General features: G+C 41.4%; 2 protein-coding genes across 2 annotated transcripts; both read right to left on the bottom strand.

Moving 5' to 3' along the window:
* Positions 1–30,293: 30,293 nt before the first annotated feature.
* On the bottom strand, positions 30,294–75,881 carry FAM53A (family with sequence similarity 53 member A; the record flags this gene model as incomplete). Its single annotated transcript, XM_079534231.1, has 4 exons — positions 75,783–75,881; positions 67,577–67,631; positions 64,491–65,290; positions 30,294–30,617 (listed from the first exon to the last, which is right to left on the bottom strand). Exons 1-4 carry the CDS (start codon positions 75,858–75,860, stop codon positions 30,294–30,296), a joined length of 1,257 nt encoding a protein of 418 aa, XP_079390357.1. The 5' UTR covers positions 75,861–75,881.
* Positions 75,882–131,366: 55,485 nt separating this feature from the next.
* SLBP (stem-loop histone mRNA binding protein) lies at positions 131,367–136,546 on the bottom strand (the record flags this gene model as incomplete). Its single annotated transcript, XM_079534444.1, has 8 exons — positions 131,367–131,483; positions 132,175–132,259; positions 133,089–133,238; positions 133,923–134,054; positions 134,306–134,365; positions 134,891–134,995; positions 136,244–136,375; positions 136,503–136,546. 8 exons carry the CDS (start codon positions 136,544–136,546, stop codon positions 131,367–131,369), a joined length of 825 nt encoding a protein of 274 aa, XP_079390570.1.
* Between the last annotated feature and the right edge of the window lie 7,633 nt (positions 136,547–144,179).

The following is a 144,179-nucleotide window of genomic DNA, read 5'->3' as shown; positions in this document are numbered from 1 at the left end:
GGGCTGTTGGATTAATACATTCAAAAAGATGAAGAGAGCCTTGCCTTATGAATGTCTAAAAGCACAGCACAAAAAGATCTGGTCTGGACCACTTAAATTTCTTCACGTGATTTTTCTGATTACAGAGGGAGTTTTTTCTTATGATTACAAAAGTCACATAATCATGAATTAGCCTCTGAAATTCTTGTTATTGATTCCTTCTTTACCATGTGCTTTCTGCGAGATCTGCAAGAGAATAGCTCAGAGATGCATTTAAAAAGCAATGGAGTTTTATTTCTCTCATGCATAACATTTAATACAAAATGCTGAAAAAATAAGGTGTCATATAGTTACTAAACTTGGAGTTGGTAAAAGAATAAAATAGGATTTCAGGGACAGTGAAATTCAGAGTTCAGTTTCTAGACTATTACTTGTGAAGAACAGCTTAAAATGCTTATCAACAATTGTGAAATACCTCTCAAAACTCAGTCAAAAGTCAGTTTGCTATTTTTGATCTATCTGTGCTAACGAAACCCAGAGAAAACATCTACATTCATGCGCGGAGTGGAAGCAATGACCATAAGCTTTCAGCAGGGAATCAGGTGTGCAAAAACGACCTGCACTGTCATTTCCTGTCCAAATACGCATTAGTTTCTTCTGTGGCAGAGACAGCTCAGAAGCAAATGCGTGTGGATCATGTCCAAATGAGTAATGTGCAAAGGGAGTTTATAATAGCCAGCCACCCCAAACTGTTAAACTACCCTCGAAATCAGGTGGGGCAGATTCAAAACCACTTACCTATCATGTACATGAGAATGTTGTGGAAACTTTACTCTGAATGACATATCAGTGATCTCCATCCAGCAGTACTAACTTCTCTGAAATTGCTACAAATTGTGGATGACAATGTTCTAACCAAGAAGTAATGATTAATGGTAACAAAGGTGGAGATTGGTTTGTATGATTCCCATACAAGTAAGTTAAAAACACAAAGAGTTTCAAGACAGCAAGTCTCAAGAAGCTGTACTCTAGTACAAGCAAGCTATAAGGAAGGACTGAAGAATGAAAAGAAGTTGCTTGCATTAAGAACAAGAGTATCCCTGCCTATACTATTAGCCCATCAACAAAATCAGGAGAGTCAAAAATAATGAAGAAATCAGAAGTGTTCATAACACATATTCATTCTTTGTCAGGGAGAAAACCACAGGTTGTATTCATATCACAAGGAAAGAAAGGCTATTTTTTCTGTAGTCATAATCAACCAATGTAAAACAGTCACCACTGGATTAATGCTTTAATATCAGTACATCCAAATACTTTCCAGCAGGATTGTCAAAAGAGCAGGTTAGGAAGCTCTTCTAGAGGCTGATTTTAATAACTCAGAAAATAAATATTTGGGGGCTAGGAAGAAGTGACACAAAATTCAGTTTTATGCTCCTTGAAAAAGCATTTCTTATCAAATTTTGAAGGATGAAGGAGGTCCATTGAAGATTGCGAGATCTAATCTGTAAATTCGTGGTTGGCTTTGGTGATGCAGTAATAGTTTTTTATCAGTTTTGTGCTACAGTAGTGGGACAAAGCCTTGAAGCAGAGTGGTCCAGAGCAGCTGCAGAAACCCAAATTTAATATGAGATACTCTTCTCCCCTCTACTTTTATGTACACTTAGGTAATTAACCTCCAAAATGAAAAAATAAAGCATCTGTGAAAAAGGAGAAAAGAAGTAGCCAACCTCATCTAATCTTTACCCAAGTCAGGAACAGCCATGAAGTACGGGCGCTGTAAATTACTGAACTATCCTTTTCTTTTCCTCCTTTTTTTAAAATCTGTAATTTCTTTGCTGAAATAAAGGGTGTTGAATTCCTTGAGGTGAAGAGACAAATTCCCATTTTGCCCTAAACTTTCTGAAATACTCAGCACACACTATCAATCTCCAAACCACCAGTCCTGCTTTAAAACTGTCCCTGTTGGGTTGGGTGGGGTTGAACTCACAGATCAGGACATGGGAATGTAGAGAGGTATCCAAATTCCTGCTGCAGTCGCTGGAAACACAGTCAACACCATCAGTGAAATCTGACCTCCCCACTTCTAAGATGCGTCTCTTGACTCTTTTTAAAAAGGAAGGAAAATGAGAGCATTCCCTCAAATGCTGCATGTGCTTTTCTAGCTCCAGACGGGAAATAGCATTGCATCTGAGCCAGGTTAGCAGGGGATATGGAGCATGACTGTTTTCCCCTGAAATCCACATTATAGCCATCTTTATCTTTCAGCATGGAACTAAGAAATGATCCGCAGGTTTGCTCAGTCTAAGCCTTAACCTTTGGCGGAAATTCCCCCACCTGACAAACAGAGTAGGGACCACACGCGCAGCTCTTGAGAAACAAAGGTATAAAAGTACATTTTCATCAGATCTTAGTTGATCAAGATATGCTGCCAAGTGACTATTTATAGGTACTTGGTTGTCGCACATGCTTTGCAGTATTCCAGAATGTACTAAAAACAGACCCCAAATGGAGGCAATACCCTGCAGCACCACCTCTGATAATAGAAATATTTTCCAGGCTGCCAATTTCACACCCAAACCAGTGCCCGTTAAATAAACACCACGAGGAGAAACAAGGTACTGGCCCTGGAGTTTCATCCACAATTAAAGAAAAGCTGCCAGTTTCTCAGCAATCAGCTATTTTTGTTGGAGGTCTGTCAAACACTTCTGGATGATATATGTTTCTCAGCTGTTCTCATTTGGAACAAGGGTATAATGCAGGTGTACAGTAATTTTAAAAAGCAAGAGAACCTGAGATGTTGGCTGAATTAGGAGGAATCCCATGGTGGAACTCAGACTCAATATTATCTAGTTTGCACTCATAGTCTAAGCACATTTCCATCCCAGTTTGTCCTTGGGTTTTAGTACAAATTACTTACGGTTAGACAAGACAAGGAGATTTTTAAATGTGTTGACGGTCTTTTTGTTTTGCAAGCCATGCCCGTTGTCAGTTATGCCCCTCACAATCTTCAGATCTCCACTCCTGACATTTTTTCTTCAAAGCCTTTTATTTCACATTCCTTGGGTATTCCTCAGAACCCTGCCCAATCCTCCCCCTTGAACGTCACTCACTCACCTTCCCCACATGCCAAGCATTACACCACTTGTTGACTTACTTAACAACACAGCCTTGCAAGATCCCAAGATGCTTGTCATCACAATGTTTGGTAATGTAAATACTCTCTGTAAGAAAAATGAAAGTTTTTATAAATTATTTTTTTGATTCCCTTTTCTATTGTGCTCTTATGGACATTTTTCCCAAATAAAATTATTAAAACTGAAAGTTTAGCACTTCTATGACTTTCAAAAGAAGCTAGAAAGCTGAAATATATTAAAAAAAAAAAAAAAAAAAAAAAAAAAAAAAAGAAGAAAGAAATAAGTACACTGAACTAGACAGAAAGTGCAAAAAACCAGTCAAAATTGAGGATCTTGGCATGAGTCAAGGTTCCTCCAGCTGAATTGCAGTAAACTGAGAACTTTTATAAAGCTAGTCTGAAATCTTCAGCAGCCAAATCAGCCTAGCAAAGTAGAGCCCCCTCCCCATGGTCCTCCTTGCAGCACTATCTGCCAGCAGCCAAAGACCCAAAAACACTTCCTGCTCCATCCCAGCCCCTCTGGGAGGTTGTCTGCTTTTCCCAGCCAGCCAAGTCTACTTGCATTTCCATGCTGACTGCCCAGGGCCATCCCCTTTTAGCCCATGTGCCCACTTGGCATGGCCCCAGCCCTTTCCCCCTGCCTATTTTTCTGTTACTACTGTCTACACATATACAGATTGCAGCTTGATCATCACGTTGGCACTTCAAATGCTCAGCACCTGTTTTGAAGGTTAACAGATAGTGACAAGTATAATCACAGCTTCTGCTAAGTTTTAGCCTGCCAGCCAGTCAATTATTTTAGTATTTCTGGTAGTTTGTTTCTCCTCCCACACAGATACCCCATCACTCTGTAAGCCAGATCAGTAGGCAGTTGCAACACACTCCATTTTGGGAAGATGCCACCTTTTCTTTCTCTTTTCTTTCTTTCCTGGTGGTTGACAGCTTTCAATGCTGTCCTTCACCATGCCTAAGCACTACACCATGACACAGCTCCTAGGTTGATGCTCCTAGGCTTTGTCCACCTGTTGTTGGTAGGTACCACCTCATGAGGAGCAGTTACCCCTGAGGTTCCAGAGTCACTTTTCACTTCCATGTGAGGTGAAATCCATTTGGCTTCATGGCCAAAAGGATTAATAAGCCACACAACTCATGGTTGCACGTTGTAGGCTTGGAGATTTGAGCTGAGGTTACTGAGGGCAGGAAAGGAAGAGATGAGCCATGATGCTAGCTCACATACCCTCATCTAAATGTACCTGTGACCAGAAAATTTGACAGAGGTCTTTGCCCCAGGCAACCTAGGCAAAAGTATTTGTGCAGGGAGGAAAATAGGGAAAAGGGCACTATTTTGCTTTCATTTTAGACCAGAAAGGAGAAACAAGGTCTTCTCCCTTCCTGAAAGATGTAAGCAGGACTATGGTTGTTCAAAGTCCATCTCTGTTACCAAACCTGATGACCCAAGCTAAGCAGCACTGACGTCAAATGACAGTCCTCTTTTCAGGATGCAATGCACTGCAATTGATTAAAGAGGGTAGAAAGCAAACGTCAAACCTGGTGGACACAAACTGGATGGGCAGAGGCAAAAAATGCCAGGTTGTTGCTTCATGAAACAATCAGCTTTTTAAAAGATACATCATTTTTCCCCTATTAAACTGCGGGGAAAAAAAAAAGAAAAAAGAAAAAAAAAGCAGCTGGAAATGCTAAATTAAAGGGTCATCAAGTCTGGACATCCATTGCTCACTTCCCCTGCAGCAGGTATGTGTCCTAAGGTTGCACTACAGCCAATTGAAGGCACATTCCTGCAGATGAATGGTAGCGTTTGATGTGAGGGACAAGCCTGGAAGTGATGCCAAGATGAGGACAGAGAGAACAAGCCCAGATCCCACCTGCCTTTCCCATGGAGAAGGCTGGCAGAGACCGAGGAGAAGGTGAAGGTGGGACTCACTCCTGGGCATCACAGAGTGCCTTTGTAGCACTGAAGGTACTGGTTTAGCAGAAGGCAGATCAACCCAACTGGTTTCATCTGTTACCTGGAGTGTAACATGGAGTGTGAAGATACAAATACAGATGATAACAGCTCAGCCTGGGCAGCTCACACAGGTTCATCATCTACTTAGTGGAACAGAATCTCCTCCATTGCTCTAGAGCACTGGTACATAAAGGCTGCTCTGGATGCTAAGAAATGACTTACCAAAACAGTTTACAGAAGCAAAAATGTAGTTTAAAGGGTGCTTGCTCAGGCTACACACCAGCAGTGCTCTGTTTGGAGGCGAACAACCCTTCTGTGGAAGGAGACAGGGTGAGGTGAGGAGGTGAGGGCCAAGTTCTCATCAGCCCTTTCCAGCCACAACACTGCTGCTAAATTTAAATGAAATCATTTTCAGTCACACCAGGCAACCTGAATTTGATCCACAGCCCAGACTTATTTCTGTTCCCCTGGTGACCACACATCTCTCCAGAACATCCCATGACTTCAAGGTCTGCTGGGGACCCCAGCCATCACTGCATGGAAAAGGCCAGAAAAATGCATGGAAGTTGCTAATGGAGTGAATCCAACATTCCCAGGAAGAGCTGGGATTTGCATGCTGTCTAATTATTGCACAACACAAGACAATGTAATTCCTCCAGTACAAATAAGAGCTGAGTTAAAAACAAAGTTGTTCTCAAAGAGACCTAACCTTACAAACACCTTTTTTTTTTTTTCCTGAAAGAAAGCAAATGCTTTTCCCTTCTTGAGACAGGAGAGGAGGACATAGTTGCTCAGAGCTCCTGTGTCCTCAACTACGTGACAGATTGAGAGCAATGAAGCAGCCCATTGACCAAGCTTGTACTGTTAAATTCAAACTAATGATGCCACAAGAGTTTTCTCAGTATCATATAATCAAATGAAACCAAAATTTCCATTCCAACTGCACTAATGCCATTGGAATGATGAGTCGGGAAGCACCAGGAAAGGTCATGCTGTAAAATAAGCACTTGGTGCTTAGTTTGCAGATGAGCTTGGGTTTCTACACGGCAGTGATCGGGTGTTATTATACATTTTGATATACCTTTTTTTGTCATGTTTTAGAAGCAGAGCTTTTAGAAGCCCGAGAAACAATATTTTTGCATAGTGCCTGTAAAAAACACCAAAGTGCCTTTAAAAAATCAAAATACTCTGCAGTATATTGTTAATCTGATACAAAAAATATCCCAAAAGAGAACAAAGCCATTAGCAAAAAATCATAGGATATATCCTCAGAAAAAGGAAGCGACACAACACACCTATATTCCACAATGACATCCAAAAGTTTCCCATTTGTCAAAGCCAAAATATTGTCATGAGCACAGCATGTCTGAATGTAATCCAAGATGGGTGGGTGAGTGGGAAAATGCCAGAACCTTTCATTTTTTTCCTCAAAAACTTATGAAAGGAAATAGTAATTTCATTTACAACAGTTTTCTCTTTGGAAACATCTATTTAAAAAAAGGAAAAGGAGAAAACACCAACAGCCAATTCTAGCTACATACGATCTTGCCAAAGCAGTCTTTGTAATTATTACTCAAGAGAGATCTGGGCTGAGACTTGAGTTTCCCAGTGTTTATGTGATTAAATACATAACAACATGAAAGAATTTGTTGTTTTTGCCATGGTCAGTTGTGGCCTGGGCTGGAAGCTGTGGTCAAACTACCAGGGTCAGGCCCTGTAACTTTGTTTTTCCGTAAGTAATTCTCTGTAGACTGCATGTGGTCTCCAAACAAAGATATGGCTGATAGCACCCAGCATCACTGAGCACAACCCACCCCAAAAGCTCCCAGACATGCATCTTGTACTGTTCATTCCCATTGATGATTCCACCACAGGATTCATCAGTTTCAGCTACTATGTAAAAACAGATACAAAAGAGAGGAAATCTATTGACTTAACACGTTGATGCTGAATTACTCTTTGTGAACCAGCAAACAATATAAAGCAACTATATAAGGCACTTGACCAAAGCCTTTAACCCAGAATAATCTAGAAGTAGGCTCAGATTTCTGTTTCAGTATTTGTTTTTACCATAGAGGATTTTTGTCATACAGACTTGGAGACATCCCTATTTATGATAACTTGTCAACTGGAAAGAAGAGAGCCAAATGAATTAGTCTTTCAGTCCCTGTGTATGAAAATGGGCTGTTGATTTTTAGCCTAAATATCAGCTCAGCATCACATGCATTTTGGACTCTGGAAAATAAAGCCATCTTATCACTTATGCATAACAGAAAACAGTGGACCACACGAAAAACCTCCTTTGAATTTCAGTGGAAGGTCTTATTCGATCTACAAGCAAAGACCTACTCCTTGACATGTGGCTGAGGGGAGTCGCATGCCACTGAGTCATTCCCCATCATCAGCAAAGCTCTGTCCAGGTTTGGTCACCAGGGCTGAAAAAAAGCTGACCCTAGCACAGGAGGCAAAACAGGCAGATCATCTTCTGTCTCAACTCATCCCAACATAGCACTTCACATCTTGAGCACCACAGAGCAACAGTATGGGAGACACCAGCCTTGTGCTGAGTGGTTCAACTTCCTTGGTTTTCAGCCATGACTCATCAGTTGGCAGCACGAGGCACCCCTGCTCTCCCACCTCAAGGACATCATATATATGTTCATTTTAAATATAGGAAGGTGATCCACTGCTCTAGCACTGGTGCTTAGCCAATTAGATTGGTCTGAGCATCCTCAGCATTTAAGCAGATCACTGACAAAAATAGAAAATCAGAAGGACTTGGGAGCTATTTTGGTCTAGGCTTTGACTGTAAAAGGTATGGCTGATAACTGAGACTACTGGCTCCATTACAAATAAATGCTCCATTTAGAGTAGACAGATGAACTGAATCGAATAGATGAGCTTCTGTTTTTACATCTTGATAAATGTTTTACTATGAGAAACACTCTTCACTTGGTCTACATTGCCTTATCGCAGTGTCCCCTACAAAGAAAGAAATTATCCCCTACTGTCCCAAAATATCTTCTCTCTTTCACAGATATCCAACTACCACTGCACACAAATGTTTTCAGATATTGTCTTTTGATTCAGAGCACCACTATCCACGTATGAAAATGCAGCTCATATCTTGCAGCAATTTGAGAGGACTTCAGTTTCCAGTAGATAAGATTGCTGCACTAAACCACATCTCGGAATGCAATATCCAGCCTCTGATCTCCATGTGACCCAATATTTTCCTCCCACTGTAGCATGTGAGAAATGTTAATGATCTTTTTTTTCCCAGCTAACACCTGTGAGAGGGAGGGAAGTATCATTATCTCAGTTCTACAGAGGATCATCATTAGCAGAAACAAGCTAAGGTCAAGGTTATCTGAAACGTCTACAACCCAGCCAGAAATAGTTCTTCTGGGTCCTTCTGAGGCTTTGACCACACAATGAAGAAGGTAAGAAAGCTGGTCAAAATTGCTCTTGGAAGCCAAACTTCCTGATAGTAGAAAAGCACATAATTCAGCAAAAAGCATCACAAATGCCAGTGGATGAAAGCTGAAACAAAGCACTGAAATAGACTGTATTATTCATAACTGTCAGGATAACTAATCTTACCATCATCTCCCAAAGATAGGGTGGAATATTCATCACTGTCAGTACTTCAGTCAAGAGTGGATGCCTTTTTCAAGCTCATTTGGAAGATAAGAGCTTGATGTGAAATGATATCTTATGGTCTGAATTATGTAGGAGGTTAGAGTGAAAGATCACCATAATCTCTTCTAGCTTTAAAATCTATGATAGATTAGTGTCTTTTATATGGATAGTTCTTGCTCTCAGCAGATGCTGAATTATTTCAGCATTTAAGTGTTTTGCTGCTGGCTCTGATAGGATTCACTATTTCTACCATGCTGCCTTCCAGCTCTTTACCTTCAAAAGAATGCTCTGCTGGTAAGGGCTGACATGAGCTTTGTTTTCCAGTCACCATTTTATTCTAACAAGCACTGAATCCAAAAATGGACTAACAACTCAAGACAGCGGCAGAATATCAGTTTACAACCTCTTTCTTAAGACTGGCATGTCAATTGAATGCTTGGAGGAAATGCTTGAATAGCACTTCCTGTGCTGTTTTGCTCACTTTTCTCCATTATGCCAAGGATACTCAAAAATACACCTTCGAAATTTTCAAACCATATCTGGAGTGCCAAGATATAGTGGATGATACCTACTGACACGTCACCTTGGACTTCCCTTGAGGAGAAACTTACTAATGGAGTCCAGCCTGACTGCAAAATTATGGAATAATTCAGGTTGGAAGGGGTTTCTGGACACCCCCACTCTAACCTCTGCTCAGAATAGAGGACTCAACTTCAGAGCAGTTTGCTCCAGTTGTCAATATTGTCAAGGATCAATAGTCTCCAAAAATCAAACTACTTGAAGAAGAGCAATAAATAGTGGAATCAAATTCTTGTTGGCAGTGGTGAAAAGTCAAGAGAGGAACAGTAACAAAGGGTAGAAGAAGAGGTTGCCAGATTGCACTCAGGAAGCTCAGATTGTCCATCAGGACACATTTTTTTTTCAGGAGGTGGATGGTGCAGCTCTGGGACCCGTATCTGGAGGGGAGGTAAAAACTCCACCCTTGGGGGTTTTCAAGACTCAGCCAGACAACAGTAGAGTTGGTCTGGCCTGCTGTTGCAACAGTAGTGCTTTCAGTGTGGGACTGGACCAGAGACTTCCAGAAGCCCTATTCAACAAGTGTATCTGTGTGAAATAGATAGTTCAATGGATCAGTTGGTCAGTGGAAGTCAACACAGCTTTTATAAAGACAAGCCATACCTCACAAACCCATCAGATATTTCTGGAGAGTTGTCAGACATGAGGGCCAGAGCTGTTTTATTGATTCACTGCACCCAGTTTTTGAAAAACACAGACGGCTGAATTCTCTCTCCCAGTAAAAGCTCTTAAAGAACTTGCTGTCATGAAGTATCATAAACTCATTAGAATGAAATACAGGAAGTTACAAATTGGTATAAATAATTATATGTGTGCACACATAAATATAATAATGCAGGTACATATGCATGCATATGTTTCTATGTGTACATTTCTCTGTGTGTGTGCATGTATAACACATATATAATTAGCTTCTGCGAGAAGAGAGCTCCTGAGAATTTATGCTGAATTTCCTCTGTTTACTACCATCACAGTGATCTGGAAAAGGGATGAGCAATGAAATGATCAAGTGACCAGCTGCGTAAAGTTATCCAGGATTTTCAGATCTAAGTCTGAATATGAGTAACTGTGACATGACGCTGAGTGACCAGGCAATAAAACCACTGGTAAAATGAAAGTGTCAATAAGCACAGGTGAATCTATCTGGGGTAAACCACATTAGCCAAACATAGAAAGGAAAAGAACTAGAGTCATTGTGAGTAATCGTCTGAAAATTCCAGCTCAATCACTTTGAAAAAGAGAATGACAGGAATAATCAGAGCAGGGCAAAGAAAATAAAAAGGAAATTGGAAATTTTAGACAGCCCTACTCAATTTTCTCAATAAGAAGATAGCAAAAGGCTTGAAATGGCACCCCACTGCCAAGTAGCTGAACCAACAATTCAGGTTAAAAGAAAAAGCTAAGGGATAGATGGGTATCTGGTTGCAGTGGCACCAGAAATACACTCTTCTATCCATAGATTTCATTTCCTCCAGTTCTGGCTTAGTTCTTTGCCAAAAGCATGACTGTTCACAACTTCACTACCAGTGTGCCCAGCTGTCACCTGTAACAAGCACAGAGGACAGGGCAATTAGCAGCCTAAGTTCATTTAGGTATTTCATTCTGAAATGGCCAAATTACACAGAAGTGACAGGATCTACCAGAAACCCACCATTTTGGACTGTAAAGGTAGACTGAGAAAAGGGAAAAAAACCAGACATACCTCTGACTCACAGGTGTTCAAGTGTGATAAGAATAAACAAGAAATGGTTCAAAATGAGCTGCACCATTCACACCCACTGGACCTGTAATGGGACAGTAACAATCATGTATTCTTTGAGCAGCATCAGGAACAGCAGGGATTCTAGTTTAATGCTGTTACTACTTGCTTATAAATAGTATCAGTGGGTGGAAACTCATTTCCAGTTTTGTATGGGAACAAATCATTCTAGAAGCCTCTAGTTTCTCCTAAAATATCAGCATCAAGGGGATGTGACAGGTTCAATAGCTTGTAGAACAAAGTCTGGGTATTGAGAACAGCAGACAGCAAACCGTATTGCATGTGCTGTGTTGGATGTGGTGCACAAAATCTATCTTACCTGTTAGTATCCTCAGGAAATGAGTCCACTGAGGTAATAGCAGTCTTCTCTGACCTAGAAGAGATTTCTCCAGGTCTTGACCATACGTGGCTGCAAAGAATAACTGAATCATTTAGGTTGGAAAAGACCACTAAAGTAGTCTAATCCAACTGTCAACCCATCCCCACCATACCCACTAACCATGTCTCTCAGTGCCACATTTACATGTTTCTCCAGGGCACCTGCCAGAGGCTGCAAATGCATTTTCAGCAACAGAAGACAGTACTTTCTAGAGAGACTTTCACACAAGCTACTAAATGCACTGTAGGAGTTATGATGTAGGACATCGAAAACTAGGGTGTAAAAATGGCCTATTTAGTTCCCACACATATTTAAGCCCAGCTTTCCAGACACTGCATGTAGACCATAGACCTTGATCATAGAGATCTTTGATGAGCAACATCTAAATGGATTTGGGCTTCTCCTCCTGGCATAATCAGTGTTTATATTACAAATTGGTGCTTCTTAGCAGTAGTAGGTTCATTTCATCATCTGACAGAGTTCTAGAACACTGGTATTCACAATGATGAATCCTGCAAAACAAAGCAAGCTCTGAAATAATACTAAAAGCTTTCAGCTTTTCAAGTTTTCAGCTTTTGACTTTCATTTGTACCTGACGGATTTCAAAAACCAAAACTCAATCACACAAAGTTTTGCAAACAGAGAGTGACAGGAAAGTTGGCCAGCACCCAATCCCATCCTGACAGGGGAAACTGGCACAGCTGTTTCTGAAAACACCTACACAGTTCACCCATGCACAGAGCAGTTTTACAAGTCAGTCATTAACCTCTTCACACCCACTGAGGAGCACACAGGCTATAATAACTTTGTGATGAGCCTGTTGAGTGCCTTGTAGGTGTGTAACAAATATAAGTCCTCACACACCTCTGTTGGGTCATGGGGAGGTGTGGAAGGAAGGAGACTTCCATGCTGTTTTCGTTGATATTTTAGCTGCCAAGGAGGAATCAGGAATCTCTGCTGGTGCACTCCATGTGTCAAAGATAAGTTATAAAAAGTCAGCTGAGGCATTAAAGTACCTGAAAATAGCCATTAGAAACTGCACTGCACAGTACTGCTCACTGGCAGCAGCTCACCATGATAGGAGAAATAAAAGTTCCTCCTCCACCTGGAAAGGATTTAACTCCCCATGCTGCAGGAAGGTGACTTAAACAGGGGGACACTGGTGTTATTGGGTCCAGGCTTGTCTTGCGATGTTGACTCAACAGGCAGTCACAAAAGCAAGACTCATGGAGCTAGAAAGAAGTGGAGAAAAATGAATTTTAGTAATCTGGGAATACAACAGAGACCTGGCTCCTACTTCTTGCTCCAGCTGGGTGTCCTCATCACTAGGCCATGCCTCCTTTACACAGGACAAAGTGCATCACACCAGCTCAGTCATCCCTGTTTGCAATGGATGTTAAATCCTGAATTAAATGCAATGGGATGTTAAACCCAGGCAAAGAGCCCAAGGTCCTTGTCACTTGCTGGCATCTCTAGGACCTCCCCTCCAGCATGCAGCCCTCCTCAAGCACAGCGGCTGCAGGCCAGGAGCAGGCCCAATAGGTGTCATTTCCACAGCTGCAGGCAGGATGAGGCCATGATTGCCCCATTGAGGGCTGCCACCCTCTTGAAGGACAGTTTTACTTCCATATGGCAGTTGTCCGTGCAACAAATCAAACAAGGCATTGTTAGTCTTAAGACAAAAGAGAAGGGGAAGAACAAAAGACAGAGCAGAACTGATTGCTGTCTTGTCATCCTCCCCACAGTGCTCTTTCCTGTTTATGAGAAGTTTGCTGAGGGCTGCAAATGACTCTCAGGTCCAACCTCTGTTCCAGACAGCCTCGAGCACCAGGAGGAGGAAATGAGTCTGGGTTTGGTGACACCAGGCCTGACTTTGCTTGCACATCCTGCCTCTCACTTGAGAGCAGACAGCAGACCCTCTCTGGAGGCAGGCAGAGCATTGGTTTTTGTCTGAAGACAAACACACCCTCAGAGGATGGAGGGCATGCACCAGCCTAGTCAAGGATGTTGTGGTGTCAGCAGCATGTCTAGAAGCACAGTTCTGCTGTTCTGCAGCACAGTGGCCTAGCACGGTGTGGCGACGAGCTGCCAGCCAGGCAGTAACCACATGAGGGGTTCCTTGCACAAGTGGTTCAAAGAGAGCAAGAAGCTGACATTTCTCAGCTGTTGAGCTGCTCGCCATGTTCGCACGTGAAAGCTTTTGGCCTACAAACATCAAACATGCTGCTCAAGAGTCATAGGAAGACTCTCCCCTTTTCACTTGCTGAGGTGCTGGTAGAGCCCTTGTTCCTGCAATATAGGCAAGTGTGTAGGGTGCTGGGTTTGGATTTCTAGAAGTAGGATCAGCTTTAGACACAATCCTAGAACAGCTTAGGTTGGAAGGGACCTTAAAACTCATTCAGTCCCAACCCCCCTTCCATAGTCTGGATGCCCCCACCAGCTCAGGCTGCCCAAAGCCCCATCCAACCTGGCCTTGTGCATCTCCAGGGATGGAGAACCTCCAGTTCTTTAAGCAGCCTGTGCCAGGGCCTCACTACCCTCTGAGTAAAGAATTTCTTCTTAACTTCTAACCTAAATTTCCCTTCTTTTAGTTTAAAGCTGTCCCCCCTTTTTCTGTCACTATCAGACTATCAGTAAAAAGTCAGTTTCCCTCCTGCTTTTAAAGCTCCCCTCAAGAACTGGAAGGCCACAGTGATGTCTCCCTGGAGCCTTTTCTTCTCCAGGCTGAATAAGCCCAACTTCCTCAATCTATGTTCATAAGAGATCCAGCCCTTTGATCATCCCTGTGGCCCTCCTCTGGATCCAAATGACCTGCAGAGTTAGATGCACATTCAACAGAGCTTCTGAAAGAACTCTGCTCCATGATCAGCTCCTTTATTTACTCATCTAGGAAAAGGAGAATGATTTTCTGCTGCTACAGTGAGCAGCCTCACTTCCTGCTTGTCCTCCTACTTGTAAGCTTTTTTTAAGTTCTAGAAGACTGCAGTGAGGTCTCCCCAGAGCCTTCTCTTCTCTGGACTGAACAAGCCCATCTTCCTCATCCTTTCTTCATAGGAGAAGCACTCCAGTTCTCTGATCAACCTTCCCTATGGCACAATATGGAGAACATCTGTGAGCATCAGTGTTGCTCATTTGACCAACAAGACAACATTTTCCTCCCAGTTGCCCTACAAATGCAGGCTGTGGTCTGAAACCCTTAGCGTGGGCACTTGGTCTATGCCTGGTGCCATTTCAGCTGTAGCTGTGACCCATGCAGGCTATAGTCCTCCAGTACTCTGCTACCTCTGTTGATGGACACCCTGACTGACATTTCTCCAAGGTTTGCAGTAAACCACCATCCTATATTCAGCAAATAGGGCGCAGGTGACCACAAAGACAGTAAGGCAGCAGAGGGCTGGAGGATTTTGCAAGTCAGTTGTGATTTGTACAGAGATGGCTCCAGGTTTGCACTTAAGCCAGACACAAATAGCCCTATTGTCCATATGCAGGATGTTTTACAAGCTAAGATAAGGAACTGGAGGGGAAGGAATCCAGGGCTGCATACTCAAAGGATCTTGCAAAGGCTAGGACCACATGCTAGCTTGCACCCCTGGTACAGGGTTGTCCCTCAGAAAGTGAGTCACAGTTCCATCTCATGAAAGATGACTTTTCCCTTTGCTGCTTTTCAGGCTATTTAAATTAATCTTTTCTCAGCCAGGGGAGTCCAGGGGTTGTTGCTGTGCAGGTTTGTCAGGATCATCCATGCTTGGGTCCCGCTCTGGTGGCTGCAGCAGCCTCCATCCACATCAGCCACATGTGGGGTGCTCTTCATCCCAGTGTTACGCTGTCAGCCACAGAAGGGCTGTTGTTCTCCATAGCAAAGTCCATACACGTCCTCCCCTAAGGGCAATCTGTACCAAAGGACATGCTTGAGCCGGGGTGACACGTCCCACACGGTCAGTGGCCTACACCCCTGCCAGTGCACTGCAGGTGGCCACAACAACTGCAGGCTGTCTTGAAATTGGAGCCTTTTTGACTTGTTAGATAACATATATGGTCCATCAGTTTGGCAGGCCGACAGGCCCTGTTGCCAAAAAGCCCATCTTTACTCAAAAGCGACACTGTTAATGGTAACTCAAGAGGACGCAACAGAAGAAAATAAACAACAGTTGAGGCAGTTGGTGTAATTGGCCAGCAGACAAAAATAAATTTGTGCCAGCTTGTGAATACGGCTGCTGAGCATGATTCAGTGCATAAATCATGTGGCATGGAGCACAGGGCAGGCAGGAATAAAATTAAGTAAAAGACAAAGGCCAGGCTGCCTCTTGGTGAATATCGCAGCCCCAGACGCCTGGGTTTTCCCTTTTAGGCCTGTTTCACTCACATGTGTCTCCTGATGTCACCAATACACGGGTTTCCCAGCCAGCCATAATATATTTCTGCTCCTGGGTCACAAACACCAAAATGCCCCAAAACCCAAGAAGAATTAAAAAAAAATAAAGAAAATGTCCGCCGAAAATCCCAACCATTTCAAGTGCTCTTTGAGTGCCATACATGAATAACAAAGAGGCGCCTGCCATTTATTCCTTTGCAGATCACTTTTAAGATCAGCTTTTGTTCTGTGCTTTTTAGAGCAGCTCAAGTCCAATGGGCAAAAATTCCATTCCCAGGAGCACACAAGAAAGAACCCAGAGCCCTGGGCTGCACATTTCACCTTTACTTTTTCATTCTATGCTATAGATGTTCAGCGTGGTCTTAACACGCTGAGCCAGCGTCTCCCTTTGTGCAGTCAGCCCAACAGCTTGGAAATTGGGATTCTGCAAGGAGAAAAGTAGGATGGAGGCTCAAGTTGATGTGAAAAAGGCAGACCTCGGATAGGCCAGATGGGACCCTACTGAATATGAACATAACCAGTGCTTTGTAGATGCTGCCTCTGGACCTTACAGGCATCAGAGGAGAAAATCTCCTTTTCCCATCCTGACCTGGATATGCAGAAAACAATTCAGACACCTACTCATCTCCTAGTTTAGCTGCAAATTGCATGCTCTCATCTCTGCTAAGCACCAACCTACCTCTTCAGAACAGCTCCAGTTCTTGCTCACACAAAGGTGGTTTCAAAGGCCGAGGAGCCCCAATGCTCCAATTTTCTCCCACCTTCACAAGGATGTTCTGACTTGATGCCAGCTCATGCCCATCCTTCACAGAGAGCTGTGGGTCTCCTTCCTACAGAAACAGCACAGAAACATCAACAGGCTGTCAGCAAGATCAGGCTTTCATGCTTTTTTTTTTTCTCTTGAACGGGTGGGCTGTTTGTTTCCCTCACAAATCCTGATTTGTATCACTCTATGTTTTTCAAAAAACAGACAGCTAAGTCACAGGGCAAAGCAGCGAGGTCACTATAAACTCTGAGAAGATCTTATCACTGCAGTCTTAAAATTCCCTCCATCTTTGCTTTGACTGCCTTGTTTTCCTGAGCCATATGGAATGATGCTCTCACTGCTTCTCAGCAAAATATAGATGTGAGAATTCTCAAGGGCTGTGTCTCAGATAACAAAGACATCAGAGCTTCCTCAAAGAGTTGGGATTTTTCCTTTCTTTCAGTGACAGAAGAAATATTTGGGCCAGATTTTCAAGGATTAGTTCAAATCTCATTTAGGCACAGCAAATAAATGGCCCATTTCCCCCCCAGAACTTAGAAGCAGAGTGCTGAGCTCTTTGAAAAAATCAGGTCATGACAGTCAGAGGGGAGATGCTGAAGGCAGAGCTCTCCTACCAAACCTTGCTCCAAACAGCTTCCTCTGCCTGCAGCATTACTCCTTTGTGAAGAGTTCAAGAGAGCTTGAGCAACATCACACTGTCAGCATCAGACAGCTGGAGGAGGTAGAGCCCTCTGACGATGGTGTTGTTGGGTATAACTGGTGTACTTAAGCAAACACATTTCCAAACTGTGAAAGGATACACAGATTCACTGAAACTGAGGCCAAGAAGATCCACAGTAGTAATCTACCATGATATCTCATGGCCAATACAGACACCATTTCCTTGTTCGAATATGACAAATGCATCCATAGCATGAACACATCTCCTAGGCATAAGGCAATTCATGAATTGTGTTTCTTTCCTATTCGAAACCATGCTGTTCATTTGAGAAAGCTGATTATGACCACATGTGGTCGTATGCAGACATGTGGCCGCGCTTGCTGTTGCGTTATGTCTGACAATGAGAAAACTCCAACGGATATCTCTGTACCTGCAAAGTCATTCATCCCAAGACCTCCAGCTGCCTTGTAAATATTAATTAATGACTCACATGCCAGAGACATGGATAAATATCAACTACCCTATTTGATGGACAGGCCAACTGTTGCATAATGAAAGTTGATTTCATTCAGAAACTAAAACCAAAAGGTCATTTTCTGCTCTAAGTGCTATATCCCATTCCCTGTGTTGCATAATGCTACTTCATGTTATGCAACAATTTTTTCCCAGTATTTAGTGTATTGCTATCTTAAATTTGGCTGGCTTCTCTGATTGTTTGTTCTGCAGCCATAGATAAGTATTCTGCTTCTTTATGAGAGATCTCCCTCACATGCAGGCTCATGTTTTGAGGCCCCCAAAAGTTCGCATCCCTACAAAACAGCATTAATACACAGGTACTAGTGGGGATCAAACATCAAGACTGCATCACTTGGACAAGCTGTGAACCACTCAGACTGCTAGTGATTGAACAGACACATCTGAAGTCCTGCAGCAAGGCCAGGTGGCTGGCATAACTGTTCAGGTAACAGCTGGCAAACATAAGCCATCACTTGAGGTCCATTTTCAGCATTTGACACACAACATCCTCCTCTGTCTGGAGAAACATCATTGATTTTTAACTCGTCAGATTGTCCCGGAGCAGGGGGTGTGTTAAATCACACCTCATACAGTGTGAGAGAAAAGGTGTGATCTCAGGACAGACTGTTACTGGAGTGTGACACAATGGCTGTGGCACATATCTCAGCTACGGGAAAATTTCTGCTCTTAATTTTGGGATTTTCTGCTGCTGCCGCATGTAGTTCCAGATTTCTTATCTCCACGTTCATCTTCTGTTTGCTTTTCTCTTTCTGGCCAAATTTCTGGTAGAGCTGTGCTTGGGATGACAACACTGACTTAAAAAGGCTGGGGAGATAAGCAGCAGGAGATGTATTTCTCTGATGGATAAAAATTAAATACCAAGATATTAACATCAAGCATAAGTTGCAGGGTTTTTTTAGTGAATTCTTTCCCTTCCTTTTCTTTTTTCTTTTCTTTCTTTTTTTTTTTTTTTAGGAGGTTCTTGACACAGCTACAATGTAGTAGTGGTGCTACAGGCTGTCCCTTGGCTCTCCTCACTCTGCTCCATTGTCCCAAGAAGGAATGTCCTGGGGAAAGGAAGCAGCTTTGACAAGACTGAGACAAAACATACGACCCAGGAAGATCACCACAGCAGTAGCCAGAAGCAAGTTTTGGCACCAGTACAGGGAGAGCAATGGTTGGCCACCATTCAACCTTCCACCTGCTTCCTTGTCTTGTTCCTCTTGGATACAGAACAGCCTTCACATTGCCTGTGCATCCACAATGCACAATCATGAGCTGGCCTTTCAAATAGCAAGACAAGACACCAAGCAATCTTTAAAAACATATCATCTTAGTATTTGTTGTGAAAGTACCACGTTCATGACAGTAATACCTGCATTTTGACCTCTGTCTATCAGTCCCACAGCTACGCTGCTGCTTGTTGCTCAAACAACATCTTTAGGGCAGCTTACCTTGAGCTTCAATCTGGTTCCCCTTCCTGTGTCTGTCTCGGATCTCCTTTCTAACCCAGTGATGCTGGAGGACTTGACCTAGGAAAAACCACAGTTCAGTTTCACAGAATCACAGAATCTCAGGGGTTGGAAGGGATTTCAAGAGATCACTGAGTCCAGCCCCCCAGCTAGAGCAGGTTCTCCAAGTGGGTTGCACAGGTAGGCTTCCAGCCAGGTCTTCAATATCTCCAAAGATGGAGACTCTACAACCTCTCTGGGCAACCTGTTCCAGTCACCCTCACCATAAAGAAGTTCTACCTCCCTTTAGATATTTATAAATGTTTATCAGATCAGATCCCCTCTTGGTCTTTTTTTCCCCAGGCTGAACAGACCCAGCTTACTCAGCCTTTCCTCACATGGGAGATGCTCCAGGAACCCGATTGGCTCAGAAAGATAAAGAGTAAACATCACTTTCCAAAGAATCAGAATATCCTGAGTTGGAAGGGATTCACAAGGACCATTGAGTCCAAATCCTGGCTCCACAAAGAACCACTCTAAATCCAAACCCTATGGCAGAGAGCACTGTCAAAACACTTCTTGAACTCCAGTATGCTTGGTGCTGTGACCACTGCCCTTGGGAGCCTGTTCCAGGCCTGCCTCCAGGTCTGAAGTTAAAATACATCTTCCAGGTTCAAAAAAGGACCATCTTGCTCTTAGGCCGGTTCTTTAAGTTTTTTTCTTTCTCTTTTTGTAGCACAGACGGGGAAATGCTAGTTGCTGATTGCTGATTTTTTTCATGGATTGAAAACCAGTACAGAGGCGAAATAGAAACTTGAAAAAGAACCATGCTCAAACGAATGCCCTATTGTGAAATAAGTTTTTCTTTCAGTGACAAATCAACATAATAATCCATCTGTAACGTTAGATGCATCTGCCTGTATTACAGCAAAGGGCCATCTGCCCATCTGCATATAAGTTCAAAACACTGCTGGGACGACTACGACGGTCTCTTAACGAAAAGCATTCAGCAATTAGTACTTAAGTGAAATAATACCCATGTGTTTCTGAGCCCTCATTTGCCCTTCTAACGCAACAAGTGTCAGTAACTTCTTGTTTGTTTGTTTTGATTCCAGCAATTTTTTTAGAGAGCAGGTGGGCAGGAGTAAGCAAGTTCTGATTGCTGTGACAGCAGGATACAACCAGAGCTGTTATTGACATATGTCCGGTGTGAGCCTGCATGACTTCTAACTAAGGGAGTAAACTGCTCATCGCTTCCAAAATACCCACCTGCTCAGGGGCCATGCTGCAGCAAAGCCATTTGCTGCGTGGCTCCATCTGTCCCACAAACAGGCTGTGGATTTGCTGAGAGCTGAATCGTTTTGCCTCTGTTTACTTCCCTCTCTCTTCCTCTCCTCTCCCCCCTCTTCTAATTGGAGCTTGCTTGAAAGGTGCAGACACCCACGAAAACAATGCAGCACAATGGGGCCCGTTAAAACGCTTCAACTGAAATCCATGGCCAGCTCTGTTGTAGGCTCCATTAGTGACTTCAAGGTGCAGCTCTAATGATTAGATGGAGCAGGGGACTCCAGTGCAGACCCTGGGGTGGAAATTGAGCCCCAGAGCAAAGCATAAGCTGTGGAAACTGTGTGCAATGCATAGTACCCAGTCAGGAATCAACAGGAAACACATCATCTTGGAAGAGGTCTTCCCTTGCCATCCACAGCCCAGAACCATCCTGGCAGTCCTATCATTGGAAAAATGGATTTCTGTCACCTGAAAATGATGGCTGCTTACTCTCAGACTGGAAAGCACAGACTGCTGCACGGAGGGTCAAGGTGGGACATATTATGGTTATCATTAATTTTCTTCATTTGGTCACTTCATTAGGAAAATACTAGATTTCTTCTTTAATGAGACCTCCCATTTTACTATCAAAAGTGAGGGGAAAAAAAAAAAAGAAAAAAAAAAAGAGAGAACTAATTGTAATTCTAGATATTTTTACCAAAACCTGTGAATAACTTCTAGACAGTGAAGACATCCTAGGGAGGCGTATGGTATTTTCCTACTAGCCTGGACCTTCTCCACAGGAATCAGATAAACATTTAGAGGGTATTAAAATTAGACAGTAAGAGCTCTTTGCAAGTGTTATTATCAGAAGCACCAGCTTTCCAGTGATAGAGTGACAAGTGGAGGATGAGTGTCCAAACACGTGACAAGTTAAGAGCAGCTCACTTCCCTGGGAAAAGCCCTCCTCCCTGCAGTGGCACGGTCTTTCTCTCTGCAGTCACTCCCCAACAGTATCTCTAGGGTGGATGGGAGAAGACTAAGATGTGAGAGAGGCATTCAGTTAACTCAAGTGTTTAGGATCGGAAGAAGATGGGGGAATACACTGCACACCTGCAAGTGCCATCATATCCCACCAGTACTGCTGTTGCCAAATGTGCTAAATTCCTTCACAGGTTATACACAGTTCAAATCTGGTGCAACATCTTAAAGAACAGTTCTCTTTCATTTATTTTTATCCATGATCTGCTGTTTTCTTTTGCCACTGAAGATCTATTCACCAATCTGCCTATCCAAGACCATTCCTTCCCCAGCAAACATCTCACTACCACAAGCATACCTACCATGAACCCACACATCTTTTCTCATTTCCCTCCATCTCTCCAAACTGCACAAATGAAGACCTGAGCTCCACAATTAGTACATGTGCTTACAGTTCAAGGTTTACAGGACTTCAATACCCCAGCCTCAGGAACAGCTTCAGGAATGGTCTTCAACTGGATGCGCTGCCAGTCGTACTCCTCCCACATCCACCCCAAGGAAGGGCTGTTTTTGCCATTGGCTCCAAAGTGCCAAAGGACACCAGCAGCTGTCTGGAGAGGATAAGAAACTCAACAGATGCCCCAGCTGTGTCTGGCAGTGAGCCTGCAGCAGCTCCAAGGCACACAGGCACAGTCAAGGGATGAGCAGTGCTATCGGGGAGCTGCAGGTGCTGCTCTTACCCATCTTCCCTAGCAGCACAACGTGCTCCCTCCTGGCCCCTTGTTTTATCATGGTCACTCCTGCTGCTGCTCTACCTCTCTCTCTGCACAGTCGAGGAAGCTCTGGGAATAGCTGTGGAGAAGATAGATGCACTTATGCGAATAGTCTATGGGGCATCTTGAAAAATTTTATGGGGTGTAGGAAGCTGGGGAAGTATTCTAAACTCACCTGCTCTGGGATGGGCTTCCAGGTAACTCTAAAAGGTATTTTACTCACTTGTGGTGAGGTATTGGAACAGGCTACTCAAGGAGATGGTGGAGTCACTATCCCTGGAGGCATTCAAGAAAAGAGTGGATGTCACACTGAACAACATGGTCTAGAGCAGTCAGGGGCTTGGGTTGATGTTTAGACTAGAAGATCTATTGCTGTTTCCAACCTTAATGATTCCATGACTCTGTGAAAAGCCTTCAGCTTGAACACTCTGCCTTGATGGTCCCAAGGGACTCACCTGGGACACTTCATCCTCCTCGCAGCCCATGACCTAAGTTCAGCCCAGCCTCAGGCCACCTGTCTCTGCTCCAGCAGTGCTGCTATACAGCTCTGCCCAGTTTTGGACAAATCCATCCTTGTTGCAGTGAAGAGATGAAGACTGGGTGGAAGGGGACAGCGTGATGCAAGGGGGGAGATGTTCAGATGGCTTTACAAAGGTCACTTGCACTGACCTTGGGGACTAAGCATTCCCACTACTTTAAATACCATCAAGACTTTGCGTACACCCAAAGTTGAAGTTTCATCTGACAAAGGTAAAGTGCTGCCCCAACAAACTTGGCTATATGCAGCAGCTCATCAAGCAGCCCAGCTAATGAGCCAGCCCCAGTTACAAAGCCCAGCTCACTGCTCGGCTGGGGCCCAGCTGCCCTGCTGCAGCCCCCCCTGCTTGCATAAGTATCCATGGGGAGAGCAGGGCAGCTCAACAGCTGGCCAGTTACAAAATGGATTAAGAAATCTTTTGTCCCCAGGCTTGCTCCACTTGCATATTCAAGCTTTTCCCTAGCCCTAGTGCCTTCTTTGCTGGAGAGCCGTACTTCTGGCTCCAGTTACGTAATGTCAAGTCTACAAGAGACTGGGTGGAAAAATTATATCATATGTGCTAGGGAAGAACTCTTTGAGTGAGAGGAGTTAATCTGAATCCGTAAAAATGAAGTTTGATGCCAACTGATTGATGCCAACTGATGATGGCAACTGATTTTGGAAGAGGCTTAGGTCTGGATGCTGGAGTTCGTGAAAACATAGCATTAGATAAATTAGCCAAGAAAAAAAATGTAAAGAGCAGCTCCTTTCCTGTCTGAGAGATGCCAGGGTCACTGCCACCGCTTTAATAGCTCTCACTGTGCAAGGAGAGCACGAGCCTGAAGGAGTTCAAGATCTAAGTAGCTTTGGGCATGCACAAACAAGTCTTGCATCTCCAGTCCTTTCCTGCTTATAGATTAAAATTACATTATTTTCTCAAGTTTTAGGAAACTCTTCTTGGCAAATAGGATACAAAGATTCACAGCAGTTCCCACTAACCCTAAAGTAAACTGGTGGAAATGCTCTCCTTTAGAAGGAATATCACAGAATCACAGATATGCACAAAAATATATGCAGAGCAGGACGGCTTGCATTTGCTCCAGTTCTGACACTGTGCCATAAACTTTCTGGTGTAAATGATGATATGTATTGAATTTCCTTTTTCCTATTCAAATTTATCTCTATTTCTGTTGATTTCTATGTTTCCCCCTCTTGTTTCTGTCCCCATTTTCTCATTCATACAAGACAGACTCTAATATGACATTTGGAATCAAAAAGAGCCCTGCCCCAGATGACAGTGATCTAAGAACATTTGCCCAACTCTTCAGATGAACTAGCTCTGGACAGGATTGTCCAAATAAGAAGAGCTGGTAGATATAACTCAACAGCATATGTGCTTGGGGAACAGTATGGTCTTGATAGAGGGAAGCAGAAATAACCATATTAAGAAAAAAAACCAAAAACAAAAACAGAGTAGAACCTATTTACTGAGACATGACCATTGCTTTCTTGGCAAGTAAAAAAAAACTATAAAGACACATGCAAAGCACACATCCTATTCCCCTCTGGTGGACCCATGTTGCCAGACAGTAAATGAAGTACAAACGCTGTTAGCTTACAGTGGGAATGACTTTGTTGTGCGTCTCCAGATCCCAACAGTGCTGATGATCAAATTAATATGTTTTCATATTTTTTTCCAGGGGAGGAGTTGTACCACAATGTTTTTAAAAATGTATGCTAAAAGGAAATGAAAATTGTGAAGTCTGAATTAGCAAATAGCAGATGTAACGCTGCCTGCAGAATTATAGCTCATTCTCATGCACTATTCAAGATTATCCATTTACATAACCATGTACTCTGTCTTCCAGAGGAACACGTCTTGTTTAGTGAATGGAAAGAACCACTAGGAGGATGAAGCAAGGTCATGCAGCAAAATGGGGTCATCGTGGAGACTGCAGTCTCAAGAGCTGCAGAAAAGCAAAAATGGGCATTGCCATAGCTGTTAGCCATGAGTCAGAGCTCTGACACTTTGGGAAATCCATTTAGACCGTGTCTCAGAAACCCCACCTGACATGCAGCAGTAGCAAGTTGAATCAAGGTCAAGAGGAAAGGCAAAAGAAGGCAGCTAGGACAGACAGATGACGCCTCAGCCCATCACTGTTCTGGGATTACTTTCTCCCTCCACACGACTGCAAGGAGGAGCTCAGCCACATCTGCTGTGGTGTATGGGACATGTGTTCAGGGCCCAACAGAATAACCCCGACTTCAAATTCCCACCCTTGCTCCCATCAGATGGGCTTACCCAAATCAGGGCTCTTAGCATACTGGTAATCGCTGTGCTGACCAGATGGTGGTGGGAGCAGCAGTTTGGATGATGTTAATTACACACAAACTCCAAAACAACTGATGGCAAAACTCACTTGGAAAACGCACCACCAGAATGGACTGCTAAGCATATGGCAGCAACGCTCCTCTGAAACCATATTTTGTGTGTGTTAAACAAGATATAAGCTCTACCAAAGGGGCAAGGATAAGCACCTGAAGGTCCCAGGCTGTCTGGCTCTCTGATGCAGGTCTGTTCATTTTGATTCACAGATTGGTGGTGTAAACACCCACAGCTTCAAAAGCAGGTCCTTTGCAGGCTGAAAACATGCAACATGTGCCACCTGCCCAGTCAGCTTTGTCTCATCCAAGGACGAGGCAGAAGCCTTCAAGGAAATGCCCCAGGCAATCTGAGCTGCAGATATAACTGTATTTAGGTACTTTAAAAAACGCAATGTTTTATAATATACAGAATGCACAGTGAAAACCACAGAATGTCCTGAATTGGAAGGATCATCAAGACTGAGTAAAAGTTAGGAGATCTGCCAATCAGCACCAAGGACTTCTTGTCAAATCTGTGCATATTCAGATGTACTACTGGGGCTACCTTTACACCAACAGCTGATCAGTATCTTTAGATTTATTGCAGGTGGTGGCAGCACCCTGCCAGAGTGGACTTGGACACAGTCGGGTACAGATGTAGGCGGTGGTTTCATAAAGATAATTTAGGCCAAGCTGACAAGATAGGGGTAGATTTTCTGGCAAGGGGCAGCTCCTAATAGGATTTCGTATTATAGTTTGACCATGCACTGGAAACTCCAGAGTACTTTTCTCACCACATTACTCTCAGCTCCTCTTCCTCCTGTAGTTATTTACCCTCAGCTTTTAGCCGTGCTTAGAAATACAAGTTGTACAGCTCCAAAAGAAGAAAGGATAGCAAAGAGCTGTGGGAAGTCAGCCAGCTTAATCATCTCACTTTGAGGCAAGGAAAACATAGCTATCACTCCTGACAGATGCTCTTTACAGGTCTCCATTTGTAGAAGAGCAGACATCTCTCCATACATCTGCTCCTTAATTCCCTACCTTCATTTTTTATACTAGGTGCCACTTAAGCCCAGTCTACCAAAAGATTTCAATCTCCATTCTTTCTGTGCTCCCTCAAGTGCATTTTCCCATGTCTCAGTACATCACTCACACCATTCTCTCCTGGACTTTGCACAGTGCAGCATCTCAAGTTGTGTACTTAATCCTGTGCTTCCCAGGAGCACCTGCAGCTCGCGAGCCTTATGAAATAAATTGTCGTTTGTGAACCTTAGCCTGAAGCTCATTTTTCTTCTACTAACAGGACCAACTCCCAGCTTCCTTATCAGAAGCACTGTTAACTACGTGGCTCAACGCCGAGCTTAAACCTGTCTAAATTTAGTGCCTTGTTGAAAAGGATCTTGTCTTCCCCCCCAATCTCCTCCCTGTTGCAACCATTTCTACAAGTTGCCAAGACTATTTTAAATTCTAATGCTATCTTATCGTTCACATCTGTCCAACATCCTGTTGACTGCAAATGTAACATGCATACTATTTTGTTAGCCTGGTTGCTAATAAAAATGAGAGATAAGTGACCTAAAACAACTCCCGCAGTGCCATGCAGCACAGCCTTCTGTTCTGACATTGGCTGCAAGACGGAAGGAAACCACTCCCAGCCCAGCACAGCCACTACCAAATACAATTCACCCTCAGAAAGCATGTTTTCTCTTTTTGTAAACTTGCCTAAAACAGCCACCAGATTTTATTCTATAATCGAGTGTAACAGAAGTGCCAACTTTATCACCTGTGAATTTCTTTTAAGCACATCTCAATATCTTGGGCATGATGCAAAGTCAAAGCCTGCCCCAGCTGAAATAACCTCACACCAGTAATTCCTTTTACTCTTGGTTCTCATGTGGGATTACACGAGGGTCTGTAGACAGAGTGCACAGATTCCTTTCAGTCAATTTCTTCATTCACTGTGTCACTGCACAGCTGTTCAACCACTCATTTTTCTGTCACCAACTAATAAGACTCAGAACTAGATAATTACTACTTCCTACTTTCACGAAGCTTGCTCTTCAGTATCTAAAACCACTCCTGTCTGTCTGTGTCTATGAAAGAGCTATTTAGAGTTTTAACAGCTGGCTGCCATGGGGCTGGAGTCCTGAGCTACCATAAGCAAACATCTGTACCATAACTTGGGAAACCTCTTCCTACCCCAAGTATGTGGGTAGGAATGTGACTTTGTGTTGAGTCAAAACAATGCCCCTACAGAAAAAAACTGCAGAACCCTTTGAGACTTGAGATGTAAATTTAAAATCACAGCCAGCCCATATTTCAGAGCTGGAATATTACCTGCTCTATTCTTGCCTTTTTCCTATTGCTTATTAATAGTTCCTTCTGAAGTGTTTTTTTCTTGACAAAGCACATCTTACCTCCTTTTATTTGTGTCCTCTGAGGTATTTTCTTCTTTCACTTCCTCCAGAAGCCTGTTTTCCTTGGGAGAGGAAGAGCCAAAATGGATTGCCACATTAGCTTTCTCATTTCATGCCATTACAGTTCTAATCAGAGTGCTTTCAAATAGGCAAATTGGCCTTTAAGTGATCCCAGTAGTACTACAGGTCTTTGCTACAATCCTGCATTAAAGTTTATTCAATTTTACTTACCTCTATTGCTCAGTTAAAAAAAATACACGAAGAGAAATGTGGTTCTGCCACTAGTAATTAAAGTCCAGGAAGCAGCTTTGTTGTCCCATTATCCATGATGACTGATGGCCTGCTACAGAGCAATTCCCATTTATCCACAAGGAAAAATGGCTAGAATTCATTTGATATTTCTTGGAACTTAATTTTCAGTGCAAAAATAGTGACTTTCAGTCGCAGAAAATTATTTCCAATAGCTTGTGCATGTATGTGGCACTACCTGCAAGCTCTTTGCTACATAGGAGCAAATATCATAGAACAGCTAGGGTTGGAGGGGACCTTTAAGGTCATCCAGTTCCGACCTCCCCCATGAGCAAAGTTGCCAGCCACTAAAATATGCAGCCCAGGGCCCCATCCAACTTGGTCTTGAGCACCTGCAGGGACAGGACATCTACAGCCTCTCTGGGCAGCCTGTGCCAGGGCCTCACCACCCTCTGAGCAAAAAACTTCTTCCTAACTTCTAACCTAAATCTCCCCTCTTTTTGTTTAAATCCATTCCCCCTTCTCCTGTCACTACATGATAGCATAAAAAGTCCCTGTCCTGTTTTTAAAGCTTCCCTCAAGAACTGGAAGGCTGCAATAGAGTCTCCCCAGAGCCTTCTCCAGGCTGAAAAAGCCCAACTTCCTCAATCTATCTTCATAGGAGAGGTGCTCCAGCCCTTTGATCATCTTCATGGCCCTCCTCTGGATCCAAATAACCTGCAGAGCGAGATGCACATTTAACAGAGCTTCCGAAAGAACTCTGCTCCATGAGCAGCTCCTTTATTTACTCATCTAGGAAAAGGAGGATGATTTTCTGCTGCTACAATGAGCATGATATATATTAACACGATATATATTAACACATCAAGAGCCTAACAAGTCTTTTCAGTGATCTCACACCTCCATATGCACGTATATTGGTACTGGTATTGCAGACCACTGCTGCCGTTAGTTACATGTGCAGTAGGAGTCATAAAAGCATGAAGAACACTTACAGCTTTTTAGTTGCTACCCCAAGCTCAGTTTTGTACAGACAGTAAGCCATGCAAGCTATTTCAGTAATTAAAAGCCAGTTCTTTTTATGCCCAAAGGCTGACCCTAACCACAAGGCTGCAGCCCGAGTCACACCTTGTTCTGCTTCTTGTCACATGCCTCCAGAATTTCTCACTTCAATCACATTCCATTAGGTGATCTGGAATGATACTGGATTTTGGTTTTATAGCACAGACTATCATAGGAGTTGGCTCATTTAAGCAGACTAATGAGATGCAATGAAACGCCATAATCTAAGCCTCTCCAGTTCTATCCAATTTAAAATCTCTATTTTGAGATTATTTTCCCTCTTCATCCGGCAAATCCCTATTCCAGCTGAACTAACAATACATGTGTTGCAATAGTCTGCAGTGAATAGACTATTATATTAAGATTATTATGGTGTATGTAATCACTGAGACACTTCTGGGATCTAGCAGGAATTACTCCCCAGCTCCTCAAACCAATCTGACTTTCTTTTTAGATGACCAGAAGTCTGCCCTCCACCCAACTCTGTACATAAATACCATATTACAGAACACGACCCAGACTGTATTTTCCTCCAACAAAATTCATAAACAGACACAAGTGCAAAGCAAAATGTCATTTTATTTAATTCAAGGACTATTTTCCTTCTAGTATTGCTGAAGGGATCACCTCCTGGGGAACTGATCATTACAAAGTCCCTGTCTAAAAGTTCAAGTGCTCTTGTTGTACATTCTTTTGAACCACAGAAAACATAATGACCAAGTAGGTGGGCAGCTACTTGCAGTTTTATCCCACCTAAATTAGCATTGCTTCAGGCTAGAAAACAATTCAAGTAGTAAAATCATGGAAAATGTTAACCTTTAAGGTCACTACCATATTTTGATCAAAAAGTCCTGAATGTATGAAAAGAACATTTGTACATGTTATGAAGTTGTGTTTTCTTTTTTTTTTTTTTTTTTTTTTTTTTCAATCCAGACACTGTCAGAGATGGCAGTTAAGTATTTTGGACCAGTTGCCAACCAGGTATTTAAGAGTTCTATCTGAAGGTTTATTACCAATTTCATTATGCAATTCACTTTTCACATTAAGCTCTTTAACAAAAGCAACATATACCCGCACCAGAATCACTGTAGACAGATTTAGTTTTATAGAATGCCCTTCTGAAAATTCATTTCAAAATAGAGATGCTTTTTCTCCAGAACTGTAAAAGCCATAAAAATGCAAAATATCTGTTAGGAAATTTTTTAATCAAAATTATTCCTTAATGTTCAAAATAACATTTAACCTCCTACTTTTCTGTTGTTGTCATTGTCATCCACATACTGATCAATAGACTAAACAGGTAACAATGGTTCACATTTTTCCCCCACCTGAAACATTTCTTCTAACACAGGCCCAAGATAGGCAATACAGAGATTCAGGGACATGGATTATGCATGGCAAAGGTAATCCTCTATCATTTTAATTTAGAACAACTCTGATTCTAGCACACAACTTTGAGACTCAGTTGTTTTCAATCTGCTCTAAGTCCAAGTCCCCACAGTCTAGAGGAAAGATGCCTTCTTCAGTGCTCTCACAATCACTTGTGTCCTCATCACTTTCACACACTGCAGCTGCTTTCTTATAATCCCTTGTTTTGAAGCTACCTTGGCATGACCCGTGATGCCTTACTTCATCCAGCTGTTCTTTCATTGGACTGGAACCAGGGGTGATGATGTTCATAAGATCATTTGAGTCACATGGGGATGACACAATTGTCTTCATTTGTGTGTCATCATCATCGTCTTCATAATCAAGGGAGCAAAGACTTTTGGAATTTTTTAAAGTCTGTAATTGAAAAAAATATGAATATATTAATGATGAATGTACAGGATGAGCAGAATTGATTCTCGTAAGTATTTCAATGAGGTGAGGAAATGTACTCAAGTTTAAAGAAGCATATATCCAAAGCACAGCTGGAAACAACGTGGGACATGAGGAAAAAGGAAGAAGGGCATTTGTTTACTACTCAACCTGATCGTACACAGACTTTTTGCCTATGTAGATTCCAGTTTGTGACAAAATTCTAGTAGACTCCTTTTGTATGCAGAAAAGTCTAAAAATCTAACTTAATAGGGAACTACAAGCATCTAGGCTGGTATATTCACCTTCTGGCAAACCCAGAGCACAGCAGTTAGTAACATCAGCATTTAGGCTAGACAGCTGCACTGCAGCCTAGTCAACAACTAATTTCTCCAAGTTCCCAAGCACGTAGATAATAAGCTCTCCAGTCCCACAGGAGTCTGCAGCAAGACAACTGGCACGTTTGGGTAACCTCAAAGCAGCAAGCAGCCAAGCTGTAAGTATCTTTCTCAGAGTCAGCTTAGTTTGTCTTACTTTTGGTACCATTTTGGTAACAAGAGCTCAGGAATTTCAGGGCTATTTAAATGAAAAATATATTAAAAGGAGAGGGGTGCTAATCCTGATTTAAAAAAGAAATCCTCAGTATCCTAAATAAAGGGAAAAATGCCTGAGTTCCTCATGCAGCTGTAAGGGATCTTTAACTAGAAATCAAAAGCAGCATCTAACAACAGGGCCATATAGACAACGAAGTTTGATTTTGATAAATGTGAAACTTCTAAACTCTGTCTCTTACAAGCACACAGCGAGCCGAAAGGGTGTGACAGCCAAGTTTTCTCTTTGCAGTGGTGAGAATCCAGAGAATAACACTGTGGTGGCTGCTCTTGATATCTGACTGCAGCCTCACATATACATGGCCACAGCTTATTACAAGTAGATCCACAAGGAACAAAACACTTTCACACCCATTTTCAGCTTTCCCCCTCGATTTGTCATTTCTTAAGTATTTCACATTAGTTGATACATTCGCACGGAATACAAACATTGCAACATTCATACTACATCATGTTCCAGATGCTTTCCCAGAGCACTGGACAAATCTTCCTACTCCACCACTGCATGCTAGCAGCCACATGAACAGTTTACCAGATCTGTTAAGTGGCTTTCAAGCAAAACTTCACAAGTTCAGAGGAAATCTAAGCATGAGCTCATCTTGTCTGTACAAAATTGGGTAAGTGGGGAGAGTAAAGCCACCCAGTGGTAAAGCTGACCCCTGAGGTCAGTGCTATGTAGAACATCTTGCAGTAAGCCTACTGCCACTCTTCAAGTTGCTACTTGGATATTCTTACATCTAGTCTCCACAGAAAAATTACTTGAAGGAAAACCAAGAAAATAATGCTTTAGTGCTACACCCTCCAATACCTACCAGAGATTTCTTATGCTTATATGGAGCTTTTGCTCAAAATTGCTTTCATATAATATAAAGCAGATCATTAATTAGCAAGTCATAAGTTTAAGGTCAGAAGGATACAATCATAGAACAGTTTGGGTTGGAAGGGACCTTTAAGTACAAGTAGCTCCAATGCTCCTGCTGTAGGCAGGGACACCTCCCACTACACCAGGTCACAGCCCCGTCCAGCCTGGCCTTGAATGCCCCCAGGGAGAACCCATCCACAACCTCTCTGGGCAACCTGTTCCAGTGTCTCACCACCCTCACAGTAAAGCATTTCTTCCTAATATCTAGCATAAATCTACCCATTTGCAGTTTAAAAGCCATTTCCCCTTGCCCTATCACTACATGCCCTTATAAAAGTCCCTCCCCTGCTTTTCTGTAGGCCCCTTCAGGTACTGGAAGGCAACTATATGGTCCCCCCAGAACCTTCTCTTCTCCAGGCTGAAGACCCCAACTCTCTGTCTGTCCTTGTAAGGGAGGCTCCAGCCCTCTGATCATCTTCACTGCCCTCCTCTGGACCCACTCCAACCTGTCCTTGTGTTAGGGGCCTCAGAACTGGATGCAATACCCCAGGTGGGGTCTCATGAGAGCAGAGGCAGAATCAATCTCCCTCAACCTGCTGGTCACATTTCCCTTGGTGCAATCCGAGATACAGTTGGTCTTCTGAGCAGCAAGCGCACATTGCTGGCTCATATTGAATCTTTCACCAAATGACACTCCCAAATCCTTCTCCTTAGAGCTGTCCTCAAACCATTCTCTGCCCAAACTGTATCTGTTATCACAGTTTACTTGAACAGAATCAAGACTTCATTTAGGAGCTAATTTACAATGCCAAAATAGTATTTGAAGATCAACCTTTAAAATAGAAGCTCGTGACCACTATTTTATCAGTAGGAGTTCACTGAAATCTTTGTTAGCCTTGGTTAAAACCCACATCCTATTTCAACACGTAACTAGCTTCAACAAAATTGATAACCTTGCATAATCAAAAAGCTTTCTACTACCAAGTTCCTTTCCCCAGTGAAAAACAGTTTGGGTATAAAACACATTCCTGTTTTCAGAACACATTTCTACATTGCTCACTTACAGCTTACACAAGCACAAACATTTGAGCTCCTTTTTATGACTAAGAGGTGTGAATTTCCCATTTACTTAAAAGCAAATCAGCATATTTTGAAGTAGAAAGTGTTAGAGGATATTTTAATAGCATCCCTTTGCTTCAAAAAAAGAGCACATTTCCTGTTGTATACCTCCACATAGAGGACACTATTTCCAGTCCTTTAAATCTTACAGTAGACATTGGGAAGGCAAGGGATTAAATAAAAGAAAGCTTTGAAAGATCTGCTTTCACTGTTTAGAAAGGAATTCCCGAGACCTCCTTCAATTTTCTTTTATTCAATTTACTGCTAGAAATTAATCCAACCGCACAGCTGTCTTTCTAGATGGTTTGTATACATAAATGGAAAATTGCCTGTTAGCTGTACTGTGCTGAAACTACTTGAATAGGAACTTTTAGCTGGTTTCAACACAACAGCAAGTGCATTCAACTGGTTCTTTGTTCGCCCACTTGTCGCAACTGCACCAAACTAAAAATAGGTGGATTTATTATCTCACAGCACAATCCCACTTCTTTCACAAAGCAAAAAGGTAAAAATTGCAATGCATTCAGGCCCTCCAAACTGCAGCTTTCCATGTTCCGTGGTACAGTACCACACCTTGCACGCACAATTGTGCTCAGCAGGGAGCCAACAAGTACTCGCTCAATGGTCCTCATTCCATAAAGGATGCTGGACAACAAGACAAAAGAGTCTGCAGTTGGCAATGGATAGAACTCAATCAGCTAAAAGTACTCTTTTGTGTAATGGGGAAAAAAGAAAAAAAAAGAAACTCGGAGTTCTAAAAGAAGTGAGGCGATAAAATGTCTGAATATTAAGAAAAAAACTTTGTACTGAAAACAATGGTGGGGAAAGAAATAAAAGAAATCTCTCTAGACCCTTGCCATACAAAGCAAGCACGAAAGCCCAGAGTAGCCTGAAAGGAAGCTAATGCCTGTAGCTCACTAAACCTCAAGTTCAGAAACTGATAATATATCACTTTCCAAATATAAAGAGCAATAGAAAGGTCGGTTTTGTTTTAGTAACAAAACTAGAGCATTTGCTACAGTAGTCAAAAGAAACCCACATCATTTATGTGCACTGAAACTCAGTGCATAACTGGAGCAGCCGTTCTCATGCTTCTTCCCATGTCCCAATTCTACCTATTTCCCCCCAGTTTATGCAGAGTGGAGGATGCAGCTGCTCCCAGAGGTACAGCTGCAGCAGCCAACAGCAGGCAGGGCCTGGAGCCACCAGAAGCCCTGAGTCCACCCCACTGCTTCTCAGGAATGGCAGGCCCCTGAAGCCCCAGACCAAGGGAAAAAGGCAATTTGTCAGACTGATCAGACTAGTGACCTGGTTTGCTTTCTGGCCCATCCTGAGACTTCTGCCTATGGCTGCACAGTGCAAGAGATGCTGCTCTAAGAGATACTGGCACATTGGGTTTCTTGTTGAGTTCTCCAATAGGGAGAGGAAAGATCTGAGTGACATAAGTTCTCATGCTGAGTCAACTCTGGAATTTCCTGGAATATCAGCAACTGATCCAAGTGCAGAGCACAGCAAAGACAGCTTAAGCACAGCAACACAGCTTTTTCTGCTGCTTTTCCACATCTTGCTAACTGATGAAGCTAGACTGGCTTCACACTTTGAGGGCTACGCTCATCCTTGCTTAATTTTCTCAACTTGCAGCTCCTACAGCTGCATCAGATTGGCTCAAAAGCAAATGCCCTGACTGGTGGCCAATCATTTTTAGCTCAGAAGCACCACACATAGCTTTATGTGTTAGCACCTCAGACATCAGCCTATCCCCAAAAAGGTGACAGGTCAGCCCCAGCAATAATGAAACCCAATTACGTTACAAATTCATTACATTCAAGAGATTCAGGAAGATGTAGACTTAAGGACTTCAAATTACAGAAGCTATCACAAAATGCTCCATCCTATTGAAAACTGCCTTTCAAATACATAATCACCACCATCACACCCTCTCATCACAAATAGGTACAAACAGAGGAGTTTCCCTCCCTAAAAAAGTGCATTTTCCACTTATGCAATTGCTTGTATAGACAGTGCTCAAGTCATAGGCACATACAATGTTGTAAGCCATTGAATTTTGTTAAATATCACTTCATCTTCTACACAAGACGAAGGCCAGAAAGAGAAATGCTTGATTGATATAACAAACCCTACTGTAGAGTATAGCTCTTGTGGTCTGACCAGCTCTTCTGTCTTGCATGGCACTGAGCATTTTGTTAATAGTTATCTTTGAGAACCTGAAGTAAGCCAAGTACATGAAACTGGAGCTATATGATCAAATCCCTTTATGATTCCAGCAAAAACAAAGGTGACAAGGAAAGATTTCTTCCCTGTGCAAATGAGAAATCAAGGTGTAGAAATACATTGTGTTTGAATTAAAGCATCTAAAAAGTACTCAGAGTGAAGAAAACACTGCAGACTTCTAAGCAAAATGTTTGAAATAAAAGTATTTTTTCCCTCATCAAGCCATAAAGCCAAGTAGTTAAAAATATTTCTATTTTTGTATTCCACTGAAACAGAACCAAATCCCAAGAAGATTTCTGACACTTTCATAGGCTGAATCTAATCCTTAACTGGATTCAATCTGGGGACCAAATTTTCAATTTTCATTTTCTTGAAAATCTGATGTGCATTTGTATATTCCATTTTGAGTATTTGGAATACTCAAGATCATACCTATTTTACTGTCTATACATAGGCAGTAGGACAAACAATACTGGATGCAAACAGGGAAGAGAGCAAACCACCTCTATCATTTTGCCATGCTATCCAACAACTAAAATAACCATTCTTTTACATAAAAAAAAAATATTGCTACAGGTTTCTGTACTCAAAAGCCAGGGACCTAGTTAAGAATCAATACAAACTGACACACAGCAACGTGGCTATGACTTGAAAATGAAAGTTGTTCAGTACTTTGTCTCTGCTGTATCTTCAAAGGTAATTTTAATTTTTTAGATGTAGGTGCCCAGGAAGAGAAGTAAACTGACATCAACTCATTTCACATCAGATGCTAAATAGCATTGTGAAGTAACAGGCTTTCATCTTCCACTAGCTAGACTGTTCTAGATTTACACATGCTGCTTTCTGGTATAGTCTACCATGAAAGCTGATCTATTTATTGGCCTAGATTTTTATGCTTATTCTAAATTGTGCCATGGTACCCCTGTAAATTTTGTTTATGAGCTGTAATAACTTGTGATTTAATTTGGCCTTTTTATTTAGTATCATGAGTTGGAAAAATATTCTGTTCCAATGAAATAGAAATACTTCTCTGAAATGCCAAGTCTGTCTAATTATACTTGCATCTACAAGGACACAAGGTTACTTATCACACAAAGCATCTCACCCAAACCACTGGAATAGTTAAAGGTCTACCAAATGGACAAAGAGTCAGGGAGGAAACATGCTCAATTAATTTTCAACAGATTAAAGAATAGTTTGAGTATATCAGCCTAAAGGTGTTACTCTGTATTGGATTTAAGCATACAAAGCACTGCTGCCATTTTACATTGTTTTTTATATTAAGTTTTGGGTCAGATAAGGACAGTTTAGCAGAGACCTAACAGATGCTTACAGGGAACTCAGGCACTAGAGGTTTGCAGTTGCAACAAGTCCAAGACCCGTCATCATTGATCAACATTTGTTAGGTTTTTTTAAAAGGCAAATCATAATCTGAGTTAATGCAATACTTGAACACCTTGATTATATATACACTTGATTATATACACTTGAAATACATAATATACTTATATATACTTGAAATATATAATTCAATAGCAATACTAACATGTAAGAGGTGAATATATATGGTAATGTTCCTCTCATATAAAACCTAGGGCAACATTAAACTGCATTTTTTAAAGTTTACTGTATGAAATTTTGATTAAGATGTTGGCATCTTATGTTTTCCAAGTCTGTGGATTTGTGAACTGCAACCTTTTACCTCTGCTCTTTCATTAAGTATAAATCATGCAGCCTTTTATTATGGGAATGTGGAATTATGTTCTACAAACAGGCATGCCTATTTCACCTGCTTGTAATTAAGAAGGGTTGAAACTTTTTTAATACCAGACCAGCAAGAATAAATATCTACAGATGCTACAAATTATTCCATTAACTAGCATAGAAGAGGCTCACACAGTAGGTTTAACTGTTCTAAACTGGCTGATAGTCAATTTGGTGTCAAGCAAAGTGGAACATGACGACATTTACTTTGTTCAGTTGAATAAAGCAGCACAAGACTTTGGCTGGGGAGAAAGAAGATCAAGCCAAACATGACAGCTACTAGATACAGCAGCAGTGTTCATCTGAAACACACCAGTGCTTTAGAACAGAGGTTTCCTCAAAGGGATAAGCTCAAAGGGCAACTGAAGTGGCCAGAATAGGGTTCTAGCTCTTCTTGCAGAGCAGAGCTGCACTCTGGGGTCTCTCACAGCATCAAAGCAAAAGCTCTGCATTAAGGGAAAGGCCCACCTTTGCACTTCTTTACCCAGTTATTTTCCTGCTCCTTGCATGACCCTAAGTACATCCCTAATAGGGGTGGAGCAGAAGAGACAGGTGTTATGGGATTGGGCCTCAACTGCGTTCAAGCTGCACAGGCCTCAGTTTGGTCAGTTCACATCAAAATGCTTTAATGAGGGATGGGGTGAGGAACAAACAGCTGCACTGTTTGTATTCATGAGGACAAACATCTGGTTTTGTGGTAGAGCAGCACAGAGGGAAACTGTGCAACCATGTGCTCTCTCCATCAGAAGTGATGCATTTTTTGCCAAGGCTTTTTCACCTTTTCCGATTCAAACCTTTATCTTTCACAAAAGAAACACAGAAACAATTTATAGTGCATACCACCATCTTTGTTATTAAAACCAAGTCTCTAGAAAGAGATTCTTTCGTATCTTCAGTAATGTCCAATTCATACACAGATTTCAGAGATGCTTTTCGTTTTCTGCAGTATAAGGAAACACGTATCTGCTTATACAGACATGCATCTACACATCTCACTGTTGTACCAGTCAGAGATAACATTCTGAACAAGAATGCTGCTTAAAGAGTACAATTGCTTGCATTATGTTCTCATTCAGGATCCAAAAACTAAAAGACTGCCCTTGGCAGCCAAAGCTTTCCAAATTAGTCCTCTGACAGAGGAATTAAGACTTCACGGCATCAGCTCTGAAACAGAAAATTGCCTTAACCCCCCCCCCCCCCCCAAAAAAAAAAAAAACCCCACCAACAACCAGGAGTTTTACTGAGCATCAGGAATTCTAACTAAATACGTTCCAATGAGAAGATCAAAAGCTGTCTTATGGAAGCACAACTACTCAATCACACAGTGAAGTTACCTTTACCATGCCAAAGCACTCTCAAGTAACCGGGTTTAAGCTGACAGCTAATACCACAGTGTAACACAGGACAGGATTTGACCCTCCCAGCTTCAAAACATGATGATATTGGCTTCATTTCCTGCCCTTTATGTGTCATCTATTTTTACAGAGACCTTCCATCCTAAGCACTCCAGCCAAGCTCTCATTCCTTCAAGACTTTGCTATGAGCTGCAAACAATTACTCTCACAATTGAATCATACATGCACTAATTTTGAGTACACCCATGCACCCCCTCTCCAAGTTCTGGTACATTCATTTTTCATCCTCAAGTCAAATATTTAAGTTGATATGATGGGTCAAATTTTAAGAAATTAGAGAAGTAAACTTCAGCCCTAATTTTAAGGCTGCCCTCATTAGTTACTGACAGATGTCAGCCTCACCTATATTATTGGGTTATGCTGGCACTCCATCATAACCAGCATTTTAAGGGATTCTATAATTGGGCCATAAAGCTCACTTCTGGCAAGGAGGGGAGAGAGGGAAGGGGAAACACAATCTCAGCTTGGGAACAGTTCCCCCTTCTTCCCATCGGTTTTTCACTACAGAAGTATTTGTCCTAAACAAAGCTTTAAGATCTTGTTATGCAAGTGCACTCAAGGAAACACACATGCAGACAAAATACAAGTACTATTATAAGTGCCATTAGGAATATTTAACTCTAGGCAAATCCACAATTTAACACTGAACTCTCACAGGAACACTGATTCAAATTGTAGGTAGACTCTTGCCACTAATTATTTCCAGAGATGAGTTAAGTTGAACACAATGCATTTGTTTAGAAGTTACACAATTAGCACTGCTCATCTTCAATTCCTAGCACATACCATAATTTCCCTGCTTAGCATCTGATTTTGAACACTTTGAACATTTCTGAAACCGGATGGCTCAAAAGCTGCTCTTGATATTAAGTCTGCTATAGATTTTTAATACTCAGTCTACTTGTGCTAAAACCTCAGTCTGGTAAAGAGTAATACAACTTAGACATTCACTGGATCACATACCACATTGGAAACCGCAGCACTTCAGCACTGGATGCTCAGCAATTGATATTTTTGTTTGCTTTTTTAAAAAAAAATGTTAAGTCAGAAAACACTGCATTCTTTAATCCTTCAGCTGTACAACAAAAGAAAGCAACAAAGTTTTTTTTAAAGTACACAGTACAGATTCAAGAGTAGGAAAGCAACTAATGCAGGAGAATCACCATTCAAAATTCTAAAGCATCATGGTTACACTAAAACTGAGCTCAACCTCTTACTTAATTGACTGCAGAAGCATGTGTCATCAGCAGCACATAAAGAAATGTATAGCTCCAAGGATGTGGAAAGATCAGCTCTGTGGTTATCTGCAGCTAACACCAAGCAGTCATCTCTCTGGTCACTTAGACAACATCCAACTGTAGTCCACGAGAGGCTGCTTTTAAACACATTAAACCATCTCTTCAGTTGCATGTACTTGAAAAAGAGAAAGTTAACAAGTAAGGATTTCCTATCCTAAAAATCCAATGGAAGAACAAATTGGTGTCATTAATTAATGGAGATAAATCAGTTTGTTTTCACATGCTTGAGAAATCTGTTGGTCACACCTATGTCCCACTATACACCCACAGCAAGAACTGATCTTTTTAATGAGAGAGTAACAAAAGACAAAGTGACAGTTAAACTTAAGGCTTCCCAAAGTGCTTTTAAGAAACGTCTGAGAAAACCTCAGGTCCAACAATGAGTTTCAAACCTCTTTCAGGAGATGGTACACCATGTCAGAAAGTGACTGTCAAGAGCAAGGGAAGCACATCCACCTTATGGTCACGTTTCACAATAGACAGCATTCAGTATTTGAAACACCAAGGCTCAGTTTCAGAATGAAAGTTGTTGTTTCATTCTGCTTTACAGAGATGTACCACGTTATCACAAAAAAACCAACCCTGGATATTAAGAGGACTGATCCCCTCTCCCAGAATTATCTGAAGTTCAACTCAGAGTTCTCTAATAAATTACGTTACATTGAGTTTTGTTTTTTTTTTTTAAAAAAAAAAAACAAACAAACAAACAAAAAAAAAAACAGTCCAGCTCTCCAAGATGGAAAAATGTTCCATATCAATGATGAAACACCACTGAGCTCTTCTGCTTGCCGCCGTTTTCTTGCAATTTAGAGCAGGGGAACAAACCTAATCCCCTGACACAACCCAGATAGCAAAAACTGAGAAAAGTGCTCTTACCTCTTTACACCCTCTGATGCAGCTCAGGCACTCTAACTGTGAATATCCTATATATAACACTGAACTCAATATTGTATTGTATTCCAAACACCACCACCAATAGTTTTAGCATAATCCAATTTTATGACAAGCTAAGTAATAATTAAAAAACAAAGTATCCACAGCTGGCCAAAACCTCGCCTGTGAGTTAATAAGATGGCCCCTTTGCTCATGATGTCAAATGCAGCTGGTCTGGTCCTCATTAGCTCTTTCAACAATGAACCCTTACTTGCACATACAGGAACTTGCCAGAAAGGAAAAGTAAATCTGCAGCAGATATTTACCTCCATCCTCTTATTCACACATGGCTTACAGTGGAGCACTGTAAACACAAAGCTAGCTGCAGGTCTGATAAACAGCAACAGCATAGAACAGCTCTGGGAACAGCCAGCTTATTTTTAAGACATTTGTTACAGGATGCCATTTACAAAAGAGTGGGAGAAAACCTTTATCCCTAATGAGATTTCCTTCCCTTCACTAACCCCAAGGCTTATACTTGCTCACTGTCAGCACAGGGAACCTCCAGCACGAGGGCTCACTTTGTTAAGGGCCATTTCAGGCCTAATTTTGCATTGTGACCCACTCCGCTGATGCAAAGCAAGCAAAATGCCAGATGCTCCCTGTGCCTGCTACCTCTGCAGCATTTCATTCACAGCTCCCAAAACCTCCCAGCATCCATTCAACACAAGTACCCCCAGCCCAGGCTGTCCTGTCGCAGCACAAAGTGCTGGCTTGTCTTCAGCTCACTTGATGCTTGACTATCATCTCCCAGCCCAGCCTATTCCTATCTCCTTTCCTTCTTCCCAAGCATGCTGGAATTTGAACTTTAAATGGATGCCCTCCATGGCAACAATAGATAAAAAAGGAGCCTTTGATTGTTCATGCGTTTCAGAAAAGAAAGGAGGAGATTCATCCTGACTGTGACCTAGCAGGAACTCATCAAGCACAGCTCCCCTTCCATTGCAATGGGATGCCTTTGGCTGTAGCTACTCATTCAAGCTCCCTGCATCTATGTTTCCATTCAAAGAGGATGAATTCTCAGGTTTTCCCCTGTTAAGAAATTAAATGTTGATCCTATGAATGAAGGGCAACACCATGCTTGGAAAGCTGCCAAAGGCTTCTGTAACACTCCACAGTTTGGAGTTAATTCAATATTTATTGATATCTAGTGGGATTTATAGCTGCATTATTTATAAGGAAAGCCATATTTAGACCCCTGCAATAAACTATTTTTAGCACCATCTGTTTTTCTAGTTTTCTCCCTTGTTTAGGCAGGAAAATGCTTTTACCCAATTCCCTCCTCCTCACCCATTTAAAAGAATCCACAGAGCCTACACCAAAGCATAAGGAATGACTGTGCTGAACATTTACTGTGCAGTGATCCTTCTAATCACGTTTTTGGAAGTGAAAGCTGCTGATTAAGGACAGTCTTGAACTGATGCAACAGGGTATGCTAAGTTACAAAACAGTAGTTTTTTTTATATATATAATGCAAGGGGCAATGCTTTTCCCCACAAGGAGGTTACTACCAGGAAAAAAAAAAAAAGCAACTGATCATTAACCACACTAAACCATCTGAAAAACACTCCTACTCCTGGCACTGCTTTTCTGGGCAGTAGTTGCCAAGTTTCACCCTCATTAAACCCACAGATACTTTATCACAGGAACATTCAGCCAGGCCCCTGTTAGAGAGGGAAACATGAAGTGCAAGCAGCTGCTGCCAGCACCTTGCCTCTGCAAGATGAGGTGTTTGAGCTGCAGCTGCCACCCAGTCAAAGGCTGCCCCAGACCTCAAATTAACTCTTCAAACTCACATTTACATTCTGCTCCAGGCACAGCACATAACAGCGATGGCCTCTGCAGCACAACTGAAGGGGCTGAGCAGGAGGATTGCTGGCTCCCTGAATGCTGAGCAAGGCTATGGATCCCTGCATACTGATTGAGTTCTCAGAAACATCTGATAACAGCAATACATTCATCTTATCTTCCTGTCCCACATAAGTTTGCTTTCTAGCTAAAATAGTAACTACTATCTGAAAGTTTTACTATGATACCAGGTTAAGATTTTTTTTCCCCACTCTGGAATAAGGCAGAAAACTCACCTGAAATACAAGCTCATGTAGTTCTCACCCTTTGCAAAGGGCAGTAAAGGCTACAAAAGCTGGTTTACTAGGTTTGCATTATGAGTCAGGCACTCCTAGCAGGTAGAAGAGATATAGTTGCACTTGGGGATGCCTCCTTCCACTCTACTACTTTATTTCAATGGATGAAATGGAGAACAACATTTCTAACACACGCAGACTGCCTGGCAGATGGGAAGGCTATGTGGGTACGTACGACAGTGCCAGGGTGGTGAGGTCTGAGAGGCAACTCCGCACTCCACAGCAGCACCCATCACATCCCACCTGGCAGACAGTGCTCAGCTGCCTACCCTCTCCCAGAGGGATCTGTTCCCCTCCAGGGGAAGAGCTCCACACGAGCTGTTTGGACAGGACACATTTCAAAGGGCAGCCTGCCTCAACTGAGAGAAGTTCGATAAAACTTGTTCAAAGAAAAGAATCAAGGTCTGCAGTACTTTCAGCGGCCATATAAAACACATGGACAAAAGCCAACTTATACAGTAACTGTCGCAGTAAATTTAGGAGCCATTGCCAAGTATGTTTCAGAATAAAAACTGAGCTCACAACTTGCAATTGAATTCCCTAAGGCAGTTGCATAACCTGCAAATGTTACAACACGAGAACAAATTAACACTGGTGATGTACCAGGAATGTAATCAGAGGGTCTGGAAGTCTTCAAAATGCAGCTTGCTGCAAGCATTGTACCAGAGCATCCAAATTTCATGTGGGCAAGGACACTCACTTGTGTACTCGATATCCACCTCTTACATAATCATGCACTTCTACTGACTTGGAAGGCAGGATTTACCTTACGTCTCCTTCAGAGGCTATACTCCATTAGATAGCACTTGCGTGCTTAGTACAATTATTCAGTAAGATATGACTATAGGGACTTATGAACTACAGAGTTGCAGAAAGCAAGTGGTTAAGAAGATAACAAAAGAGCTTGTTGAAAACTGCTCATCCACCCCACCCTTATAAGCCAGATGGCCAATGGAAAGAAAAATCATCCACCCTTAAAACCCAGTTATCAGAAAGAAAGGACTTTGCGATTAGCTCTCAAGTCCATACTTACTTGAGACATGGCCCAAGGGCAGAGAAATGAACAGTGTCAAGTCAGAAAAGTTTATACAAGTTCCATTTTATGTCCTAATCCACATAGGGATCTCTCTCCTTTGTTATCTTTAACCAAATATGTGACTTAAGTTGCATAAAGAAGAGAGTTTTTCTGGTGGTTTTTGTTGTTTTGTGGCTGTTGGTTAAAAAAAACTTAATTGAGTTTGTTACCCCACTTTTCTTTTGAATAGTATTACTCTAGACTTGACAGTGATCACCATTCAGCAACATGCTTCTATGTCGAGGCCTCCAGCAGCAGAGCACGGAGAAAAGGTACAGAAGTCGCGTAACATTTGTATGTTAAATTCATATCTAATGCTCTCTAAGCAGCCATAAACCACTGTCCCTCAATGTGTTCATCCTAGCTCGTTTCAAATCTAGCCTAAAAGGTCACTTTAATTTGTTCAGTGTTAGCTCCTAATTTCCAATTCTCACCCTTGACAAAATGCTTCTATTAGGAAAACAGTATCCATGCAAACCATCTTGAGAGTTTCCAATAGTTTCTCTTGTCCTACAATTGATTTTCAAGAATGTGCTTGTTTACGTCCATTCCAAAACTACTGGCAGACACTTCGAACAAGAGTATTGTACTTCAGACAAGCTGTATGTAGAATTCAAAGTCTTTACTTGTTGAGATTTAACAAGCAGATGCAAACTTCAGGTATTGCAAGTATTTACATAAAGATATATCCCCAAACAGAGGAGAACATAAACACTTACTAGACCTAAATCTACCTTAAAGTTGATTAAATTTAGTATTGGATCAGACTGCTTCTGGGCCAGATACAACCAAATCACTGTTTCATGTGCAGGTATCCTCTTCACTGAAAGAGGCCAGTTCTGCCTATAAAACTGAAATCTTCCTGCTGGCCACATTTCTAGGGTGAGGACTCCTCCCATAGAGCTTGAACATCACAATAAAGACATAAGCAAATGTGGATTGAGAACATCAACATTTTATCCCTCCAGAGAGGAGGCGGAAATGAATTACTTTGGGATTCAAAGAACAATTTAATAACTCCTCAAAGAATGGGAACTGGCTAAGTTTTCCAGTTTATTCCGCTTAGTATCATTAATTGATCCTTGACTATCTAGGGTCTACTCTTTCTGCAGTTAAAAATAGCTTGGGCTTACTAACAGACAGGAAGGAAAATCCTCACTTCTTCATATAGCGAAGGAATTGAAGGACAGGAGGTATGTCCTCTCTCTAGGAGATAAGGAAGAAGGAATTCAGTTACTTAAATATTATATTCTGCTTTTCCTATTTTTCAGCAGAAAGCATACATACTCTTCAGTTATCTATTTGAGGTGAAACTGGAAGTTAAACAGTCCTCTGCAAAGTTGATTATTTCTGTATCGTTTTAAATCTCACTAATCCATTCCTACTCACTTGACCTAAAACACCCCACACGTACTAAGTATTAAATTTAACAAGCTTAAGATCAATTTACCAATCCAACTGCTGGCTTGCATGGCCTGAGAACATACCCTTCTATGTCAACTACATGAGCTTTGCAAGGCTTAAGACAACAATATTTTTGCTCTGTGTCATGAAATTTTCAAAAGCCTTGAAAATTTAAACTTTAAGAGACTTCTGGTTCTACAGTAATGCATGCACAAGTTAGTGGAGCTAGCCTATTCAAGCAGTAATTATTTTTTAAATGTCTAACGCATGAGCACCAAACCCTGAACATTTACAGCAGTACACAAATCACTTCAAGATCTTGGAGCCCATATTTTGGATTCAGGTCAGTACCTATAACAAGAGTATAGTTAAGTGCCTTCTCAAGAAAAGAAAAACAACCTGCTTTGGCAAGCTTCCATACAAAAGTCAACTCTAACTAAAAACTGAAAGGAAGAAGGGGGAGAAAAAGATTTTAGAGACACAGATAACATCAGGAATCTGTCTCTGGATTGATTTTTATCATTGCGCGGTAATGAAGAACTACCAGCGAGGCTCTGTGTTGACTACACTTCAAGCACAGCTGATCTCTGCCACTCCAAGCAGACAAGACTGCAGTTACTAGTAACCTTGAAACACTACAAAATAGGACATGACAGTTAAGCCACAAGGCACCTGTCATATGCTTTGTAAGATCTTCAGATCTTTCGTACTACTTATAAATCATAACACTACTTCCTACCACTTATTTTTAACCTACTAATTACATCTAAACATCCTTACAACATGCATCATTTAAAAAAGGACAAGTTTAACATAACTAAAAATGCACTTGTCCAGCATTACCCAATTCAGAATTTTCCTCCAACTAAACCACAGTTGACAACACAATATTCTTGTTCAACTACTGCAAAGATGGCAAAGTCCTCCTGTTACTTACTGCCAACCTGCCTTGGTGGATACTGATGAATGTGAAACAAAACTGAAAGATGAGATAGTTAAAATATAACTAAAAAACAACAGAAAGGCAGCTTTGTACATTATCAAAAATGAAGCATACTTGCAACCTGCAAAAGCATTTCCCAGAAAGAAAGTACATTTGTAGAGGTCAAGCAGGTTGAGCCCTATCTTAAAGGCATATTGTGCTTAGAGAACAAATAAGTGTATTCCATGGTTAAGCAATCACATGCATTTTTTGAACTATGGCCCTTCAGAGTAAGGCAAGACAATTTCTTTAGACAATTGGAAGCTACAACAGCAATTGAGTGTATTACCAGAACCTCTTGCTTATTTACACTCTTCTGGGTAAGGACAAGACTGAAGAAGGCAAAGAAGAGAATTCCAAGCACAATCCAGAGCAGATATCACCTCATAGAATTATTAAAGTTGGAGAAGACCACTAGGACCATCTAGTCCAAGCCATCACCACTACGCTTGCTAACATTATCCTCCCACTAGAGAAGTACTCCAGCATTCAGCTGAGAGAACAGTGAGCCATGCCTCAGTATCACTGGGAACCCAAGTACCTACTGTAGTGAGACTTACCATTCTCTACTGCCATCTATGCCAACATACACAGCTAGTTGTTGTTTTACTACCCCAAATCCCATGCAAGAAGCATCGTGCCCTTACAAAAATAAACTAAAAGCAAATCCTTTCAGCTGATAAAGCAACTGATATCAACTTGAAGGCATTGCTTCCTCTCTCTTATGGCTAGGGGCAGGCAGGCTTCAGAGATGGCAGTTTCTTTACTTTCCAGGTTACATGCGACAGAATCAATCTATATCTGCATCAAAAAATAAAGATTAATAGCTTCTTTAGCTCATCCTTCCAAATTTTCTAACATTGTTCTCTTCCATGCCTTAGACAGTTTAGACTTCCCAATCTTAAAAGTCTAGAAATACTAACATCCAATCATGACACTGCTCTGCTAAGAACAGTTTGTTCCTACAAAATCTTATTATAAATAAATATGAGAGGTCAATAGTTGTAGAATCTATTTTGAGAAGTGAAAGGGTACTAGCCAAGTTATTCAAAACCAACACCTTACAGAGACCATTAACACTTCCAAGTTTTTCTAGACTTTCATACTCTAATCACAAAAACTTAGTCATCCTAAATGATGCATACTTGTGCAAAAGAACCAACACAAGAAAACGTGTTTAAAGCCCTCAACACCTTAGTATTTCCAATCAAGACGAACAGTACTTTTTGTGTACAACAAAAAAGAAATGTTTTCAATAGGTCTCAAGAATTTTACATACTCAACATTTACTCAACAATACTCAACATTTTATCTCACAGCATTAAGAAAACAAAGAATAGATTCATCTTTGTGCTAGGGGTGCTTCACATTCAGACACTAGCAGCTGTAACCAAGAATACCCCCCCCTTTTTTTTTTTTAAGCCCATAGGATACTAAGACATACACTTCATAAGTTTTACAGGAAAATGGAAATTACTGAGCATTTGCACTTACAGAAGAGCTGATTAAAATGGCCAAATTGAATAAAGGTACCAGGAGCTGAGTATTGCAATCACAGTTATTCTACAGTAGTCATTATGCTTCAAAACCCACAGCCTTTCTCACAAGGTAACTGCGCTATAGTGGCAAGCCTTGACTTACTTGTACACATGCAGGGCCTTGCTACAGTCTGTCCACTTAAAATAGTGGTTGTCAAACTGACAGTATGATTATGGAAAAACAATTTTAAAGACCAAGTTTCCTTTGGCAATGCTGCAAAATCATTCATGTGAAAGAATGTTAATGATGTTTTTAAGTTAAAACTAGAGGGTGTTGCCCTCTTACAAGAGACATTTAACAGTCTAGAATTATCCTTTATCAAGTTGTCCAGTGTACCCTGTGCTAATTAATCATAACACAACTTAACACAAGCTTAAACACTGAACTCCATGATCCCTGTGGGTCTCTTCCAACTCGCGATACTCTGCAATTGAGTTCACCAGCATTCAAGCATGTAGAAGCTATGGTGCTAGGGCAGAGGAAAACATCTGTCCAAGAAGTTGCAGAAAGTATCCTTCCCCCTCCTACTTCTCAAGTTTTGCTTCTCAACATTATAAAAAGAGAGGATGTGAGAATTTTTTTTTAAAAAACAATTCAAGTGAACTGACAAGAACATCAGCTCCAAAATGTTTTAGTTACATTTAACCAAAATATCACTGAAATCAGGTCTTGGTTCAGATCTACTTAACAGTTTCTATACATGATTTGAGCACTTTGCTATTCAGACACTTAAAGTCTACAAGCTTACAACATTAACCCCAATGCTGGCTGTTTCACATGGAGTTCCACAAGTCAAAACTGTTCCATCTGAAGAACTGAGGCAGTTTTTGCTGTCTTCCCAAAGCAGCTTAATACTTCTGTTTTCTCAGTAACGTGCAGACTGGTGGAAAGGCCATTTTGAAAACATCAAGTCAGCTTCTCTAATTATCTTGAAACTGCTACAATTTTAATCAAGCGTAGGTAGATGCAGTGTGTGATACAGTATTGCAACTCTGAAAAATCTAATGCAAAGCAACCTTAGGCTTATGTTTCCTAACAGGTGCTGCAGATGAGACTCCAAAAAGCTTGGGCTAAGAAATAAGCTTTTCAAAAATTCAGTCCAAGTACTAGTCATTAGTTGCCAAAATTTCTCAAAAGTCACTGTCAGCAAGATGCATCTTCTGATCTAGCAAAACTAAGCTGAATACAGAAGGAAACATGCCACCTACTACTCATCTTGTTGAATTTTTCTGCCTAGAAAATATATTTCATCTCAGATTACCTTCTGCTACACTTCAGAATTAACTGCTTTCCAGGAGCTCCATTTCGTTCTCCATCACTTCGCTATGACAACAGACCTAAACTCCAAAGTACCATCTTTTTTTGCTAGTTAATGCAAATATTTACTTGAGCTGTTTAATTGCATATTTAAGCTAGATAGGTGATGCCTGATCAAAGTATTTTCCTGAAAGTCAGACACACAGCATAGCAAATGTGTTCACGTGACAAAGCAACAGCACAATCTATGGCGTGCTCTCTAGTGCTAGGAACAGTTAAAACCTAGGAGCACCTCAGCTTCTCTCTGTGTGAACTGATCTCACAGGAAGTTTCTTGGGTGGGGACATGAAAAAGTTTTAAGATGTCTCTAAGCAGTAGCTGAATTACGAGCATTTGTTCAGTTTTCTGTACATGCCTATTTCTGCTGTCCAAAGCATCAAAGCTAGACCAGAAACAGTTCCTGAGAAAAGCCACTCTCCTGGCACACCTTCAGCCCCTCTGAGCCCATATGATCGCACACAACGCTTAGCACAGCAATGATCTGCAACTCTGCGCATACTTTTTACCCTTGTAGACATAATTAAAGCATATTAATACACATTTCCATGAATTAGATATGCAAAGCAGCTAAATAACCAGACTTTGGTCCAGGAAGCTCAGAAATGTGTGACCAGTCTTGGAAATGTCTTATCCCAAAAGGAAATGGGTAATTCTTCATAACCACACTGACTTAGCGCTTGGTAGAAAACCTCAAGATATAACCTGTAATAATAATATTAAACAGCAACTAATAACTCATCTACAGAAGACAAACTGACCACTGAACTTTAACTGCTCACTGTACAAAAAACAGAAAAGTTCAGAGCCTAGTGATTGTTTAAACATTCTCCTTAGCATCTTCCCATTGGACAGAAGCATTGGCATGTTTGCCAGCTCAACTCTTATGCCATCTACCTCAATAACCGCTATGGCAAAGGCTGCTGTGATCATCTAGTCCAGTCATCAACCCATTCTCACCATATCCTCTAACCATGTCCCTCAGTGTCACCTCTCCATGATTCTTGAACACCTCCAAGGATGGTGACTCCGCCACTTCCCTGGACAGCCGGCTCCAATGCATTACCAACTCTTGCTAAGAAGAAATTTTTTCTAATATCCAACCTGAAGTTCCTCAGGAGCAACTAGAGGCCATTCCCTCTCACCCTAAAAACAGATCGTTTTTTCCATACACACACACACACACACACACACACACGCACTGTAGCAAGACTAAGAATTTCATAAAGAAGTGAGACTTGATAATAAATAAACTCACAACAATGAGAGTGAACACATATGATCTATCTGAAGACTGGTTAAAAGGCAAGAGATTGCCCAAAAGAGTACATCACATTAGCACAGTTCCTGAGCTTAGCGGCATCAGCCACATAAGGGAAGGCTGGAATATTCAAGAACTGGATTCAAATGATCTCATGGGCACATTTATAGAAAAGCACAAGGTCACGCTATCAAACTGCATTATGAAGAATTCATCAGATGGAAGGGTCAGAGCAGGACAAAATACAAGTGACTACAGTCTGCAACACAATCCAGCCTTAAAAGGAGACAGAACAAAGCAAAAGCAGACCAAGGCAGAAGAAAACAGCAGTGTTTCGAGAGCAGAATTTGAAGTAGGAGAGGTTCATGGGAAGACTGCTTCAGAAGAGCCGATTACTTACTCTAGGGGACAAAGGGGCAATGTAACTCTTCTTCTAAATATGCAACAGTTAAAGGATCAATTGGAACTCTAGAGAACGTGTTCACGTAAGAGCAAGTGGTACAGAAAGTGCTATAACAACATGAATAAGTTTAAAGGATTTCTCTCCTCATCTGTTTTTTAAGAGTCAACCACAATGGGAACAAACAATGAAATCCAACATCAGTTAGAGCCCACCATTAGCTGGCACTCATGTGCTGTTCTTAAAGAAAAACAGAAGGCATCAGCTTCTGCTTTATATGTGCCTGCTGCACTGCACTGAAGCCTAAAAAATTGAAATTACTTTCAGCATAATTCGAGTAAGTTTAGCTATAAAGCAGCTCTTACTTTTTTGGAGATTTTGCTATTGCTACAGCATGCAAGTCTAACGCAGGAAGTTGCAGAACAGAAACTGTGGTGGAGGGAGAGTTACACAAGAACAACCTTATCACAAATTTCAAAATACATTTAAATTGATCACAAAAATGTTTTGAACGCAAATTGTTCAGTGAAGGGTGAAAGCGGTCTATTACAGAATAAAATAGTCTGAGAGCTGCATTTTAAATACAGTAACATAAAAAGGAACCAATACTTGAATGGCCTTCGTTGCAGACTAGCACCTCTAGGCAACTTTTCTGTTGAGGGAAAAAAATAAATTGAATCTTAAAAAGGAACCTGTCCAAAAGTTCTCAGAAGCTAACCTTCAAGTGCCTGGAAAGGAACAAGAAGAGAAGAATAACTTAAATAGCTAGGAGCTTGTATATTTTGCTGAGAAATTAGTTTCCTAAAGAACAACAAATGCGCGCTAAAACTAGAAAAAACATGGAAGCGAGTGTGAAGCAAAGATATGTAACAGAATTCCTTCACTGGGGAAAAAATTGCACCTATTGACATTCATCCATATTTGATGAACATCTACTGAGACCAAAACAGCAGACACGAGCACAGTGAGACAGCCACGTGAAAGACAAGCTACATTGCAGATGACCATGCACAGCTGTCACAGCATGAAATAAAGAGCATCTTGACCAGCTCATACATGCTGATCAGATAATCGTGGTGACTATGCTGAAAAACAGTGTAACGTAGCTGAGAACGTGCTCTATCAAATAATATTATTACACTCTTTGTGTCTGTTGTAGCTTCCATTAAAATAAATAGAAGGAATTACTTTCAGAGCAACCTACATAAACACTGCTCAGGAGCAAAATCAACAAAAAACATTGCAGGTACAAGTCACAGAACAACATCAGCTCCTTTTATACATCAACTCCCACTTTAACACAGAAGTAATTAATAGAACTTATAGCTTGCAAACAGTTCCAACATGGTTTGTTCTGACAGACTGGAGACTACAAATATGACTCTTTGTCAAAAGAGCATTTCAACACCCTGCCATTCCTCTTTACCTCCTTCTCTGTAACCCTCAGTTTTAGTTTCCAAGCATGAAATTCAAGGATGGTTATTCCTGCTGCATAAAAGATAACACTATTAAGATGTGTTGCAAAGTATTTTCATCACTGAATTGCACTGGAGCCTTTCTCTGAATGAATACCCATCAAATGATCCCCATGGAATGCACGATATTGGATCTGTTCTACGGGAAAGACTTCGCAACAGAAAAACGGCGAGCAAATAAGATGAAGAAGGCAAGTAGTAGTATTCACAACACTTCCCATAAGATATCAAAGAAAAAAAGGTTTCTTTTTAATAAACACAGGAGAAATTCATAGCATCCCAAACCTGTCACTCATTATATTCTACAGACAATGCACTGTAACACCAGATTGAATCCATTCCCTGCATAAGTCACAATTCCTGCTACCCTCTCAAGTTACAGTGTGGTGTTGTGACATCAGAGGAATACTTCAAATTGCCACTATTAGTTGGAATAGATAAGACAGTTTGTTCATTTTGCTTAGCATGACTGACAACTGCTTCCATCACTGTGTAAGACAACAAGAGTCTGAACTGAAATTACTTCACAGGTGTGCAAGGAACTTCCAAGGCAGATGACATGGCACATATTAGTTACACCTAAAGAAGATCCTTCTGGATGGAAATATGATGGAGGGGCATTTAGCCATACTCAAAACTAGGAGGCACAAACAGTTTTATGTTGTGGGAATCTAGCATTTTGACAGTAAACCACAGTGCCCGTAAAATCCTCAGAGAAAGCAGTAAAGCAAGGCAGAGCAGCAAAGCTCTGTGTAACACAAAGCACAAGGCAAAGAGGGACTTCCCCAGCAGTAATGTTTGAGAAACAGAATCTGAGGAGTGCTATGCTGTCTGAACTATTTAACTCAGCACATTCATTCTACATCATAAAAAAACCTCATGTGCCCCAGGCTGTGCTTGCTCAAGGCCCCTTGCCCAAAAGTGTTCAAAAAAGTTCACGCACATACTATTTTAAAATGACTAGGCAGAAGAACTGGAAAGAAAATGAACAAAATGCTCTGTTATGGTCAGAAAACTACACCAGCACTTGTTAACAAACTTTATGACCTGTACAACTCTGATCTGGAGAACAGTTATCAGTTCTACTTCAGTGCAGAGAACTTCAAACTGCTCATTTAAAGTGCAAGACTGAAAAACTTAAAATGTAATATTTCTCAACCTAAAAAAGTATTTCTAACTAAATTAAGGACTTGGTTAATCAGCAATTACAGCTTCAAGTTCTCATAATGAAAGAAAACAAGAAACAATCTGGATTATCCAAGCTACGATGCTTCTAAAATGAAGCCTTGGAAGGACTACATCCCCACACATATATTTTATTATGGTTCACGGCAGGAAAAAGCAGCCAATTTAACCCCTGCATTATTTCTGAAAGTATTGAGACAGCATCTTCTGGTTCTACCCAGAGGTTGCCATTGATACCAACGTTTGCTCCCACAAGTCTGCAACTACACGGCACGACTTGGATGCACCGTAAGGGTTCTTTTTGGAGATGCTTCCTGCTTTAAAACACAGAAATTAATTCTGTGCATTCTGAATGGCCTTTCTTCTACAGAGGTCTATTCCTTGGAAGAATACTGAAATTAACAGCTTCAATGCCAAAATACCGTCGGTAGCAAAAAAAACAAAAACACCAAGGAGTTTTTCCTCACTTTACACAGCTCTACATGAACAGCATGAGTTGCCTTAAAACAGTACCGACTCAGAAGACCATTCATGTTTAAGTGCTGAGAGCAAGACTCTCCTGTTTAAACAGAGAGAAAAGGCACTGATTGTGTGCTGCAGACTACTCAAAAATAAGGCCAATGCTGCCAATTGAAGACCTCCAACTTGCTGATGCAATTCTTTGTAATGCTTTTAAATTAAGCGAAAGCTAATTATCTCAAAAATAATTAGGTGACCCTAACTCTACTGTAGCTTTAAGATGATCCTTAATATAAAGGATATTTTTCCTGCTCTTCTAAATGAAATACGAAACTTGCACTATATGCACAAGAGTAGTTTAGACAAGTTTATCATTTCCTAACCTACAATAATGGCAATTTTCTGCTACATTATTAAACTTTAATCTCCACTGTCTGAGAATAACTGCAAGTTATTCTTTCAAGGTGAAAAAAGCAATTCCCATTGCTTTTGTATCAATATATAAAGAGGTGATATTTAAGACTTCATGTTAGATCAAACTGCATATCAAGTGGTAAAGAGCTGTCCTAAACCATTCCGTAACAAGGCAAAATCCCTATCAGACAGTGAAGCTTAGCAGGAGTGAGACACTATTTACTTTTTACTCTTTATCAATGTCACAAACCCATTACTGCCTCATATGCACAGTTCTTCAGGACTCTTCTTCTGAGAGCTGGCTGTCCAAAAATGATTCACTTGCTTTGAGACAAAATGTTATTAGCAAAATACAGCATCTGTTTCATGCAGACATTGTAATCACAAAAGGAAAACAAGGAAAAGGAATTCAGCTTCCTTTCCTTTGAGTTGTATCATACAAAACTCAAACCACAGGGGTGGCAAAGGGAACGGAGCGAGGAAGGAGAAAAACAAATACTGAATTGCTTTCTATAACTAAAAAAACCTCATTTCAGTGCAGACTGGATGACTGGCTAACACCAACATATGAAGTGACCACGAGGAAGCACACCTTCAGAGAAGATGATGTATCATCACCAATGCCTGAGAAATGCCTTGAGAAAGACTCTCTGAAAAAGAAATTGCTGTTCCACTAAGACCATTGCTATTAGAAATACAGCAACTAAGATGCACAAAAAGCATCCTAAAGAGTTTTTATGAACTCAGTGAAAAACTAGCAAGCATTTTACATAGCATCCAAAACCTCCATGACTGTTCATCCACTAGCAGAATGAAACTGAACATGCAGCAAAAGGCTTCAGGTGGAAGCTGCTTTTCAGCTGTGAGCAAATCAACTTGCACAACGGCATTTGCTTAAGAATACCACTGAAATACCAACATAAGAATTGGAAGGTTTGGAGAACCTAAACTAAGCATTACACAACAGTGGGTGTGAAAAGAACAAAGTGTTTTACAGTTGACATCTTCTAAGCAACAACACTGATCAACTGAACTAATGTTAACGATAAGGGAGGAGCTGTATTTCAGAAAATGGAAAAACAGCTTTACTCTACAGAACTTGACTTTTTTCAAACAAGTTCGCAATATGAATTGCAGGAGAAGAAAATTACTCAATCTCACCTATAGCTCAAGCTTAAAGAGCATTGGAAAGGAAAGCTGACAAGAACTACAGCTTCACCACCTTTTGTTCTTGAAAAAGGATTTGCTTTCATATAACTATCAGAAAGTTACAGAAATTTATAAAGACATACTAGCAAGGTTTTACTCTGTGAAAGCAGTCACTTTGAGAGTAAAGAAGAAATGCTGAAAATCTCAAAATCCAGATGTGCTTCCTAGTGCAATTTGCTGGACTTGACACACTGTCAAGCAGTGAGGATCCAATCTCAACATCTCAGTCCACCCCTTAACAAGGTTCCCTCTACCATGCTTTTGTAATAACTGCATGCTTCCACTAGCATTACTCTGACAGGAAACCCCTACATCTTACATAGTCTGCTATATTTATTGCAAGCATAAAGAAGGGTTCACGAAAACTGTTCAAAAGGAAAGTTAGTTCTACTGGACAGAGCCTTCCAGTCACTTCCACAGCACCCTTCCCCCATTTTGAGCTGAGCTGCATTACCTACACGCACTTGGATGGAGGCCTCAATTTTGACACGAGGAGTTCGTTAGGCAAGTCAGTTTGGTAGCTCCATAAGATGCTAAAAGGTATTCTTATGAAATTTATGAAAGCCTTATGAAATTAATTGTCAAGATAAGCTACAACTTCACTTATCATTCTTATGGCCATGTTTTAGAATGGTTTATACAATGTTTTCCCTCCCTCTGAAAGGAATGATGCAATATAGCTTGCCTCATTTCAGGAACCTAGACTCCTTTCTCACTTCCACAACAATTCATCACAGTACAGTGAAGAACTAAAAGTCACACTTAAGCCTACTATTCTACAGCTGCAGAAAAGCTCCCAGTGGGTCACAGCACAAAGGACTAAAGAGACAGTGCTGCTACATAAGTTTTGGTGCTTTGGTACATGAGTAATTTGGATTTCACCTGGTACAGTGCTTAGATGCAACAAGAAGTCAATTAGATTGTCATGTTAGTTACTACGCATATACCCAAATAAAAAACTCCATTGTTTTTAAGCACTTCATTTAAAAGCCATCTGGAAGGGGACTGGGGAATCTTGTGTTATTAGGAATAACTTGCTTACAGAGAACTTAAACACCCAAGTCATAAGAACTGCATATAATTACAGATAAGCTCTTTCATTAATGTGTTAACAAAGTTACTCTTGAAATGGAAAACAATTAGAGACCTTTCCTACAGTACTTACATGCAACATGTAGTTCATTTATTTTGGTTTAGAAGGATGAAAGAAAGCCATACAACATGCCCAACATGACAAAATCCAAACTTACCCCTCAGCAAGGAATGTTAGATAGTAACAAAGCCCAGTGGAACAGTTTTTCTAACAATATAAATAAACTCTCTTTAAACTTAAGTGAGCTCCTCAGCTAAAGAGTATGCATTTGTGGCTTTTAAGAACAGTCCATACCTCCCTTAAGTACCATTGCTTAAACCATAGTTCCTGCTCAAGCAATAGACACAGCAAGAGACATGCCCTAGATGTCACACATCACTACTAAAGAAGTTTAGAAGAATGTTAACAAGTATATTTAAGCTATGTGAATTCAAGCTCAGAAATGAATTCCATGGCTCACAAGATCCAGCATATCACACCCAGAGAAGCAGCACCACACTAGCAAAAGTAATGAACTGCTTTTCCCCAGGTCAGAAACAAACACTGGCTTTTCTGTGTCAAGTTACAGCTAGTTCCACTTGTAGAGAATTTTGTTCAAGAAAACCCACTGCCTGAATCACACACACCTGGTAGCGAGCCCCAACCCCACCCCTCTGCTAATTTGACAGAATAAGATTACTTTTATTTTTAAAAAGCCTTTGTGGAGTTTAAGCCCACTTATTAGCTACACACATCCTCAGTGCAAATAACAGAAACACAGGCTTTATTTTCCTGATGCAATACAGGTTAAGGAATAATATTTTTGCTTTAAGGTTTGAAGACAGAAGATTTGGGTGGTTGGTTTGTTGTGTTTTCTTAAGTTTGGTGGTTTGTTTTTGTTTTTTTTTTCTTTTTACATAACTTCAACACAAAGCACCATCTGTATAACACTTCACAAAGAAGAAGTAAACAAAACTTAAAAAGACTGAAAATGTTCAAAATAAATATTTTGCGTAAAGTGATGATCAACCTATTTTCCTCGAGTACTTTGAACAGCTTTAAATTATTAAGAAGCAGCTACTAGTGAAATAAATAGTCTCAGTTTTTGACTGGAAACAGAAGTCTACCTGAATATTACCCATGTCCTCAGAAGACTCCAAGAACTTTCAGTCTTTGACCATTATTTCTTATTGCAAAAACTATGGTATGGCTCTCATGAGAGCATATTCATACCTGACATTATCACTGAACAGAAAAGAATAAATGGACATTGACTCCTACTCCCTAGATGCCATATTTAGTGTCTGCTCTCCCGCCTCCTGCAGAAGTTGCTTTCAAATAGACACAAAAGGAGTTCCCATGTTTTTGTTAGCGAGAGGCCCAGGGAACTTAATATTATTTTCATAAAAGGTTATTTGTTATCATGACAGCAGGCAAGAGATCCAAAAATACATGCCATTATTTAAAATGAATCAGATATGTTTCAGAGCTTAAGTAAAACTGCATTTGCTTCCCACAAAATAGTTCTTTATTTGCTATGGAAATCGCATCCCTGGAGGCATTTAAAATGCTAGAGTGGACAGAATACCAGGAAAAGATACTGCAAGAAGTTACTATGCATCAACAGGAGATTATATATGATGATTTAAGACATCTTTCCTCACCCATAATTTCCACATCTGGTTTCTACAGATTGATAGTAAGCCAAACATAAATACGCACCCACACAGACTTCAACTTAACTACTGTGCGTTACTTTCCATTTAATTTGAGAGCATGGGAGGCATAGTCAAAATAGATGCGCATTGCTTAACTTCAAAGGAGCCAAAGCAACCTAGAATCCAACTCAAAATATTTGAAGTTCACCAGACATCTGTTATCCAGAGACAGATGCAAAGATTTCAAGAATCTCCACTGTTTTCCCAGTGAGATTGGTGCTGTGACCATCACTGATATTGCCTCAAGGTTTTTTTTTTTTTAAATTAACGTAGGAGAGTAGCAGCCTGGAAGAACAGTTCCAACCTTTTGCATCCCTGTTCCTTTCCAAAGGTCTTCTCCATTTTAGTAATTCTCTAGCTTCCAAGCAATAAATAAAATAGCTCACCAACCTCTAGCAGATTGAGGTTGGCTTGCATTTCATTATTCAAAACCCTGTAGGCATAGCAGTAGTCAAATTTCTACTCTACTGAAACTTAGAAAACCTACAAGTACTTTATTGCATCTATTCCCATTCAGACATTAGTCCTCCAAGTCATCAGGTTGCCCTTAAAGACAAAGGCTTCAACATCTCAAAAGCAAATTTGGTCCCTTGCACTTAAGTGAATATTGTACATTCAAATCACATTTTCCTACAGGTCCATTGCTGCATATTTCTTTTCAGTTATAAATTAAACTTATGCATAGAATTACACAATGTGGATTTAACCTGATTTACTCAGCTGGACAATTTTAACATCTCATCTCTTTCCCTTAAATAGGACTACTGACCTCTGAGCTTAGATTCCTTCATGCCTTTTGGAAAATGATAGCTGTTTTCTTCTCTCAAATGTGAAGTTAAAGGCACCTCTAGGAATAAGTACTAAGTTTTCAAGTGACAAACAATTGCATCCCTAGGCTCAATTGTTTCATCCAAAGCTGTTTTCAGGTCTTTAATCTTACACAAATGGAAATCACTAACAAATTAACTAACACGGCATACTTACAGATAGTACCATTCCATTGACCCCAATCAGCCCCAGTCCAATCCCTTACTATACAAAGCTCATCTGTATGATATTTTCCATAAAACATTTTGCAAAAGTAAGGTTTTCTGAGTCAAAAGACGCATCCCATACAGCGCACCCATTTTGTATGGCCACCAGTGGTGTATACCATCATCTCACTGAACTGCAGAGTGCTGCCAGCAGGAAGAATGAGCGAGACATACATTCTGAGCATGAGTGCTTAGACAAGGGTTGCACACATATGACACATCTTCCTAAGTCATGCTATGTGGATGCAGCACACCAGGCAGAGAATAGCCTCTGCTGACGTAACTGTATCTAGAAGTAGAAACTACACCCACCCCAGATGATTTTTGTTCCCATTTTGACAGGAGGCTAAAAGAGATGAGCTTTCTGTAAGCAATTCAAACTATTTAAAGCAGCATGCTTGCTACTTTACAAACACAATCTGAATGAATTTAGGTTAAGCCAATACTTAACCTACTTGAGCTGATACAGGCTTGACTTAATGGATAACCTGCTAGCTGTTATGACAACACATTCATGAATAAGATACTGTATTTTCCATGTGTACACTTGAATTCTACTTGTAGCTACTTGTACAGTCTGACTACAGAGATTATTCTATGACAAAGTGAACTGAGCAAGTCCAGAGTAAACATGGCAACAGTGCATACCTGAAAATTTTCTAGATGACAAAAATTAAAAGAATTAAAGAGAAAGTTTCAGATTTTTACTTTTGCTTTTTCAATTTAGCGAAGGGTCAGAACATGGATAATTTATCTACCTGTTCATTTACTGATCATTAGGATGACATTAAAGAGCAATGGAAAACAAAACTAACTGGAAATACTCAGTAACAACCAAAAGTATCTTGACCAGAATTACAAGTAAAATATTTAGTACTACACTTCACTCTTGTGCTTATTCACAATGACTTCTTTAAAACAGCCCACAAAAAGTTCAACTCAAGGAGGTAGATGAATTGCTTCCACAAGAAATATTAAGAATTCAAAAACACACTGCAGAAAAAGTAGTGGTTACCTCCTACGGTCTACATTCAGTCACAGTACTCCTGATACATTTTGTCCTTTTTTAAAATAAATATTATCTCCTCATCACTCCCCTTCAAGGAAAGTTATCCACCCCAACCATTTGCCCATACTATACGCACAGTTTTAAGTTGATACAGAAATCACTATGAACCAGTCTTTCTGCTCAGCCTCATAATTCTGGTCTTCAAGTGATACTGGTCTTGTTGCATTGTTGCTACAGTGGTCACATCTTTATGACTTCTCTACTACCTTCTATGAGTCCTCCTTGTTTTGTAGGTCCACAAAGCCACTACATCGCTATAGAGTGAAGCACTGATGTGAATAAGCACAAAATAGACACAATTCAACCTTTAAGAATAAAAATTTATCCAGGAGTTTTGCAGATTCAGAATCATGAACTCCAAGAAAAAGAAAAACATTAAGTTCCATCTATCCTAATCTTCCCAAGCCCTTCCAAAACAATACTGCTCCCTGTACAAGGAGCTGTAGAAGGGCAGTGAAAAAGTATAGATGCAATTTATCTAAAAACAGTCTTCAAGCAGAACAAACATTCCCAACTGCTACTAAAAAAAAAAGCACATACAATTTCTTAACAGCAGGAGCATAAGCATCTTTGTACTCCTAGCTTGCAGGGCCTGGATTAATTCATGCATATAAGGAGTGGCCTATGTGTCTGAAATCTTTTAAGAATGAAGCTTGCTTCTAAGTAACTCTAGACCTTAGAGAATTTTAAAACCATCTTCACTCACGTTTGCTAGCAGCTGTTATTTCAACACAGTTACTTAAAAGAAATAGCTCCAATTTGAGCCTGAAGATATTGCCAGAAAACTAACAAAATCAAAACATCAACATTTTACCATACATGAACACATTTCAACTTACCCTTTACTATTTAATTAGTATCCAGTGCTAATGAATCAGATGCCACCTAACTGAACTGCTGAAACTAGTCCTTAATGCAAAGCAGCTGTTTCTATCCAAGTAACAATTAACACAAACTGAAGACCACTTCAGACAACACATTAGAAAGGCTTTAAACAGTATATTTACTTTTTTTTTTTTTTTTTTTTTTTTTTTTTTTTTTTTTTTTGCAACTTCATGCCTATGAATTGGGAAAAGAGGTTACGGGAATGCTGAACACCAGAAAGGCTTCAAATTACAGCGTGTTGTTTGATCTGAAACAGAATAAAACATCACTATCACAAGAAAACTTGTTTATACACAGAAAAAAATCTTGACTGTTCTTTGTCACACCTCTTTCTGTTATTGCTAAAAGGATCAACTGATGCATATCTACATGAAGCTGAACATTTAAGGGCTTAACAGTTTCCTGGGGATGGAAGATATCCTCAGCAAAAAAGTTTCTACTTTCCAGCTGCAGCTACCAATCCAAGTACCATCTTAACTTCTTCTTCATGGCAAGAAGCTATTAGCAGCACAAAAGTGAGATTCCAAAGTAGCTCCTCTTTACCTTGTCCAGACATCTGGAAATACCAGGATGATCAGATTCCTGCTGGAGAAAGAAAGGACCAAAAGGAGCCAATTCCTCATGTAGACTATTGTGAACAAATGCTGAACAGGAATAGATTCAGCATTGAACTTCTACAACCATATAACTGCTATGGCAGGATACTGAATGAATGCAAAGTCATTTAGAGTCCTCAGGGACTGAAAACAGCTATCACATTTTGTTATCATTTACTACAGTCTTCTCCACTTGTTTTTACAGCTGTCTTCATGTTCTAGCAAGCCTGAAATTGCACAAGTTTTTATTTTCAGCTTTAAACCCAGAAGATTATTCCAGAAGTTGGCACCAAGACCCGCACAACACCATTCAGGAGCCTGTCTGCTCATATTTTAATCTACTTCTGCATACATGAATTACTCATTTTACTGAGGGTTTTTTCCCCATGAGAAATTAAGACATCACAGTCTTTTCTAAGAAACAAAAACAGAGGAGATAGTGAATTGCAGAGGTGTTTGGACGAAATTATCCAGGAACACAAAGAGAAACTGCTTCTAATGCTAAGAGTTGCCTGATTTTTTCTTCTTTTATTTAAAAACACAGAACTGAATGTTAAAGAGGCAATGGTAGAAAGAAAAGCACAAACAGGTCTAGAAACTTGTGATGGGTGAACAAACACATCAATAATCTATGAACTGTATTTGGACTAATTTTCTATCACTTATGTTTTGCGAGTCAGTAGGGACTGAAGCATCACTAACAGTCTCTTTGCCAGTTAAAGCAAATAAATCCTTTCGTTTTGATAAATACTATTTGAGAGAACTAAAACCTTAGCAATTTTGCTCTCAGAACTAAAAGTGCACCAGGAGAAACAGCTGTGGACCCAAATTCTGCTCTTCGCACAGATGTGACTTCAGAATAGCACTGCTACATTAAGCAGGAGTCTTTTCCCTGGAACATCAACTGTATCATAGCATGGGAAAAATATTCACTGATCTGTTCTTGAAGCAATGTCTGAAAATTTTTAGTTTACGAATTTAAGGATTTTTTGTAGAATCACATAATCCTTAGAGTTGGAAGGGGCCTTTAAAGGCCACCTACTCCAATTCTTCTGCAGTGAACAGGGGCATGCAAGATCAGGTTGCCTAGGGCCCCGCACAGCTTCACCACAAAAGTCTCTGAGGACGGGGCATCCACATCTCTGGGCAACCTGCGCCAGTGCCTCACCACCCTCAATGTAAAAGACATTTTCCTTATATCCAACCTAAATCTACCCCCTTTTAAGCTTGAAACCATTTCCCCTCATCCTATCACCACAGACTCTGATAAAAAGCCTGTCCCCTTCTTTCCTGTAGTTCCCCTTTAGATACTGAAAGGCTCAGAGCCTTTTTTTTTTTTTTTTTAAGCTTAGAGATAAATGTTTAGGACCACAATATAAGTTCCAAAGTATAGACGTTTGCTAGGACTTGGGGTACAAGGAGAACACAGGTTATGAAGAAATGTTACACTTTTATCAATGTAATAGGTTAATAAACCACCATTCTAGAACATATCATTGATAGAAAACTTGATTCAAATTTTACTTCAAGCATTTTCAGCCCTTTCCTAGTTTTAAAACAGATGTATAATCTTTTAAATGAGCTGAACTTCAATGGGGACATTTCCTAACTATATTTTCTTCCCTTCATTTAATACACAGTGTGGAAAGATTATACTGAAACAGTAAGAAATTACTATCAGGTCCTTTCCAGTTGATTCTTTCTTAAGTATAACATATGGACAATATAATATAACACATGAAAGGGTCTCTAGAGCTTGAAGAATGCAAGCAGCTAATCTAGCCTTGAGAAGAGCAACTTCTAAATTTTATACTCAGTTTAAGTGAAGAAATCCGTTTTAGACCACATATGCAATTGAAAAGTAAATCCACTAGTATTTCTGGAATACAGCAACCCAATCTCAGCAGTGATTAACACAGCTAATTTGGTCTTATTTAAGTAAGAAATGTGCATCTTAAACAAAACCTGGAACATTGTCTAGTCATACCTAGAACTCAGCTCGTTACCAAACTTGCCAATGAATACGTCATCCTCTGCAGCTTGACACCTGACTACCTACCCTACAGCTTTTTCAAGTCATATTTCTAAAAGAGAACGTCCTCTAAGCTATTAAGTAAGCTGTCTCACAAGGGTAGAAGGACCAAAGCTGTCAAACAGACTTTCAGCTAAGTGAAGTGGAAGCAAACCTGCAAACCTGCTAGCTCAGTGAGTATTCCACAGAACGTAGTTCAATATTTTACTAGTATTTTTCCTGTAATTTCCCACTGAACTGGGGAAGTTAGTACAAATCAGTATTAAAGACAACTACAAATTAGTTTGATTTATCAAGAAATTACATGTCTGCAACTGTTCCCTTCACACACACTAACTGAGGAAAGTAAAATCTCACCCGTGTCATTTTAAAAAAGTCTAAAGACGGCCTGTTCCATCGTACATCCTCCTCCCGTCTGCGCTTTAGCCGGCTTTTCTTTTCATTCAGAACACAAGGCTGAGAGCGGCACCTCAACAAGCCCTGACGTCGGCTGAGCTCGGGTGTGGAGGTGGGAGTGCTGTTGGCTGAAGGCAAAAGATTCCCGGTCTCCGTGATGTGCTCCTGGGAGAGGGAGAGGCGACGCCTTGGGTTAAAGTCACAGGGCCCTCCGGAATTCCAGCGTGTACTGGAGCTTGTGCTTCCCTCGCTGCTGTCCACAAACCCGCTGCTGGCAGAGGAAGGTCTGGGTACTGGCGATGTGTTGAAGCTGGTGACGGTGAAGACGTTATTGAGGGACAGTATGTTTTGTGGCAGGCTGATGCTTGTGCTTCTCTGCAAGGTTGCACTTCCATGACTGTTACAGCGTTGCAAGGTCGCGCTGCCACCGCTGTTGCATCGTCTCTTCGACACGGGAGTCCAAACCTTTGAATTGCCAGGTTTCCAGGGTGAGCGACAGCGAGCCAGCTCATCTGGCTCCGAGAGGGACCTGCAGTGGCGTTTTGTGGGTGGTGCCAAGGGCTGACCCGAGTTTTCGTTGAGGTTTAACTCACTGATCCATCCTGACACCATGGACGTGCTGGAGGGCTCCTGCTGCCACTGCAAAGTGCCATTGGTGGCAGGGCCGGTGCTGAAGGGGCACACTGGGAAAGGGTAGGCAGAATTCCTGGCATCAGTCTGGATTGGACATCCCCCATTTAGAGCTTTCCAAGGACTGTCTTCTAGGAAAAAAAAAAAAGATAGAGGTGATACATAGGAAGGAAAAGGTTTCTTGCTTTATGTCTGGCTTAATGTAAAGCCATTACTCAACTTAGGCTTAGAAGAGAGCCATAGATACCCAGCTCCACATCAACATTTAAAAATACAATTACAAGGTAGATAGCTCCAAAACCATGAAGACCAAGTATTTCAGGGACAACTCCAGGCATTCCAGTACACATGTGAATACCTAGTTAAGTCATCTTGCTGTATATTGAAAGATAAGAGCTCTATTTCTTCTCTGTGAGCAACAGTAACAGATTCATTATCTGCTTTTCTAGTGCACACCATACAACAGAAATTAAATCCTGCAGCAGTGAACCAAAAGTATAAAAGTGGATTAACAACCCTTGTGAAACCCTACCAAGGATTTCTATGTTATTTTTATTTAAAAGAGCAGGATAATCTGTTCATAGACAGCTGTCTCTCATTTGGCTGTAATATTTCTCCATTAAGAACACCTTACTATAGGAAAGTTTCAAAGAGATGGGTGTTCGCATTCCATGCTGTGAATAGCTTTAATTTAAATTGGAAACAGTATAAAGTTATTTTAGCCTGCACCGTGTTTCCTTTTTTTTTTTTTTTTCTCAAATTCCAAGTATCAGAAAAAAAAGTCTTAATTCAATGCATTAAAATAGTGAGGATGCCTTCAGAACCTCCTGCAAGTTTTACTGTGAATACAAACATAACGCATAGTGCACAACTTCTCATCTGAAGTGGCAATGCTGGGTTAAAAGAAGTCTGCCAGTGAAGGCTCTCACTCTTTTGTAAAGCATTTCTTTGAGAACATTCTGCACATTTTACAGCTGTTCCTCCACATTATACAATGAAATGTAAGAAGAACTACAGCAGACTTTGGATTTGCAAATTGAAAAGCAGTAAAACTGTTGGCCAGTTAGCAGTGCTTCATGCTTAGTTAGAAAATTTGCTAATTTAAACCAATTAGCCCAGGAAGCTTCACTTATCCCGGACTTAAAAGAATTATTTAAAATATCAAGGGTTTTTTTTTTTGTTTTTTTTTGTTTTTTGTTTTTTTTTTCCCCATCTAGACCTCTTTTAAGAGTCTAGAATACAGCCTAAATATTAAATACCTGTCTTTTCTTACAGTTAATTGTCCAAAAAGTTTTTTTAGAAGTTTTGCAGAGTAGCTTTAAAAATCCAAATACTTGTACATGTTCCATGCCCAAACTATGTCATGGATTATCCTGCTTATTTGGATCTTATTTAAAGAACACCCTATTGTCTCAAAATCATTTAACTGTGCAGACAGCTGGCCTATTCAAACAACATGTTTTATTAGAATTCCTCTGTCCTTCCTCCTCCATTCTTTCAAATGGGTACAACCACATACTGTGCTTTGCCTTGAGCACGTAAGCTCTTCAAGGCAGAGACCATCCATAATTCAATGCAAGTAAAATAGCCAGCACAATGGGATCCAGATACTGTTTGAAACTCCTTGCATCTATTGTAGGACAAATTTTTAGCTTGGTCTGGCTTGATTTAAAAAAAAAAAAAAAAAAAAAAACAAAAACCCTTTAGGAAGCCTACTCCTACAATAGAAGATGTTTTAAAGTTCGCTGTGAAAAGAAAGTCAAAAGTTGCATATGTACTTTAATCATTCATATGCTATCAAAAAATACTGAGATAAAGTATTATTTCCCTTTGGAACCTCATACAAACCATGCACCACGATTTAAAGGGAATCACTGAGCAAGTAAGAACTACCCATGCTTTAAAACAACAGAACACATGTTTCAAATCCATCCCTTAATAAAGCAGCATGACATTTCCCTATCAGTTAGCATGCTTTTGATTTTTGGTGATAAAGCTTACTCTTAACAGGATCAAGGGAATATTGATTAGGGAGGGGGAGCTAATGCACTCAAAGCACTGGACATGACTTAATGGTTTGCACTGTATATTCTGTGTGGCAAAGCCTGCAAAAAGGTGTGTAAAGAGGTTAGAGATTTCCTCTAGCAGAGGAGATGTGCAGGATGAAAACCAGCATTGCTGACTTCTGTACACCGTAGCAGATAACATAAAAAGTGTTACCAGGGCTTTTACTATGCAAAGCAGATCACACGTACAAAACTAACAACCAGCTATTCCCAGTATTGTTCATAGACCAGCTTAAACCAGCAAGCTCTGCATCTGCATGCTCCATCCCCCTCACCTTATTTACAAAAGAAAGGCTGCTTGCTATACCAATTACCTCAGTAAAACACAGCTAAGGCTTCTGAAGAACTTACCGTTGATTTCGAAAGAGAACAAGCTGCCACTTTTGTTCAACTTCTCAGATGAGTACTGAAATCAATCAGAAAAACAGTTTTAACTGTGTGAAAGAACCAGCATACACCCCAAGGAAAACACATGCAATTTTCAGTTTCCCCTCTATGTGCCCCTAACAACTTCCTTAAAGGAATTGGTTTTGCTGGGTATCTTGAAGAAATTCCTGAACAGCAGATCTTCCCGAATGAAAACTCTGAAGCTCAACTATTGGCAATATTAACTGATACACTGCTAAGTATCAAACTGTTGCAACGTCAGCCCACGCAAGTAAACTTCAGAATTAAGAACGATCATTCACTCAATGAAAAAGCTTTGGTTCAATTCTCATTTCAGTGGCGACTGATTTACAATGTGACAACCACATTTTCATGCTCAATCTTAAGGCTAAATAACAAAATACTTCAACTTAAATGAATGAGGAATAGCTTTAGATAAATTAAGCATACAAATCTTAACGGTCTCCACTAGAAACTTCATATCCAAGACAGGCTTTATTATTTTACATGTTCTTAAATACCAGCACAGCAAAATGTTTCCTTATTTCTTAAGGTATACAAGTCATTAAAAAGTAAATCATGTCCAAAACTCATCTTTTGCATAGTTTTTGAATTCATACAGTTTATTGGCAATAGTTTATTAGTCTGAAACAATGTAAAACCCCTACTTAAAGTTTGTGTGTAAAGCCCTTCAGAATTTAAGATTAAGCTTTGTCAGTAGCACCTGCGCAGTAATACAGGCCTATCTATAAGTAAGGCAGTTCCTATTTCTTTAGTGAATTTCACCTAGGAAGAAATATCACTCCATGGCATTGTTAGAGTACACGTTTCTCAGGCATATAGGATGCTGAACAGCAAGCTGCAAAGAGAGTACTTGTAAATAAAATGGCTTCAGGCCCAGCAGATCCCAAGGGCCATTCTTTATTCCTCTAGGACAACACCTCAGGATGGAGAGGAAGATTATTTTACATAAGAAGTGTTGCTCTTTTAAACTTGTTTTAGGGTACAGGCAAAAGACATCTGTACTGTACACAGACTTCCTTACCAGACAATTTTTTAAACAAACATCACTGGTCTACAAAGCTTTTGTTTCTTGCTTTATAGCAACACAACTGAATATCGCTGATGCACTTCAATCCTTCAATTCCTCACATGACATAAATACTAAGCTATGGTAGTATTCCCTTGGTGACTTTGTTTTGGAGGTAGGGAATGGATGAACTGCTGGAAAGGACAGACCACAATCAGATTATTAACCTCACTTCATATCAAGGTCAGCATATGAGAGAAGCTATTTGCATCACCTATTTCCTTGCATCTACAAATGCATTTATAGCTTCCTATTCAAAGGAAAACTTTTTAAGCAGAAGAAGTTTGAAACTCCGTCCAGCTTGCAACTGATGAGTCCTTCTCAGAAGATTTAAGCCAAACTTAAGAGCAAGAGCTACCACTCTCACTAGCTTGCCTTTCATAATTGTAGTTGTCAGTTACATCAAACACACTAATAAAGCTAGTATCAATAATCAATAATTTACTAAACAACTACTAAGATAACATACAGAACACAAGAGTACACTGAGATAACAGCAGTGGCTGTGTTTTATCCATCTCTGAAGGACAAAAAACTTAAACATAAGGTTACCCAAACTCCTTCCTCTCCAGTTTTCTCCAAATCCCATAACAGCATCAATTTATTAACTATCAATTTATAACTAAGGAAAATATATATTGGAATCAAGAGCCACATTGAAGTCTTAAAGCTAATTCATCTCAAGCCACATGCAAAAGGATAGTAATTATTATGGTTGTTCAGGAGATTATATACACAGGCTAAGATCTTGGATACGTAGAAGGATCAGAACCTCAAGGACAATCTAAATCACTAGGTTGCTATTTAGTTTTTGCAAACATTTGACCAAATGCATCTTTCGTAGGGTGCTCTGCACACATGCCTGTTTCATCTGTTACAGTCTAACCACCTTAGGAAGCCTTGCCCATAAAATAGAAACCACTCTACTGCATCTCTGACAGTTGAAAACAGCATTTTTGAAAGGGACTTGAAAAAACTGGACTACACATACATAGATTATCTGCGCTACAGGGAATGGCTGCAGTGTTCTTAACAGCCATCAGTTCCATCCTTAGAGCTATTTCTGAGCAGCTTCAGGGAAGTCAGTGCTCAGTTCTGTGAGATAAGCACATTACAGCTACAATTCATTCTCTGAAGTGATTATTTATACAGAATCCTGTAAAAATCACAAAAAGTGTCAATTCTTTGGAGATTGAAACCAAAGGGCTCCAAGTGTGACATCTGATACTGAATGCAAGAGAAAGGAAAAAGGGCATCGTTTTCAGTAAAATGCTTGATGCAGTGAAATAAGGGGGTGAAGAACCTCTCTTACATGTACTTGGGATTTCTGTAACTGAAACTAAAAGTATGTGGACGATTTACCTGTTAGCGTATTATAATGATGTCTGTAAGTTCAAACTTGAGTAGAACCTGTAAAGCTGTAAATTGTTTATTGCAGTTAGGATCCTTTTTATCTATAGAGAACATGGCAGATGTCCCACTAGGTTTACTGCAACAAAGCCCTGAACCAGTTTATCAGCTCTCCTGTAGTGCCTACATACACTGCTTTCCTCCGGTCAGCCCTTTCATAGGAAGAACTACCTGAAGCTTCCTGAACGAAGAGTCTTGTTATTATTTTATGATTTTACTGGAAAAAAGATAAGCAGAGTTTACAGAGCAATGGGGAAGTCTGCTAAGTTCTGTGTGAAGGACGTTTTCTTTAAATAAGGTCAAGTTATTCAATCAGGTCTTTTTCCTGATAGACTCCAGACCTCAAGCATGTCCATCTTCCAACTACTGCTTTTTGAACAAATGCTTAAAGAAAAACAAGAAAACATGTATTTTTACCCTAAAAAGCACATTTCTTAATCCTCACAATCTTAAAATTAACTTGTCAATGCATTTTCTCCAATTCTTAAGTACATTTGGAACTCCTCCAATTAGTTGGCTCTCTTCCCAAACCACAGGAAAGCCAGAGTTTACTATTCAAGTCCTAATTTAACTACCACCATGTAAGTGTGACGTCCATAGTTTGAATAAGTCCCCAAATCAGACTTTCATTTCTACCAAACACCTTCTAATTATGACTAGCTAGAAAACAGCATGGCAAAGTGTTTCATCTGTTATCAGCACATGAAGAAGTGATCAAGCCACATTTTAGACTTGGCCCTCAAGTCTTTCTACCAGTGGCTTTTCATCCAAAGCCAAGACATTCTCAACTATATTTGAAACGTCATGGGAGAAAGCTCAAGTCCCTGCTGACTGGAAAAAGGCAGTATAGCACATATTTTTAAGAAGGTTAGAAAGGGTAATCCAAGGAACTACTGACCAAACTAGCCTCACCACAGTGCCAGGGAAGAACATGAAGCAGATCCTCCTGGCAGATATGCTAAGGCATATGGAAGAAAGGGGAATGTTACAGGATAACTAGCACAGCTTCACCAAGGGCAGATACTACATGACCAACCTTGTAGTTTTATGCTGGTGTGACGGCATCAGTGAACAAGAGCTGTTGATATCATCTACGTGGACTTGAGTACAGCTTTTGACACAGTTCTCTATAACATCCCTCACTCCAAACTGTACAAATATGAATTTGAAGGGTGGATTGTTTGACGGACAAAGAGCTGGTTGTGAGATCATACCCAGTGAGGGATGGTCAATGGCTGAATGTCAGGATGAAGACCAGCGATAAATGTTGTCCCTCAAGAGTCAGTACTGACTCTGGTGCTCTTTAACATCTTCATCAGTGACATCAACAGTGGAATCAAGCACACCCTCAGCAAGTTTGCAGATGATACCAAGCTGTGCCGTGCAATTCACATGCTCAAGGGATGAGATGCTATTCAGAGAGACTTACAGTCTCGAGCAGCAAGCCCAGTTGTCTTGCACCTGGATTGCTACAACCCCCACTGAGATGGAAGAACATAAGGCTCAACCACAGCTCTACCAAAAAGGGCTTGCGGGGTACTAGTGAAAGCTGGACATGAGACAGCAATGTGCCCCTGAAGATCAGAAAGCCAACTCTGTCTTGAGTTACACTATTCCCAGAAGAATAGTGGTCAGGGAGACCCTAGAACACTGCTTGAAGAACACCTCGCTTCTGAGATAGCCAACAAACTATTCTACTACAATGGTCACCTGAGATAAAAGTTCAGGATAACCTAACGCCCTAGTCAAATCCCTTTCTGCTTCTACAGAAGGAAAAACAATCATGTTTCTTTCAACTCCCACAAAGGCAGGTGCAGCACAAGACTGTGTGACATAACTGATAAAATGTGTTATAGTAGCTTGGAAATTACTATGTTGGTTAACAGAGCAGTAAGAGAAGCTACAGATGATGTACTACAACATACTTAGACAAAAGCAAAGAAATATAATTTGTCATTGTACAGGTTTCACAAATGAAGAAGTACATTATATCCTGTATATGTTATCTTCATACAGAATGGTAGCCATAAGGTAAACGTTAAGTTCTTTACTATGGGAGTAGTGAGGTGCTGGAACAGCTGCCCAGAGAGGCTGTGGATGCCCCATCCCTGGAGGCGTTCAAGGCCAGGTTGGATGGGGCCCTGGAAAGCCTGGTCTGGTATTAAATGGGGAGGTTGGTGGCCCAGTCTATGGTGGGGGGGGGGGGGGAGGGTTGGAGATTCATGATCCTTGAGGTCCCTTCCAACCAAGGCCATTCTGCGATTCTACAAACGGCTTTCAAAGAGCCATTCCTTTTTCTTTTACAGCCCTAACGTATGATCTGTATGACTTTTCCTTTTTCCCTGCTGGCTGAACAAATGTGGTTTTGTTCTTCAGGCTGGTAGATACCTGGGAAAGGCAAGTTTTTATTCTCTGCATGAGCTAGTAAAATATTTTATACAACTAGAAGAGAATTATTCTCTCACAAAGTCTTAACTCATAATGAAAATTCATCTGTAACAATACCTTTTTCTTCCCTCAAAAATATATGGGAAGAGAGCCATGCCAGAGCCTGAGAAGTCACTCTGATGAGGATGAATAAGAACATGTTCAAATGAAACAACCCCCTTCCTCCAAAACACACTGCTCACTTCCACCGAAGTCAAAGTAGTCCTAATGGCTCTTTCTCGATATTAGCTCTCTACAGAATCATTTTCATGTTCTTCATATTGTGGAGAAAAAAAAAAAAAACCAATAAATTCATAGAGTTCTAACTGCTCAAACTGTAACAAATTCTGATCAGCTACCCACAAAAATCTAGAAACTGCTCAAAAAACTACCCACGAATGAAGTAATTCCTCCAGAAACGAAGAAGTAAAAGCAAAATGGTAAGAAAATCACTCTTAATATCTATAGGAAAAAAAAAAGTAATTGAAAAGCTTGAATAAAGGAAATTAAGAGAGCTTTTTAAAAAGCATATTCCACACTGCTACATGGGTTCAACAATTAAGCAGGTGTTTTATAAAATGTATTTTCCTGTTGACTACACTGACCAACTCAAACTTATACTTTTATGGAATTGTAATCCCACTCATTTCCTAAGCAAACATTGCTTTGCTTAGGAAAACTTAAACAGGACAAGGTTCCTAAACAGCTTCTACACTCCTATGTTTATGATTGAAAAAGCCTGAAGTCTTCTGGGGGGTATTTAAAGGTCTCTGAGACCACTAGAAGCTAAGTGCTTGAAGAAATCCTAGCAGGCTCCCAAAGTTCATGTCTAGACTTTGCTTCAGGGTCAGCATAAAATAGCTAGGGAAAAGAGGAAATGTTGGTTTATCTACTTATGCCAAGACATGCAATTATGCAGATGCACTGTGAGCAGGATCATGAAACCGATAAGACAACATTAATCCAGGCAAGAGAGGTTAGTTGTGATCCTGTCAGCTCATGAGATGATTCACTGCATGGTCCCACAAACTTCTGCCAGCACATGTGAAGGAAAGTGCAGGCAATACTATTTAAGAACTGTTTCTGCTATTAACAACAGCAATTTGAAAACAGAACATTAAAATGAACTTACCAAAAAGTCTACAAAATATGCTACAGTTGAGTTACGGTGGAGGGAGTTGAATCACTCTTCTCCCTTACTAAAATTTTTAACCCTTGAAAGTGAAAAAGTGTACTCTGACCATTATTAGATTCAAATTTTATTCAGGAAGCCATCACTGATTCTGTGAATCCTTTTAAGGGACAGAGCAAGCTAGTTTGTACCTTTCTTCCCACTTGCTTATTCTTTATTTCTACACCTCACCCCATCATTTCCACACTTCAAGCTGTCACTGTCCCTAGACAGAACTTATCCCTGACCTCAGAACCCATCTTCCTTCAAGGAGTAGAACATTTATGTAACCAATTACTTGATGGTTGAAAAGGGGGAGGAAGGAAGGAGATCTATGCCCTGACAGGACATCGTTTGTCATTTTTATTTTCACACCAGAAATTCTTCTCCTTGTTTCACTTTAAAGACAGATAAGTAAAAGAATAAGAAAACAGGAGAGTGGTGGAATCACATTGTGAAAGTATTCTTGTATAAAGTCCACGCAGTGTAAAAATAGCAGTACATCCTCCTCTGCTCTAAGAAGTCCATGGTCCAAAAGCTACAGTGACCACCAGTAAAAGGAGATCTCAATTCCTAAAGTTCTGCAAATTTAAGCGGCTCAAACTACGAATTATAAGCTGCCCACTACATTTTGGCAGCACTACTATTAACTGCAGGTCATCATTTTCCCACATCTAGGCCTGCAGTTTAACTAGAAGTGACACAAGATTGCCACTTCATGATGGAAAGCAGATTCCCCTACAAAATGCCCATCCCAAGTGCTTCAACACACTAGTTGAAACAAATGCAAACTAAGTATTTCTATTTTGAGATATCCTGTTTCCCACATTTTACATACGCCTTTCAAGAACTGCACATATTTCAGGTGGGGATTCAAAACCATGCAAATTATTAGAAGACCCCTAAAGGGGGCTGTTACAGTTTAAAAAAATAAATATTAAAAATAGTGCATACTACTAGGTATCTTTTTTATCAGGTTGCATATGTGTGTAAAACACCTGTGATTGCAAAGAAATGTGGAGGAGTACAGCACTTCACATATAAGAATTAGAGGTATTTATGCACAAGCTCCACTGTCTGTGACTGACCAGGTTCGTACTTGTGAAGTATATAAGGAAGTTGTTCTGTTACTGAAGTACAGGTTACAACACAGGAAGAAGTCTTACTGCTAAAAGTAACTGAACATGCCTCAGGTTCAATGCTTGCATTACTTAATAATTAAATAACAGAAGCAGAGTTTAACAGTACTTTGACATTTAGTCATTAATTTCCCCTCCCACCCCCTGCTCCATTAGTACCCTAGAATTTCATCTGTAGAATTGCAATTAAAGTCAATGAAACAAAGCTGCTGCAGTGCTATATTGCTTTGCATTAAAGCACAGTATGTATCAGGTGGGCACCCAAGATCAACAGGATATTAACATGAGACCCCTTTTCTTTAACTCTCTCTGGAGTAAAGTGAATCTAATCTCACAAATCAGATGTGAATAGATTCCTTAGTCTGAATATCACACCTGAATTGCCCACAGGCAATAAACAGAAATAAACACTAAATATTACAGAGCTTTTCCAAGCACACCAGACACCTGACACATCGATAAAGCAAGGATCTACTGACATAGATCAATAAGCCAATGATCAGGAATCTTACTTTCAGTTCAGTAGATGGTTATCTTCTTTTCCTCATGCTGACAGCTACCAACAAGTGGCTACTGATATTTATAACTAAACAGCAGTCAGATATCTAGCACATACAAAGCAAAGAAAGTTTCAGATACCAGCATCTGAGATTTCGTTGGAGAAAAAAAGAATATTAAGAAGCCTTGATAGTTCTTTTTCTGTCATTAGTATATAGGCTTTCAACTATTTAAGTGAAAACAGAAGGTTAAACGATAATTGCAATAAGAAATTATCTTCTTAAATCAACCACACAAAATTCGCATTGCTTTCCCCGTTAGAACCTCAATCCACATGACAAGGCAGTCTGGCTGACCTACACTCTTGAACACGGTTTTACGTTGCTTTTGATTACAAGGTATTTTCATATTTACACAGTTTTGATATATCCTTACCAGATTAATATTGTACGTTTTACACGTCAGATCATCCAAGCTCTGGTTCTGCAGCTTTTCTGTTATTAGTGTTACCATTGTAGTTGTTCCTTTTCTACTGCTCACACAGAAGTGTTGGAGGCTCTTAGGTGTCTTGTTTCAACAATCACAAGCCATTTCTGTTTTGGTTTAAAGTCTTGAGATTTATGCTTCCATCTTACTGCCAAAGTTTATTTCCAAATGCTGTCAGTGTTTCATGTCTGCTTTTCTGTAAAACTGAGACAGAAAAAGGAAGAAGTCAGAAACATTATTGCATACATCATAATTAGTATTGTCATAACATGACTTGTTTGGACCAGGAAGATGTGAGCAAGTCCTGCATTTAAACTGCTACACTGAAAATGTATCCAGGTGTACTACAACAGCCTATGAAACATGCAAGCTACATGCCATACTCCTATATGTTCAGCAACAGTTACACCATTTTGTTCATTATGTTTCATCACTAAACCCTTCTTAAAAGAAGAGTGGAACAGTGGAGAGCACTAACCACTTTCCAAACCCTCAGCTACTTTTAATGCATTCCTGTGTGTTTTTTTGTTTTTTTTTTTGTTTGTTTGTTTGTTTGTTTTTTTGAAGGCTATGTAATTGCTGTCTGTCAGCAAACATCAGATCTTAACCTGGTAAGCAGGAGATAACCATACATGTAAAAACATCACTGACAAAAGCTTAGATGTTTGTATTCTGTGAGCAATCATTTGGATCAAGGGCAGATTTGCTCTTTGCCTCCTCTCCTAAGTGTAGAATCATAGGATCTCTAGCTTTCTTCCCTTAGCATCAGTAAGCTTTAACTGCTACAGTTCATTGCCTCACTGTCTTTCCAACACTCTATATTGGCTTGTTGCTTATACCACAGCAAGTCACTTTCTTCTTCCTTAATTTCACCTAACTCCTCAACAATTCGCAGAGAAAAATGTAATTATTTTCCTTCTTCTATCACAAAGTCATTTAGGTTCAACATGATTCTCAAATCAGCTTCCAATTTTCAAAAGCAAGTTTGCATCAATAGCAATCACAGTTTCTCCATACTACTTCCAAGGAACTTCTTTCAGTAACTCTGCCTAACTGGCTTAACCAAAACATCCTTACTAAACTCCTGCTGATGATCCACTACTGCGTGCACTAACCACACTCTTGCTTTTATAACTGAGAAGTGCTGAGTATATATTCCACGAATGTAGCTATCCTTCACAGAATTAAAAATTAAAGTCAAGACATAAGCACTACCAAATTCAAACAAAGCAAAACAAACAAACAAACAAAAACTTGAGGAAAGAACACAGCCAACTTTCATACCAGAATTTTGTTTTCATTTGCTAGATTTTAAAATTCATGGTGAAAACAAGTGGCAGAAAAACCACCGAAAATTTGTTTGCGTGAAATACTCCATCCTTTCCACAATGTTCCTTATCAGCTGTTTAAGTAACCAGTAGTAGCAAGAGAAAAGTCACTTGAGTCCGTGACCAAAGTTAAACCCACTTAAAACTTTAAGGTATTAATTGCCTTGTGCAATTACCTTTGAAACCTGTTACCTATTTGTTAGCTCAAATATGATTTCATATGCTGGTCATGCACTATGTCACCTTCACAGACACCTGCTTTGCCAGTCTCCTAATTAGGCTGAGAGGTGCCAAAAACCCTAATTTCTGACCATCCCTTCATCCCCATCCTCCTACCTAGTTTTATTTGCAACAAGGCAATGCTTACATCAATATATAGTGTTACACAGGTATCTGGATATGTGGAGACATTTTACTGTGTGCCCTATCTTCCAGGAAAGCACCCAAAGATTTGAAATATTTACCATTTCTTGTTCTGAAATCACACCGAGTCAAATATCAATAGTGTTCAAGTTCATATGTTCACTGGTAAAGGTTACAGAAACCCTTTCCAAAGTAAGCATCTGCCATGGAAAGAGTGATTCATGAAATAGTGAGCAAGTTTAAGGGCAAATGTGAACTAAGTATTATGTGAAGTAGCATGCTCAAGTGTACTGTAATGTAAAGGGGCATCTACATCCCTTCTAGCCCTGGCAAAGTTGGAACTAGATCTAGAAAACCAGAACACAAGTAAAAAAAGAACTGACTGGATGGCGTAAGTCATCCATACTCTGCCCAAAAACATTATGAAAACAAAGGACCTACTAACCAGCACAAAGACTTTCAGATTATTTTGAGGATTAAGATTTCTGCAGCTAAGAGGCTACTATTAAGAAACAGCTGAAAAGTTCAGCAGGTGCTTAATTACTAAGCTTAAGGCTTTTGAGTTTTTGTTTTTTTTTCTCCCACAAATAGAAGAAAACAAATCCAATAAGGTTATGTGGGGGAAAAAAAAAAGATGAGCTGCAAGGTTCTAATCTGTAATCATTTAGCTATAGAATGTATTTGTATTTTGCTTAGTCTTCTAATCTTCAAATGCTTCAATGGAAAATTTTCAATGGAAAATTTTAAGTGTGCCTAGCACAAAGAAGTTTTTAGTTAATGGACCGATACATTCAGTTACACACGAGGATAATGGGAGGCACAGCACTTTCACAATCAAATTGAACCACACAACAATCATCCATTTAAACCTTACCTGAAGTTGAAAGTAATACTTCAGTTACAACCATTTAAGCAGTCTCTAATCACATGCAACTCAAATCTATCTGGTACCACAAGCAAAGTGGAAATTCCAAGAGTGTTTCTCATGTTGCCAATACAGCTATTAGCAGTTTATTTCAGATGAGACATCAAAAAAGCTCTGCTGCTCCCCACATCAGCAAATTCCATTTCTTAGAACCAAGCATGAAGAATGAGTTCTAGTTCAGACCAGAAGGATGCTTTGGGAGGGAATTCCCTCATCCTCTTTCAGCAAACTTTACCTCACATCACAGACCAGCCTCACCCAGAAGTAATCCACTCTGACAATCTGCCACGTAGATTCTCCTCTAATTAGGAATTAGATCCCCCACCCCGTTCCAAAGCAAGGCCTGAACATGCCTAGCTCCTCTTCTCCAATCCATACTCCTATGCTACTAAAATCCAGCAGCACACAGCCAGCTGAAATCAGCCCTGCATCTCAGCACCTTCACTCAGTGACAGAAGTCCCAGCTGCCATGAGCTGAGCTACTCGTGCTCTGCAAGGAATTACTTCTCTTGTCTTTCCTAATTCACACTGGCCAATAGAAAATGGGAGGTTTCTAAGAGTCACTCCAGCTTCTCTGTGCAGTTGTCATTTTAAGACTGTAAGGATCAATATGTCCATACTACAGAATTTTTTAAGTCTTACAAGATCTTGTCTCTCAATGTCACCTAAAAGGAAGTTTCACAGGTTACAAAAACTCTCCATGATATATTCACTTTTTTTTGTAGTCTTCATTTGCTTCACGATCCTCTGCTGCAGTATGTGCTTAAGGTATCCATATAAATGTTAAAGTCTATGTACTTCTTCCTAATACCTTCTTTCTAGAGTTGTTTCAAGGCAAGTGACTTTCTCTTCCAATCACTCTTCACTCTCATCAAGCTGAATGCCCCTCTTACTGCTTGGTGCTTCAAACTAATTGGATTTTCAGTCACAGGAACCCTTTGGCCATCCTTGTTAGGATGGATTCTGCTGCATTTGCATGATTTCAGCAGCCTCACAGTAGGGCTCTTCGTGCCACTAAGTTCTGTCTACTGCTGCAACCACATGCCCTATGCAAGCCACAAGTATATCCCAAAGATACACACCTTTGCTGTCACAAAGGCTCCACGGTCTGTCTGAACTTGCCTTGCTCAGCTGCTGAGATCTCCAAACCTGAAGAAAACAATATCTCTTGGAGATCCAAGTTTGGTGAGGTCCTAAAAGATTAGGGCCATCTTTCCCTTAGCACACCATCCTTTATGAAGCCTGATAAGGTCCAAGTGAGAAAGCTGAGGCATCCAAGATAAACACGCATAACAAAAGATGTTAGAGTCTTTGTGCTGGGAGACACTTAATCTTGCTAGGATCTCCTTAAACTAGGAGGTGGGGGGTAAAGAAGCTATTTTTATTGCTGAAAGACAGACTAATGAAAAGGAATAACATAAGTGGGATACAAAAAAACCTCCAAGGAACTCCAAATGCAACAGCAAGCCAAAGCTAACATTCCTCACTGATGGAGAATGCACTGTGATGGATATCAGTCTCACCATCATTTCCAAATTTAAACTTCTGTTGTACAACAAATATCCTGAAATTTGAGTATAGGTTTGTAGTTCTACAGTACTACAGAAAGAGGTTTTACTACAGTATTTGTATATTAAGACTAATGAAAATTCTTATTTCTTAAGAATTTTAGCCACAAGTAGTAATGTCTGTTAACATCTCTGCCAAAACTACAAGTGGAGAAGCGCTCATGTCACAAATTCTGCATCTTCTCTGTGATGTCATTGGGGTCTTTTTTTGAGAAGACTACTAAAAATATGGATCCTCCTCCCCAGGCAGCGGATGCCAGAGGCTCATCTCATTTGACAACCTGCTTTCAAAGCGATGAAAAGTCTTGATGAAGAATATAAAGCCAATTCAAAAATCTCTTCTTGGCTCCTAGAAAGTAAGGCAGCCAAATTCATTTCCAACACACTCCTACTACCCTGCATCCTGCAGGACACAATGTTCCAGCAACAGTTCTCTTGCTGGGAAAATTTACATTTGTTTGAAACACTTCTAACAATTTCTCCTCTGTCCCTGAAGTTCCATCTTGGATAAAGAAGAAGAGATCACAAGATTTTAGATTATTTGCCCATAACACTGATGCAGGAGTTTCTGATGATTGCAATTCCACAGTTCTACCTATGGGACTAATACTGCCCACTGAGAAGATTCAAAGTTGTTCTCTTTCCTCTTCCATACTATTTCCCACTCTTTGCTCAGCTAACTACATGGAGCCCTTATTACCAACAATCCCACAAAGACATACTTAGCCAGCTCCCAGCAGAAGAAAAGGATTAGCTAGAGTCAAAATTCCAATTCGGATAAGTAGGTCCTTTAAAATATTATCTCTGCTTCAGCAAGCCAAAGCAGCTAATCACCCCAGCAATACTAACTCCAGATCTAGGTGATTTTGCTACTAGACTTCAGATGAAAGAGGCTGTGATTTTTGCCTCCTGGCACTTCCCGCAGCAACCAGGAAGCATTTCAAAACTGAAACACCATGCAAAACCAATTAAGTTTTAACAAAGCATTGTCCATTCCATCCCAACTTTGCCTTGCTTCAAGCACAACTAGAAGACCAGGCACAGTCTTTTAGTTTTTTTGTTTTGTTTTTTAAACTTCTAAACTAATACTTTATGACATCTGAAAGAAACGACGTAATATCTAGTTTCTCACAACACACAAGTCCAGCTTCCAAATGGAAAGAGAACATGGAAATAGAACACTATTTACCACAGTGCTAAGAAGTTCACAGGGAGGCTAAGCATTCCTTGCAACATAAGACTATTATTACCAACTTTTAGCCCAGAAAGGTTATCAACAGCATGCATTTTAAGAAAATTTGAACTTTCAGGGCTTTTCAGCACTAATCTCCAGAGCAGTTATTTTGAAACATTCCAAAATTCCACATCAAGCCTAAATTGAAGCATTAATTATGAAGTTCTCTGCCACTACAGAACTATTCACCAGTGTTTCACAAGACGGGTATCAGAAGTAGACAGACCCGCGTGTCACACTGTGGGAGCCCTCTCCTTGTACTTAGCTAGTAACTTGTGCTGTTTTCTAAGGCTCTCTGCATTCAGAAAAATATACTGTATTAGAATGACAAAGTTGCTAATCCAAACAGGGTTAAGAAAGTATGGTTAATAACCAGTTTCACAGCTTTAAAGAGTAGTTCTTCACCCTGAAGAGATGCAATACAAAAGGCAAGGCTTAACAAAACCCTCCCTACTGAAAATGAAGCCAGAGAAACTAGCTCCAACATCTGCAGTTGAGAGAGTTTTAAAGACTGGAAAGGTATTTCTTGAGCTACAGACTCTCTCAGCTTTCTCCATACAATTCATAAGCCAGTTTTTATTAGAAGAAAGCCTCAACATTATGAGGTGTTCTAGCCTGGATTATGGTTGCCACAACTCCAGCAGAAAGTTGCAAGAAAAAGAGACAAGAAAAATGCTGGAAGGCATCTTTTATATTAACTGATGGACACTAGAATCAAGTTTCTCAGATATTCCACTGATTCAGGAAGCGTAAGCAATATAAAGAGCTCAAAACAGTCCACAGAAGAACATACCTCACCTACCATGCAAATAGGACTATATTTCACCACTCTAAGTGGAAAAGAAAAAAAGAAAAAAAAAAAATTTGGGTTGTTATCGCCTCCAGCAATAGAAGAGAACAAATAGAAGATCCACATGCCTCAAATGCAGAGAAATGTCAATGGAGCCCTGAATTTCCCTACATTTTGACCCTAAAGCATCACTATTCCAGCACCATCTGGTCACTGAGGCAGCTCTGACAAAATATAAACTGTTAACAAAGATAGCATCCTATACATTCCTTTATACTCTAACCCCTACACTTCAGATGCAGAAGCTCCTGCAAAAAAGGAGCAAAGTCTGAACCATCAAACACTTTGGACTATTCCTTAAAATGCAACATGCTTTGGCAAATCCTCTGAACTCAAAGGGAACAAGAAGTACTCCGTTTTCTGATTGAAGAAACAGACCTTGTTCAAAGCCTCCCATGTGAGATGGAAGCTGCAAGCAGAAGAACCAGAATTAAACTAAAAAGAATATCCTGGCTGAAGTCGGTGGTTTCCAGTTTGCAAAATTCACAGCCAGATGATGTGCTGGAAAGAACTTAAAGGTGATACTTCAGCATAGAGGTTCTCCCTCATATGCAGAATCCACCCAGCTTGGCTGAATAACACATATAGAGCAGAAACCTAAACCTGTTTTCATAAAATCTGAATTTAGAAAAATGGAAGATTTTAATCTTTTACGGAATTAACTGTTGTAAGAAATACTACCCTTAATCTGTCAGGCGGTTTGGGTTCATTTTTAAATCAGGAAGAAAATCTCCTTCCAAAAAGCAGAAGGAAGGGTGAACATAAGGGGTGTTATGAAATAACATTTCTTGAAACAATGGAAGCAGTGGTGGAATAAGCTCATGAGACATTTTCCAGGTCATACCCAAATAGGTAATGTATCACCACAGAAATTTAAAGTGAAGAGCTCAACCCAATGCCAAAGGTTAAAGCTTTTATTACTGCCAGCTTTCATCACAATGAAGTCTCAACCCATCTTTCAGACTTGATGAAAAGTTACCATTCACATCACGGACAAGTCATCCTGCATCTTCTGAAGTATCTGTTCTCCTGTCTGACACAGATGATCTGTGTCTTGTGTCTCATCCTGTATCAGGATGCTTTTGTTATTAGTGTTCCTTCCTAAAATAATCCACCACTACTTCAATCACAGGTAAGGATTTCATTAATTTTGCCAAAGGATATAAATATCTACTATGCTCAGACTAGTGCAGATAGCTAACTCTATGATCAGTCACCTCCCCACAATGTGGGAACCTGATTTTTTCCTCCTTCTCAGCGTGACTGCAGAAAGTGCAGAAATGCTCCTGTACAGAGCTGAGGAACACAAGTCTGTTCTACTGAGGCTTTTACACACAAACTCCATGCTTTAGCTACACTCATAAACAAAGTGTGCTAACGCTCTATTTCAAGACAGTGCTAGCTTAAGATTAGGTACTCAGGCCCATTTAAATAGTTCAGACCAAAATCTAGCAGGCAATCGTCACTCGAGAGTATTACTTCTACTTGTAGTCTATGACATCACTGACAGACTGAAGACTTACTTTCCCTCTCCACATACTGAGATACAAAATTCACATTCACTGCGAAGTAACTTATACAGGGAATATTTGCTTATGGAGAAACATGTGTACCACCAACCTAAAACTAAAGCAAATGATTCACTTTATACAACACTCACAAGATATTACTTTAAGTCTGTAAAATGTACAAAGATGAACTGGCCCTATTACTGGGATATTTGCCTCACTCCAATTAAAGAAAAGGCAGGGGAAAAACTGAATATAAGCAATAGCACTTTCCCTTAGTGACTGCACTTAAAATAAGAAGCCACACAGACATGAGCTTTAAAAATAATCAGGTCTGAAAGACACATAGCACTGACCCCTAACTTATATGTGCAGCGAACACTGTCACTAACACACACCCTTACCCCTGTGAAAGGCTGAAACCAGTAGCAGTGCTGTTGCGTTGCCAAACCCTATGGGCCCAGTGTTAAGAGATTATACAAATCCCCCCTATACACCTGGTTCCCCAAATACAGCTATTAAGCCTCCTCCTATTTGCCTTCAGGTTCATTCTGAAGAGTTTCAGACATCTGAGTGGCTCATTTAGAACAAAAAGCCTAACTAGTAAATTTGTTTTTATGATCCCTAGTGTGAATGTTCAAGCTGTAGGCTTCAAGCCAGGTGAAAAGCATTTGTGTTAAGATGCTACTTCGTGGCATTTCAGAGACCTAACGAGCTGTATAATCTGCACACAGGGAAGTCTCCCAAACATTAGGCTGTGTATAGGCATGGATGTTAAAAACAAGGAACCTATGGCAGACCAAATATTTTTTCAATAAATAGTACAGCTGGTGAATTAAAGACACCGCTAAATTTAGAACTCAAGAGCTTAGCAGTGTTCTGTAAATATCCATGCATCGCAGTGCTTGTAATAACACCGAGTACATTCCCCCAGCCTTACTGCCCTAATTCTCCATATTGAGAGCAGCATTTCCCTCAGCACACACAGAGCTGCACCCAATTTAGGAAAGTTTCTACCTCTATCTAAAAATTGTAATTCTCCAGAAGAACATTTTGTAATTGTATCAAATGAGCAAGTGAGTATACCCTTATTTTAGCCACTTCATTGTTTGGGTATTTCTATATAAAACCCAAAAACTTCAGAAAAGAAAGTTACAGGTAGAACTATGCAATGAAGTCCTCTTCAGACTCGCATGCAGTAGTCCAAGCTTTCTGCTATATCATATCTTGAAAAAGCACAGAAGGGCATCGAGCAGATACAAGATATCGTATGTAACAGACAAAACAAATACCCTTTCACAGCCCTAAGATCGTTTGCAATCATGGCTGACCATATGCAATTTCCCACCCAAGAAACTTCAATCTCTCTGGCAGGAGACAACACCTCCAGGACTTCAGGAGGCAGCATTCAAGTTTCCTAACACCAATCCAGCTACCTCTTCCATTAGAATTCAGAAGTCTACAGGCCACACAGCTTTGAAGTAGCATAATTTTTTTTAATAACATTGCATTACAATTGCATACATTGCATTACAAATACCAAAACCAAATACTAGCTTGAAGCTGTCACTGGTGCTCCTTACTCTTCTGAACTGCTGTTTGCTGGCTTCTAAGTTCTGTTTTGCACACCCCCATAGGTTTTCAAATGTCAAAAATTTCTGAACAGGTCCACACTACACATATACTGCTCTACCATACAGGAACGCACAGAAACAATCCACCAATTCTCAAAGTATGAGTGGACCGTAACTGAAGTTCCCTATAGCAATGGAAAAAGAAATAAAGAGGACAGCAGTACATACACTGATATCGTGTGGACTTTCAACATTCAACTCAGATGTTGCTCCATGTGTCATCAGGGGCATTCCTCTCACCAGACTTATTCAGCTACTTCAATAAATTCCTTTGAGATACACAGCTTAGGTTCTCCTAGTTCACTAAATCATTCCAGAAGCATGCAAATGCTTTGCTTGCCTGAGCATTCAACCTATACTAAACAGCTTAATAAGGAAATGCTCTCTTAAAGAACTCAAGACAGAAAGTAAGGTGGGTACACAACTGCAGCAGGCATTTAGGAAAAGTTTTTGTAACAATTACAACTAATGGAAATCTCACATGGCAGCAGAAGTTACACCACAAGAGAAGATGACTATGCTAAACCAGGAAAAAACAGTTTAAGATGAACTCCCCCAAATTACATTGGTGTTCCTTGCTTTTGAATGCTGAAAATGGATCTTCAGCTTGAAAGAAAATCTCAGCATTTTCAGTGTGCACTACCACAACCCTATCAGATGTTTAATGAATGAGTCACTAAATCTACAAGAAAGATCTGTGGAGAGATTCATTTGCCGAAGTGGATTATTGAAGTCACCAGGACTCCAAGCCACATTTACTCTCGCCCAGTATAGGGTACATAACCTTAACGCAAAACCATTCTGCTGGATGGGAAGCAAGTGGACACTAGGTGCCAACCAGCACACACGTATCGCAGACTGTGTGTCAGTGCAGTTTTACCTGTGCCCCAAGAACGCCTGACAAGAACTGAAAGTTGGGACAGAGGAAGTTTTTTGTTTTAAATCTTTACTGATCAGAACGTAAGGCTGGGGCTTCAAATGATGGCAGGTAAATTGCTTGACTAGGAGGTCAAGCACATACACCTGCAGACAAAAAATAGCGCAAGAGAGCACAGGACCATGAATGCTTAGACGAGAAACCTGCGCCCCCCCTCCCCCCCACTTGGGCAATTATGCTTACAGATGACTGCGTTCTGACAAGATCAGCTCCTGGTAACCAAGTTGAAGGACAAAACAATAAAGATTTTAATCAGATAATGTCAACAGAAAGAGAGATGCAAGCTTGTCCTTTCAGCTCTTCACTTGAAAACTCTCAGCCCTTCAAGAGAAAGATTTCAAATGAAATCTTTCAATACCAATAATAGCGTGCTTTATCTAAACACTCCAAAATAAGCCTCTGAGATTACATCTGACATTCTGGCATCTTCACTCTAGCAAAGGTTAAACATAGCCTGTAAAGAGCAATAATATGTTTCCTGCTGAAGTTCTGAAACACCAAACCACTGCATTCAAGGGAAGTCAATGGCTCAGCACCTGAACCCAAAGAGAACTTCAGTGATAAACAAGCTTCTGACAACAGCAGGTGCAAAAAGCATTTGCTTCAGTTGGGTTCTGTTTAACAGTTCACCATGTTTAAAACTTAGAAACTGGTTCTGCGTTATTTGATCCTGCTCAAGCAAGAAATGGGGAGCAGGGAAAGGAAGGTTCAAGCCCCCCACCTTCTCTCACTAGCTCCGCAGTCCTGCTGGAAGCACTGTTCTTAGGGCAGTCAAGATCATTAGTCATATATTATTTTCAATTAAGTTTATTTGAAATGCTGCTTTGAAGCTTCTCAATTAATCCAATTTATTTAATACAGTCTTATTTAATAAAGACTTTGACAAGCAAGGTACATTAAATTCAATCTCATTTTCAATCCAAGAGCAACTGAAATATTATGTACGTCTTACTATGACAGAAAAGTGCCATTTGATCTATTTCTAGGTCTGGACATCTACCTGTGCAACCTACTGTAGGGAACCTGCTTTAGCAGAGGGTGGGACTTGATCTTCTGAAGTCCCTTCCAGCCCCTGTGATTCTTCAATATACATTTCATCACCCACACTGTTTAACACCTCAATTCCAAGAGATGCTGCCTTACGTTTGGCAACACACTGGAGGTCAGAAGTAACCACTAAAGTGCTCTCAGGATTTTACAGACCAACATTAGATGTTTTTAGAAGAGGATTACCAGACTTTTTAAGCCTCTGCTGAATTTAAGACTGCAGCATGATTGCCAAGGGTAGATGCCTGTCCCCTTGGAGCACACAATGGAAATAAATGGTTACAAGAAATTACACATTGTAGCCAAGAGCATTAAAACTGCACTTGACTGCATCTGGGTGATGAGGATCAACTGCTAGATTTGTGTAGATCGTGCACAGTGCAATGATTAGAGCAAAACTGAGGAAATTGCTGGAAAGTGGAGATAAAAGTTCACAGGAGCAGAGGCTGGAAGAACAACAATGAAAAGTATTTCCAGAACTCTGTCAAACAATTCTAACAGAGACAGGGCTTGCAGAAACTCTTCGCTAGAAAGTTCAAGATTTCTTATGTTAATTTAGTTAGTATTTCACCAGGCTGTTATGTGACAGGTTGGAGCCCAGGCAGCAACACACCACTTAAAAGTTTTGGACATGAGTTCCAGAAGTTTCCCTTTAATATCAAAAAGAGTCAGATTCACGTTATTGATGCCCCAAATCTCAGTTTTAAACACTAAAAGATAACAAGGAGATAACACAGGGTTTGGGGACAGGAGAGAAGCCACTGAGGTCACACAATCAAGGTCAATGACTTCTGATGGTGGCAAGCAAGTAAAGGCTCTACAGCAGAGCAGTTCTTGTTGGATAAGCATACCCAGAGAGCAGCTATCAGTGGCACACAGGAGAATACACCAAGCAGGAATCCAGTTCAATTCACTAATTAAATTCTCAGTAACAAATGATGGGAGAAATAGCAGAGAAGTAGAAAAATGCAAAACAATTAAAACTACACAACTTCAGCATGCTGCAAAACTGTTCTGAATGATATCAGATACAATTCAACTGTGAAAGGTGTGCTTGGGCAGCATTAACCAAGCAAACAGCAAGGTGAGGGCCTCAACAGAAAGCTGCTGGCTGCACTGGAGCAACAAGCTGACCTTGAAACAAGGGTTGAACCCTTGTGGGCAAGTCAAATGTTTGGAGATGCACAAACAAGAACACACAAAAACAGCCTTCACCCGATCAGCACAGGAAAGTCAGCTAGAATACAAAGGCTTCAAGCACCACACCTGAAGATCCATGCAAGCTAACTTCGGGATTATAAAAAATAAAAAGAACAATTAGAGCAGAAAACATGACTTCCCATGAAGATACAAATACACTGGCTTTATATAGTCCAAAATCATCACAGGGCTGGTGGGGAGGGGCAGGGAAGACGTGGGGAGACAAGACATGAGAAAACACGAAGATGACAAAAAACCAGTTCAAATATTTTCTGAAAGATTACTACAGGGATAAGAATAGACGTCCCTCGTGCCCACGGGATTAGACAGTAAGCTTGCACTGCAGAAAGGAACATGTCTAGCTCTGTATTCAAAATGAGTTCTAATGCCAAGGACAAGCAAAATGCTGAATTGGGGAAAAGCAGAGCTAGTCAAACTTCTTATGAAGAATCACATTAGATGCACAATACAGCTGGCCATGAGGCTTACAACCAGCCCACATCCTTTCCAGCCATTTTGGGGGGCTATCTCAATTTGAAGTTACTGTAGTGTCTTTGCCCATCATCCAATCAGATATTTTTATTTTGCGTGAGCTAGAAGTCAGTCTTTTCAAATTTTTCAGAAAACAACTTCACAATTTCTAGCTTAATGTTTGCTTGCCCAGATGCCTTTGGTGTATGACAACAGAAAACTCATACCTGCCTCATATTTTGCTCATGCAGAAATAAATCGAGTCCAATTATATCTCACAGCAATATGAGAATTTCAGCAGCACTGTTGTATGCTGTTGGTATCCTTCTGCTCTGACCAACAAATTCCAGAATCAGATGCCTTCTAATAACCAAGAAGCACCATTCCAATGATGTAATGGCTTTCACTCTGGTGTCACAAGAGCACATGCACACACCTTTTACTGCAGTTATAGCCTTAGGCTTGGCTATAGGAAAATACTGCATGCAAACCAAATACTCCTAAATAAAAACTGACAGATACAGAACCTTGAAGATATGGAGCCAAAGCAGACAGCATTAGCTACAGCCAGTCGAGGAAGTCTGTGCCCAAAATAAGTTGTATGTTCACACTGAAAGTGCAAACTTTGAAGTCATTAAACTGGGGAAAAATGAACTAAGAGCTTAAGCACAAATGAGACACCTAAGAAGCATACAATGGACAAAACACTACGTATTTTGCCTCCTCTGTAATAGTTCTGGTAATATAAATGGCTCGCCAGATACAAATCTGATCTGTAGGTCATCATTCTGAACAGATTTGAAAAAAAAAAAAAAAAAAAAAAAAAAAAGAAACTGGAGTAAGAGCAATAAGCATCCTGTCTCACCTCCAGAGCGCAGTGATTTCTTATTCAAACACTGAAGTGAACAAGCCTGGTCAGGATGCAGTGTTGATGGAAGAAGACATGGCAAACAAGCACACACCCAGCTAAGTTCAAGTGGAAAACGACATCTAGAGAGGTGAGCAGCCCTGAGCTTCAGCTTCATGCCCAGGTTTCAGTGACAGAAATATTCCCTTCTAACCAGGAGCTCTGCTGTTGTTATCTCACCTTTCCAAGCCCTTACAGCAAGCCACAGCACTTCAGTTCAGCCCAAATTACCCACACTCCTCAAATTCATCAACTTCATTTTATTTCTAACTGTATTTTAAAAAAGCAAATATGAGGTTCTAGGTACTCATTCCTTTCTCCTTTCCCACTAGAAGAAATATACCACATTTAGCCAGTTCACTGATTAGCTACTTATCAAATGCTGTTGTCATTACTCCTCTCTCCTCCTCCTCACTAAATATCATGGAACAAATGATGCTGTGATACAGCAGTAGTCTTAGGGCATGCTTACGCAGCACTGTGCTCCATTCCAAGCAGGACATAACAAGTAATTATTTGCCACTGCTATTAAGACTGTGAAAAATTAGCAAAAAAAAAGTTCTGTTCCAGAGTCATTTGGCCAAGCAAATTTCCACTATTCCATGTTTGATTCACATCCTACACCACAGCAGACTCCAAACACACCAGGCTTTTTCACATTCTGCATGTGATTTCTGGAGTCTGGAAGTCGATAAAAGCAGCAGGGTTCGACAGATCCAAATGACATACAACTTCTTTTTTCTTCCTTCAAGTTTTCACCCCTCTAAAATCAGAAGAGGTCAAATCAGAACCCTCAAAGGAATACATCTGTCAGTGGGAAAGTAGGGGGAGTTAAAGGAAGCAGACAAGAATTTGCCCTGTGAGCAAGCTTTGACAAGTAGAATAAAGAACCCAAGTATCCACTAGTAACTGCATGAAGTGCAAAACAGGAATACTGCAAAATGTAAAGCCACAAACAAGATAGCAAGACATAATATGGGTGCAGAGTAGGTGAAGGAAGAACATAGTACCATTTACCTCAACACAAACTGCACAGAAAAGAATTAAACATGCCATAATAATATGAGCTGCCCAATTAGACTGAAAAGCACACTTACCATACAAATTTTAAAAACCTCCCAAACCCCTCAAAGGCATTAAAGCTGTTCACAATGTTATTTGAGATGCAAATTAGAGACCTAAAGTTAATATAGCACCAACAGAAGCTCCTATTATTCTTGTTCTTGGCTCTAGGGAAGGTGACAGTAGAAGAGGAGCCACAGCCCTGTCCTATGAGGTCCCATTAGGACAGTAATGGTTCTTGCTTGGTTTTAAGAAGTTAACTCACTCTGGCATTAATATAGAAATCTCTGAATTATAGTTGTGATGTTCCACAAACCTGTAAGTTTTAAATGCACTAAGAAGTAGCAGCAAGCCAACTGCCTGGGCTAACAAGGAGAAACAAGTTTTCTTCAGGAAAGAGGAACTCATGCCCTGTCTTCCCAAATTACAGACATCAGCACAAAAGTAAAGGTGCAGACACTGCTGCTGCTGCAGTCATTGCACCAACCCTTTCCCGAACCAGCTGGGTTCCAATTTTAAAGCTCAGCAAAAGCTGCTTTCTTCCACCTCAGATGCCTTTCCTGCAACAACATGCGTTTCCGACTGTTCTGAGACAGTTCTGCAAACACTTCTAATGACAGCTCTAGCAAAAGGCAGCTTGGTTTCACACCCTTAGCTCTATCTGTACCCACACACACATCGAAGGGCAATCACCACCTCTGGCACTGGGTGAGGTTCTTTGTGTGCCCCAAAGCTCTGGGCCTGCAATCTGACATACCATGGCAAGTATTCTTCCCTGCACTTAAATACTGGAGGTTCATTTTCACAGGTCTTCAGCCAACGTTGCCATGCCAAATTCAGAGCAATGATGCTAACATTAGGTAATCAGAACCCTTGCTCTTATCACTAGCACCAGTAAGCATTACACATGTGACGGACAGGGTTTCAACAACATAACACAAATACAAGCAGTGCAAAGCTAGCTGCATTATTCTGGTTTTGCAATTCAGTAAGTCTTCTTTATACACAGTAAAGAAACTTTCTGTATATTCTAAAGCGAGATCTTCAGCTGCTTGCATGAAAGAATACTGCTGTCAGGAAACCAAGAGCCATAACCCAGATAACGTATTTAGCAACAGCCCTGCCTGCTGCCTCACCCCAAGCAAGCAATTCACAGAAACACGGCCTTCACAAGTTATTTCTGCCCACTACAGAACACTGACAGTTGTGACTTCCTTGCCAGCTTGTTGATGACATTACTTGCATGAACTGATTGACTCAAGAAAAAAACAAACAGTAGAGAAGATTAATATTAGAGTGCTGACAATTCTCTTGATTTTAGGTTTTACATTTGCATAGCCCATGAACAACAGATGACAAATGTAGTAATTTAAAAATAGCCCAAATTTACATTAGAGAAATAAAAATTTCAAGCAAACAAAGTTTCCTGCTAAAAGAAAATGACTTGTATGCTTGCAGGGAAGTGCCTCAGTGCTGCCAAAAGGCAAAATTGCTGTGTATATTATCACCTCCCAACTATGCAAAAAGAAATGTAAACAACAATATAAGAACTAATACTTTCCATTAAAGGTTTAACAAGATTTCTCACTGCTATTTATGCAAATTCAAAGCAAAAACAGAAAGGTCAAATTCTACAAACAAAACTCAAAACCATCATCAAAAAAGTGTGGGAGCAGAAAAAAAGAATCATGTTTGGAAAGTTTTAAGTACACATGTTTCTAAAGGGAATAATCTATCAAACCACAGGAGGTGACTAGAACTGCCATCATCACTGCTAGCACAAAGGAATGCAGATTGGGGGAGGCAATAGAGGAAGGGGGAGAAAGGAGAGAGAAGGGAAAAGGGGTCAGGACTAAAACAAGGGAGCCACAATAATGGTTACCAGACTCTCAAGGAATTCTTATAGGAAAGAATCAGCCCCACATACCATTTTAAAATAAAACAATCAATGTAATAAACTAAAGTAACCTGAAAGCTCAACTTTCCAATTCTCAGCCCAATGTATTTTCATAAATTCAGCTTTATGCCACGCATTAAGCTTCTAAAGATTTTAACACAAACGTTGCAAATAAAGATATTTCTTCTTTCAGCCTCCTCATTCTTCCTAATCACAGTACCCTGCATTAAATAGCTTTCAAGAGGAAATACTGAAATTTACAATGCCCAATCTAGGACACTTCTTTACAGTCGCTTAACTAACTTTAATTTTCAAGTTAAGATACAATAACAGTGAGTTGCACATCGGCAGATACAGGCTGCTGCAGGACAGGCAGATGGCCACAGCACAAGGTGGCCTGGAAGAGAATCTCGTAGATCATTTTCAGTTTGTATCTAATAGCCAGCATGCACTTCCATGTGCCAAATAGCCTTGCTACTGATTAAAATGAGGGATGATTAAGAATACTGACATTAATAACATTTCTCAGAAATTCAAAATAAATGAGTAGCAAACATTTTTTAGTTAGCAATTCCACGTTAACCACATGGAAACCACCTGATGTAAAGCTGATCAGGATGCATGCTTTAGCTCCCCAAAAAATTGTTTTTCTGCCTCAGAATGTGCATCTCGCAGGCATTTCAGAAGCACAATAATTGTAAAGATACAAGCTCTTATGTCACATTCATTGCACCTCCAATAAAGCCAGATCTCAAGTCACATGCTCTGCTTGGAAAGTTTCTGCCATTCAGCACACATTGTGCTCCAGATTCCCCAAGCCTGACCCGAAGCAATCAGCCCATTCACAATTAAAACCTATCCAGAAATATTTCAGCTCACCACAGCAGGCAGAAACCTTCTACTTCTTGCCAAAAATGGCCTGGATGGAAACATTTCCTAGCAGTTAGAATATGAATCGGAGGCAGCGTAACCATAAGGGCTGTAACCAGTGTTCTCAGGAGCTAAATTTAATGTAAGCACAGCGAAGCAGAACAGAGCTCAGCTCTGCCTCAGGCCTGAGCTCAGGGCTGAAAGCAGCCTCTTACCCCTACGTAACAGCACTGCTACAAAGCACGTGAACTTTCTAAGCACTTATGGGGGACGTGGGCCTCACCTAAAGAGAAAGGCACTCAACTTCCAGTTGTCTGGAATGCCCCATCCCTAGAGGTGTTCAAGGCCAGATTGGATGAGGCCCTGGGCAGCCTGGTCTAGTATTAAATGTGGAGGTTGGTGGCCCTGCATGTGGCAGGGGGGTTGGAGATTCATCACCCTTGAGATCCCTTCCAATCCTGGCCATTCTGTGATTATGTCTGCTAAGAGAGAAGTGATGCAATGCCAACCCGGAGGGCTACCTCAAATCCCCAGAAACCACTCTTATGGAATCCTGCGTGCAGGCTGCAGGAGCGTTTGGCAAGCCAAACAACCAGAACAAAGCCCTGAGAAAAGCTGGCACAGCATAAAGAGCCCGTTTAGGAGCGGGTCTGACGCTTAAGCCCGTTACGCTGAGGCCGTCATTCGGAACCGAGCTGCCCGAGGCTGCTTGGGGATGGAAGCAACCCCAGGGAGCAGCCCCACGCCTGCACAAAGGCCTGGAGAGCTCCTAAATACCCGGCCCGCGACCTGATGATTTTAAGCGCCTGCCAAATCCTTGTAGAGATTCCGAACGCCAATGAAGTATTTTCGTGAGGATTTCAGGGTGCTTTTTTTAAAAAAAAAAAAAAAAAAAATTGCTATTACGTATGTTTGCTTTATTTTTATTTTTTTTTTTCTGCTCTTAGCAGAGCTGCTGCCATCCCAACTCTCCCTGTAACGGCGGAAAATGGAGCCAGGCTCAGCTCGAGCCGTAGCCCCACCGCCACACGCGTCCTCACGCAGGAGGCCGCCGCAGGGAAGGGCAGCCCCGGGTGCCCTCCCCGCACACACACAGCCGTTACCGCAGCTCCACGAAGGAGCCTCAGCCTCACCGCCCGCCCCGCTCCCACCGCACGGCAGCTCCCAATCGCTATCGCCGAGGGCCGCCGTTTACCCACTGCCCTCTCACCCGGGCCCGCGGCCTCCCCGCCGCCGCCGAACCCAACGGCCGCTACCTGAGCCCGCACGGGCCGCCTCCCCTCCGCGTATGGACTAGGCTTCTCAATGGCAATTGAACAAAACACAGCTGGCTCCGCCCCCGCCCGGCTCCCACACGCTCCCATTGGTTGTAGCACCCGCCCGCCGACCTTTCACCCGCCCCGCTATTGGGCCGCGATGCGCGCTGGCCCCGCCCACAAGAGGCTGGAGGCGGACCCGTGCCCCGCAGGGCCGTACAGCCGCGGGGTCGGGGGGGACGCGGCAGACTACAGCCCCCAGGAGGCGTAGCGCCCGCCTGCTCTCATTGGCGAGCCTGGGGAGCGTACGGAGGCGCGCTTGTGCAGAGAGAGGGTCGCGCTCCTCGCCCGGGGGCGATGACGTCATCGCGTTCCCGGATGGGGCCGCAAGGAGGATGCGGGGCCGTGCGGCCTCGGCCCGTCCCTTCTGGGCGTGCGCAGTAGCGGCAATGAGGGGATTACCTCAGGACGGGCGGAAGGCGCTGTTCTTGCCTAGGCTGTTTGCGGCGGCGGCACGGGGGTCTCACTAAATTGAGAGTTTCTGGATACCGGAGTAGGACGCGAACGTGCCACTTACAGTTCCTCCAGCCCGCCGCCGCGGTTTCCCCTCGCCGGGTCCGGCTCTTTTCTTGCCTTCCTCGCAGCCGGCTCTTCCCGGCCGCTCAGGAAGCGCAGCGCTGGGGCTGCACTGCCCTCTGTCTGCTCTCCGCCTCGCGCAGGGAGCGCCTCAGGTGCGGCTCCCCGGGGGTCTCGCCTGGCTGGGGCCATCTTCTGCCGTCTCTCAAGATGGAAGCCAGAAAAATAAAATAAAAAAATCAAGCCGCTTGTTATCCTGCAAGAAATATTCCTATGGGAGTTTTTCAAAAGCAGTTATGAGTCAATCGCAGCGAGGAAGTGGGATGTGTTTGGACAGCAATTACGCTGTACACTTGTCAGGGCAGAGGCTGCTTTATGTGGGTGCATAATCCCTACCATTCTGAGAAACCAAACCCTGATTTACTGTTGCCTACAGGCCTAACATTGCTGGCTTATGGGTATTTTTTATTAACGGTGACTACTAACGAGCTCTTGGCATCCCTATAACAAGCATCTGTTATTTCAGCCTTCTGCAACCTGTCCTTTAGATTTTCCACGTCATGTTTCATTTCAACACCTTTCCTATGACACAAAAGATGGTGTTTTGTTTTTTTTTTTTTTTTTCAAATGACTTTACCCCGTTATCCTGTAGGGTTTTTATAAAGTATGAGACCACATTGCAGTAGGTATCTGAAGCTAGGAATGCAGAATTCAAATCAAAACTGTACTTGTGACATTCTTATTTCACAGTCATAGAATTGAGTTGGAAGGGACCCATAAAGGCCACCTAGTCCAACTCCCCTGCAATGAACAGGGACACCTGCAGCTCCATCAGGTGCTCAGAGCCCCTCCAACCTGACCTTGAGTGCCTCTAGAGATGAGGCATCCACCACCTCTCTGGGCAACCTGTGCCAGAGCCTTACCACCCTTGTAGAATTTTAAGTCTAGGAGACCATTACATTAAAACCAATTCCACTTGAAACAGCATTGCCAGGTTGTGCTCCTTATTGTCCATTATTTTTCTTTTTTCACAACCTCCTTCAATACCCCCTTTTCTTGAGAGCATTTGCAATTTTATTTCGGTGAACCTCAGTCTGAAATCTTTTCAGATAGTTTTCCAAGATACCTTTCACAAATTATAAAGTGAATATTTAAATTAGCGTACTAGTTCTCTGGAATATCAATGCTTACCTCTCTTTAGAAAGATCTTTCAAGAGATTAAAGGTTCGCAGAGAAAGGCACAGCTTTCTCCCATAGTTCAGTCCTGGCTCTTGAAATACTTTCTGCTTGTGCTCATTTTGCTTCTGGCCTTGTTGTGAATTCTAGTGCATGGGAAATTGTAGCTCATCTGCTTTCGCGATCCTATCCGTATCTTTGGCAGAGATTTGGCTCCATTCTGTAATCAGTTTTGCACACAGAATTCACCATGGAAAACAAATTATCCTCCAAGTATTTCATTGCTAAATCCTTATCCAAACTTAGAATTAACAATTTATTATTTTCTTTAAAAAAAAATAAAAAAATCAAGTCACAGCATCTTTCACAACTATTATATCTAACTATTCCACTGTAGTTTAACAGCTGAGGTGAGAGATTTTGATGTAAAATTGGTTTTCCCTTACCTACAAGTTCAACGATTTTCATAGTTGCCCTTACTTAAGACACTTTCCCACAGCCTCCTGTGGTATTTCTGCTGTAAGTAAGGTAAAACCAGACGGATCTTTTGCTTCTGAAACTGAACTGCTTCTTGATTGCAACAGTTTACTTACAGCCAATCATGTGGCCATGGGGGAGGCATGTGAAAGGGGCTACAGCTGCTTTCCCCCAGCAGTCAGCTGGAGACTTTCAACTTAGATAAACCACACAGTAATTAAATTACCTTACAGACTCCAGTATTCTATCCCATCTTCCATAATGCTTTACTGTAATTTGTCCCCTCATTTTTTTTTTTAATCACCTTTTTTTTTAATCATTTTTTTCTCCAGCTTTATCAACTGTTATTCCATTGTGACAATGGCCGATACTCTGTTCTTTTGGGGTGGAGCTGCATTCAGCTCCAATTGTAAAACAGGTGGGAAGTTGAGCTCTAAACTGGTGATATTGCAGGGGTGCTAATTACTCTGATCAGTTGGTTGCATCCCAAAACTTACTTCATGTGCTATTTACGTACAACTACAAGGGTCAACAAAACTAGTGGGCTAGCATGGAAGACAGGAGTGGATGATCTTCTCTGAGAGAAGGCAGGTGGGAGCTTTAATCAACATCATTCAATATGAAACCGTAGTCTTTTATACTCAAGAGTAAAGCTCTGTCAAGGATCCAAGTTGTCCTTCAGATCGTGGTAAATACTACCTAAATTTCCCTCTCAAGAAGTTCTAATAGTGATTGTCTTTAGCACTTTAGCACTTTAGAATATCTAATTACAAACATGTTACTACATGTTAAAGTGGTCAGTGTTCAATCAACTGTGTGTCTCCAGGAAGTGCCATCTGTTTCTAACACAACAGTGGGACACGAATGTAGACACGTTTCTAAATTTAAGAAAACAAAACACCTAAAGCGGTAGTGACACAAAAATAACTTTACAATAAAGTATGGGCCAAAATAAGTGCAACAAGACAATCAGAATGACCCTTGGGAGAAAGTTTTCACCTGGGGAAACAGATGTGTGGTATGATTGCTCAAGATATCAGTCTGGTGGTTACTTCATGCACCTAAGTGCTAAAGTAAGCATATACAAGTCTTCAGCATATGTACAGATAATAGGTTGAGTTTGGTCCTTTGTGACTTCTGTATAGAAATAGGAATAGCAGTTCCTCTTAAGCCCCCATCTCCTAGATCCATCTAGCTTGCAGGACCTGTTATTCAGGAACAAAGGGGAATGTTTTTCCTTTCTTAGTCATAATACACGGGTAGGCACGTGTGGCCCGTTGACTTTGCCTCTCAGGCAAAAACAACTAGACCTTAATGCTATATATATGTGGTAGTAAGCTCATGCCAGTCTAGACAAATTACCATTTAAGTTCAAGAATGGAAATGGAGGAGACTATGCAGCTTAGTTCTTTTTTAAAAATTATTTTTGTTTTGTAATTAGTTGTAGATGAAGAGCCAAGCAACTATTTGGTCTAGATATTGCTTTAAAGAATTAAAGTATGAAAAGTATCTAACACCCTACAGTGCAGAGCTGCTCATAAGGTTAAAATAAACACTTCCAACGCTCTGGTTCAAGTTGGTTGAAAGGTGCTTTGTAAACCAATTTTTACTTAGCACAGCACTACTAAGCCAAAAGTTGGTCTCTTTACTATGTATAGTGGTCTTACAAAGAGTTTTAAAAGCAACGCAAAGAAGTAAGTTGGGATACTGATATCAAGTCTCAGGTAAATTTACCCCAAGTTGTGATATTTGTCTTCCTTTAGTAATCACTCTTAGTTATTCATCTGTTTCCACATAAACTATGTAAAACGGAAAAGGGGCCTCTGTCTCAGAATACAAATTTATGAAGGCCTCTCAGAAACATTCCAGATCTAATAAAATCCTTCAGTGATCCTGTTTCTATCAGGGTCACTTTCCCGTTGACCTCAGGAGCTAGCAGGCAATGTGAATTCCATTTCTCAGCCCATGACATTCCCACACAAGGGAGTAAAGAAGAAAAAACTGGTCTGACTCCAAAGTCCGATGTGGAATAGTTACAGGAGTCGAGGTTCTGAGGTGTCTTGTATGTTTAAAGAGGGTGCTTGAGCATGGCTGATTTTCATCAAAGGTGGAAATACACTTCTCCATTCTCTCTGTTTATGAGTTTCACAGCTGAGCGTACAGATTCTGGGCACAAGAGGAAGTTCAGCCACTAATTGCATGTATCAGTTGGTGGTTTTCACGTTAACCTTGCTCAGACTGCTCTAACAGATCAGTTTTCTGTGTAAGAAACTTTTCCTTATTTATGTTTGTGGGTTCATTATAAATGAGATAAAGCAGTAAGGATGCTAAATAAATAAGCTGGAACTGAGAAGGAAAGGAGTGTTCAGCATCAAAATCTGAAACAAGCAGAGAGCTGACATCCTGGGACATTGGAATCAGGGGTCTCATATACCGCTACAAGTTGGCTAGACATTATGTTCTTTGTGAACTCTTAAAAGGATTTTTAAAATGCTGAGTTAATCATGACCAGATCAGGTTTTATTGGATTTCATGGAAGGGTGACTCCATCCTATGCCCCATGTATACAGCCGACTTTTCCTATACCAGCCTTTCAGCTCTATTACCTGCTATTGCAGCTACACAGTTGCCTTCCTTTTCTTAAACTGAGCCATCTGGCCAGGATATACTCCATTTTCCAGGGTCTGAATAAGCCATAGGATTTCACAAAGGGCAAATCAAGCTCCAAGTACTGAGCTAATATAGCACTGTTTTGCTTTTCACTTCAGTCTCCTAGGAATGGTCCCACTCATGAGAACTCTAAATTGCTAAGAGTTCAGCCAAAGCATCTTCTGCCTACTCAGGTTTCTAGTTCCTCCTACATGAATTTCCAAATGCCTTGTTCTTTTCTTGCAAAACCAATACATGACACTTCCTTCATAGACCTTTCAAGACCATATACTTGCTTGCTTTACAAAATGTCTTACTCACCTCTTGACTGCACCTTTTCTCAGCCCAAAACTTTCCCCCAACTCATTTCTTCTTGAGCAAAGCCAGGGACAGCTAAAATGCAGAAGTTACGTGTACCTTGGTGCATCTCTGAGAACTGCTAGTGTTCTCTCATACAATTAGAGTATGTTCTGTCAGGGCAGGATTTACAAATCTGTTGCATACTCTTGTGATTTCCAATATGATGCATAAAGAATGCCAATTGCCAGCACACAAATATGATTACTGAGCACTGTTAGTTAAAGCATACTCTGTGCAACATATCATACAACATATATCGACATACAGAATTTCTGTAGGAGCCTTTTCCACATTTTTAGTGAGTGCATTTGTTTTTGGTGTTTTTATTGCTGTTTTGTTTTGAAGAAGACAGTAGTAAGCACAGTTCTGGTACTTAACTTTTTTTCATTATAACTTATCCAGAAATCTAAGGCAGCAAGTAACAAAGTCATGATCCCTCAGAAACATGCTGGATGACCACTTGCTTAGTGTAAGAATTGTTTATACTTGCATAGTTTTGCATGTTTTGCATGGTTTTCTTATCTTCTACTTCAAAATCTGCCAAGGAGCAGTGGAAGATGTACAGAGGTAGGTAGCATTGTGACAGGCCTTAGTGCCTCTGACCTGAGACCTTCCAAACATGAAACCTTACTGGAAGACAAAGTGGTCTCAAAACAGTATTTCACTTTATCTCATTCTTCAATCTGTTGTGGTTAAATAAAGAAGGAGTTGTTTTAAGCACCAAATCGAACTAGGGATTTAGGGATACATTTTCATATGCATTTAGCATAGAGCAAAGTGATATATACCTAGGATTTTAAACATGGATTCTTCACATGAATTTGTGCATGCTAATCATCTGGTATATGGGTTTTCCTCTACATCGTGTATTTCTAGATAATTTCCCTTGCAGATGACAATTCAAATGTGACGTTTCTACTCATACTCCCAGACCTGCCTCCGCTACTCAAACTGAAATTGTAGCCTGTCTCTCAGAAATCCCATCCCCAGTACATAGCTGACAGATTGAGCTCACTGTGACTCAAACAGAACTTTTCATTTTCTCTCCGTTTTTACTTGGCTAATACAATCTTATCATTCATATCCATTCAAAATGGTTCTGCAGTGGTTGTCTGACCATGTCCTTTGGCCACACCAACTTTCTCCTTCCAACTGTCTGTTGTCTTTGTTTTTCTTGTGTCAAATGCATGCTGTCTGTCTTCCATTCATAGCCCTTTGTAGCCCGTTCCACCTCTGTCTATCTTTTACTAAAGCAAAGGCAGCTTTTGCCCCTCAGGCCCCCCAGTCACTGCTCCATGCGATCACCTCGTGTGACCTCTGCTCACCTCAGATCTTTATATTTTAGCAAATAAGCCCATTTATTAAACCTAAAGGTTTCAATTAAACTGAAGTATTTTAATTCTCAGGAGACTAACCTGTGTTTCACAAGCAGCAAACAAGAGTTATCGCTTTTGCCTGAGGCTTTTACAATGGTCTGAATGATTCAGAAGGTCAGCCAGGCCGATGGCTGTAGAGAAAGGGCAGAAAAAAAAGACAAATGAACCTTCGTGTCTCTGTTCCTCCAGCTGGGAGGGAAATCTCATCCTGACCCACAATGAACCCTGTGCAGGGGAGCAACATACATCCATCAGTCCTGTTGAAAGAGGGGTTTCCCCATCACTTCAAAGCACCCACTTTAACTGTTCTTTGTTTCAAGCTGTGAGCCATCTAGGATGCCTCTGAAGAAGGGAGCAGATAATATTTGAGCTAGTAAACAGGCCTGTTTTAATGAAACCTGGTGTCTTTGGATGTGTTTCAAGGCTGACTGACGAAGATGCAAGTCCTGACTGAATCTTTTTCTGCAGCTGGGATTGGTATAAAACCTCACAAGCTTTTTTTCTGTGTTCTCTATGTCTAATACTGTGGGAGCTGATTATGTAGGTTTATCTTCAGTGGGAACACTTGTGGGGTGTCTTCTGTTCGGTTGGCTACTTCCATAAATTTTCTACAACCTTAATCCTGTTTGAGGCCTCTACGTCTTTACCAAATTCAGATGAAGTTGTCCAACTGGTTTTAAATGTATTACTGTGAATACAGATATGCATGGACAGACACAGATGGCATGCACTGGTGTCTGTACATTGAGAATAGGAAACTGGAAAGCTATTATTTCTCCCTCTTCTCTGATACTATTGGCTAAGTACAGGAGATTTGATTATAGGCATTATTTTAGTGCTGACCCAGGATCATTGCAGGTGTATTGAAGGCTGTGCACAGAGCCTTACTTGCAGAAAGGACTGAGCAGGAAGATTCCTATATAGATACTGGATTGAGGAAGAGCAAAGTGAGACCTTCCAGACCCAAACATGGAAACCACAGAAGCTCCCTGGTGTCTTGAAGCTATTGAAGCTTCTCATGACTTAGCTTAAATTGATAGCGAGCACAATGCATTGCTAAATCAGCAGCAATGCATGTTTACAATCACAACTGAAAGAAATGTCTGTGATTTCAAATTGTAATTTATCTAACACAATGAGGGCCACCAGAACCCATAACAAGGATCAGCCACTGAACCTCTGTCTCTTTATTAAGCTATGATTGCACATCTCTTGGCTTTCTCCTGTGGCAGTCTTAGGGCTTCAGAACAACTCCTCTAACCCTGAGGTTAGGGATTTATCTCCTCCCATAACCCCTCCAACTTTGCTCTGACAGAAGCTCGGTGAAGCCTGCAATGATGTGCTGAAGACACTTCTAACCAAGCTGACCATCATGCACAGTCTTTCCAGTTCTCTGCTGGCTGCCTGCCTCATCTTTATTTTGGCACTTCTTCAGGCAAGGACTGTATGTTTAACCTATGCTGTACAGTGTCTAGCATAACTATCCCTGTAGTTCCTATACACTGTGATTAGACTGCAAGAAATTGCTTTAGGAGCTTGGAGATGGGGGGAGGGAGACGGGGATGTATTTTCTGTAAACTAAAGATTTTTGCTTGCCAAAAAAAATCAGTTAAAATATTCCACATACAGATCTGCAGATCCAAAATGCAGAGAGGTCACTGTAAACAGCTGAAAGAATTTCCCTCTCCCCAAGAGAGCAATCATCAAGTATGTTCTCTGAGGAAGAAGAAGTGCAGTTTTAGAATCTGTTTCCTGTTTCAGATCATTTTTAATGTTCTGAAGGCAGCAGGTACTTCATTTAAAACGAGTATTTCAAACTTTGTAATTAGGATAGCTGCTCTAATTATTTTTTACAAGTGGTGCATTTTAAAACTAATTATATATATATGTATGTTAAGGCCTCATGTGAAAAAAGAAATGCAAAGCAAACCTCACAACATCAATGTAAGGCTCTGCCTGTTTTTCTCCTGGTTACCAACCCTGTACAAATTAAAAGCACATTAGCCGCTTTGAAAATAAATCTGACTGCAGTTCAACCTTTTCTCTTTGGAGTTTTAGTTTGAAGATAGCAGTGGCATTTCACTGCCTAAGCCACTTGAGTGAATTTCCTGATTTTGCTTGGTCGCTTAATTTCCTGTTGGGCTCATATTTTGCTTAATTCAAGACAAAAAGACCCCTATAAATTGGATGAATGATTGAAAGTGCAGAGCTGGACGTAGTAATTCGATTGCAGTTCAGTATGTGCCTGTCTGAAGAGAGGTAGGATTTCTGAGACATGCATGTAGCTCTAAAAATGTCTTTAATTCAGCGTTTTCTCTCGTTATTGAATTACCCCTCTAAATATCCAAATATTTGTTATCAAAGGTCTTCTCTTTGTGTTCAGCTTTTAATGTGTGTCCATGACAAGTTTTACCCTGTTATGACATCGTTCTGAAGTCTCTAAACCAGGACCAAAATAAAACAATAGGAAGTGCCACAGTCTGTTATTCATAACAGCTCCCCAGCAGTACTTGAGAGTACATTTGAAACAGATCTACTTCTCTGCATTCTCTGCATGATTTTTCCAGTGCTAGGCTTTTCATCTTTTAAATACTCAAGATTGTGAATAGGGCTAAATAATGCTTTAACAAAAGCCTATAAATAATGGATATACAAAATACATACAATATAAATCTCTCATCTGTTTGTTCTACACGTAGTACCTTTATTTATATTGCCTCTCGTGCTCTACAAAATTACTCAACTATGATAGCTAAAAGTAAAACTGAGCTTTTTTTTCTGATGTTCCTTCCTCACCCAGAATCACAGAATCATTAAGGGTGGCCACTAAGATCACCAATCCAGCCCCTGCCCATCCCTACCATGCCCACTGACCACATCCCTCAGTGCCACATCTCCACAGCTCTTGAACACCTCCAGGGACAGTGACTCCACCACTTCCAAAGAATATTTCCTGTATTCATTTATTTAGAGGTCAGATGAGCGGAAGATGTTATGAATTAAGATATGCACTTTTACAGTGCTTCTGCTGTATCTGAGCACCATCAGCCTGGGCTCCACCTGATCTTTTTTTGGAAGGATTTCCAGATTACTTCCATCTGAGAATGGAGTTTTTCCACAGCACAAGCAATGCTCCAGGAATTACTCAGCATATCTCCTGCATGGGGCAGGAAGCTTCAGAATTCAAACTCTGCAGTGACTGGATCATAGAATCGTAGGATCACAGAACAGAATCATATAATATTCTGAGTTGGAAGGGACCAATGAGGATCACTGAATCTAACTCCTGGCTCCATATGGGACCATCCAAAATTGAGGCTACATGAAAGCTGTGACAACACCCTGTTACAGAATCTACATCTGAAATATCTGTAATTCAAGTTTATTCTCAATCAAGAACTTGATGGGTACCAAATTATCAATTTAGGTGAGCTGAACACTTGTTAAAATAAAAAGCTAGTGTGGCTGTGGATGCCTGGACCGTGATTCGGAAAGGGTGATGTGAACCACATTTCCAGCAGTCTGATTTGCTTCAGACATGGCAGATGGATCCTGCAGGAAATGAAAGTGCTGTGCCTTCTTTTCTGGGAAATATTGTTGTTATTCTTAAGCATAACTCTTGTGTCTTTTTTTTCAGATGGTCTATTAGTAGCAGGGATCTCCCTTGCTTGTACATCTGGTTAATGGCCTAGAACATCACCCCTGTTTACAGTTATTTCTAACAGGAACTGAGATCAAAGATCAAGTTAATGGAAGAAAGAACAATGCAAGATGAGAGCCTGTCCTCTGGTAGGAGGGACTATGTTCAGCCCTTGCAGAGCCCTATTTGGTATTTTTCCATCTCTGACTTCTATAAGCCAGATACTCTGATCTTTATATTGACAAGCTTTGTATTTAAAACTACATCAACTGCATTAAATTGGGGCACATTTTTAACCAACCATCCTTTCGGTTCATCAGAACCCCATTCTACCTGGTGAGGGCTGTAACACTGCCCCCAAAACACTGTGCTTAGGCATCCTTCAGCCGTGAGCTTGGACTTGAGCTGAAGGTTGCATTATCTTCTGGGTTCCTGCAGACAAACAAATAGAGGTTGAAGCAGGGGAAATAATTTCTCATAGGGATCTAACAGCTTCTTGAATTCTTACAGGCTAGGTAGGCTTAGCACTGAGCTCATATTTCTGACTATATGGCAGCAAATTAAAAAATGTGTATCTAACATAAACAGGGCTGAGGTACAATGACTGATTTGGGTTCTTCTATTTTGCTTTTCTTTTCTTTTACACCAGCCAGGGTTTTAAATTAAACCCATCACTTCCACATATTTGAAGAGGGATTTATAGAAGATGCACTTTTCATGCCAATTGTGCATGCACCCATTGAGAATCAACAGTTACAATTAATTTCTGAGCCTACACTGCACCAGTGAAGCAGCACTGTGCCTCGTTATCAACACAAATGCATAGAGATACGGTTTTCTATACATTTTTTCAGTGATGTCAGATCCTGGGTGTTGTGAAATGCCTCAGATTTCATTTGCATGCGTTTATCCAGGCCAGCATGAAGGTGCAGGGGACGGCAACGGGTCCAGCAGCACTGGAGAGCTGTACCCAGAAGTCAGAGCAAACAGAAGCAGCCACTGCTACATTCCACTTGTTATCTCTGGGAGTCAGCATGCTGTCTTCCCCCTCCAGCCTGCCCGCAAGTCCTGGGCAGCACCAAGATAACATTCTGCTTCAGATCTGCTCACACCAGGTTATCAATGAAGTTAGGAAAACCAATCCCTTGAAGGGAGTGAGGCTAGATTTCAGTTTGCTTAATTTATGGGCCAAGTCTGGTCTGGCACAATGCAAGTCCAGCTGTTGGTGTTCTTTGTCATCCAGCTTTAGACAGTGCCATTTTGCTAGGGCAAGCATGAAAGAGGGGGTTAGGAAGACTTTGCAGGCAGGCAACAGTGGCTGACTGCCGCCTTCTCTGGTTACAGCTAACAGCACATTCTCACCAACTCTCTCTGATTCTGTTTGTTCACAGGCCCGGGGCAACCGGAATACCTCTCTTTTGTTCCACACTCCTTCATCACCACAGCAACAAACGGGCAAATATTATTATTTTTTTTTTCAAGTTTTCAAGACCACACACACAGAATGCAGATAGTTCAAGTTGCAGGTTGAGCACATTAAAACTCTGGGATTAAGCTGTAACCTTCACCATGGCCCAAGTCCATCCAATGCCCATTGGAAAATATCTCATAGAGTTACATCTGGGGCTGCCCGAGAAGGTGAGTGAGACCAAACATAGAACTATGGAAAGGTTTAGCTTGAAAGAGACCTGAAAGCCCACCCAGTTCCAACCTCCTGCCATGGGCCGGTTGCCTCCCATCATACCAGGCAGCCCAGGGCCCCCTACAACATGGCCTTGAGCACCTCCAGGGATTAGGCACCTGCAGCCTCTCTGGGCAGCCTGTGCCAGGGCCTCGTTACAGAGGGTAAAGAATTTCTTCCTAACATCTAACCTGAATCTCCCCTCTTTTAGATTAAAGCCATTCCTTGTTTTCCTATTAGACCACGTAAAAAGTTGGTCCCCTTCTGCTTATAAGTTCCCTTTAGGTAATGGAAGGCCACAATGAAGTCTCCCTGGAGCCTTCTCTTCTCCATACTGAACAAGCCCATCCCCTCAGCCTTTCTGCATAGGAGAAGTTCTCCATCCCTTTGATACCTTCATGCCCCCCCTCTGTACCCACTCCACAGCTCCACATCCCTCCTGTAGTGGGAGCCCCAGGCATGGACACATTACTCCAGAGTAGAGGAGGACAATCTCCTCCCTGTCTCACCGCCACCTTTCTTTTGATTCAACCCAGAATACAATTGGTCTTCTGAGCTGCAAGAGCACACTGCTGGTTAATGTCCAGCCCTTCTTCCGTCAGGACCCCCAAATCCTCTACAGAGCTGTTCTCAGTGAATTCTACTCCCAGACAGTCGCTATGAAAGTCATGGAAGGAATATTGAGGTCTCTCAAGGACGACCCTGATCTCATCCTAACTGTGCCACTGGTGGAAACAAACGTCAGCCCTTGTGCAAGAGATTAATAATTGAATGTGCACCCCATGGGGACACACTAACCCACTGTCCCTAAAGACACTGCAGTCAGCAGCAGAAGCAAGTTTCCCAACCCCTTTAATAAAGGTTGGCACCAAATGGGGAGCAAAAAAAGCAACATCAGTGACTCCTATCCTGAGTTCTGCAGGAGAGGATTAACCTCAGACAAGGTGTCTGTGCAAACCAACATCTTTGCATCACCACTGAGCCCCACTGTGCAACAGCAACTGCAGCATCAGAGCTACAAACATGGACTACTTGTTGTTGGTTCCAAGTCTGGGAAGGGATCCTTGCCAGCTGCAGCTACTGGAAGGTACAGCAACTTGGCATGGTTTTGGGGCTGATAGATCATCTGTCTTTGGAGCCAAGGAAGCTTGGACACTGTTATCCACAGCCTCTGGTTCCAGGAGTTCGGCAGAAGGTCTTCAGTTTTTCCCTAATCTGAGATTTGTGAGGCACCCTGAAACATCTGTATCACCAGGGTATTTCATGGGAAAGTTCTTTTTGCTGGTTACGTGTTGCTGCTTGCACATGTTTTTTGTTGGTTTTTTTTTTCCCCTGTATCTCCACCATCTATTCTTTTCAAGTGACAGATACTAAAAGTAGTAATCTGCAAAAACATGTACCACCGGGGTTACAAAGAAAATCTCTTGGGAGACAGTGAAACAAACCGAGCCCCAAACACCCTCCCCTTCCCCACGGTGCCAAACCACCTCCTCCCCTTCCTCCCTGCCAACAGCTCCATTCTTCCCCAGTACCCACAGGGAGGTGGTAGCAGATTCAGATCCCAGAACGCCGAGTTCCTCCCTCCTCAAAGCCTCCCGGAGCACATGGAAGGGGAAAGGCTGGCGGTGCCCTGTGCAGGGACAAGCACCTTTTCAGCAGTATAAAATATATTAAATTCCCATCGCGGGAGCCAGTGTTGAAAGATTTCAGCAAGGCCAACACTTGACCTTTAGCAGACAATAGCCACGGCCCTAATTGGCAAGTGCTCATTGTGCATTCTTGTGTGTTGTGAACAGGCGGGTTTCATGCTCATTCCCCTCCAGGCTCAGGTCTGGGGCTATAAGCGGGACGCAGGGAAGGTTTGGTGGTTTCCGATTGTTCCGGCGGTGCCACCTGCTGACTCGTGGGCGACAGTAGCCAGTGTATCAAAAGTCCTTTCACACAGCCCCGCTTTAAACTTCAGCCCTATTTATATTAATGGGATCATTCAATGCATTTCACTCACGTTTTGATTTAGAGCCGGAGGACAGACCTGAGTTACAAATCCCAAGTGAACACCATGAGAGGTATTGGACGCTGGCTGTACCCGCTCATTGTGCTCCAGCTGCTCTGCAGCTACAGAATGCAGCTACAAAACAGCTCTGAAAAGGTCTTGAGACTCAAAGTACAGAAGTGCCACGTTTAAGGCACACTGTGCTTTCTCATGCCTGCTCCACACTATGCACCAGCACCACAGTGCATCTACATGCAGTACCCCATAATTAATATCCAATAATTAAATACCCAGCACCCAGAGCAAATCTGGCTGAGGAGCTCCAAGCTGACATGCAGGGGGTGCTTTTCAGAGCAGGAGGAGTTCAATACTCTGCAGCACCATACAGGCACTGCAAAGTCTTTGCACCACTTTCTTCCTTCTGGCACCTAAACGGGGTCTAATTTTTGCTCTGGACTCCCACACATTTAATGAAAGATGCACATCCAGGCAGGCTTTGTGCCCAGAACGCAATTAAGCATCCAACTGTCCGATCTGTGTGGCCAAATCCTCAGCGTTCCCGGGGGTTCTCAGGTGCAGGTTCACACTGGTTCATCAGGTTTCCATAGGGGGGAGGAAATGTAATTTAGCTCTTTCAGTCTTAGTCATTGAGAATAAAAGGGGAGTAAGTGAAGCTTGTCTTTGGCGGTAGGAATGGCAAACAAACCAGGCATGATCTTTTATCTTAAAGTGAAATTTGCAAGTGAACAAAGCATTATAATTGATGCAGATTTCAAGATATAAGGTGAGGCTATTCTGTGTTTAGGTTTAAATGACAAACCTTATCTGACTTTTCCCATCCCCTCCCTTCTTCTTCCCTTACACAGCAGAATGCTTTACCATGATTTCTTGAGACCCAGTCCTCAGAGCTGCCATTCTCCAGCAATTTCTGGAGCAGCCCTGAGAAAATTTCCCCCTTCAAACATTCTTCTCGACACCAGCTGACCACAGACATGCCACAATACCTGATATGAGCAGTTTCCATGTGCTGGGTCATTCTGCAGAGCTAACAAAAATCTTACTTGTGATGATAAACAGATAGAAAAACCCCCAGACCTACCTAAAGTCACAACATAGAAAATTACTGATGCATTAGCCCACATCAACATGTGGAAGGATATAAAGATATATTTAATGAAGGTATATTGAGTCTGTTTAATTTAGGACCTACTTTCAGTGTTCTCTAATGCCAGTTAACAGGGGAATTCAGAAGACTTTTTGGAAAGGACCTTTCAGGTCCTTAAAGGGGAACTACTGGGGCCTCTGCTGCTGACGTGCCGCTCTGCAAGGGACCTCTGAATGCAAAAAACCACTGAGCTCAAGAACAGGCTGCCCAGAGACTATGAGTGCCCCATTCCTGGAAGCTCTCAAGGCCAGGTTGCATGGGGCCATGAAGCTTGAACTTTAGGGGGCAGCCAGCCCATGGCAGCGGGTTGGGACTGGATGGGCTTTAAAGGTTCCTCTAACCCAAACCATTCTGTGATTCTGTGATTCTATGATTCTGTGACTCTACAATAGCTGTGGTCTGTGCCCAGAAGAACCCTCCCACGGGGTGACTGGCAGGACTTAGGGGATAGCAGGTATTTCTAAGGCTTCACCAGCCCAGCTGTTGTATTGCTTTGGATACCTCAAAGTGGAGTGTCTTAGGCCTACAAGGCAAGCAGATGGTCCCAGAAAGGACCACAGTGCCATACAGTCTACATGAGACAGGTTGTATCACCTTCCTTCATGCCAGAAAACAATACCTGCTCCTGTTTTATTTAGCGACATAGATATTGCTAAGGAAGCAAACATTTTCACCTCCTAAGGCTTACCAGGGCAAACTCTTGGGTTCTTCCATTAGTTTAATTAACCCCAAAACACTTAAAAATATAATGGAAGACTTGGTCTCCTCTGTGCACTTAGGAAGTGGGAATTTCCTAAGAAGTTGAAGATGACATGAAATGATTAATGCCAGAAAAAGGTCTAAGATGAATGAAAATGTAAAGCAAAATAGTTTATAATTCCATTACTAAATAACAGAGATTCTTTAGTACCCTAATGCATCATATATTTACTGTGTGAAAGAGGATATTCATCCATCCAGAGATGGATATGTCCAAAAACAGATTGTAACCTTGATCTCTCTCTACTCTTTTGCTTGGTTTGGACATGGCATTGATTTTGCCCTTCAGCTGTAACTGAGTAAGAAAACATAAATCAGAGGAATAAAATCTGCATGAACACCCAGACTTCAATGCAAAGCAATATATTGGAGCTATAGGTTCTAACATTTTGCTTTGCATTTTCCAACAATTACAGAGCTGTCATTTGACTGAAGGCAATGCTGTCCACTCAAATATTTGACTGCAAAGAGAGACGGATGACCCTTTGGTGAATTAGCTAAGGTGAGAAAGTGGTGCACAAAGCAGGAAATGACACGATGCAGAACATATGGAAGCTAAGCACACCTCTGGCTTAATTCTTAACATTGCTAGAGTCATGCAGGAAGAGAAGTAATACTGTGGTCCAGGGAACTCACCCAAGCCACAGCCCTATCTACTCCTCCCCAGCCTACCCTGCTCCTCAATATTGTGCCTGCAACAGAGATCCCAAAACAACCTCAGCCCCACTGTGAGGTTGCTTTGGGTAAGAACATTCAGCTTTTCTTGAAAACACAGCTCTAAGCATATCTGCATCGCTGAGAAGCTGAGAAGCCTCAGTGCTCAGCTGAACATTGGCTGTCAAGACTTCCACCTCCTTCAGGACTGCATCCCAAAGAATGAATGGACTGGGAATGGCAAGAACTATTTATGAAGGCAGAGCCCATGAAACTTCTTGGCTTCACTTTGGAAGCAAAGAAACACCAGGCCTGATGTCTGAAGGGTTACAGGGTTATCTTCAATAAATTAAAATATAAGTGTATATATATATAAGATTTAAAGTAATTCATAAGTGAAAAGTTACCTTTCAAAACTCATAAAAGCTTCTGTGGAGTTATATAGTATTAATTGCCAATCTGTGTGGTACATACTATGAAGGAACATTTGCTTCAGTCAGCAGATCTCTTCTGAGCAAACCAGAAGGTTGTAGATCTAATGAGGAGTTAGTGCTTAATTATATATTGTTTATTTTATTAGTTATATAGTAGTTATGTCTCAATGTATGAAATGAGAATGAGAAAGAGCAAGAGGAGTTAATCTGGGGAAACTGAATTCTCAAAACACTTTGAAAAAGCAACTGCAGGCATTCTGCCCAGTTTTTTTGTTGCTTTCTAAGGTTATTGGTGCAAATTAGAGTAATGCTGATGTTTTCGTTCCAGTTTGGAAATAAACACTGGATGACAAATCTCATTAGAGATTGAAAGTAATTGACTATTTGCTGTAAAAGTGAGATGGGATATCTTTCGAAGAAAATGGGAAGCTTTTAAGGGACAGACTGCTTACTTGTCTGGAGCCTTTGGTTCTGGTAATCTTCCCAGCTCCAGATGTGAAGTCTGGCTGGAGCAGAGGGAGGAAGGAATGGGGTCATCAGCAAGGAAACCCAACTGGCTGGTAAAGTTAGAAGGAGCGTGAGGAGGTCACTCCTTCTAGATCGGACTATTGAATTCAGTGCTACAATGCAAAGGAATAACCTGAACTAACTAAGTGAATTCATGCACAGCTCCCTCTATTTTCCCCGTGATGTTTATGTAATATAAATGCTTTATAACATATAATATATGCTTAATTGTAATTATTTAATTCAGGCTTCATATGCCTTGGGTATAGGGACCAATATTTAACTATATATGTTATGCCATGATCAGAATAAATGTTCTAACCCAGCGTGGAACAAAGGAAAGAACATTTCTGCAACCAGTGGTCTTTGGCATAATTTTTTTAAATACCTTAATTGCATTCTATTTCTGTTTTAATTCCTGTTACACAAGAAAGAGGAAAAACGTAGATTGGATTGGTCAGCCAGAAGACCAGTGGATACAGCAGTTTCTTGGATGGCTGACAACAAGCTCAGGAGTTGTAACAGGAAAGGAAGCATAGCCTTATATCAAACAATCTAGACTTTGGGAGGTTTTCGGTGCTGTGACTCTGATGGCAGTGAACTACCATTATTTGCCAATAAAACTGTGGAAATGATGAGCAAAATGCCTGTCTTTGAAGCCACGTCTTAATGCTGAATGATGCATTATTTGATGGGAATTATGAAAACAGAGCTGGTCCAAGAAGTTGGAAGGAGATAGAATCACCTGTCTGTGGACCCACAGCCAGTGCAGCACTACAGGCACTGCTGTGCCTTGGCACAGACACAGAACTGCAGTCCAGAGAGCCACTCTGAACTTGTCCCGTGGATCACTGCCTAACAGCTGCGTGCATCACGTAGTCCAGAACAACAGATGTGGCACCGAGGATGATCGGCATAACTCAACAGGAGATGTTGGTTCATTTACAAACATGAGATTTCTATCTCCTTTAAATTAACAATATAGGCCACTGAGAGCAGCAAAATGAGACAATTGACCTTCCTGGAATGTTCATAACAAACCTTGCTTGATTTTCTTTTTTTTTTTGAGTTTCAATTGCAATACTGGCTAGAGCTCAAAAGAATTCTAAAACCCTTATATCCTGATATTATTTAACAGGACCAGGACAACGGACGCTGCGTCTTCAGTTCCTTCAGCTATCTTTAAATGTTATCTGAAATGCTTCCCAGATGACTGGGTTCCTGAAAACAGATGTCTTAGGAAGAGTCATAGCAAGTGTCCCATTGCATCATTAATGGTGAGGAGAAAAAACAATGTTCCAGCCACTCCAGAGCCATGCTATTCACATCTAGCAGGAAAAAAATACCTGTGGTACAAGTTAAAATACTCCTTTGTTCATACTGCGGTATTAAACAAAGCTTCTGAATTAGTTGAGTATTTAGTTATTGCCCAAAGTAGAGGGCTGGATTTGTCCTGTAAGTTACAGGGCAGAACTGAAGCATGGAAAATAGGCCCTGCTATGCCTCTGAACTCCTATGTGACATCGGGCAAACCCATCTCTCTTCTGTGCTGCAGTTTCCCTATCTGTAGTTGGGCCTGATGATAACACCTTCTTGGGGAAGCACTGCTATGTAAAACCCACAAATGACCATCACATCGATTTTCTCTGTATCGTAAAAGTTTCTTAAGTCTGTCTGTTGGTTGACCAGGTTCTGCATTTTTCCAAACATCTCCAAAAAGAAGGAGAGCCTTGAGCCTTCGTCCAGCTGCACTATTCCTGCTCATTTTGCAGGCAGCTCTGGCTGATGCTGTCTGCTGGGATCTTGCAACACAAGTTGCACTTTGATGTGGCATTGGCACAAGGATGTTCCCCTCCAGCAGTGCACCCAGCAAAGCCACAAAGTGAAGTGCTGAGCCCAGGCAGGGTCAGGGTGGATTCCACAGCTTTTGTGTTGCTGCCTCTGCCTCCGCTTCAGTTTTCCCTTCCTGTAGCAATTATTGCTCATCAGCACAGATTAACGATTGCACAAGCCAACCCTTGGAACAAATGAATTCAGGGCCAAGGGCCAATCTTAGTGGAGCTGTGCCACTGACTTTAAATGGGCCGGGGATTTAGCCCTGCAGCCTCCCCTGTACTTCCTCCCTTCTCCCATTCATGTGCTGCACATGTGCAGCTTGCTGGCTGCAGGGTGAGGCACTCCCAGGTATGAGCTCCAGAAATTGCTCTCACAATCTCCTGGCATTTCTCCCCACCGCTCCCTGGCCCCATCTTCCTGCTTAGAGCTGTTCCAGCCATTTTATGGTTTCTTTTAAAAGGTAAGACAAAAATAGATCGCAAATTCATTCCTACAGGTTTCTGATGGGCTGTGTAGAACTCAGAGGTCCTCTCACCTCATCTCTGGTTTATCTGGTAGCCTCAGGCCTCATCTACATGAAAGAGTTGCACCAATTCAACTCGATGTTAATTTAAACCAATTCATTAAACTAACACTAACCCTGGAGCAAAGCAGAGGAATGGACATTCCTGCAGCGTATTAAAACCAGACTCCTATCGGTTTACTTTAATCTGGTGAGAAACTAAGCCAAAGCAAGGAGCACCCATGGACAGGTTTGCTCTGGTTTTAATGAACATATGGAAAAGAGCAATGCAAATCACTCCACGGAGTTCTCACTCAGCTGAGCTCTGCTTCTCGTTGGTCTGCAGGGACCATGTTATGACTTGAAACGAATGCATTCCCCTCCAACCCAGCTGCAGTTCTTTGCTTTCCTTTCTTGCAGAAAAGCAGCAATCTGTCACTGTTTTAAGTCTTTACAGAGGATTGTTCAGGGCATTTGAAGTTTTCAAGAGCCATGTAGATGTGGCACTGATGGACATGGATTAGTGGGCATGGTGGTGTTGGGTTGATCGTTGGACTAGATGGCTTTAGAGGTCTTTTCCAACTTTAATGATTCTATGATTCCATAATTTGGGTTTTGCAGGAGGTGGGTTGGAAAGTCAGCACAGTGCTGCTGGATGTGTAATAATCTTCTGCGCTACAGGAAACCAACAGGGAGTAGAAGCTTCTTTTACCACACCAGTGAGGTTCTCCAGGGCTTATCTGTCAGTTCCTGGATCCTGGCCTCAAGCTAGGTGAGCTCTGGAAGCACAAAAATATGGCCAGGAACCTTCAACATTCATGACTGCCATAAGCACGTCTCTTGCAATGATATGCATTGTTGAGGTCTTATATGTCTTACCCAATCCAAGGAGCTCTGTTCCAGACCACCTCCTGGCTCCACACACAACCATCCAAAATTCAAATTCTGTGTCTGAGAGCGGTGTCCAAGTGCTCCTTGAGCTCTGGCTGCTTGTCTAATGTTGAGGTTATCTGTTGTTTGAGTGGGGAGGTATTACCTAGGTGGTCAGTCATCTGGAAGAGAAGGTAAGCAGAAAACTGGGAGACTCTGCAGAGCGGTGCCAGTCAGTGGTGTATAATTCCATAAAGTAACACCAAAGGTTTCCCATCAGGAAAATGCAAGTGGGAAAGTGGAAACCTACCGCGAACATTCCTTGGCAGCCACCTACCTGCTGAGCGGGCCCCACCGAGATGTTTTTACTCCAGGGGACCCATCTAGGCTAGGGAAGCATGTGAAAATGTTTCCTGATGTTGATAATATCAGTTGGCTTTCTCCTGCATTGGTAAGTACTGGGAGTCTGAGTGTAGGTGGCTGCTGGCTGGTCCTGGCACTTCGAGCTACATCAGTGAGACATGTTCTGAGCAGCACTACAGCACGCTGCAGGGACTCTAAGTCATCAGTACTACATTTCCATCACTGTGAGTATTTGAGGCAGGAAGAGAAACAGAATCAGTGTTCATGTGGGCAAAAGCCATTAGCATGCATAGGGGTAGTGTAAGTATAACAAGGCTCTCAGTATTTAAGGGGAAGAGGAAAAAAAATGAGGGATTGCTTTTCAAGAGATATACAGCTTTTACTGTATTTACAATATTAATTGAATATTTTTACTTTTGGTTATGTTTCAAAATGTATGTTGGCAACCCTGCCCATGGAAGAGGGGGTTGAAACTAGATAATCTTTGAGGTCCTTTTCAACCCAGGCCATTCTATGATTCTATGATTCTATATTTAAGAAGATTTGAAACTTGTCTTTACAGGAGATTTTCATCATACTGGAGAAATCCTGGTGTTTTCTGCTAGACATGTTTGTATTCCTGTGGGTCTTTTCATCCAAGGATTTCAAATTATCACTCCAAAGTTTTCATGCATTCAAAGGCACAATTAAATAAATTTGCAAGAGGAAAATATGCCAGGTGCTGTGAAAAACAGAAGCATGATCTCTAACTCAGGAAGCCCTTAAGCCACAGCTAGCTGGAAGCTAGGTGAACACACCAGAGAAATCTTAGATTGTATGCCTGTTATTACCTTCTTTTCTAGCATCCAACAGACGTTACTGGCTACGTGCTGTTTTCATGTTCCTAACTGGTTCCTTATATCTTTGGTCAGAGGAATGTGATGTTGCATCTTCCAGTGGTTTCACTCATCCTCTTATATTCACAGTTATCCCTAACTCACAGAATCACAGAATCACAGAACTCCTTCCTCCCATAAAACAAGACTTGGCAGCCCATCATCTCACAGCCGGGCACATCCCAGAGATGCGCACAGACAGCAAGCAGAGTCCCATTTGATACCACGATAAGGAGTGGGGACAGAGGGACAGGCTGTGTGTGCAGTGGCCTAATGCACACCCAGAGCCAATAGGCAATAGGAGGTTACCTCCGCCGTTCTCAGCACCCCTCCCTCACTGACCCTGTGCTAATGTAGATCCCTTTGAGATGCAAACTCTCTTTTGTTCCTTTTGTGGTTTTCTGCCTTCTTGGGAATTGATTCAACATGTGCCAGAACTGGCCAAAGGGAGAGGAAGGAAAGCACAGCTGGAAGCAGAAGGAAGAAAAGCAAGCTTTTCCCTCCCCATAAACAAGCTGTTAAATTCGTTCTTGCCATAAGAACTTCTGCCTTCAGGCACAGCTCCACCTATCTGAAGATCTTCGGAGCATCCCTCTTACTTTCTTGGTCCCCTTACATTCTTACACTTCTGGCTCTCTTAGCGATTTTCACAGTGCTAAATCAATGGACTGAACTAGCAGTTGGTTTGGCTTACAGAGGGGTCTGACAACTACAGGAGGTCGCACAAAGTAAGTGAAAGGACCATGTGGCTGGCTGGAGATAAAAGCAGAGCAGAAAGAGTAGGAGAAAGCAGGCTCCTCATTTTTGGCAGCAGTTGAACAGCACAAACTCTGGTACACGACTTCATCCTCCCTTACAGGGGTCAGGACTGCAGCAAAGCAGCCCCCTCAAAGCTCTTGCCATTAACAAAGCAGCACTAAATCTTCCAGCAAAATTTGTCTTGAAAACTCCTCACACAAGCTGCATTAAGAGACCAGATGCAATTCCTTCAGACACATGGTTGGCATGGGTACCATTTAACACTTCCTCATTTGTTCAGGATAGTGGAAACTGACCTACCCTAAGCCTAACAGTATGTGGACCAAAGATGGACAGACTTTGGTCTTTATTAAACCTCCAAATATCATGGACTAACGTGCTACTCATTGAGAGCAACAGAAATCAGCCTGGCTCTAAGCGTAGAAACTCAGTGCAAGAAGTTTGTCAGTAGAAAGATTCTTGTTGCACTTCAACTCATCGGCCTCAGCCCAGCGATCCAGCCTGTCCAGATCCCTCTGTAGGGCCTTCCTATTCCCAGGCAGATCAACACTTCCTCCCAGTTTGATGCCATCAGTAAACTTACTGAGGGTAAACTCAATCCCCTCGTCCAGGTCATCAATAAAGATATTGAACAGGACAGGTTCCAGTACCAAGCCCTGGGGAACACTTGTGTCTGGTCTCCAGTGCGCCCAGTGATGCATTTGGGATTAGGAAGAGGTCTGGCAATACCTGCCAGCAATTTGAGGGGTGAAGCTTATCCTACTGGAGGTAAGGGCACATTCTTAAGGACTTCTCCTGTATTGATGCTTGGCATTAACTAGAACTTTTTTCCACTGTTAAATTTGACTCATTTCTTCCTCCCCACTCCATAAAACAGATGTTGTTATAAATCAGAGACAGAGTGTAAGTATCAGTGAAGAGTAAGAATGCATGAGCAGATAACAGAGTTTAAATTGTTGAGTTATGACAACAATTTTCAAGTTGCTGTGACCTTTGTGTCCTAAGTGGCTGTGCAATGTCTGCTCTGCTGCACTTCTGTGACAATACAACTGCAAAAGATGAAGGAATGAGTTCTCATTGATGTCAATTGATGTCACACAGCCTACTAAAAGTCTTTGGATAACTGCTGGGTGAAGCCTCACCTACACCTGATCTTGCCTCTGGCTGTTCGTGGAAGATGATATGGACAATCAGAGCACAGTTGTAGATGAAACAACTCACATCTCACCACCCACATGACCCAGCTGGGTGTCTGGTTAAGGCTCTGTTTTCAAAAACCATATTCAGTAAGTCCACAACAGAAGCCCAACATGAACACATGGTTGTAGATGAGAACTGAGAAATCAGATGAAGGCAGAAAACATGATGTAATATAATTGGAGCTCCTTATCTATCGCAGGCTGTATTCTGTGGCCTTCCCAAACATCCAATCTGGGTCATCTACTGTCAGACAGAGGATTTACTGCAACAGATCTCATATCAAACAAGTTATCTCAAGTGTTCATACATTTTGTCAGGCACTGAAGCCCACTGAACTACCTACCAGTTCAAATTTATGCAAGTGCTGAAATTGTTTTCTAAGTAAGATGTCCAGACGTAGCTGAGGGGAGAGGGTGCTTAGAGAAGAAATCTTTCAATGAAATTATTTCTAAAAGTATAAAAATAATCTTTCTATTGCCAGAGAAGGTTCACAATTTATCATATTTTGCTGCACTGAAGGCCAGTTTCTATTTGATTTAAAGTGTTGCAGAAAGTTGACAGGAGCTTTAAGAAATTGTACAGAAAGTGGTAGCATAGTTGTTACTGGGCTCATCTTTTGTTTTGTTAAAGAGATTAAGGCTGTGGCAATAGTAAGCTTTTGAAGGTGAAGAAAGTAAATCCTTGGCCACAGGAGATAAAATATCTTTCAGTCATATTTAACACATGGTGTAGTTTTTGCACATTCACAGCTGTGAAATAAAGACAACAAGTGAGAATATGAACAGCCAACAAATGCTGAGCAAAGAAACAAGAACCTGCATCTCATCTTGTTCGGACAGCATGGGAAAAAGGGAGGGGACAGCCAGAGCAGCTGCAAATATCTATGTCTGTTTCAAATTCAGAACAAATCATCTCCTTGCTGTAATTCCTGACAAATAATTTTCTTGTCCAGCAATTTTTATGTTGATCCCACAGGACTGCTAGGATAATCATCCTGACACTGCAGATAACAGGATTGCAATCATAAATCTTAAGATTCAAGTACATTCACCATGGTCGAGTGACCTCCAGCATTTTAAGGGAATGAGAATATTTTTCCTCTGAAAAGACGACAGCGCGAAGGGCACATAAGCAGAAAGTGGAGTCTCTGAATTTGAGAACAATGCATCACTTTTATTTTCAATTTGCCATGCACTCCTTATCGTTTCACCCACGTTCTGCCCACTAATCAAGGCAAGAGGGCTTGGCTGGTGCAACTGGTTCTGGACGGGTCTGTTTGTGGCTGTTGCCATTGGAGCAACAGCAAAACCGCTTTTTTTTTTACAGAAGAATCTAGGCTCTGTCCCAGGATACAAGAGACTTTATCTGAGAACAATTATTTTTGTCTACAGAGTGAAAGAACCTTTACTGCAGAGTAGCCCTGTGTGGAGCTTTTCCAGGCAGGCATGTGTAAACAATGAGGGAAGGCATGTCTGTTCTCATTAGTTGGCCCTGCCTGCTGAAATCCTGCCTTTTCCATAAGAAGAGAAATCAGGTATTCAAGAGATATCAATATTATAGAACTGCAGAGCTGTATTTTTCCTTAGGAATAATGAACTTTGCCTTTGAGGCTGGCTGATCTTCTGCAGGCAAAGTGAGGAAAATACAAACTATGAGCGAGTTGTTTATCACCATGAAACACTCCGCTGATAAAAAAGCACTAATCCACAGCCAAACCCTGGTAACAGCCAGCTGACTCATATAAACCACCACCTTACTCTCACTAAAGGGCTTTATGTGTCAGTACAGTCAAATCCTGGCAATACCTACCACTGGAGCCAATGGTTAACCGCAGCCCTATGTGTCCACAACAACCAGAAAAATGATCACCTTCCAAAATGTGAGGAGTGTGACGTTAATAAAGGCGTGCATGCCACACCTTGCTGGGCAATATACTAACCTAGCAGGCATGCCACATTGTGCTTCTTGCTAACTAGCTGCAGCATATGGCAAACATACTCACTGGGAAACCAATGAAGGGGCTGCAAGTCTGGATATGCTTTCTTCCCCAAGGACCTCCCTCTCCAGCAGCCAGCATCTTCTCCTTGAATTGCTGTCATGCATTGTGCACAGGTCTTTACCAGTCATACCTGATACGTCCTGCAATTTCTGTCCTAATGTTGCGAAGTGCTCTCCTCTTCCACACTCCACATTCTCACGTCACTGGTTGTCATTCCCGGGCCACACAAGATACCCTTTTAAAGAGAACACAAACACAGCTAAAACGCAGACGGGGTGGAAGTAAATGGCTCTGAAAAAAAGTAGAACAGGGATAAAGGCTGAACTGCAGCCTTAGCTAACAGGGTCTTACAAAGGGTCCCCTTTGCTTCCATTTTCCCTGTGCTGCAGGCAGCCTTGTAAAGCAAACAGACCTTACAAACAAAGCGCCGCCGCCTCACAAGATGCCCAGGCATTTCTGGAAAAAGTTGGTTAAGTCAATGAGTAAACAGTTTTGTTCGGGTTGCAATGAAAGTGACTCGGAGTGCAGTGAAAGCAAAGCTTCTTACCTTCTTTCTTCGCAATTGCAAAGCTCACGCGACAGGACCCTCACGCTCCTGCTGCATGGTTCGTATATTCCCTGTGCGTGGGAGCGCTCATGGATTTGAGAAGGGGGGGGGAGGATGAAAAGTCCAAACAAAACATTCAAATGTGATTGCTCTGATGGTGCAGCTGTGAGAGGGCAACTATCTGAGGCCGTTTTGCTATGAGGCTGCATGGCTATAGTGACCTTTATTAAATATGCACCAGAAGCAGCACAGAAATCATGTTTCCGCAGCCAGCCTCTGCTGAAGTCATCTCCCATCCCATAGTGGACCTCCGTTCTACATTCACACAACAACAACTGATGCTTCATTTCCTCCCTTTCTTGTGCCCTCATCTACATCCAGCTTCTCTCCTAAGCACTGCTCACGTACAACAGATATTTCCTAAACGCTGCATGAAAAAGTAAGTGTGAGCTCTATCTGCCACGGGAGAAAACTGTACAATAGCCCTCAAATGTGTGTCAGGGCATTATCCTTTCCCAGTTCCTTCACATGCCTGTGCATTCCTTTATGTTTTGCATGATGGGTGCACCGCTTAATCCCAGTCTTCATAGGCTGCAAGGAGTGTCAGAGGAGAGCTATTCCAGCCAAAGGCAATCCAGCAGCAGCAGAACTTGGAGTCACACGGTGTGATGATGCAGCCACACCACTTCGGGTCCAGGGGATCCTGTGTGCAGTGTTGTGCCCAGATCCCTGCTGGCTCTAACATCCCTCACCCACCTCTGCACCTCCCTACCTGCCCTGTCTCAGGCTCACCTGTCAAATAAGAATGATGGCAGTATGTGACTTTAGGGGGATGCCTTCAGAAAAACACACTGCAGGGCAGTTCCCTTTTCTTCAGTGTTTCATTCTCCTTCTGCAAACCTGCAACCCCTTGCTCCAACTGTTCAACCCCTTGTTGCTGACATTAGTTAAATACAAGAGTGCTACAGGGCCAGGCTGGTGTTAATGGACTGCAGTTTCTCAGATAAATGCGGCCATTTCCATGCATAAAGCAAGAAATTGGCTACATGGTGGTGCTGCAGTGTCTTACTGCAATGGAAATGCTGAGGGGGCAGCAGGGCAGGAGAGGTTTTGTGGCCTTCTTTTTGGTTTTATCATCCGTATTCAGTAACACTCCTGAGGGTTTTTCAAGCTCATGTGCAGAAGTCACTCTTCGAAAATAAACACAAGAATTGGGCCTTTCCTGATAGGGCAAAGCCATTCAGAAATGTCACAATCAAACCTAGATACAGAGCAAAAGTCTCCTCAGGCACCACCTCGCTCCCAAGCCATCCTCATCTCCCCAGCCCAGCACCCGGCTCCCTGGCTAAATTTCCCAGTATCTCTGCATCCCTGATATTTGCACCATTACTATCAGGTCTGCACAACCAAGTGATTCCTGTCACACTCTGTACTGCCTCAAACAGCACCCAGAAAGGGGGAGGCGTGGGGAGGGAAAGAGTTACCTAGGAGCTTTGGGATTTTCTCCAATAGACTTGGTTCATTTTCTCTGAAGCTTCTGTGTTTTCTTTTTTCTCCTTTCGTCCCACATCTCTCAATGGTCTGGTGCCCTCAGAGAGTCCAGGAGCAGACACCAGCTGGCCACATCCCCCACTGCCTGTGTTGTTCCCTCCAGCTCAGCTATATGGATCCCTTAATTGCATGCATGTCTTTCAGGCTATTCTCCATGCATGAGCTGTCAGCAAAACCTTGCTGGAAATGCTGGAATTTCACATTTTTCATGGAGATTTTCCATATCAAATGGGCAGTTTTACATTTTCCATGAAATTCCTGATGACTACAAAAAATACAGCCGCGGTGTTCGGAAAGACTCGCTCAGCTTGCCTTCAGGCCCCATTAGAGTGTTAAACGCATGTGTGTGAATTTACTTAGCATATCATTTCAGAGATGGGATTGGGATATTTTTTGTTGCAGATGACAGGGGAGAAGCGTGCATTCAGCCATTCATTCATAAACTCAACTTGTGGTGCTGCACACTGGGGAAGGGATCTTTCGCATCATTTTTAAAACAGAAAGAGTGCAAAGCCCTGTCAACTGACAATATCCATCCAAGCTGTCATTGCCAATCACTTGAATGGACTGCAGCAGAGAGTATTTTCCACAATGAGATACCAATGGGGGTGACCATTAGGTCAGGAATCTTATTTTCTCAGCTCACCAACCCCTGCAAATAAATTCTCACCAAAAGGAGAGAAAAGCCTCATTGATTTGACAAGCGATCAGACACTGCAGTTGTCATTTTCCCAGCAGTTGCTAGCATATTTTTGCCTGGTGTGCGAGATATGAATTTCCTGATTGAACCTATCAGGCTCTTAAAGGGATCATCCCTTTTTCATCTTCATCCTCGTGAAAAGCAGAGCTCTCAGCAAAAAGTCTGAAAGCGAAACACCAATCTCAGCTTTAATACAATGTTAGTTGGTTTACAACAGTCAAGTGGAGCCTCTATTTTGCTGTTAAGAGCCAGACATGCTCTACCAGCAAGAATGTGTTTTTTCCCCTTCAATACCCATTTTACTTTGTAAAATGCATCTTTACAAAATCCATTTGTTTTTCCTTATGAATACATCACAACCAAACCGAGAGAGGCTACAAAAGCAAGAGAACTGAATTCTTTGATGAAAGTTGTCACATTTTCAGGTCTCTGTGATCTTGGGAATGAGTTTTAGTAACTTTTTATAAACAAATTTTTAAATACTGCACTATTGTGAAAAAAAATAATATCTTTGTGCTTAATTCCAGCTAAGAACCCAAATTGCACTTATGGTTCTAATGAAACAGATCGGTGCTGGGAGGAGACATAATGTACCTCACTCCACGCTGCTCAAATCCATTTCACCTCTAAGAGCTACAGAGCGGAAGTCCAACTTGGATTCGTCTGGGAGTTTTTGGAGGGAATATCTTGGCATTATCCCAAGTTAATTCATTAAATGAGATAAAAACATGGACTTTGCCAACAGAAAACTTCTCACAGGAAGTTTTTTTGGGTGTATCTTCTCATCATGAGGAGGGCCTGGTCCCTAATTGAAGAATACTTCAGAATCTGCATGGATGTGACGGTCCTTGCTGTAGCTGCCTTCTCCTCATGAGGCCTTGCTTAGTATACATATGATTATTAGTCAGAAGAACATAATTACTAATACTGAGAGCACTATATTAATATTTCAGTTTACGTATGTGCATATATTCACATTTTTATATGCTCATTTATATATATTCATCCCCAAACGATATATATATATGAAATATAAGTTTATTATTGGGATGAAAATCTGAACAAGTTAGAATGCTTCTTCAGATTTATTCTGAAGAATGGCCAGAATGTCACAAAAATAGATTACAAGTCATGTAAAGCCTTAACCACCACACTGTGCACTTCATGCCATATGGGTCTTGCACAAAGCTTGTTACTGCTAGTTTGGCTTGCTTGAATGGTGCTCTCTAAAAAGAGAAAACGAAGGGAAGGAATTTTACAGTCAGATGTCAGAGAAGAATTGTTAGTTAATCTGGTAAGTTGGTACCAAGTCTACCAAACCATCACCAGGCCACTGCTTATCAGTCAGTAGCGTATATTTTCTTACCTTTTCTTTCAAGTTCCAGAAATTCTGGTTGCATCCTGAGGATTCAACCTGCTTCCACAGGAGTCTGGCTTGCTAAAATTCCTCCTTTTTCTTTCCAAATAAGGGACAGGTGATTACCAGAACATCATTTTATTCCTTGTGCATTAATTAATTTTAGATCTGCCATGCCCTTGTATAAAATGTTCAACTACTCAGGCTATGAGCAGCCTCTAGATTAGACTGACGCTTCTGGACTGTTTTCCAGTGTTTTTTCCTCTATGCACTGTATGTGATAGCCCTAGCAACATATTCTTTTCAGTTGCTGCTAATTCCTTACTTTGATTTTACATCCAGCTCTCCTACTACAGGGGATCATTTTTAATTCATACGGCAGTGCTTTTAGAGCACCAACAATTTGGTCAGTGTAAGATAAACATGCTCTGAACAAATGTGTTGAAGAACATAGATTAAATGCTTAGAAAGATCCCAGAAACAATTAACTGTGGACAAAATCCCTAAGTGAGTTTTCCTTCAGAAATCTCAGACCGTTTGGAAATAAAAAAAAGAAATAACTCCTTCATTCTTTGTATAAGAAAAAAAAAAAAGATCTTTATAAAGCAATTTAAATAAGCGTTTTCAGATACCTCTCCACTGTGTAGCACTAGGGATTTTAAATACAAGCAGGCCAGTACTATCTGTCAGGTGGACTCCCCCCAGTCCATTTTCCCTCTGGCTGCTGTTAAGTTACCATTATCCTCCATTCCCTCTAATAATGGGCTTAAGATCAAGTGAAACTGGAAATGGAAAGAACAGTGAAAGATGACAGACTTGAAGGGATTTTATTGGAACTATGGGTTGCTCCTAAGGTCAGAATCAGTAAGTATAATTAGATTCCTGGCATTTACAACAAATGTAAAGTAACTCTGAGATTTCTTTTATGTGCATGTAATTAAACATGCACTTTTACTGCCCTCTGCAGTACCGCAAAGTTACTTTGATTCTAGCGCATGAAAGCTGTTTGAAAGAGCAGACACAAATCTTCATCTCTATATTGCACTCATATTTCTGAAAACAAAGCATTTTTCAGAAGAAATGGAGCAGCCCCTTTCTCATGGAACACAAAAGGGAACGTTGTTTTTACTAATAATTACAGCCTTTTCAGTACCTCCCAGGAACTTTCTCAAAAGAAACTTGAATAGACAGAAAGCTCCCAGCGCAGACAGCTGAACACCACTTTAACCCGTTAAGGAAGTTCTAACATTCCACTTCAAGTCATTTTTCCAGTACGAGTACAAATCAGCCCTTTTTGGAGAAATTCTCCTATCATTTAAACACAATCCAAAGGAGGCAAGTGGCAAGCTCAAATTGAAACCAGCGTTGGTAGTCCAAATATACAGTGGGGGGCAGAAGTGACAGATGCTGGATCTCGATCCCTTGCATGTTTTCTATTGTGATGCTGCCTGGATGCTGCAGATTTTCCTGGTCCTAGTATTTCCTTTTTTCCTGGTCTAGTATTGAATGTGGAGGTTGGTGGTCCTGCATGTGGCAGGGGGATTGGATTCATGGTCCCTGAGGTCCCTTCCAACCCTGGCCATTCTGTGTCTTAGCAACACAACAGAGCAGATAATCCTGAAAATAACTTCAGTAAATATACATGTGAACAAAATGTTGCTTGAAAGAGTATTTTGACTCAAAAATTGATTCATGGAACAAAGCTGGTCTTAGCTTGGCTTCCTTAAAGAGGCTTAAATCACTGCATTGTCAAGTTGTTTTCAGAACATCTGTCCCAACATCTCTAATTTTTGGACTAGCTTTCCATTTCCATCTGTACTTAACAAAAGGGTACACGCTTTCCTTTAAGCTTTATGTGACAATAGCAAAATAATGAAGGAAGGCCCCATTAACGTGCAAATGAAGGAAGAGCTGGACAGCTTAGCTCTTATGTGTTCTGCTTGCTGCCTGATCAGCACTCATTACCAACTACCCAGTCTTAAACAGATGGACCTCTCCATTTGCCAGAGCTAAGTCTACTGTCAGTTAGCCAGGCATGGTATGAAGGATGCTGAAAGAGGACACAAGACTCTTACTGGCCAGGGAGCAAGAGGAATATAAAGCAGAAGGCACAGATCTATAAAAAGCAGGGCTGACAGGTTTTGCTGCCCTCCCAACAACCTGCTCATTTTTATTCTTAAAGGAATTTGACCTATTAAGTCTGGTGTTTGGCACAACAGCATTCTCCATCTGAAGCAGACTCCACTGCATGCAATATGCACAATTACACATATGGATGTTATTTTTCTCTAACGTTATCCTATCAAGTAGACATTAATGCGAGCAAATTGCATTTCCTCCATTTAACCACCAGAGGGCCTCATTCCACTGCAAAAAAATTTCCCGATCAGCACTTCTGAAAAAACATCCTAAATCAGAAAACATGGGAGCTCAACACCACCCTAGAGGATGCAGTATTTATGGATCCCATCTAAGTGCTTGAAACAAAGCAGAGCAGTTCGTAGGGTTCGAGACACCACTACGGATACCCAGCTGTTTCACAACATACTCAGAATCAGTGCCTGTTTCACCACCAGCTGCAGAACACAGCCCTGCTAAATGAACCTGCCAGGCTGAACCAAGAAATGCCTGGCCTGGGTGAGGATGCCTGCTGAGCAGCACATACCTGAACCTAAGGCTGGCTTTTAAGGAAGTCAGGAGAAATAAACCATCCAAGCTTCTGGACAAACCACTGAGAAGTTATTTTGCAGATACTTCACTGTCCCAAGATGTTTGCCAAAGGACAAGTATTTGTTAGGCATTTCTCACAGAAGATTCTCACAGAAGATCCGTTGTCTCAGGTGTTTGCCTAATAACTCCCTGCTCTGAATAGGTACCTCAGTTCTTCCTGATGTTTTGTCCACATTCCCCCACGCCTGTATCTTTTAGCACACACCTTTTGTGTTACTTGGTAAAGTTTATCTCAGCCCACACATTTTCCTTCTTTCACCTTTCTGATTGTCTCCTCCATCCCACTGTGGGGAGTGAGTAGTCCTTAAGAAATCTACTGGCTTCTCTTGACTCCAATACTGTTTCATCCTGGTTCCCAACACACATCCTAAAATTATTTGCTACAGGTTTAAGGTAATTCTTCATGACCCACATTACTCAGATCAGTTTGCATGTATCTGTTAGCATCTCTGGACTAACCTGAACAACTCGAGAATAATGTCAAGTTTTCCATGATATCTGTGGGAAGTTTAGATACAGCACGATGTTAGGAATAACATGAAGAAAAGCCAATTCACTGATCACTTGATTCCATCCATAGCCTACACAGTGAGACAACACCAAACTAGACAGTTTGGGTATTACAGCTCACTATGGCAGGTGTACAAGCAGCACAAGCACCTGGTTTCTCCTGCTTACAGACAGCGTTGAAGTGTCAACCACTACCCTGTGGTTTGCAGAGTTGGGCACTTCATGATTATGAATACAGGATAAAGATGAAACAAAGCATTAATTTCCAGCTGTGCTGGAAATGGTTCTCCACAAAAATCTTGCCTTACTATTTAAAAACACCACTTTGTTTAACATTAACCCTTTATTCTTTACGCTGAAACGTGTAAACTATTGGATGCTTATTTAAGACATGAAAAGTGTTCTCACTGGTTTCACGTTACTCGTTGTTGCTCTTCAACACATACAAAGTAGCACATTCTCCAAAAATTCATGTGAAAACAGTTTGGTGTCACCAGTTGCTAAGTGGCACAGAGGCAGAACATGAAGTCTTCAGGGGCTGATGCAAATCATATGCATTAACTATTTAAAAAAACATACAAATAATATTAAATAGTAAGTAGTCATATTTGAAGTTGTGCTCCCATGCAGCTTCACATGCAATTTTCAGACCTACCATGCAAGTTAAAAAATTTGACACACAGAACAGTTACTGAGATACCCAGATAGTCCAGTTGAGAGGCCTTTGCCTTTCAGTTAGCGCAAAGAATCCTTAAGGAACAGCACTGAATGATTCCAGATAGACATGGACCACCTTATCCCCACAGTGCTGCTTCCTCTTGTATGTTTCCCCATCAGAAAAAGACAAAAGCTACGTTTACTTTAAGTGTGCCTGAAAAATTAAGACAGCTAGTAGTACTCTTTACAGCTGGGATACTCACCTGAGAGCTAAGACATTTGTCTCCATTAAGCCTGACAGTGCTTAAGTAACACCAACAACCAGAAATCCCAGTCTAGAGATCAGATCAGGCAAAGCCCTGTGTAATGGAGCTGGAAGTGCTCATCTCACGTTTCTAGGTGGCAACTCGTTACCAGCGGTGTCCCCCAGGGCTCGGTACTGAGGCCCATCCTGTTTAATATCTTTATTGATGAGCTAAATGAAGGGATTGAGTGTACCCTCAGTGAGTTTGCAGATGACACCAAGTTGGGAGGTGGTGTCAATCTGCCTGAGAAAGGGAGGCCCTTCAGAGAGATCTAGACAAGCTGGATCACCGGGCTGAGGTGAATGGGATCAGGTTCAACAAGGCCACGTGCTGGATCCTGCACTTCGGCCATGACAACCCCATGCAGCGCTACAGACTTGGGGATGAGTGGTTGGATGACTAAGAGGAAAGGGACCTGGGGGTGTTGGTTGATGCTCAGCTGAACATGAGCCAACAGGTGGCCAAGAGGGCCAACGGCATCCTGGCCTGCATTAGAAATAGTGTGGCCAGCAGGAGCAGGGAGGTGATCATCCCCTGTACTCAGCACTGGTGAGGCCACACCTTGAATACTGTGTTCAGTTTTGGGCCCCTCACTACAAGAAAGACATTGAGGCCCTGGAATGTGTCCAGAGAAGGGCAACAAAACTGGTGAGAGGTCTGGAGCACAAGTCTTATGAGGAGCGGCTGAGGGAGCTGGGATTGTTCAGTCTGGAGAAGAGGAGGCTCAGGGGAGACCTCATTGCACTCTACAACTTCCTGAATGGAGGCTGTGATGAGGAGGGGTTTGACCTCTTCTCCCAGGCAACAACCAGGACCTGAGGAAATGGCTGCAAGTTGTACCAGGGGAGGTTTAGGTTGGACATAAGGAAGAACTATTTCTCTCAGAGAGTGGTCAGGCACTGGAATGGCTGCCCAGGGAGGTGGTGGAGTCGCCGTCCCTGGCAGTGCTCAAGAGGCGTCTGGATGAGGAGCTGCGAGTTACGGCTTAGTGCTTGTGGTAGCAGTGGTGATGGTAGAGCAGTTGGACAAGATGATCTTGCAGGTCCTTTCCAACCTTGTGATTCTGTGATTCTAGTAGAAGTTCTAAACAACAGACCTCGGCAGGCAGTTTGAATGGACACCCATCAATCCAAGTGATTTGAAAGAGACTGCAAAAGCCTTATCCAGTACAAATGAACCATGGCAGTCTGCATGCAGATAGCTCCTAAGTCTCTCTCAAAGTCAAAAGAAGGTGCAAAAAACCCCTATAATATCACAGCCTATTATTATTGTGCCTCAGATATACGACCTTCACTATTTGCATTGTGTTATCCACAGAACACCCATAGTGGGAAAAGAAGCTTGGGAGTCATAAATAAACGTATATCAATTTATTTTCCAGCAAATCCCATACAAAAGCAGTAGAAACATCAACTGCATTCAGCAGAAAGTCTGTACAGTGTTACCATTTACAAGTTTTACATTTAAAAACAGCAAATTAAAAAGGATTCGTTATTTTCCCTAGACATCTTATGCTCTTGTCTGTATTAACAAGTAACTCATTACTATTTACAAGTTTCAAACTCAGGTTATAGTTTTTCATAGTATTACTGCTACCTATGTTTTTCCATATTGACATCCGACATTAAGTACCTTCTTTCCAGATGTTTCAATAATGTCTTTGTAAATGAAAAGAATCTGTGGTTTGTTGGTTTTTTTTTTGTTTGTTTCTTTGCTTTTAAAAGCTAAGGCAGCTAAAACTGCAGTAACTGCAACAGACAAGTGTCCTTATACTGATCAGCAGTGTGCTTCTGCTAACATCTGCATTACATCCAGGCAGATCTTGGCAGTAGAGACAGAAGGAAAAGCAAAATGACATAAGATGGAAAATATTTCTGTACTCCGCTCTCGATCCGCAGGTGAAACACCGGAATTCAGGATAACCAGGGAAAAATAAAATAGCAAGATCTTGCCCGACTGTTTATAATTACTTGAGGACAGCATTGCCTCCAGCTATTATTTTAAAGTTTTGTAAAAAAAATAACAATAATAATTAAAAAAAAATTTTAAATCTGATATACATAAATTAAAAGTTAGAAAGAAGTCACACTGTTGAATTTAAATATCAGTTTGGTCTGGACAATAGGCAGACCAACCACAGCTTAAAGAAATTTGTTTTTAACTTTGCTTAAGACTTCTCACTATTGACAGGTAGAAAACAACTGATGAATCAATCTAACATCTCAAATTTAAAACAAACTTCTTCTAAAACAATTTGCACAAAACTATTTAACTCACAGTATTTAAATCTTTGAGAGGCTCACTCAAACATGCGTCCAAGTCAAATTCACCTTCTGCTTGATAGTCAATGTGTCTAACTTTGGTGGGAGTGCCAGAACAGGTATCCTGGAATACAAAGTGAGTTAAAAAACAGCAGTTAAGTACAGGTTTATTGATGCAATAACTTACATAACTTCTTCTGCAGTTCATTTAGGCCACTCTATAACAGAAGCTTACAAACACTTTTTTAAAGACTGTACTAAAACCCAAGGCTAGTCTTAAAACTGACAAGATTTAAATTGAAGATTTCTGCCCATTCTGTAATTTCTGGAATGCAGTTTTAAGGATCAGCATATGCTACACCAAGGCATTATACTGATTTACATTCATTGTGAGAGAAACTTTAACAAAACAGTAAAAAAAAAAAAAAGATTAGTGTATCTTTAGAAAAGGCATCTGCTCAGCTGTGCTAAGTGCTTCCTGGGTGTAAAAAAAGCCTTCAAAAAGCCCAACAGTGCCAAGAATATACAAATTACATTCTGTTTTAACATAGTAACATTAGTCTCTAAATCATAACTCACAGGTGACATGCTTTTGACAGATATCTAACATTCCATAACTGCAGAATCTGTCACTCTAGACTCAGACTATAGACACAGATTGATTACAGCTGGGAAATCATTTGGATTTAGAAACTGCTCAGTCCCTCAAAATAGCAGATGATGGAATCTCTTAAGTGTTCAGGCCATTCGGGTTATAATTCTAAGGACTGGACAGATTATTAATAAATATGTAAGCAAATGAGAGGTATTCTTACATAATTATCTTGACAGCTTGTTTGAGACTCTGTAGAATTGCTTCCTATGGATTCTGTCTCCATCTCACCGAGGTCAACAGGACTACTGTGAAATAATTAAGAAGCAACATCTTAGAGCAAATTGCATTTTTCAGTAGGAGTTCACTTGTGAACGTGATGCCATAAGAACAAAGAGACCTACAGAAGGTACAGGGACAGCAGGGCAAACTGCTGGGACAGGAGAGAATTGCAGGTTAACTCATACAGCCAAAATGGCCAAAGAATAAATAAAAGCCTTGAGATTGAATGATTAAAGACAACTGACACTCAGGCAATGCCTCAATGCAGAAGACAATTCTTTGCTCTTTTCCTAAGTTATTTCTTCTCTCCACTGATTTGTCTCCACTGATCTGTCAAGATTTAACAGCCTACATACTCCTATGATTCTGTGATTCGATGTACCACTGTTCTTGATCTAGCAAGTGAGAAGGTTGTAAGGCATGTTCTGGCACACTGTATTGGTCTGAGCTCAATATTTATGAGACCAGCCAGTCAATCAGAGCTCTCCAGTACTGCTTCTAGCACAGAGTAATTAATCCAGATTGCTCTGCAAAAACCAGCCTGTCTTACCGGTGTGATTTTTCCCTTTATGGAGCACTGTGGTACTGACTGATTTCATCCAGTGGAAATACATTCCAGAAGCAAAGGTTACACGCCCTTGCAAAGACAAAGGACAAGTCCATTCCCACCAAGTATGCCCTAAAAGCTGTGACACATTACTGAGAAGGAACTGAGTAGCTCTCAAGAGCACCATCCATAGACAAGTAACTAATGAAAACATTCAGCCATCACTGACTTGTCTCATAAATGGCCATGCTGCTTTATTTTTTAGAACTTTAAAAAATATCTCTTTATCTGGAATATTCCATACGCACATTTCTTGCAGATCACATCCTTCTTCAGTCGGTGGATCCCAGGAATGCAATGCAACTTTCCACAGCTTTATTTGTTGGTCCCATGACCTACGGCTATACTTCTTAAATTTATTTGGAGTTCTGGGATGAACTCCTGGTATACGATGGCATCTGTTCAGATATTAGACATGAAAAAAAAAATTAATGCTTTCCAAACAGACTTATCATATGGCTGAGAAAGTTAAGACAGACTGCCTGCTGTCTAGCAGGCTCATTACAACCTTTTAACCTAAGAAAGTTATTTCACAAAAAGAACTACTGCCCAATCCCAGCACTCTGCTGGAAGGCTGGCATCTACATATGAACATTTCAGTTTTTCTGTCTTTGGGTCAAGTGGGAAACAAAGACAATCTTAGATCTAAAAACTTAATCGTGCAGTTTCTGCACATAAAACACAGTCCAAACATAAGAACAACCAGAGTCCATTTTGCTTTTTATTTTACCATTGACAAAGCTGACTGCAAAAAAAAAGCAGTTTCATTTCTTCAAGCTGACAAGCACAACCAAAAGAGCTTACGCTTTCATTTCTGCAGCAGGAGAAAGTTTGAAGGGGAATTGCTCATGTACAGTTGTTGTAAAATAAATAAAAAAAATCCAAGTCCCACTTGATAGCTTGTTTTACTTAACTGATTTAAAAAAAAATAAATTGTAAATGCCTTTTATTTCAACGTGCTTCACATACCAAGTTTAGTATGTTCACATGCTTAGAAAGAACATTAGTATGTTCACATGCTTAGAAAAAACAAGCTGGAGTTCATTTGAACATTTAGTTTTCCAGAAGCAAAAGCACCTTACCTAGGAACTTCTTTAATGTATCTGTCATATGCAATTGTGTTTTTCCCATAGTTTATCTGTTTTTGTCTTCTCATCAAAACCACCTCATCCGTCTCCAGTTCTACTGTTACAGTGGACTCCTTTGAATCAGAACTGTAAGAACAGAATGTCATAAACTTGGGAGCACTAGAAAACAAGTGATACTCAAAAAACAAACTGGTACATGGAAGACTCAAAAGAAACATGTAAAGTGCTTTCAAATGGATGCTTGAGATGTGAATGAATTTAAATGTTGGGAGAGAGCTAAGGTGTACCACTTCAACTCGAGGGTTTTCAAAAGCAACACTACATTTGAAAAGTCAAATCTACTGCAAAGATTTTCTTCAGCTAAGCTGGAAACCTACCTTCCTGAAGAGGACTTCCTTTCTCTTGAAAACTCATTTACCAGGAGTTTTCTTCTGTATCTGCAAGAGTTCAAGTCAATATTAAGAACACACACAGAGAGAACATACATGGCTGCACTGTGACAGCTCAGTCAGTTTTACCTCAAGGCCTTAAAGAAATCCACCTACACACTGTAAATACTTTCCACTATAGAGCAGATGATTCAGTTTTCCCCAAAAAACTAAAGAACACAACACAACCAAGGACTCATCCTAAGTTCACTATAAAACATCTTTAAACAGAAAAAGATATTCAGAAACAGTAAACAATGAGAAGGGACATTGAAAGGAACGTGGATACATTTCTTCCAAAAGGGAGAGATTTAGAGACATACATTCCCTCAGTGTGCTATGGAGTTAAGCTGGATTGAAAAGCAGAACTCTGACTCTGAGGCTAAGATTGAACTCCAATCTTTGTAGACTAGGACTGAACCACGGTCTGGGTCTGACTGAACAGTGAAGTTAAAAATACGAGTCGGTACAGATTCTACAAGAAAACTTCCACTTCCCTCCTTTCCCCACTTCATCTTAAACACCCATGAGTACCTTGCGATTTCTTTGTTAACGCTGGTTCTCATTTCATCTTCTTCCACTGCAGTTGCCCAGTCTAAACACCGGGAAATGGGGCCAGGGCCTTCTGGTGTTGTAAAACTGAAAGGAAAAAAAAAATTTGTTCTACTGCATTTTACCCCTTCCCCACCATCTTCCCTGTTTGCAAGTTAGTAGCTGTTTGATGTTGTCAGGTATAGCAGTCACAACGGTTGTGAAGATCTTGTATGATTCTATTGAAATTTCAGCATTGTAAAACTGAGCAATTGATGATTCCACTTTGAAGTTGACTGATCTGGGGGTTGGAGTTGATGATCTCTAGAGGTCCCTTCCAACCCCTACGATTCTGATTTTTTATTTATTGGTATTTTTGTTCTTGTTGTTTTAGTAAAAGTTGTTGAAGATATCTGTGGAAACATATCACTGCAGCAGGTAACCTAGACTACACTTTAAGAACTTTGATGGTTTCCTTCAGAGAACAGCGTGGGAAATATCATCTTTACTCATTTACTCACATAATTTCTCTCCATTAAAGGACTTAACCAGTATTTATTATTTCCTGTTTAGAGACTCAATAGGTATAAGAAAAAAAATAGAACACATAACAATATTGCTCACCTAATCTAAAAAAAAGTAACTTCATTTTCAGTTGGTTAACTGAGATTTGCAGATGGGATGTAATAACTTCATTGTAGCCTGTTAACATCATGAGAAGATTCAAAACTGGGAAGGGATATTAAAGGCCAGGCTGGATGTGGCTCTGGGCAGCCTGGTATTAGTGACTGGCAACTCTGCACATAGCAGGGGGTTGAAACTAGACGATCAATGTGGTCCTTTCCAACCCAGGCCATTCTATGATTCTTATCTCTCTTCCTAAGGCATCAGCTGCTGCCTACATTCAGACTGTTAATCAAGTTTTCCAGAGCAGTTTCTGTCCTGCTGGTTAATCATCCTAAACCACGAGCTCAGAGCCGTGCCCTGCAGACCAGAGACTTTTCATTAGATCTGGAAAACCTCTGGAAAGTTACTTAAATTGTTTCCTGTTTTTCAGGTCACGTTTGCTTACTGTTCTCCCAACGAAAGAGAACCACGAGCAACCCGATGGCTCGGGAAAACCTCCCGAAGGCCCTGCAGTCCAACCAGCCCTCCAGGCCCACCGACGCGTCCCTCAGCGCCACATCTCCACCGTTCTTTAACACCTCCAGGAACGCGCCAGGAACTCCACCACCTCCCCGGGCAGCCCGTGCCAACGCATCGCCGCTCTTCCCGAGAGGAAATTTCTGCCGATGTCCAACCCGAACCTCCCCCGGCACAACCGGAGGCCGTTCCCTCTCACCCCCACGCTCTCACCTGTCGACCCTGCCGTCCGAGGCCCCGCGCTCCGCGTCCCCGCACATCGCCGCTTCGCCGTCGCTCCGCATCCTCCGCTTCCCGTCGGCGCCGCGCTTCCTTCCCTGGGACCAGCGAGGGGGCGGCTGCGGGCTGCCGGCAGAGACGCGCTCCCTCAGAGACCCGCCGCCCCCGCGGCACAACATGGCGGCCCCTCGCTGAGGGGATCGCGGCCCAGCCGGTACCGACGGCAGCGCCCCGAGCCCTTCGCTCGCCCTACCTGCTCCTGGCCGTGCCGTGCGGGCTCCTCTGGCGGAAGGACATAGCGCGGGGCCCTGAGGATGGAAAGACGGATGGAAGGACAGACGGACACACACACGCAGGAGGCCGTGCGGAACTGCCGCCTTACCACCTGGCTCTTCGCATCTCCCGCCAGCCCGCCCGGCCCCGCCCCCCGCCGGCCGGTCCACTGCGCCGGGTACGGGTTGGAGATCCAGGGGAGCGGAGCGCGGCCGCTGAGGCGCCTCTTCTCCCCAACCACTCCGTGAGCGCGGAGCAACGGCCGGCCAACCCGCCTCGGGACGTGCACGGAACCGAGACTCGCGCGGCGCCGGGACAGCAATTGCTCCTGCCTCCCCCCTCGACCCAGCGCCATGGTTCGGCCCGGCCCCGCCGGGAGGTCGGAGCGCGGCTCAGCGCCGTTTTGGCGCGCGCTCCCTGCGCCCCCGGCCACCAATGGCAGCAGCGCGGGGATCTGAGCTGCACGGCAACGGTACTCAACTGCCTGCTAATGAGGACGGGACAGGCAGGTAGTTCAGGTCATCGCAGAACCCTTGGGTTGGAAGGGACCTTAAAGATGATCCCGTTCTAAAACCCAGCTCAGTCGTTCAAGGCCTCCGGTTGCAAATTACAGCAGGAGAAATTCACGCTATTTCCCAGAAAGGCGCAAATGTTGTTTAAACTCTTAATTGCGTTTGTTTGGGATTTTTTGCAAAGCTGGGCCAGCTTTGATGGGCACATACACCTGCATGAAATCCCAGCAGAACTTTGGCAGTGACAGCCTGCTCACTGCCAGCTTGCTTTTTGGGAGACGCACCAGGCCAGACCATGCATCTTCAGCCAACTGCAGTATTAAGATTAAGCAGTTTGACATCTCAGCAGAGAGCTGGCTTGCTTTTTTACACCCCAAAGACTCCTGGTAAGAATGTATTTAGAAGCGTCTTTATCTGTTTAATTATGCTGTTCAGGTGGAGCATTGGCACAGCCAGCACTCCTGACTGAAACCAGTAATGTTTAGGAAACATGGGAAGGAGAAGCGAGTTCTCTTTCCCTCACCTCCTGCTTTTTCCTCCCTCACATTTTGTACGCAGGTCCTGCACTTTCTTCTCTGCAAGATCTCTGTTGTAGAATGTCTCCAGGCTGCCTCCCTCTGTGCACTAACAGGCTGACTTTGTGCTCAGCAGAACACTAAGATTTGAAAGCAGTGCAACTGAAGTTATCTTGGAAATTCCTTTCCCTTTCCTCACCTTGAGCATTACTGTATCTCTTGTGCAGTATCTGTAAAAGAAATAGCTGTGCTTGCATAAGAATGTTTCTGCTATGCTACCACTCTCCCACACACTGCCACAGAAAACAGAACTGTACTGGATGAAGGACATGCTTGAAGTTCAGTAGATGTTCAAAACATAGAAATCAAACCTATATTCCCCATCCTTGCTCTGAGTTAATGGCACATTTACCTGAATTCATCCAAGTTGCCCAGCTATAAGCCTGGAAGCCCTACAGCAGCTAGTATAGCACTACAGACCCGTTAAATTCAGCTTACTAAGCAGAACTATCTGCTTTAACACAGCTTTAGGATTACACCTGCCTTGCATCATTTATATCTCTGACAGCAAAGAAAATCTGTCACAAAAACACTTTCTCAGCTCAGTGGGAACTTTAAGGGAAGGAGGTATCCTCATCACTGTGACCTCAAAGCAACAGTTCAAGAATAAAAAAGCAGAAGCAAAGCACAGGCATTTCAGAACACTACTGAAGAACTGCTTCTGCAAGTACAGATAACACATCTATGAACTGACCCTTCCAGTGGATGCATACCAGTAGGAGATGCATGTCACTTCTCAGAAGAAATCTTAAGTGGTAAAGCTTGAAACTTATTTTTGCATACAAACTGGATTTAATTAAAACTGATAACATTAATGAAAAGCTATCAAATAAACTGGAGATGGAATGCTAGATTCAGGCTTTGCTTACCTGAATTATTAATCCTCGAGTCAGATAGCTCTGGGTAGGTAAACAACAGATAGATTTAACTGGTCTATTTAGATGGATAAGATTTATTAAGAGGCATTAAAATGGCTCTACATCCAACAGCAGCACTGTGTGGGATGACATCAGTAGACCTCAAACCTTACCTGTTCAGTATCCTTCCTCTTGTCGTGCTAGCACAGTTTGTCCAGATGTATGGAACCTGGATTAGAGAATACTTCTGCCCAAAATAACCACTACAGGAAGACTAGTTATTCTAATCTAAGAATCTTTTAAGAGCTGACAAATTACAAATCCTATGGATTTGCATGTGTATCTGCTGCAGAAGCCATCCATCCCAGACAAAAGCTTAAGGGCTCTGAAGGCTGAGCTAAAGCATTTCATGACAGCCTATTGCTCCCAGCTGACAGCTCCATCTACTCCACAAGCACACCTTTCTTATGGCAGTGAGTCCTGGGGCCCCAGCTGCTCCCCACCTTCCACTAGGCTACATGCAAGCTCATGACAAGATGTCAGAACTGAGGGGTTGGACACAACCTATATTGTACTGTAAACCCCTTCTGAAGAGCATTTCCTACCCCTTTCAGCAGGAGCTAACTCCTACTCCCCAAAAACATAGCCTGAAGCAAACAGAAAGACAACTGAACCCGCATATTCCTTTTATAATAATGACAACACTGAAAGCAGACTAAGAGGCATTTTAAAGGTTAAAGACTTTAATTCCTCTGCATAAAGACAATATGCCAGAAACAAAAATCACTCTTGCGTTTCCAGTCATCATAAAACACACGGAAGCATGCATGCTGGAACACCATCACTCTTAAATAGTACTTCAGAAGATGCTGTACAGATTTGTTCCCTGTATGCACATGCCACACTGTGGTATGTGACTGAACTATCTCGTACTGGGACTCCACTGACCCTTAAGCATAAGCATAGATGGATGAGTCCCAGATGATGTAGGAAATGTAGGGGACAAGCCTCACCAACCTGCAGGCAGCCTCCTTTCACCCCCCAATGGTGGGAAGTTGACTAATCTGACTTCTAGGTACCAGAGGCCTCACCTCCTTCCTATGTCTGGACAAGCACACAGCCATAAGGACATTATTACTACTGAGCAGCAGCTGCCATCAATCTAATATACTCCTATTAAAGCAGCAGCACACATTCCCCTACATATTGAATCTTTTCTTCACTGGGAACTAGCAAACTTGCTAAACATAACCACTGTAGCAATTTCTATACACCTGACAGGCTTTGGTGAAGACAAGCTAATGCTCCAGCTCACTGCAGTAATGCTGTATACAGTTCAAGTTTTCTTGATGCATTGGACAAATGAGAAGTGTATCTCAAAATTTCAAACTAGCACAGAAGTTCTACAAAACTCAGTTGAAAGAAATCTAAGCAACAGTTTGAAGTAATGCTTTGGAAGGGACTGGAAGTAGTTTCCAAGCAGCAGCTTGCTGCTTCAGCAGAACAGTGGATGTCTGGCCCTGGGAGCACCCTGCCAGTCCCACAAGGTCACTGTGCATCATCTCAAGGCCACAGTTCCTGCAGTGGCATTATGAAGAGCCAACTAACAATGGCAGAGCTGAACCCCTGTAGAAAGACAACTAATAGCTCTAACAAATGTACGTACCCCACTACTTAAGTCACAAAGTCTGTAAAGAAAATATATTTTACCTGACACATAGTTTTCATCTAAACTCCATTGGAGTCACAGCCCTTACTTTAATGCCTGGCACAGCATAGAAAAGTAAAATAAGGGAGAGTCAACATTATCACATTTTAGCCAGGACACCCCCATGCCCAAGCAGCTCCAAACCTGCAAATACTGCTGCTTCTCATTCATTTCCTGTAACAAGAGTAGCCACTGACCTCATCATCTTATCCCTTCAGCAGTATTGGCTCTTCAGGTCACACACATCAAAAGTGAAATCCAGGTATTCAGACCACATGGCTGCTTATACAGTCTCATCCCCTCAAAGAGAAGATGCTATTTCTGATAATCTCTCCTTCTCCCTTCACACTAGGCAGATGCTAGCTTAATATGTATTGCCTCAGAGAATGGAAAATAAGTCAAAAAGATGATTGCGAAAAGCTAAAAGCAATTTGCTTTTAGCAACTGAAGAGCAAACTGGAATTATCTACATTGTTTACAAGCAGTTCTCCAGGCTGGATACACAATTCTGGTTCAGTAGAGAAAACAAGGTTTAACTCCTTGATTCAGCAGGTGGATTCTTCACTCTGACTCAATATTGGACCAATTCACCAGCAAAATGTTAGTTCACTTTAAGCAGCATGATCTCCAAATGGCAACAGCAATACCCATCCCTGGAAGTAGCCTTTATAACATGATGCACGTCATTTGTCAACAAAGGTAAAGTAGAGATGTCCTCACAAAAGCTTTAAGGAACATCCATCATCATCTTAGGAAAATCTGAATAAAATCAGAGGTTTTACACTTGAGGCAGAGCTTGCAGAAGACAGTCTATCCTTAAAGATCTGGAGAAGCCTAAACAAAGAGACAAACAACAGTATTTTATAAATGTAATGTATCTAGTCATTAATGGCAAAATATTTACTTTCTTAAGCTGTGATGTTACAGATGAGTATTGCACACTGAACTTAAAGCCTGGCGTAAAAGATCAAGTCATAATGTCCACAGCAAAGAAAGAGTTAAAGACAGCATCATTACTTTGAGAATGTAACTTACAGTAAAAGCAGAGTAAAAACACATTGAACTAAATTATTTGCAAATGACAAAATTAAGAAGTTGAGCCTCTCTTCCAACCCCTTATATCAATCTTCACCTGGACACTTGTTAATTCACAAAATACATTTCTTTTAATTCTAATTAGCACAATCCTGATGTGTTGTATTTTTTTTTTCCCTTTGAAAATCAAGCATACTTTCAACAGGATACACACACAACTGCAAAGCTGGTAAGTATCAACTGACTATCCCAGAAGACCAGAAAGGTTCTCAATTTCCATTATGGATGCATGCTTTTTGTTTTTGCTTTTTTCACCTGCATGTTTCACCTTGTGTTGACTGCACAAATGCTGACTGTAAATCTCTTGTTCTTTCAGTGCAGAACTTAGGAGACTGCACCAGTCGTCCAAGGTTTGATCTGCTGATTTCAGACTATATCCTAATCTTCAAATAATTTTCTGTCACAGGAGAAAGTCCTTCTTTGATGCTTCTATATACAAAGACAGACTAAATATTTACAAATATTAAATTAGCACTTTAGAAAAATAACATGTTAAGACTTAATTATATCTAAAGAACTTAAAATCAATTGAGTCAATAGAAGAAATGTTATTAGAGACATCTTTCTGTGAGAGCTCCACCTGCCTTTTCCTCACAGTATTAAAGGAATACAAAATCTAAGTCATGTACAACCAGTTGGGTGCCACATTCCTAGTAATTTTATTATGGAGAATATTCCAGCCAATGACTATTGAAGACATTTACATCCTATTCCATATGTCATGTAGATCAAGGACAATCAAATTACATAAAATGCAATGCTCATAAAAAAACTCAAAACAGAATCAACCCTATTAATGCATTAGAAATCTATAATTCAGAAGAAAACTTTCAGTGAAATCTGTTGCTGCAAACACAGCTGCGACAGCATCACAAAATATTAAGAGGCAAGTGGAGGACATAGAGCATTATGTTTTCTGGTTGAACAGATGAATATTTCAGTCCACCAAGCCCAATGTATCAGCTCTTTTAAGGCACTGAAATAAATATAAGAGGATGGGATGGAACACTAATCATAGTAACACAACAGAAAAACAAACTGATCTACTTGAACAGGACCACTGGATTCTGTTTAACAGTATTGGGTTCTGAATGGGTAAAGGTCATCACCATCAACTCACCATGCTATTTAAATTTTTTTCCTCAATATTCTGTCTTCAGTACTTCCCCATCCCCTTTCAGGATACTCTGACCGATGTCCTTTGAATAAACTGCTACAAAGTTTAAGCCTACAAATAAAAATCCACACATTTTCCTTCTGTATCTCTATTTCAGTTCAAAACAACTTAATTACAATAATACTTTAATATCAAATACAACATGAGTTTTACTGCAATAATCTATAACAAGAGAACATTAAGGACAGAATTTTACCATACACCACACAAATTAGTGACTAAGACATCCCAAAAAATAACAATAAAAAATTCATTACTATAGAAGTTTGGTTTGGAGTATGGCAGTAACACAAGCATGCTTCTAACTTAATATATGAAAAAGCCCAATTGACAGCTGTGTTTTATACCTCTGCAGCTGGCAGTCTGACTCTCTGCAAGTTTTGCTATCAGGCAGAAAGATGCTGGTGTTGTTCTGATTGTTCCATCCTGAAGAACAACTGGTGGGAACGGGGTCACTACATAAAAAGAAGTAACTGTTATTGTAATGTCAGCTGCAAAACCGCTTCACTTCTGAGGAGAGAGTTTTCAGTTCCTGGACACAGCAAGTGAGAAGAAAGTAACAAATCACAGCCCGGTGCTGCAAAGGGCCATTGTTTTCCATAAGACAGCAGGGGAAAGGGGCTGAGCATTCTGCAGCTTCATGGTGGAAGCAGCAGATGGGGAATCACACTGGGAAAAGCCAGCTAAATTCTAAGAAAAATAACCAACCATGCTACATGCTGCAGAAAAGAGAAACACAAACAAAACAGTATTAAACTGTGAAGGGAAAACAAGATTAAAAAAAAAAAAAACAAGGACACTGTGCAAGCAACTAACAAAGATCATCACTATGGTATTTACCTTTTTATTTCTATGTTGTGCTGTACTGTCATTACTTCATCATTTTCACCAATTTTTTCCCAATCTGAGCACTCAGTAAAAGTCTGCTGATGTCCTGACTCTGTAAGACTAGAAAGAAAATGAAAAGGTTGGAAACCATGGAGCTTTGTATCATAGTTTCTCTTAATTCTTCAGAAGATAAGGGAGCTAAGTAAAGAAAAAACACCTGTATTCATATTCTTACTGAGGCTAGGGAGAAGAATCTATAATCTCCCCAGAAGTTAAATCATTTCACTTTACTTGTGGTTGTGACATAACTTTGTCTAGAGCTATGCCGCTAAAGCTCTCCTTTAGTTTCAGAGGGCTGGAACACTTCTCCTATCAAGAAAAGTTGAGGGAACTGGGATTGTTTAGCTTGAAGAAGAGAAAGCTCTGGAGAGACCTCACTGAGGTCTTCCAGTTCTTGAAGGGAGCACATGCACAGGAGGGGGTGCAACTGTTTACATAGGTTGATAGTGATAGGACAAGGGAGGAATGGCTTTAAAACTAAAATAAAAGAGATTTATTAGACGTCGGGGAGAAGTTTTTTACTGAGCAAGTGATGAGGAGCTGGAACAAGCAGAGGCTGTGGATACTCCATTCCTGGAGCTGTTTAAGGCCAGGTTGGATGGGGCTTTGATCCTGTACTTGATTGGCCAGCAGCCCTGCCTGCAGCAGAGGCACTGCAACTTGATGATCTTTCAGGTCTCTTCCAACCCAAGCTATTCTACGACTTAATATTTGCCCCAAGTAACCAATGTTGTATCCTCTGACAACAAAGCTTCGTCAGCTCTGCAGTGACATGTGCAATTACACAACTTATTGCTTTTGGCATTACTTCCTGTCCTTATTAAATCACACACATTTTTAAAGAA

Source organism: Tetrao urogallus (assembly GCF_951394365.1).
Source record: "Tetrao urogallus genome assembly, chromosome: 4".
In the NCBI taxonomy this organism is placed as follows: domain Eukaryota; kingdom Metazoa; phylum Chordata; class Aves; order Galliformes; family Phasianidae; genus Tetrao; species Tetrao urogallus.
Note: the sequence above shows the minus strand (reverse complement) of the source record. Positions and strands in the feature narration are given on the sequence as shown.